The sequence below is a fragment of the Cryptomeria japonica genome, chromosome 10, assembly GCF_030272615.1.
Source record: "Cryptomeria japonica chromosome 10, Sugi_1.0, whole genome shotgun sequence".
In the NCBI taxonomy this organism is placed as follows: domain Eukaryota; kingdom Viridiplantae; phylum Streptophyta; class Pinopsida; order Cupressales; family Cupressaceae; genus Cryptomeria; species Cryptomeria japonica.
The window spans coordinates 915953360-916097538 of NC_081414.1; the positions used below are offsets into that span (position 1 = coordinate 915953360).

Consider the following 144179-nt stretch of genomic DNA (forward strand, 5'->3'; position numbering starts at 1 on the left):
AGAGCATAACTGAGAAGAGTTCTACTAAGCTCATGATGATGTCTACTCAGAAGATGATGATGGAAGGATTTGTGGACAAAGGAATTATTGATCAATAAATCCCATTTTTGCACAGACTTATCCCGGAGTACCATTTTGACAAAGGAGCAAGCCCATCTGGCAAGCTCAAAATAATTACTGAGCACATTTCTAAGGATTTTCAATCTTTACAGGAAATATCTAACCGACAAGCATTGGAGAGATTCACATAAGCTAAGAGAGCTACTTTTGATCTAATGATTGAATTAGAGAAGAAAGAAAATTCTGATAAATTGAAGTTAATTGATAATGCTTTAAGGCAATGTACTAATATATGCAAAGTATGTTGTAACATAGGTTTACTTATTGCAGATATAGATAAAGGGATTAAGGATTCTCAGGAGAAAATTGTTGGTATAGTCAATTCTTTTCATGGTTCTAATTCTTTGACTACATCTATTGATGAACAAATTTTGGTATTAGAAGCTCAAGTTTTAGCTCTTGAAAGGGAAAAAGACAAAATCATAAGGAGAGCTAAAGGGATCAGAGGATTAGTGAGTCCCTGGTTGGACTCTTTGAGTATACATAAGAAGGAATGCATCGATTTGGTTGGTAGGCCCGCACCGACAGAGCTTAAAGAAAAAGGGTCCTATGCTCACATGCTTAATGGACTTGTATCAATATATGGCACATTCAAATCTAGCTGGGATACTTATCTAGAGATTTTGGAGAAAGCCTATCCAGAAATTTTCAAGTATATTCAGCTTCGGTAAGGTATTTTGGGACACATTCTTTGTACATAATTTCATTCTTCATCCTGATTTTTGGTATTTTTTTGGTATTGATGTCAAAGGGGGAGGTATAGGTGAAAATATATTCTTGACATCAGGAGATATGGAGGTATGAAATATTGGTATAGATTATGATCACAGATGGATATTTAGCTCAGCGGGAGCAGTCTCAGGGTGAAACCAGCAAATGGAAACCATTATCAATTTTCACATGAGTGTTGCCATCAATTCCAAAGGGGGTGATTGATTTAAATTGACACTCATTTGATTGGTTTCATATGTTGTCATTGATGGCAACATGTTCTCGCTTCATTCTTTGGTTCGGTTGTTCATCGCCAGACAATTCATTGACATTGGCACTGACACCGACAGGTATCTTTATTGGTAGGAAGTATTCTACGGGTACCAGAACTAGAGGCCGACATCATTGGGAGGTCCAACAATCAGCAATTCATTTTGATATTTATGTATATATGTAATGAGCCGACATGTATAATCTTTTTGTAATTATCTATGTAAACCAACATGAGTCACAAAATATTGTAAGGGTATATAGGTTAGTTGATTAGATCATTTTTTGATATGATAGGACATGATTGTAATGATTTTAATGAGAGGAATGTTGTAATGTGAAGATTATGTAAGAGGTTATTCCGGTAAGGGTTTAGGGTTTCAGAACCAGAACAATTAGAGCTTGAACAGGAACTCAATCAGGCATAATAGATGCATTAAATGAGTTCAGTTTTATGTTTTCTTATTCAAAATGATTGTAGTTAGTGAGACTCCTTTGTGATGAGCAATGTGCTCTAGGCTATAAGTCTTCCTACAAGTGTAGGCCCCCATATTATGTAATATCTTCTCATATGGCCAATGGATTTATATTGTGGGTCACAAATCCCACCATGGTTTTTCTTCTTTGAGGTTTTCTACGTATAATTCTGTGTTATGGTATTCATTTGTGTGATTGTCTTATTGATTGTTTTACTTCTTTCAATTATATATGTACCGGTTTACCGATTAGTGAATGCATCTTATAATAAGGTTAAATTTAACATTCCAATAGAACACTGATTCACCCCCCCTCTCAATGTTCTTGGATTCCAACAAATCTTACATATTATCTTTTGTTAGGACAACCTTGGATTCATTGTATGCAAGTTGTTCCTTTTACTCTTTATAGACAAGTTAAATTCATTTACAAAAATAAGATGTATACTTTTCACATTGATACAAACTTACAAGATTGTTGCAAACTTCACCTTCCAAATCTTCTTCAAGTACTCCTACTTCTTCTTTGAGTGCTCATGATTGTTCTTCTATTCAAAACAAATCACCGTCTTCTCCTAAAGATACTTTTCACCTAAGGAAGTACTCTTAGGTGATGATTAGGGTTCCTTAGATTTTGTACCTTCTTTTATAGGGGAATTTAAACTCCCCCTAATTAAACCTAGGACTAAAAAGGAGGATGATATGATTAAATGTAAAAAGCAGTGGGAACTTTGTCTAAATAACTCAATAACAATTTTGTGGCTACTTCAAAATCCAAAACTTCTTCTACTTGAACTTATTATGGCATTCAGACATATGAGGCATTGCCTTCTCTTACAGAAATGGTTGCTTTTTATGGTCCTGGTTTTCACATCTTATCTAAGAGTGGATATAATGGAAATGGTTATGGTGCACATGAGCAAGGGATAAAGATTCCTTTCGAGAAACATGTTCGTGAAACATCTTTTGGACTTAGATGCAATCCCTTTAAGCCTACCAAAGCCTCTAAGAGACCATCCCTTAATGTTTATATCATCTTCTCTTCTAATTCACTTTTATTAATACATCCTAAATACATTAATTTTGACTCTCATCTACCTTCCTTGGATATCTTTTCTACTAATGATTCCTTGGCTGAGTTTTAAGTAGTTTATGACAACCTTCCTCATTATCACCGCAATCATGGATTCTCTTATTGTTTAAATGTTTAATCATACTTTGGGAAATATTCTAAATTAGGAGATGATAATGAAGAAATGATGCATGAATTTCCTCAATCAATGGATGTTCCCCAATAAATTAATATTCTTGTGAGTGATACTATTGATGTTTAAATAAATCCTTATAATGAAGAGAAAATCGTAAAGATTGAGAAGCATTTAAATGGTGATGAACAAAAGGAATATTCTATCCTATTACACGAATTCCCTGAAATATTTGCTTGGATTTACTCTTATATGCTTGGCATTGATCCTAAAATTTTGACTCATAAAATTGTTTTGGTTATTGATGCTAAACTTGTGAATGAGAAGATTAGGAAAGTAAATCCCAAAATAGTTTTTCTTGTTAAGGTTGGAATAAAAAAACTTCTAGAAGTTGGCTTTATTCACTATGAAAGAATGCATCAACCACCCGACCATGTGAAACCCAAAGGTCCACCACCCATGCTTAGAATAATGACAAAAGGCCCCACACACCACCATACCACTAAGGTTGACACTAACACATCCATGGAAATGCAATGAACACATGATTGCAACAAACATAAGGACTAGAAAAATACATAACACTAACTACCAAAGGCATCTACACAACACATAGGAAAATGTCCTAGGATACACTTATGTAAGAGTTTAATCACATGCAATCACCATGATTTATCTTGGCAGCCCTCTTGGCCCTAGTGATCATGTGACACCCACGCGGAACCGAATCTGCCTCTCGTGAGGACAAAGAGATAAGGTTTTGCCAACAATCCTTCCCAATATCATCCTAAGCCTATACAAGCACTCTAGGCCATGCGTTTGGGAATCATCATTATCTTTTTCATGTGAAATCTATCTTAGCCCCTAATACATTCAATTAAGCTATCACTTGTTGAAGAACCTTCCAATGAGATCTCCTAGTAGCCACCTATGGCTCCTGCACCCACTTGGAAGCCACTGCCCCCAACATTTTCCTAGACATCCCTAGCCTAAGGTTCTTAACATGAAACATAAACATACAAGATCACATGAAGCATCGTATAACTCACATCACATAAGTTCTATACCAAAATCTAAACCATAATTCACTTTCTAATCAACATATTGTTCTTTTATTTTAATGTACTCAAGGCATCATCATGAATGCATAATCAATGAACCATAATGAAAGTACAAAAAAATAAAAGGAGACAGATGAATCCATTTCAAAGCAATCATACAACCCCTATAAATTCATAATAGAAGTTATAAACCCAAGAACTATCCTCTGGAGTGACTTGGACCAACACGAGCTCCTAAAACCTTATTCGAAGGTCAAACTAGGTTTTCTGCACATTTAACCCTAAAATAGTGCTTTTGTTACATCTTTTAGTGAATTTTCAAGTTCTTTTAGTGCTTTTACACTCCATTTTAGCCCATTTACAACAGAACTGGGATAGACACCCAGGGTTAACTTTGGGCCCAAATCTTGATAACCACACAAATAACAAGGCAAAATCTAACTCAGACCTATTTGAGATGGATGATTCCCTTGTTGGCAATAGTGCAAAAAACTAAGAGGGGGGGGTGAATCAGATTGCATGAAACTTTACAAAATTCAAACTTAAATTCAGATATGATAATTAATAGTTAAAGCAAAGATTAACACCACATTAACATCACACATAACACCAAGATTTTTGATGTGGGAAACCCGGTTAAGGGAAAAAACATGGCGGGAACCTACCCACAATGAGATAATACCCTATTAGGAGTAAGTGAAATATTACAATGGGGAATACACATGCATTCAAGCTCACTGCTCAAATATAATAAGGACTACAACCCTAAGGAAGACTCACTATCTTACAAAGGTTAGGACAACAATCTAGATTACATGAACTGAGAAAATAGCATCTCCTAATGCCTGATTACAGTTCCAGTTAAGCACATATACTCAAACTCTTCTTTTACACTTCTACACCCCTCTTCGCTCTTCTCTTCTGCTAGTAAGTGATCAATACAATATTTTCACATGCATATTCCTCTCACAAATGAATATTACATGAATATATAAAAAATCTTCAACCTACATTTCAAGTTCGACTAAACCCTCAACACAAATGTAGAGTCAAAAATATCACCCTCATCACTTTTACCGGCAATTGCAACATGTGGCACCTTCCCACAATGCTTGGAGGACCTGTCCTTTTGTCCATCGAAGAAGTCCATGTCAGCTTCCCTGAAGATGTTACCAATTCTACCAACCTAACAGATTCACAGATGCATGTGTGACGCAAAGACGTTCGTGCGACGCGCTACAGTCTCGCCAACCTACCAGCCAGCAGGTGACTGTTGGGACATTACAACCCACACCAAGAATGAATCATAACACTTCCCTATGCAGCCACCAACATCCAAGCTCGTCCCTTATCCTATATCCTTGGTTTTGGGATATTTTCCAAAGGATCTTTTGGTAGATTGTAGACTTTCTCTTGGAGATTGAACCTCTTGGAGACACCACCACCATTTTTGCAGCATTGTCAAGCTACCAAGTTTACCAAGCATGCCAACATTCGCCAAGCATTAGGGTAGTAATCTAACTTTATCTCATATTTCCAATATCTTGCATACTTTCTAATTTCCAGATAGCATGGCATTGTCTTTGAAGTTACTTTTACATTCCTCTTTATCATCTTCCTTTCTCGTGCCTTTTTGGGTTGTTTATGGAGGTGGAAACACCAAAATGGTGGTCTGACAGGTAGACTCCAAAACACAACCCCCAACATTTTCTCTCTTGCATGTGTGTAGGTGTAACTTCATGAAGAGAAGATTATTTTGTGAGAAGCTTCCAGCATGGATCGGTTGTAAGATTTCTTTATTCTCTGCTACTTTCTTTATTCTATTTCATAATCTGTACTTTTCATAGTTTTCAGTATCGTTTAGCTATTTTGTAAATTCTGTTAATGCATTGAAAGCTTTCTGCTCAGACTTTACACTCTGTCCGTACAGGACAACAATGCATTGCACTGACGTCCCTACTCCATGCACTCGTCCTGTGGGCATAGGTTCTGTAGAGACGTAAAGAGACGTCTCTTGGGCATTTGATGCTCCGTGCATGAATTTGTTATCCCCTGACTCATCTTAGCACCGAATCATAGAGGTAATCAGAAAGATAATTTCTCCTTGAGGATTCATCATCCTTGAGGTGACAAATTCCCTCCATTACATTTTGGTGAGCCTGACATGAAGGGGGATTCGTGTGTGCTTGCTTTTTCTAATATAGCTTAGTTGCATTATCTCATTTCCTTTTCCAGTTTAGCATAGTTGTTTTACCTTTCATCACACTCATTTAAAAAAAAAAAAGCAAACAAATTTTTCCCCTTCCACGTTTTTATCAGAATAAAACACTCCTGCATCTTTTTTCCAAAGACTTGCATAGGTGTCCATGTTTCATGATTTGGTTGTCAATCAGCTTATGAGCTTTATGATCCAGACTGTGACAAGAGCCATAGTCAGGAGGTCATCCAGGAGGAGCTTCCCTTCTAATCATTACATTCCTCCTCTATCTGATGCCATGCAGGGTGAGCAGTCATCTAATCCCAATGAGTTCTTGACCTCTCACAATTTGAAATCTATTCTGACTGGGGGGCCTTCTCCCACTAATTCACAACCTAATTCTCCTTTGGAGTTCAACTTTGTCTTCCCCTCCTTCTATCGATCATGATTATGTTGTCTCTATCTATTTTGAGCAAATTAATTCTTTAGAGAAGAATCTGAGATATTTTGAGGGATTCCTGAACCGAGAGAATGTCCTCCCCAAGGTCAAGAATATTGTCAGCACGTTGAGAGAACTATTGATATCCGATAGGAGAGGCTTGGAAATGTTGAGAGCCCTATCCATGATTGTTAAAAACATGTGCCCCTAGCTGGGGTACCCCCTGTGGATACATAATTTGATCCATTTGGGTCCCAAGTCAGTGTTAGCATCTTGGGGTTGGGATCCCTAATGGTGGATTCCACCATCCCGAATATCAATGCCTCCTTTGTTCCTTTAGGCTACATGAGTATGGCTAGTGATGCGACTGCTATTTCTATTCCTGCCCATATCATGGTTGTCTCTGCTAGTTCCATGTCAGTTGGCATGTCATTTGGAGAGGGAGGTGGTATAGCTCTGCCACCTCCTCCGCCTATGAACCCGGTTTTTAATACTATATTATAGAACATGGGCCAACTTCAATTGCAGCTCACTTCTCTAGCTTTTGTTTTTGGCCAACCATCTGCACCTACGTACTATAGGAAGAGACCTTTAGACATCACTATCCTCAATACCATCCTTCCAATAGCCGTCGAGTCATTGAAGTTTGATAGGTTTAGTGACGATGGTGACCCAAATACTCACATCGATTCATTTATGACCATCTGTAGTGACTCACAATCTGGAATTTATTCTCCTTAAGTTGTTTTCTCATTCTCTCAAAGGGACTGTGTTGGAGTGGTACAATTCACTGCTTGACCACTCCATTTGTACCTTTGACTAGTTGATTGATCTCTTTCTTAGGAGGTTTTAGGATAACATAGGCAGCAAGGTCACTATATCTGACCTTGTTCATTGTAAGAAGAAACCAAATGAGAAGGTGATGGATTTTATTTCATGATATCAGGCAATCTTAACTAAGATCCCCTTTTCCCTACTGGAAAATGACTTGCAGCCTATGTTCATAGGCAACTAGAAAATGACTTGCATTCTATGTTCATAGGCAACTTGTAGTTGACAATAAGGGAGAAGTTGTCCTTGAATCGTTATCACAACTTTTCCAGCATGTGCTCTACCTTGACCGATTATCAACACACTGTGATGTAGTTTGGAGACTCTTCTTCGAACCCTCATGGTGGGTCCTTACCTAGCACTTCCTTAGATGGGTCTCGGAGGAATAAATCCATAGATAATGTAGCAGCTACTCCTCTGATAATGTAGCAACTACTCTTATTTGAGTATCATGCAGTGGTTGTTGCGAGACAACCTAATCACTCTACCTGAGCCTAATACTTTGTCACATAATCAACCCTACCCTCGCTGGTTCGATAGGTCAAAGCATTATCATTACCATCGAGTTCCCAGTCACAACACTAAGATATTTTATCATCTTAGACACATTGTCCATGACCACATCAACAGTGGGGCTATCAAAGTTGACACAAGGAAACATAAGTCAAACAATTTCGTGGATAAAACCAATAGTGGCTTGCAGATCTATACCAACCCATTTCCTCCACACTTGACAAATGTGATTTCTATATCTAATCTGGCCTTGGAGGGTGGTCCATATGTCAACATGGTAACTGTCACCCCTATCATCTCCCCCTTGCCCAGAAGGGGAAGGTGTTTGATGTTCTTATCTCATTCACACTGCTTGATGCCCCATATTATGGAGAGCCTGCTCCTCTCTATATCCCTACTCGATTGAACTGTCAAATTGTCATTGGTGTGATGGTTGATCCCTCCAATAGAGTCAATGTCATCAAGGAGGAGACACTCTTCATGAATGGATGGCATAGGCCAGTCTATGATGAGTGTCACACTACCTTGCAGACCCACCATGGATTCTCTATCAGCCCATTAGGCAGCATCACCCTTATAGTCATGCTAGGTCTTAAGGTGGTGTCCTCGATCTTTACTATTATCCCTGAGTCTAATACCTTCCAAGTCAGACTTGGGATCACATTGTTGATTGCCATGGAGGCGGTTCCTTCTATGGTTCACAAATGCTTAAAGTTTCCTCACGAAGTCACAATGCATGTCATCCAGGACACTGGCTATCAACTGTTGATTGCCCATGGGGAATTCTCTTTGAATCACTTCTAGCCTACCTCAATTGGGTCTATGCCTCCCCACAGAGATATTTTATATGTTGTGTATTATAAATACAAGATGAGGGAGTCAGCTTCTACATTGGTGTAGCTTGTCATACCTTTGTCACCTCATGCATCAACTTCTGCACCCGAGATCCTGGTCTTGGAACGGGTTGTGCCACATGTCCCTCCATTGAAGGGGGTTGAGGTTGAACCCGCTCTCACACTGAGACCTCCTCGTCCACCTAGGACCACGAAGACCCCAATGGTTTCCTTTGTTCCTACGACTGTACCTAGTATAGCCAATGGAAAGGCACCTTCACTGCTATAGTCCATAGCCCGCCCACCCTTTGAGCTTCCCATCATGGCTGATATCCCTAGGTCATCTTTCTATGTGAAGGGGAAGTGCTCATCTTGATTTCCTTTATCTCCAATTACATCTACATCACAGACCATGTTAGTGCCTCATGTCCCTCCACCCGTTCCTCGAGAAAAGCAAGTGTTGTTCTCAAATTTTGATTCCCCTATCCCCTCTGTAAGAAAATTTAAAGCCTCTATTGCATGTGGAGAGAACAATGAGAAAATCAAAATCTAGAATAACATATAACAAGGTTTGTACAAAATCTTCTACACTTCAAGCTTGTCCTAAGCTTAGGTGGGTATACCTCTTGTGAATACTTACACAATTTTAATATAAGATCCATAGTAAACCAGCGTTAGAAACTTGTGAACCTCATCAACTCAATAATATTGAAACTTAAAAGAAAACATGTGTTCATTTTTTAGTCTAGACCCCAAGAAAGATAGAAAGAACTCCACAAATGATATCAGTGCCTTATCCGGGCTACAGAGTCACCCAAACTAAATAAGAATTTTGAATCTGGACATTCACATGCATCCTATCACTTCTACTTCATCAACCTAATATATGTCTGACATATATATAAGTTTTTCCTTTATGCTAAAACCGTTTATCAAATTTAAGCAGAAAACTATTGATTTACTAACAAAGAGATTTCACTTAGATTTAATTTCTCTCCTGGAGAGAAAAGCCTAAAAACATGTATGCAAGATTGCCTTGCATTCCCATTTTGATCAAATATCCCTAGATTATTTAAAAGAAACTAGTAAATCAATGAATTCACACAAGAAGACAATAGGAATATGAGCTCAAAATGATCTGATTTGTATATTAATATCCATTTTCAAAAATCATACATAACTCAAGGTATTTTCTGAAAAAAAAACAAAAAAAAAACCCTATATATATATATTTTTTGATAGAGTTTCTTTACAAATTCTTCTGATGATTTTTTCAACAGTCTTGGTATCCATTTATAATTATATGGATGCAAAGAAGCTTCAAAATTTCCTAGGAATAATTTGTTACAACCATAGTTCCCTCTTGAAAGAGCTACAAATCACTTTCATCCCTAATTTCTTGAAGGTTGTTGCAAAGCTGCCACATCAATTAGTTATTCTTGAGCCTCTGCCTCTTGAATCATATATTTGTCTTTCCATTCTTGAAACTCGTCATCATTCATTTTATCACCATATTTCTCTTGGAAGCAATTCTTAAACTCCTCCCAAGAACCAATGCTATTTATGGGCAGACCCTTGTACCAATCCCTTGCATCATCCACCAAAGTCTGTACAAATAATTTCATGATGACATCTTCATCTACAATCTCATAGTCATTTACCAGGTCATCGAAAAATTTTAAGTGCTCTTTTGCACTTATAGCATTATTGCCAGCAAATTTGTGAATCCAATCCCTCAATTGAGTAGGAACATGGTTAAGGTACCCTGGGATTCCCTCAAAGAAAAGTTGTTTGTACAACTCCAAATTAATGGGTCTTCTCTGGAACTGGTTGCCAGTAGGATTAATACCCATGTTCATTCTCATATTAAGACCATAAGTTAGAGGGACTTGGTTACTTTGATTGTGTTGGCAATACTGCATTATAACAGATGATGAAAGATTGTTGGCATTTCATAAGGATATTGAGAAGGTTGTTGATGATTATGGATATAACTGATTAAAGATGTTTACTATCTTGATATTATTATTTTGTCATTGATGTCAAGAAATTGATTGTCTAGTTCAGTATGATGTTTCCATATCTTGAGAAGTATGATTTAAAAGAGTATAAAGATGTCAGTAAAAGACACAGCAAAGATTATGATGAATTAAGGTATTCAATGGGCAACTACTACTGATTCAGACAATGATGAGATCATGATGTTTAGATTGTTTTAACATCATACATATGTTATAAATTGTAAAGGTTAATACTATACTATGTTACCAAGCAAAGAAACTAGTTGGTAAACCCTAAGGTTATCGCTATCGGTTAATGAAGGTAGAATGTCTACTAAGTAAAGTTTAGTATTCACTGAGTTATAACCGAGTTGTTACCAAGTTGTATTCGAGCTATAACAGAATGCATTAAATGTTTGCATGTGTTATTTAATGAAGGAAGCTGATGAGCTGGAACTGATTAAATGATTGGTGAGCCATGGATGAATGAATCTAAGGCAATAGAAAGTCGGCATGAAGACCTACAACGCAGATTGAACCGCAATACCCTAGCACAAGTTCCAAGACTAATATGCAAGTTCCAAGGTGGGGTAAAACATTTTCAGATCAAAAGATACATTGAACCTAGACAAGATTGAAGATCTGATGGCTATGATTGATCATGGGAAATGTGATCAAGGACATTAAGCAGTTATCTAATTGTTTATAAATAGGAAATTGTTGATAAATAATGTATGTGGGCAAGTGTATGCTCAAGGATGCTACATAGTGATTACCGAGCACGGAAGCTTGAAGACTTGTTAGAATAACAGAGTATAGAAGCCCAACAGATAGACAAGATCATCTCTATGTCTAGATTGTATTGAACAAATAGGAATCTGCTTTAGCATTTTAGATGTGAAGTTGCAGATAGATTTTTATTACTGTTATCTCGTGAAAGTGATAGAAAATCTCTTAATCGAGTGGACTTAACAGTCTTATTTGTAACACCCTCTAGCAAGGTGACATTTTGATTGAGTGTTTGAAATCCTTTAACAAGGTCACTTCTAACAAGGTGAAGATCCTAACAGATCTGAGGGAAATCCCTTAACCGGGTCACAACTAGCAATGTGTTTGTAATCTTTAACAGGATTTTCTTTTAACCAAGCATACTCTAGAAGAGTATATTTCTTAGTGGGTCTGAAATCCCACAGTGGTTTTTCCCTATTTGTGTTTCCACGTTAAATCTGGTGTTATGAGGTTTATGATGTTTATATGCTTTTGAGTTTGCATGTTTGATAGTTTTGGTTATATTACTGATATATATGTTACCGAGGTTGAATCTGATGTTTTTAAGGATGATTAAGATTGTATGATTCACCCCCCCCCCCCTCTCATCTTGTTGGATATTGGATCTATACTTATATTAAGTATCAAAACTATCAATTGGTATCAGAGCTTTGGACTCCGGAAGAAAAGTTTAAAGGCACTTGAGTTAAAGATCCAAAGATGTATAAGAGGGATGCACTGAAGCTAAACAAGTCAAGTTTCTCTACATGGCTGGAAAGGATGAAGCTGCATCTATCAGGAATTGGAGAATATGTTGTATACTATCTGGAGAATGATTTTGTTACACCGAGCACCTATCCATTAACTATGGAAGAGATAAAGGAAAAGCAAGAACATATTCAAGCAATGATTGAAATAACATCTGCATTGACCGATTCAGAGTTTAATGATCTAGAAGGCTGCAATGATGCAAAGGCAATGTGGGATAATCTCATATCAGTATATGGAGGATATGAACATGTTCAAAGAGAAAAAGTAGATAGTCTAAGAGGACAACTTGAATCTATGAGGATGAATGAAGGTGAGAACATAACTCAGTGCAATACAAGACTAAAGGAGATTGTCAATCAAATCAAAGGAGCAAGTGGAACTATTGAAGAAAAGGATATAACAAGTAAGTTGTTGAGAACCCTTCTACCAGCTTATGCAATCCGAGTCTCTGCAATCAATGAATTGAGGTTTGTACCTAATATGCCAGTTTCTTTAGATGCTAGTGTTGGTAAGCTACATGCATTTGAGTTAAGTAATTTTGATAACAGTGGATCTTCGGCAAATAAAGTTGAATCTGCATTTACTTCTTTTCATCTTGATGAATCTAATGATTACAATGAAAGAAAGTATAAGTACTCTGAAGGAGATCACAGTGGAGCAAGTGAAAGATTTTTTAAGAACATGGAAGAAGTACACAAACTGTATGAGGAAATCAGAAAGCAAGAAGAGTTTGAAGCACTACTAGCCAAAAGGTTACCGAGAGGCAAAGGTAAGTATAAAGGAAAACTACCTTTGAAATGTTTCCATTGTGACAAGATAGGACATATGACTTCCAACTATCCTAACAAATATTTTACTGCAAGGAGAGATTACCAAGATGACAAACAGAAAGATAATCATTACAGAGGACACCGAGACTTTAGAAGAAGAGATAGAAATACATGTTTAATAGCTGATGAGGAATCCAATGATGATAAATCGGATGATACAGATACAGAGGAAGTAGTTTATGTGGCTATCAAAGATGGACCATATGAAGAAAGGTATGAAGAAAAAGCCCTAATATCTCACATAAACACTAATGATTCTTGGATTATAGATAGTGGATGCTCACATCATATGACAAGAGATAAACACAAGTTTGTTATATTAGAAGATTATGATGGAGGCTATGTTAGATTTGGTAATGATGCACCATGTCTGGTGAAAGGTAAAGGATCTATAACACTTCTTGATAATGCAAGATGCAATGATGTTTATTGGGTTGAAGGTTTGAAATACAATTTGTTGAGTGCAGCACAGCTAAACAACACAGGTTACCGAATAGAATTTTAGAAAGGAATTGTCAAAGTTCATGACAAGAATGGAAAGTTAGTTGCTATCGGGACACAAACAAAAGGTAACACATTTCACCTTGACTCAACTCGTAACAAGTATTTGTGTGCAAAGATAGATGATACCTAGTTATGGCATAAAATGTTTTGTCATGTAAATTTTGATAATCTAATCAAAATAAGTAAGAAGCACCGAGTAAGAGGTCTACCGAGTCTTGAAAAACCTGAGAATGCTATGTGCCGAGGATGCCAGATGGGTAAGATGACAAGATCAAGCTTTACAAGTAAGTCTTACACTTCTAAGGGAATTTTAGATCTAGTGCACACTGATCTTTGTGGTCCTATGAAAGTTCAAAGTTATTATGGTGATAAATATTTCATATTATTTGTGGATGACTATTCAAGGATGATGTCAGTAATGTTTTTAAAAGAAAAATTAGAAGCTTTTCAAATGTTTAAATGGTACAAGGCAAGAGATGAAAATGAAATAGGAAGACAACTGAAATGTCTTAGATCAGATAGAGGAGGAGAGTTCACATCTGATGAGTTCAACTTATTTTGCAATGATCATGGTATTAAAAGACAAGTCTCTGCATCGAGAACTCCATAGTAGAATGGAATAGCTGAGAGAAGAAACATATCTATTGTGGATTGTGCTAAAACATTGATGATTGAAAAGAAGGTGCCACAAACATTTTGGAGATAAGCAATAAGCATAGCAGTTTACACCTTGAACCGAGTTCAATTGAAGAAAGGTACTTTGAAGACACCATATGAAATCTGGTATGATAAGAAACCTAATGTAAGTTATTTTAAAATCTTTGGAAGTAGATGCTATGTTCACAAAGATGATAGAAATGGTAAGTTTGATCAGAAAAGTGAAGAAGGAACATTTCTAGGTTATTCTTCTAAAAGCAAAGCATTTAAATGTCTGATCAAATCATCTAACAAAATAGTAGAAAGTGCAAATGTGAAAATGTGAAAATTGATGAATTTGCAGAAAGAAATAATGAAGGAAATTCCAAGGAACCAGAAGACTATGATGAATTTGTCTATGTTCAACCGAGAAGTCTTACCGAGAAGACTGTTGAAGGAAATGAAGAGAATATCTAGTTACCGAGTGATGAAGAAGATCATTCAGAGCCTACCGAGCCTGTATTAGCCAAGTATGTCAGAAGACATCATGCACCAAGTTAGATTATAGGAGATAAGGATGATCCAGTGATGACAAGGAACAAACTGAGACAGAACACATATTTGATATCTAAATTTGAACCAAGAATAGTGAAAGAGGCATTTAACAATGAAGATTGGATAAATGCTATGACAAAGGAGATTGATCTAATCAAGAAGAATGACACATGGACACTAATCCCAAGACCAAAGGACAAAAATGTAATCGGTAAAAAGTGGATTTTCAAAAACAAGCTAAATGAAAAAGGAGAGGTTATTCGAAACAAAGCAAGACTAGTTTGCAAAGGTTATGCTCAAGAAGAAGGAATTGATTATGGTGAAATTTTTGCACCTGTTGCTAGACTTGAAGGAGTAAGAACATTGTTGGCCTATGCTGCTTTCAAAAACTTCAAGGTATATCAAATGGATGCCAAATTTGCATTTTTGAATGGAATATTAGAAGAAGAAGTTTTTATTGAACAACCTGAAGGATTTGTTGAAGACAATAATAAAGATCAGGTATGTAAATTGAACAAAGATTTATATGGTTTGAAACAAGCACCTAGAGCATGGTATGAAAGATTGCACTCTTATTTGATTAAGATTGATTTTATAAGGACAAGTGAGAGCAACAACATGTACATGAAGAATGATGAAAATGGAATACTAATCTCAGCCATATTTGTTGATGATATTATATTTTGTGGAAATGACTCTTTATGCAAGAACTTTGGAAATGAAATGAGAAAAGAATTTGAGATGTCATTAATTGGTGAGATAAAGTATTTTATAGGTTTACAGATACTGCAAATGAAAAATGAGATTTTCATTACTCAATCCAAGTACATAAAGGAAATCTTGAAGAAATTTGGAATGGAGGATTCAAAACCAGTAAGTACACCTATGTCTACCAACTGTAAATTATCAAATAATGATGAATCTGCATTTGTTGATGAGACACTTTACCGATCCATGATTGGAAAGCTACAATATGTTGTTCACAGCAGACCAGACATAGCACATGTAGTACGTATAGTTGCAAGATTCTCTGCAGATCCTAAGGAAACACACATGACAGCAATCAAAGAATTTTTATATACTTGAAAGGCACTGAGGATTATGGCTTAGTATATCAGAAAGGAAATGATTTTGATTTAAAAGTTTATACTGATATTGATTGGGTAGGCAACATTGATGACAGAAAAAGAACAAGTGGAGGAGCTTTCTTTTTAGGAGAAAGACTAGTGAGTTGGCTTAGCAAGAAACAAGGATGTGCTTCACAGTCAACAACAGAAGCTAAATACGTTGTTGCAACATTGAATTGTACCAACATTGCATGGATCAAACAACTGTTGGAAGGTATAAATGAGAAAGTTACCGAGCCAGTAACTATATTCTGTGACAATACTAGTGCCATTAATATTTCAAAAAATCCTATTATGCACTCTAAGACAAAGCACATCTCTATCAAATATCATTATCTTAGAGAAGAAGCTCAAGAGAAGAAAGTGGTGTTGGAGTTAGCACAAAGGAACAAATAGCAGATATCTTCACCAAACCACTACCAAGGGACACTTTTGAATATCTCAGAAGTAAGTTAGGGGTCCTACCCCTATCTTCTACTCACTGACCGAGTTCAGTGAAAGCATCAATCCGATGACTCTATTGAATATCTTTTTAGGAGTTGATGTTGCATTACACACTTTAGGATGTTTTCTAAAGGTGTATAGGAATTATTACAGGAAACAATATAGGGAACAGGAATTGAAGACAAAATGCTCTGACCGAGACTCAGTTGCTACACAACAGTAGGAAATCACTTCATATAGAAAGAAATTATGTTCTAGTTCTTTACTTTTGGCATTGTTGTCAAAGGGGGAGAAGACTAACATCAAGGGAGAAGACTAATATCAGAAGAGAAGACTAATATCAAGGGAGAAGACTTAGAGAAGACTACAGATTGGAAAGAAGACTAAAGAAAAGAGAAGTCTAATATATGGGGGAGAGCATTTCAGCATTTCAGAATCACAACAATTCAAATCTTTTTAAGGTCAAATCATTTGGTTTTTCCATCAATGCCAAAGGGGGAGATTGTTAGCAATATTGCATTATAACAGACGATGACAGATTGTTGGTATTTCATAAGGATATTGAGAAGTTTGTTGATGATTATGGATATAACTGATTAAAGATGTTTACTGTCTTGATATTATTATTTTGTCATTGATGTCAAGAAATTGATTTTCTAATTCAGTATGATGTTGCCATATCTTGAGAAGTATGATTTAAAAGAGTACAAAGATGTCGGTAAAAGACAGAGAAAAGATTATGATGAATTAAGGTATTCAATGGGCAACTACTACCGAGTCAGACAATGATGAGATCATGATGTTTAGATTGTTTTAACATCATACATATGTTGTAAATTGTAAAGGTTAATACTATACTATGTTACCAAGCAAAGAACCTAGTCAGTAAACCCTAAGGAACCTAGTCAATAAACCCTAAGGTTATCGCTATCGTTTAATGAAGGTGGAATGTCTACCGAGTAAAGTTTAGTATTCACCGAGTTATAACCAAGTTGTTACCGAGTTGTAACCAAGCTATAACAGAATGCATTAAATGTTTGCATGCATTATTTAATGAAGGAAGCTGATGAGCTAGAACTGATTAAATGATTGTTGAGCTGTGGATGAATGAATCTAAGGCAATAGAAAGCTGGCATGAAGATCTACAGCGTAGATTGAATCGCAATACCCTGGCACAAGTTCCAAGACTAATATGCAAGTTCCAAGGTGGGGTAAAACATTGTCAGATCCAAAGATGCATTGAACCTGGACAAGATTGAAGATTTGATGGCTATGATTGATCATGGGAAAAATGATCAAGGAGATTAAGAAGTTATCTAATTGTTTATAAATAGGAAACTATTGATAAACAATGTATGCGGGCAAGTGTATGCACAGGGATGCTACATAATGATTACCGAGCACAGAAGCTTGAAGACCTGTTAGAATAATAGAGTATAGAAGCCCAACAGATAGACAAGATTAGCTCTATGTCTAGATTGTATTGAACAAATAGGAATCTGCTTTAGCATTTTAGATGTGAAGTTGCAGATAGATTTTTATTACTGTTATCTTGTGAAAGTGATAGAAAATCTCTTAATCGAGTGGACTTAACAGTCTTATTTGTAACACCCTCTAGCAAGGTGACATTTTGATTGAGTGTTTGAAATCCTTTAACAAGGTCACTTCTAACAAGGTGAAGATCCTAACAGATCTGAGGGAAATCCCTTAACCGGGTCACATCTAGCAATGTGTTTGTAATCTTTAACAAGATTTTCTTTTAACCGAGCATACTCTAGAAGAGTATATTTCTTAGTGGGTCCGAAATCCCACAATGATTTTTCCCTATTTGGGTTTCCACGTTAAATCTGGTGTTATGAGGTTTATGATGTTTATATGCTTTTGAGTTTGCATGTTTGACAGTTTTGGTTATATTACTGATATATATGTTACCGAGGTTGAATCTGATGTTTTTAAGGATGATTAAGATTGTATGATTCACACCCCCCCCCCTCTCATCTTGTTGGATATTGGATCTATACTTATATTAAGTATCAAAATTATCAGATTAGTAATAGGGACTTGTTTAACTCAACCAATACTCACAGGTAGGGTTGACTGAATTTTGACTAAAGGGTGTGAGGCATGCTGAGGTAAAAGCTTATTTGGGTCAGTTGAAGGAAAGATTATGGGAGGAGCCTTTAGATAATTAATTTTTCTTTTAGCCTCTTGATTGGCTGCTTCTAACTCAACTCTCTCCAATTCCCTTTTTAGATCTTCCTTTTCTTTCCTCATCCTTTCTATCTCTATCTCATGTGTAGACAACCGATGACAAATTTCTTCTATAGTTTTAGATCCAAACCCAATTTCCATGCACTTTTGTTTTCCTTTATCAATATTAGTTCTAGCAGGTAGTGGATCACTAAGGACCTCCCTACTAGGTTGTACAACAAATTTGTGTGAGGGGTTGATCTTGATAGATAGATTTTCTTTGATAACTGGACCTTCCTCCTCACTCTTGGTTTTCTCTTGGGTAAACAATTCAAGATCGGCAATCTGCCTTAAAACCCTATCTCTCTCAATTAATTTAGCCTTAACTTCCTTCTCCTTATTGGTTTCTTTTTGTGTCCTTAGAGAGATCAATTGATGAACTCTTTTATTAAGAGCCTCAATTTCTTGGGATAATTCATCATTAGGGAAAATCTCTCCAGAATCTGACATATTGAATTGATCAATATCAATCAAACTAATATTCCCATCTATAGTTCTTGGTACAGAATCCATCTTAACATTAGAACTATTTCTATCCTTCCCAAACAAACTAACATGAGAAATCCTCTAATTCAAAACTTGGACATCTTCATGATTACCAAACAAACCAGAATGAAAACCCAAAATGTCTTGCTTAGATTCACGACAAGAAGAATTTGAATTTGCATATTTGGGTCTTTCAGATGACTTACCTGTATGAATTCTTTTCTTTATCCAGGTAGCATTAGATGGTTCATGTGCAACTGATCTTTTCTGGCCTTTTTGTGCCTGCTCAGACAATCCCCCTTGCAACGTCTCTTAAGGATTTCTCCTCATGTATGATCTGGTGTTTTTTCCTCTTTGCATTATACTTGTTTCCTTAAAATGAATTATGCTTATTCAAGAGCACTCGTTATTTTATGTCAGAGTCACCACCCAAAACTATGGTAAAATAAGGAATTAAGCTTGGCAAATCACTCACAGGAGACCATAGAATAAGAACAATCTTTAAAGAGAAAAATAACAAAGAACAAGAATAAAATGGCCTGCTACAAGGACCAAATACACACAAATTTGAACAAAATTTTGGGCGATATAAGCACTAATCCATAGCATAAATTCACACTATGACTCTCCCCAGTAGAGTCACCACTTTTGTTGTTCTCAAATTTTGATTCCCCTATCCCCTTTGTAAGAAAGTTTAAAGCCTTTATTGCAAGTGGAGAGAACGATGAGAAAATCAAAATCCAGAATAACATATAACAAGGTTTGTACAAAACCTTCTACACTTCAAGCTTGTCCTAATCTTAGGTGGGTATACCTCTTGTGAATACTTTCACAATTTTAATATAAGATCCACAGTAAACCAACATTAGAAACCTATGAACCTCATTAGCTCAATAATACTGAAACTTAAAAGAAAACATGTGTTCATTTTTTAGTCTTGACCCCAAGAAAGATAGAAAGAACTCCACAAATGATAGTGTGACTTCATTTTTTCAACTTCTTCAATTGTTCGAATAAATAAAGATGTTTCATCTGAATTGATGACCATTTATTAATTGTGACAATTTGTATCCTAACTCACCAATCCATACCTCTTCATTCTTTATTTGGCTAGTATTAACGAAACCTCCATGAAAGAATTCAAATTTTTGGTTAGCATATTCCTTCCTATACGGGTTTTATTTTCTCTCTAGACCAGCTCTTCCTTCTACTAACCTAGTCATACCTTTAACCAACTCACAAGTGGATTTAATAGTGGCATCAGCCTCTTCCTCTTCATGATATGAGCTCATAAGTTCCAAATCAGCTTCCCTAGCCATCCATTTATTTAGAATTGGATCCAAAACAACTTTATCCTCATTTAAAGAGGTCAACATATTCAAAATTCTCTTCATGTATATATACACAATAGGAGCCCCTAGTGTGTCAACAAACTTCAAAATTGTACCTCTAACCTTCTCTTCATATTTTCTTGCAAAGATAGCCTGAGCTTGCTTCATTTTTTCTATTTCATCTTGAAGAGTCTCAGATGATTGAAAACCAGATGTCCTGGGAGAAGGAGGAAACACAATGATTGGGACAATGGGTGGAGATGTTGCTGGAGTGGCAGCAATCATCAAAGTGGATGACTCACCTTTCTATTGCAGCCCTTCAATTTGACCTTTTAACTTTGCAATTATTTTATCCTTGTGGGCTAATTCCACCTTAGCCTCATTGTATTCTTTTAAAATCACTTCCATCTTCACAAGGATGTCAGCCTTCTCTTTTGCTTCTCTCTCAACTACTACCATATTGAACTTTGCAGACTCCAAAGTTGTATTGGCTACTTCCACTAGCCCTGTGTCCTTCACTCTTTTTACAATCATTCCCCCTAAGTAGCTAGACTCTGAGGGGCCTTTTATTTTCCTATTTTCTTCCCTTTTTAATGACCATATGACCAATGCAGCATGATCCTTGTTGAAGGTCACCCCTTCTAAGGGCTTTGTCTCCTTTCTGAAAGCATCAAGGATTAATGTGCCAGCTATATCCCACTCAGGGAGAATGCAACATGATCCTTGTTGAAGGTCACCCCTTCTAAGGGCTTTGTCTCCTTTCTGAAAGCATCAAGGATTAATGCGCCAGCTATATCCCACTCAGGGAGAATTAACACTCCAACCTTTGCTATCATTTCTCTCACCTGCTCAGGGGTAATGGCTTCAAATTTAGTCATCATTTCTTTCTTAACCTCTTCTTCAACTGTAGATGTATCCTTATCTGGATACTCCATTTTTCTCTTCTCACATCTTTTCTTGAATTTTTTCATGTTCGTTCTCCAAACAAACTGCATGAAAGATCATGTTTTGACAAAACTCTTATCGGTCAAAAAATCCTCACTGGCTTATTTGATAATAGGCTCCAGTTCTTTGCTTGTGAAATCCCTTGCAGTTAGGTCCATTTGGGCACTTGTTGGCTCCACAGGCATTCCTTCTTGTAACTTCTCATAAGTGGGGGCAATTTCCCCAAGACTTCCTAATTGCAACAGTTGATTTGCTGCTACATGTTCATCTCCCACATGAATTGGGGATTGGGATGGAGAATATAAAGCTTCACTTGTTTGTAACTCCTTTCCTACTCTTTTCCTCTTGGGTGAATCTTGGATCTCTACCACATCTATTACAGGCCTTTTTCCTTTTGATGAGGAGGGCTCATCTCTTGCCAGCATCAACACATTGTATGTTGATCTCTTGTGTATTACATACTCTCCTAGGGGCACTACCTTTGAAAATGTAGGCTTAGCTAAAATGATTTTAACCTTCTCAGGTTCATTTTTCATAATAATTTCCCTCTTTTCTTTTAAAACCTGCATTAAATCCTCAAAATGGATTATCAAAAATTTGACCTTCTCCTCAAAAGGGGTAAAACTGGCCAAAGGATCATAACTATTGTCAAACTGGTGGATGAAGTCAATGGCCTTCTTGAATGCAAACCACTTTTCTTTTCTCAATTCTCATTCATCTAAATTGAATTCATTCCTAATCAAATCTTCAGGAAAGTGGAATTGGTGAGCCCTCCCTCCACATCTAACTCTTTTTCTAAACATATCATTGAAAAACTCTTCTAGATTAGCAATTCTTACTACCTCAGTAGAGAACCTGAATGGTTGCAGGAAATTGTCAAAATGCACCCATCCTCCCTTGGTAATTACAAATTGGTGAGCTAGGGTTACAACTGGGAAAATAGATTCCCTACCTTTTTTTCTCAACTCTACTTCTTGCAAACTTCCTAATTGTCTTAACATTTCTACAATTTCAATCTTCAAGGGGACCTAGTAAGGGAGAAGATATGGAGCTCCTCTAAACCCATAAACTCTGAAAATAGTAGAAACAGGATATAAGTAAATATCACTCCAGTTATGCATAATTTTGATGTCCTCGGCAAATTATTTTGGCCTGAGGAACTTGAGAAGGGCTTTGGGAATCCTAGGTTTTTTATAACACATCAAGATCCTAACCCTAGATGCGAAAAATCTATCAAATTTCAAGTAGCTAGCATCCTCTCTGTCCCAAGATAGGATAGTGCTCCATAATTGAAATGTCATCTCTTCTCCATCCTTCTCTTTTAATAAATCCATCTCCTTGGCAAAGAAGTCTGCACCCTTGAATAAGAACATGTGCATAAGAAGGGAATACCATCCAAAAGGCCTGACTACTTTGGCATTTTTAATTCCTATCAAACCATCATGAACAACATCAGTGAGGTAAGGAGAAAAGTAAAATTTTGTGGCCAAGGATGGGTTAAGGATTTGTGCCAACATAAGCATGTAATGTGTGGGCATGGTTGTTTTTGCATCTTCTCCAAAAATTTGGCAAAGAGACCAGTACATTCCCTTAGCCTTCAAAGTGAAAAGGTTCAGGGAGAAGGGCTCCATGGTTCTTAGGCCTACCACTGTTAAACCTCCTATCTTTACAAAGAACTCCTTCAACAGACCACTTCGGAGATGATCCCTCTAAGTCTCATAAACCTTAGCCAATGTCTCAAAATTTATAGGCTCTAAATAATTGGAGACTTCACTAAGTCTGAAAATCTTTCTAAACTCATCATCATTTATTTCAATCAGAACCCCTCCATTCACATTCCTAATTACTTTGGCCACAAGGTCATAATTAACTACAATATGGGTCAAAAGGTCCACATCCATAAAAACCCTAGGCACTATCAATTTTCCTACATCTAGCTCCCACAAACTGTTGTTTGGTGTAAGAGAATGCCTTTGACCAAAAGCAACCCTGGAGAGTCCTAACCATGTCATTCCTATCTGTGCATCCCTTAAACAATTTCCTTTTTTGTACAGACCATCACTAACCCTTAGGCAGGGAGATTGGGGAACAAGTTCTTTGATCTTAGCTGCACTATTGGTCGACTGAGTCAATTTCTCCAGGAAGTCATCACAAATGGCTCTTTCCTGGTAATCGACCTTCCCTCTGAATTATGTCTTTGGAGCCATTTCAATAAATATTTATTTCTTTAATTAATCAACCCTCTAGCCCCTTTGGATACTCAAAAAACCTATCACACCAAGCAATTAACAATTTTAGAGTAGGATCTTCAAGAAACTTACCCGCGATTTGAGAAAATTTGCCTTACGCTCTGGTTCCTATTCGTGAATTTTGAATGCAAATAGGAAAAAATTGGCCTTACGAGAGTTTTATTACACTAACTAAGGATTTGACTAAGGCTAACTAAGAGGCATGCTTCAGCAATCAATTTCATAAATTTAAAATTTGGCACCAACAGATAATCAATTGCTTTTAAAAACTATGTTTCCTTTGTCGCTGGGTCGTCGACCTTAAACTTCACACAACTTCACCTTGCAACTTAGCGACCGCCGTAGATCTCTTCCAAACTTGTCTGACCTTTATCTTCCCCAGGAAACTTTACCTTAACCACTGAGCACTAACCGCCATCTACTAACTACTTTCTGGGTCAGCCGCTAGCGGTTTATCGCTAGGTCACGAGATTTAAACATTGCATAGCTTCAACTAGTGGGTCAGTGACAACCGTAGATATCTTTCAAACTTGTCTAGCCTTTAATTCCTTTTACTATCAAAGTGGGCCCTTTACCTTAGATCACTTAGCCTACAAGATCCTACCAGGTGTATCCACCTGTCATCAATTGATTTGTTCACAAGTACACCAATTTCCACCTTCTGACAGCCACGTGCATTTTGGGTAACTGGATCATTTTCCCTTTTGGCAAAACTGCTTTGTAAGCACTTCCACCTATTATGCCATGTGTTTACCACCTCATCAGTATCCACCTGCTGGACCACCACCTAGACTTTCCACATCATCATTCACTGGGTCGTGGGCTTTAAACTTTGCACAACTTCAAGCAGTGAGTCAGTGACCGCCGTAGATCTCCTCTGAACTTGTGGTCACTTTAAAACCCATAGAAACATCCTCAAAAGGTAGGTCCCATCGTTATTCATTGGGTCATGGGCTTTAAAATTCACATAACTTCAAGCAGTGGGTCAGTGACAACCGTAGATCTCTTTTGAACTTGCATGGTGATTAAGAGACCCGATAAGGAACATAAAAGACTTAGGAAAAGGCAGAAAATTAAGAAAAATCATAACCCGCCTAGGATAAAACCTAAAAAGGGCCCCTCTTCGCAAGATGGTCAAACCCTTCCACTTAAGCGGAAAAAGCAACAAGGAAATATAAGGAGAAACCTCATGACATAGAATTTTGAAAAAACAAAACCCTAAACCCTTAGACAAACAACCCCGGGAATAGAAAGAAACCATGAAAGCCAAACAATTTAAAAGGATTAGAAAAGACAAAATCTCCCAAAATTCTAAATAGTGATAACAGCGAGGACATGCACCTATTGCTATGAATGTGGTGCCCATTTAGGATGTTCCTCCTACTTCATCAGTTAGGGCTCCTTCTTTCCTTGAGCCAATCTCGGAGGCCTCTCATATTGAGCATGATGCTCTTGATTCATCTTAGCCTACGGTTGGTGGTCCCCACCTCTATTGGAACTAGCGTACACGTGAGCGTAAACACTTCTGGCGAGCCCAGGCTTGAGCGCATTACATTGCCTTACAATCCACTAGTGCATCATCTAGCACTTCTATTTTGGATCTTGTTCCTTTGGTGACCCCCGCTTCTGCATTAGTTTTTTTTTTTTCCTCTCATTGCTCAAGGGAACTTTGATGAACCTCCCCCTAAGCACATGAAGGTCTTCATCGATCCTTCCTCAGAGCCTCCACTTCTCACTTCTCTGTTGAACACTCTGCCCTTGTTTGTACCTTTGGATATGCCTCACATGCAGGTGGTCTCAAGTGCATCTTCTACTGCTACACTTGTTCTATTGCCCCTTCAACATCGCAGCTTTCCTAGGGTCCTTCAGCCTGCCATGGTCGATAGGAGGCCTAAAACTCCTATCCTATGTAAATGCAAGTTCAAGAAGGGCCCTATCCCAGAGTTTCGACATTGTCGACCAGCACAAGTTTGTCCTTCATCCCTTCCTTTGTCTTCCTTTGTTTCTGTTGGTTTGCCTATTTCTGTTTGCATGCTCGATAAATCCCTGTCTTCTCCCGATTTCATCACTGCCCCTCTTCCAAAGGCCAACAATCATGTTCTTGTTTCATCCTCTCCAAGTGACTTCCCTGCTTCCTCCCTGGAGGCCTGCATATTCGGCTCCTTGGAGGACATTTTGGCCTTGTCTATGATCTTCACATGATCGTTGACCCTCACCTCTTTTGAGCTTGCAGATGAAGACATTTCTACTACTTCGTCACTTGCCCTCACTTTTGGTAAGGCACCTGGTATGGCCCTTTCAATCGTCCCTCTTTGAGCCCAAATCCCCTCTCCCTATGACTTAGATTGGGAGGATGAGGCTCTTCATGAGGATGATGATCTCCTACAATACGATCCCCTCCTAAGGGCTAGTCATTAGAACTTTTCTTCTTCATTGCCATCAGCTTTCCTATGTGTGTGTGGTTGTGTTCCCTCATTCTTTCTTTATCTGTTCATTCTCTCTCAAAGGACCCAAGTCACTCTGTAGGTACTTGGATATGGGAGGTTATCTGTCTTAATCTGTTGTTCTCTCCTGTAGCACTCGAGTTTCTCTGTAGGTACTTGAATATAAGGGATTTTTTTTCATACACATTCCTCTATTTGTTTACCTCCTTCTATTCATCATATATTTCTTTTCGATATTTGGGGACGATGCAAAATGTTGGGGGAATTATTTGCCTTCTTCCATGTTGACCCACAATTTTATTTCTCTCTTTGTCTTCATGTGCTCTTCTTCAAATCCGAGAACCTTGGCACTATGACGATACACCCATCTCTCAGTGATCCTATATGGTTTTTTCACTCTTCTATGGGTTCTGATGCCAAACTATCGGATCCCTCTATCCTCTTGCATTCAATCTTTTGATGTTGTAGACAACTATGTGTCACTATATTTTTATGGCATTCCACGGAAACATCTCGCTATGTTGATGTGCCACAACTCTTCTTCTCCTTAGAATGGCATGCCATCCATGCATATCATTCTTAGAGGGGTACATCATATCATCATTTATGCATTTGTGCATGTATTTTTTTCTTTTTCATGCATTTTCTTTATCATGTGTGCCTAGGTAGGGGCCAAACCACTTGATCTTTTCTTACCAAGATCGCCCATGTGGGGGAAAAACCACTTGATCTTTCTTTCCAAGATCGCCTACATGTGGGCTAAACCATATTTCCAATCTACATCATCTTTCTTTCCTTGGTAGAGGCCAATCTACTTTGTTCCAATTCCAATTTCCCTATTGAATGGAAATCTAGCATGTCGCTACCCATTCCAACTAACTTATTTGCCCTATCGCATGGTGATCTAGCACCTCGCTACCCATATCAGCACATCATTCCAATTTTCCCTATCATATGGTTATACATATCAATTTTCCAATGTGCCCTATCGTATGGTCATCCATATCGGCTGATCACACCCTATCATATGGCTCGTGGCATGGCACATCATGCTAACCATATCGGTGTATCTTGCACCAATGGTGACCACCCTATCTTGTATCTTTTCATCATCGGGGACTTTCCTCCATGGTGAGGCTATTTCTTCTTGCGCTTTGTTCCAACATCTTTATCATATCTTATCATCCATTAGGATAGACTGCAACTAGTGTGTTGTCAATGTTCCAAGTATCAATTTCTATTCCAAAATTCTAGCATCATATCATTAGGGGAAACTTTGTCTTTCAACGAGCATCTACTTCCTTATCATGATAGTTTATCCTCTTCACCTTTTCTATCTTTCCTACTTTAGCTTCGCATTTCTTAATAAAGACATGCTTGCTAAAGTGAGGGCAAAAGGTAGAGTCAAAAATATCACCCTCATCACCTTTAGTGGCAATTGCACCATGTAGTGCCTCCCCCACGCTACTTGGAGGATAGGTCCACCAACTTGTCCTTTTCTCCACTAAATAAGTCCATGTCATCTTCCTTGGAGACATTACCAATTTTGCCAACTTGACAGATTTGTGGACACAGGCGCAACACAGAGGCGTTTGCGCGGTGTGCTACCATCTTGCCAACCTGCCAGCCAACAGGTGGTTGTTCGGACGTTATGACCCACACCAAGAAGGAATCATAATGCCTCCCTACATGACCATCGACATCCAGGCTCGTCCCTTAACCTATATCCTTGGTTTGGGGACATTTTCCAAAGGATCTTTTGGCAGATTGAAGACTTTCTCTTGGAGATTGAATCTCTTGGAGACACTACCACTATTGTTGTAGCATCTTCAAGCTACCAAGTTTACCAAGCATGCCAATATTTTCTAAGCACTAGGGTAGTAATCTAACTCTATCTCATATTTCTAATATCTTGCTTACTTTCCAATTACCAGATAGAATGGCATTATCTTTGTAGTTACTTTTACATTCTTCTTTATCATCTTCCTTTCTCGTGGCTTTTTGGGTTGTCCGTGGAGGTGGAAACACCAAAATAGGGGTCTGACTTAGGTAGACTCCAAAACACAATCCCCAACATTATCTCTCTTGCATGTGTGTAGGTGCAACTTCATGAAGAGAAGATTATTTTGCAGGAGTTTTCATAACATAGACCGGATTGTAAGATTTCTTTATTCTCTGCTACTTTCCTTATTATGTTTCATAATCCATACTTTTCATAGTTTTTAGTATCATTTAGTTGTTTTGTAAATTCTATCAACGCGTCTAGATCTTTCTGCTCTGACTCTCCACTATGTCTGTATAGGACGACAGCACGTCATGTTGGCATCTCTACTCTACGCGCTTGTCCTATGGGTAGAGATTCTATAGAGCCTTATAGAGATGTCTCTTGGGCATCTGATGCTCGTTGCATGAATTTGTTATCCCTTGGCTCATCTTAGTGCCAGTTCATAGAGGTAATCAGAAGGATAATTTGTCCTTGAGGATTCATCATCCTTGAGGTGACAAATTCCCTCCATTACAACAAATTACAAAATAGTAACCTCACACTCTACAACAACATATACATACCAAAACAATGTTAGCTAAGACATAGTTTGGACCCAAATGATCACTGCAATTATGAAACACCTCCAAGAATTATGCCTCGAGCATTCGCAACATGCTACAAATCCATAAATGTCACATAATCCGAAGAACACCACAAGATTAAGAAAATGATCAATAACGTGCACAATGATCAATATAGACCAACAACATAGATAGGACACAATCTAGAAACATTCATGCAATGTGAATGGCACAACAACAACTGCAACAACTCGGATTTCTAGAATCACCAAGATCTCTTTATCAGAGCTCAAGAACACCAACACAATTGACTGTCAACCTAAAAGATTCGCTTATGGAATTCCAAATCATGAACCACCAAAATTGAGGACACGCCTAAACATCCCAAATACTCTGTCAAATCCCAAACCAAGATATTGTAATTCTAGAGCAATGCAAAGCACAAACCAGAACACCGAATAACACGAACACTGAATAACAAACTTCAATACCGAACCTCATAGCTTGATCAAATCATCATGTAGACCACTGAAACTTATATTGAATCAACTAGAGATGAGCATCTCTAAACCCATTAAACCACAACAACTCAACTGCAACACACAAACCAAAACAACTCATTTAATTTGACTACAACACTGGAACACAAAAGAATATGTTGACATCAATGACAAAACACTATTCCAAAAAACATCTCAACAATATCCAACATTCCTTTCCCATAAATATTTAAAAATCAACCCCAAGATAAATTAAAAAACTCCAAGATCCAAAACTCTAAAAAACAGCCTATAAAAAAGCATTGTAGAGAACACCTACTTCAACAAACATCCAAACTAATAACCACAAATACAATATCTTTCTAGAATAGAGTCATGAAATTAGAAACATAGAGAAAATAATATTTCCAAAGACATTACTTATTTCAATACATAAAATCAAACGGACTTAAGAGTCCAACCTAGAAATAGAAGAGAATGAACAAAGAGAAAATGAAGAACAATCTCCTGCATTCACAACTCAACATAAACATAAAAGCTAGCCAATCAAGAAAGCTTTCTAGTCATGAAATCCACAACAACCAATATCCAACAAAAGCCTTTCAAATCTCTTCACAAAACTCACAAAATCCCTCTCTAAAATCCTCCAAAACCAACACAAATAGGGCTGCAAATACCTCTCACAAATTTTCCCCAAAAACCAAGAATTTTCCAGCAAATAATCAACCACAAAACCATGTCATTTCCTAGACAAATGTCATTCCCAAAAATGGGATTGGTGTTTGTATAGGAAACAACCAAATTCCCTCAGCCAATCAAAACTAGAAATTAATTCATTAATCAAAACACACATAATAATATACGTATATTATAATATCTCACTTAGATTATTGCATGCTTATAAATATTTAATTCCACCAAGAAAACATAATAATTTATCATATAATTTCCTAGACTCAAAAATAGGATAGAAAATAGGAAATACAAATATACATATTATTCAATACCACGAAACCAAGATACACACACATAAATAATACAAAGGACATTATTATTATAATGACACCGTATCATATAATTAAACATTTAATTTATATAATAAAATAAGATTAATAATAATTAACCTTATACCATAATAAATCTCAAATAAATTAAAATATAATAAAAAGGATAAAACACAACTACTCACATAACCATCCACAAGGCCACACATCCTAAACAAAGATTGGGTCAATGATAATGCAATCATGATAAAAGAACAAAAATAAACACACAAACTAGGGTCAGATGTGGTAGGGCCTTAGTGTCACGGTGCCTAGTACCTGCACTCCTGTACAACATCAACACGGAATAAAACATGTGCATATATATATATATATATATATATGATGCAATCGTAACCTAGAGGATCCTCAAAGAGAACAGTCTGGATCATGCAGCAAGAGTAACATAATGGAAGCATGAACATAAAACATAGAAAATGTAATCAGAGACATCTACATCATCATCTATTCATCAAAGAACATTTGATTGCATGCAGGCTCACATGCCTAGTTATAGACTACATTCCATAATACAATACATCTGAATCTCCAAGAGATATTCAAATTATCAATTATGAATCTATATCATCATACTACTTCCATATGTCCTAAAGGATCACATACAATAATATATATACCATATAGAACACATTTGGGTCGGCCACAAAAGATGACATTCTCCTAAACAGGAAAATGAAATGTGCAAACATAGGTTGGCCCCAAAACATGAAGATCTCCAACACCAAGAATGTAAATGGAGTGTGGACCACCAAGAAAGGTCGACCAAGGGCCCAAGAGCATTAAGAATGATGTCAAATAGATCCGCAAGCCAAGAAATCACTCTACACAAGAAGAAATCTCCAACTAACCGTTAAGCTCAAAAACTGCTCCGGGAACCAAGAACAGCCAAATAATTCACCCAAAAAGAATCCAAATGAATTGCAAATCTGGAATAGGAAATAAGAACACATCTAGAAGCCAAGATTCTAATCTACAACAGAAAATAAATACCTACCAAAGAATTTCAGAAGAAACGCAGAAACTGCAACACAAAACTGAACTGAAACAAAAAAACAAATACATTTTTTGGTTGATGCAAGATTGCTCATCGACTGGGGATGCTCTTGCATCTATATATATATTAGATCAACATAGTCAGATGAAAGAGAATTATAACATCACATCCTTCTCATGATGAGTGATGTGATATCATCCCTTACAAACTTGCAAATAGTAAAACATCATAAACATAGTTATAACATAACCAACAAACCATCATCCATATCCAATGAGATTATTAGAATTAGGGTTAGCAAAATATATAACACCATAAGTACTGTAGCATCGTAAATTGTATGGACTTGCTAGGGTGGTACAATTTCACACCTAGTTTAGCACCCGCCTTGGTGCATTTTACATTTTGCATTGCATTTCTCCTTTAGCACTTAATTAATCAAATTAATTAGGTCTAAGGTCCTATTTCATCGTCCTTCACATCATAAAGTTGGGCCCTTTCGTTAAAGTGTGCCCTTTTCATTTTATTCCTCCAATACATCATTCAATCAAAAACCCTAATTAAGTCCTATTTTGAACTTGGGGGCTTGGTTTCGGGGGTCAAAACATCTCGAAATCACCTGTAACTTCGGGATTCTCTCTAAAATCATCATATCCGACGGCCCTAAAAATTTGGTGAAAAGTTGTCGGGACCATGGCGCCCGGAGTGCACATGGTCCTGGACATTTTTCTCAAAATTTTAGGAGCGCAATCCAATCATAAAATAAAGCTTAACCCCAAGAAATTGGTGGGAGATTCAATCTCTAGGTCGGCCAAAAGACGAAATTATGACCTAGGGTTTCAGACATAAGAGCTCTCTTTCTTCATTTGAAAGGATCCGAATTTTTGTTTTCAGGAACCTCATATGCAGCGAAAGAGCAGATCTTTGAAGACTTCAACAACATTCAACATCCATCTATCAAGCATTTATCAATTTCATTCATCCATTTAGGGCTTGGAAGGCATTGAAGAGCAATAGGAAATTACCGACTGAAGATTGGCTTGTACCCCTCCCTTGGGGTTGGGTATGATTTCATGTTGTTTTCATGTCTTTGCATAAGCTTCAATATATCACTTATTCATGCTTTAGATCACTTTGCATCTTGATTTAGAGCATTTACATTATCATTTACAAGCAATTAGGGTTTACTTTCTAGGTTGCTCTAGTTTGCTTATTTGCATTTTAGGATCTTGCACACACACAAGGTCTACACACACAATACATTTTACAATACAACTTGACTATTCATGGAGGTGGAAATCACCGAAGCGGGGGTTTGACTAAGGCAAAACCCTATATAGCTGCCCACCATACCCTTTTCAGATATAAGTGCAGGTTTCAGGACTCGAACGACGTCGCAAGTTGCAGATCCGGGAGAAGCATACTGAGACCGACCTTCCCACCAAATTGCAGAGCAAAAGACCAGGACAGGGGCATGGGGCACCCTGGTCCTGCCAGGACAGTGGCGCTGGGCACCCTAGTCCCTGGGACAGAGGCGCTGGGCGCCCTGGTCCTCCTGACAGACAGCATTTCCGACAGTTTTCCAGAGTGCAAGACAGTAGTTTCAGGAGCAGTTTCCGGCACAGTATCAGGACAGTGGTGCCCACGCCCCCATCTCAAACATTTTCACTCAGATTTTGACTCCAGGTATGCATCTGCATTATTGTTTTGTCCTTGTGTTTACAGCTATTCATTATTTAATCTCAATTCTGTAATCTTGTTATTAGTTCATACTTGCATTTTGGGATTAGGACTTGAACTTGCATCATTTTATCTTTCAATTACAACAAAGGAATAGAAATCCTAATAGGTAGCCCGTGGCTCTCTCTTTCACAAAAAGAAGTAGCCAATTGTGTGATACCTCTAGGCTCTTTCGTATTCTGTAATGTGTGTGTCAAAAGGTAGGATTAGGGCATGTTAACCTAGTCTCGCTTTTTCCCCTACACAGTTTGGTGAACCCGACGTGAAATCTATCATTGCTTCCTCTTGCATTGCATTTGTTAGATCTAGATCTAGATTTAGTGTATTTTCATTTCATTTTCATTAAAAAGAAAAAAAAAAGAAAAAAAAAGAGAGTGTGTTTCTTTGCATTATGTGTTTAAATTTTATGCAACCTTTATTTCAAAATGTCAGACTTTTATTTGCAAGATGTTCATGTTTATGATGATTATTATGAGTATAGCCAAGATGAATTAGATGAAGCTTTAGATGATTTTTTGAACCCTAAAGATGCCAAACCTTCATTTTACCAAAAACTCATAAACCTTGTTACTATGCCATTTCGTTGTGATGAGAAAGATAAGTCGAATGGTTCCTCTCAAGGGTACATTCCTATCAGCTCTTCCACTGAATCTAGTAACATGGTTGTTTTCAATAATCCCCTCTATGAAGAGATATCTCCTTTTGAATCAAAAGATAAACCTTTTGATAGCTATGATCATACTTTGTTGGATGATGCTCTTGATGACTTTGTGGCTTTATCGAAATCTTTAAACAAGAACAAGACTTCTAAATTGGTTAACATGATAAACCTGAATGGGCATAATAAGCCTCTCTTTGAAGTCCAAGGTGCTTATCCTTGTCCCACCTTTCAAGTTCCTAAATCACCTCTCCTTACTGTCCAAGGAGGATATGATCATGATTCCTTTCTTCCTCCGAATAAACCAATCATCATTGTGCAAGGAAGAAAACCTATAAGTCCTTATAGTTACGCCAAGCAATTAGCTAGAGAGAGTTATCATGCGGTTGCCCATACTTATCACACCAGAAATAATAGGCAGCCTAATCCTCCTCCTGTTATTCCAGTTTCTCTTCCTAATCCTCAACCAATTCTTCTGCAAGCTCCACGTATTTCGCAAGTTATGGGTAAGGAATATGATCTCATAGAACAACTTAAAGCTACCCCTGCTAAGATATCCCTCTGGGATTTGATCCAAAATTCTTCTGCTCATCATGGAATGTTACAAGATGCCTTGAAAGATTTGAATGTTCCTCCACTGAATACATCTAGTAATATAGCATCTTTGGTTAACTCTGTGATGAATCCTAAAGCTCAAATTGTGTTTACCCAAGATGAGTTGCCTACTAGTGAAATTCAACATCAATATGATCCCTTGATGATTGTGGTTATCATGAAAGACACTGCTATAAGAAGAACACTAGTAGATAATGGCTCTGGCCTTAATGTGTGTAGCATTAATTTATTGCATAAAATTAATGTGGATACATCTCTCATTGAGCCTGACTCTCGTCCCAGTCGAGGCTTTGACAATGTGGCTAAGACTTCATTAGGTATTATCACCTTACCCCTCACAGTGGGACCTGTTACTTTGCCTACTCCTATCCATGTTATGTCAGGAAATTTAACATACAACTTGTTATTAGGGAGACCTTGGATTCACAGTATGCAAGTTGTCCCCTCTACATTGCATAGACAAGTTAAATTTATCTATAACAATAAGGCATATACCTTGATAGGTGATACTAGTTTCCAAGCTTGTTTACAAACATCTACTTCCAAAGGGGGTTCTTCTAAGTTGTCCTCGTCTAGTGATGACTCTTTACACAAGATACCTATTGATGAATCCTCGCTCTCTGATGATCAAAATTCTTTGGATGAGTCTAGAGCTCCTGAAGAAGATTCTTCTCGACTTGAATCTACACATAAGAAGGATTTTCATCCTGAGAAGGTTCTCGTAGAAGACGATTGGGGATCTCTTGATTTTAATCCCACCTTTGTAGGTGAATATAAGGTTCCTTCTAGAGAGCTTAAATTTGAAAAGAAGGAAGAAGCTAAAAGTCAGTCAATCTTACCTGAACCTATGAGCAACAATTTTGTGGCCGCTACTCAAACTTCTTCTCCTCACACCTCTAATTCTGAAGAGTTTGATTCTTTGTCTTATGAAAAACCGCCTTCTCTTTTTGAAATGGCTGATCGTTATGGTCGTGGTTTTCACATTTTTGCTAAGCATGGGTATCATGGAAATGGTTGTGGTGCTCACGAACAAGGGATAAAGGTTCCTCTAGAGAATAATCTTCACCATTATGCCTTTGGACTTGGCTATAATCCCTGCAAGCGCACTAAAGCTTCTAAGAGCCCATGTATTAGTGTTAATGCTATTTCTACATCTCTATCACTGCAACACCTCGAGTATATTGATGGGGATCCTTCATGTGACTGTGCTTTGGATATCTTTCCTACCGATGATGCTTTAGCTGAGTTTTTAGGAGCATATGATACTCTTCCTCGTTATCATCACAATAGGGGACTCCCTTATTGTTTGAACACTGAAGCCTATTTTGGAAAAGAGATTGATAATGATGAGATTGTGAAAGAATTCCCTTAGTTAAAGGATACTCCTCAACAAAGTAATCTTCTCATAAGTGACACCACTAATGTTAAGATGGATCCTTGCAATGAAGAAAAAGTTATTAAAATTGGAAAATGTTTGGATGAAGAGGAACAAAAACAATATGAAGATTTATTGCATGAATTCCCTGAGATCTTTTCTTGGACATACTCTGACATGCCTGGTATAGATCCTAATATTGTTACTCATAATATTGTCTTAGTTCCTGATGCTAAGCCCGTGAAACAAAAGATTCAAAAAATGAATCCTAAGGTGGCTCTGCTTGTTAAGGCTGAGATTGAAAAATTATTGGAGGCTGGATTTATTCGCCCTATTGATTATTCCCCGTGGATTTCAAATATTGTTGCTGTGGCTAAACCAGATAATAAAATAAGAATGTGTACCGATTTTCAGGATTTAAATAAGGCTTCTTTAAAAGATGATTTCCCTCTTCCAAACATTGACATGATAGTTGATTCTACAGCAAGACATGCCTTGTTATCCTTCATGGATGGTTTTTCAGGATACAATCAAATTTACATTAACCCTCAAGATCAATTCAAAACCGCTTTCACCACTCCTTGGGGTATGTTTTGTTGGATAATGATGCCTTTTGGACTTAAAAATGCCAGTGCAACTTATCAACGAGCGATGACCCTTATCTTTCATGATTATATGCATAAGATTTTAGAGGATTATGTTGATGATATTTTAGCCAAATCCATTCTTCGCATAGATCATATTAAAATCCTTCGTTAAATCTTTGAAAGAGTTCGTAAATATCACATGCGCTTGAATCCCCGAAAATGTGTTTTTGGTGTGGATAGTGGAAAACTATTAGGATTCATAGTTTCGCATCGTGGGATTGAGGTGGACACTAAGAAAATAGATGCTATTGTCAACATGCCACCTCCTAGAATGTGTCTCAACTTAAAAGCTTACAAGGAAAGATTCAAGCTATTTGTAGGTTTGTATCTCAACTTGCGGATCGTACCTTTCCTTTTACTCAACTTCTCAAAAAGGATATTACTTTTCAATGGAACAAAGATTGTCAACAAGCATTTGAAGATTTAAAAGTGTATTTGGCTAGTCCTCCTATTCTTCAACCTGCCGAACCTTCTAAACCCTTCCTTCTGTATACAGCTGCTTCCTCTCATGCTCTCGCAGCATTGTTGGCACAACATGATAAAGATGGTAAGGAATGTCTGGTTTATTACATAAGTCGTACCTTACTCAATTATGAGACCCGATATTCTGCGATAGAAAGACAATGCTTGGCCTTGGTGTTTGCGACTCAGAAATTGAGACATTATCTTTTAAATTCAGAAGTCCATGACATGGTAAAGTTTGATCCTTTGAAGCATCTTTTCTCTAAAACTGATTTATCAGGACGCCTAGCTAAGTGGGTATGATGTTAACTAAATTTGACCTTAAATTTGTTTCACAAAGAGCAATTAAAGGCCAAGCATTGACCAATCACTTAGTTGAGGCCCCTTCACCTTTCTCCTTCCCTAATTCTGAGTCTTTCCCTGATGACTTCATTCTTTCTATAGAGAAAGATGAAACTTGGGAGTTATACTTTGATGGTTCTAAGTGTCGTACGGGATCGGGGGCAAGTGTTGTTCTGATTTCTCCTACAAGGAAATTCATTCCCTTATCCTATCGTCTAAATTTCCTGTGTACCAATAACATTGCTGAGTATGAGGCTCTTATAGCAAGGATAAAAGCAGCCTTATCTCTGAATATAAAGCACATACATATTTATGGAGATTCACAATTGATTATAAGACAAGTAACAGGACTGTATCAAGCAAAACAAGACAAATTATCACAATATAAAGACCTTGCTATCTCTTTATTACAAAAATTTGATTCTTATACCATGGAACCTGTTCCTCGAAAAGATAATCGACATGTGGATGCAATGGCATGTGTGACTTCTCTTGTATATTTAGAGGACCCTGTGGTTGATCTTAAATTTGTTATTCACAACCTTATTTCTCCAGCTATTGTAGACGATTCTAGCTTGGTAACATGTTGTGACTTTATAGACTCAGATGAATGGTACTCGCATATCGTAAGATATCTGACCGATGGTACCTTTCCTGATTCCGCCAATAGGAACACTAGGGCTAGAATCCGCAAGCTATCTGCTAGATATATTATTCTTTCTAATGTTCTTTACCGAAGGGGTTATAACAGTCTTCTCCTGCGCTGTCTTAACAAATCAGAAATCCCCGTTGCTCTTGAAGAGGCACATTCAGGTGCCTATGGGGGGCATTTTGGAGGCAAATCCTTGGTTCAAGGATTGCTTCGTATGGGATACTATTGGCAAACTATGCAGAAGGATTCTTTTTCATTTGTTAAGAAATGTCATCAATGTCAACACCACAATAATCTGATTCATGCCCCTGCCCAAGAACTTCATTCTCAAGTAGCTTCTTGGCCCTTCTCCGCATGGGATTTGGATCTCATTGGTAAAATCTCTCCTCCTTCATCTCAAGGACACACCTTCATTATAACTACAATAGATTACTTTACGAAGTGGGTAGAAGCTATTCCCCTTCGCTCTACTACTGCTGAGGTGATTTGTCAATTTCTTCTAGAAAACATTATTTCTCGATTCGGGATACCTTCCACTATAATCTCAGATAATGGGACATCATTTAAGAACAAGGATGTGAAGAAATTCCTTGAGAAGTATCATATCAAACATCAATTTTCTACACCATACTATCCTCAATCAAATGGTCAAGCCAAATCATCCAATAAGATAATTGAACAAATTCTTTGCAAAACCGTGAATAAGCATGGTAAGGATTGGAGTAATCAGCTAATCTATGCTCTTTGGGCCTACCGAACGAGTGTACAAATTGCTACAGGAACTACCCCTTATAATCTTGTTTATGGAGTTGACACTATTATGCCTTTAGAGTTAGAGATTCCATCACTTAGGGTTTCTCTCAAAGGTATAGTAGATGATGACTCTTATAGAGAACAACGACTTCAATAGCTTGAGATGCTTGATGAACAGTGTATAAACGCTCTTGAGCATATTCAAGTGTATCACAAAACTCTACAACGAAGCTATAATGATAAGGTTATTCAACGTTCCTTCTCAGTAGGTGACTTAGTCCTCTATGAGAATCAACACAATGTAAATGCCTTACCTGCAGAAAAGGGAAAATTTAGTCCTAATTGGCTTGGACCATATATTGTTATTGAAGATTATGGATCAGGTGCTTACAAAATAGCGGATGTAGATGGTACACCTCTTAAAGAACCTATAAATGCTATGCACTTGCATAGATATTATGCTTAATTCTTCATTCATTATCTTTCATTTCATCTATCTTCTTTTCAATTCTTCAACATTGGGTAATATGTTAGTGTATCCTAATTAGAGCAAAATAGAGTTAAATGATATGGTGTTTAATCTATATTGCTTCATTCTTGACAAGTGTATTTCTTTACTTTATAGTTTGTCTTGAATTCATTTATGTAAATTGTAAAAGATTTACATTTCCATTATGCTAGCATATTGCACAATGTCTTTATGTGTTAAGTGGAATCGTATCATGTTGTGTTTAAGTTCAAAATTAAATCACATTAGTTATATGATTCTTAGACTTAAGGCATATTTCTTCCCTATCATCAATGTAGTACTTGATTAAATATTTTAATTAAGTCACACATGTATCAATTTAATCATGGAGCATTGAGAAATCAATCACATGGAAATTAAATCCTGAACATACATGTACATCTACCAAATGTATTAGATTTAATCAAAGCAAAATATACATTGTTTTAAGCATTAAAGATAACACATTTGAGACAAAGAGAAGCATGTATATATATATATATATGTATGTGTGTGTGTGTGTGTGTGTGTGTGTGGATCGTATACAAATATAGGTCACTATACATCCAAAATGTGACCTATCCTACATCATAAGATCATCTCCTACCCCTAGGGCTGGTGGCTGGAGAGTGATGACTAGATGCTCCCTCCTGATCCGGCCATGCAGGTGGACCCATAGGTGTGTAGCGCGATATAGACCGTGAGTGACTCCGAGAGGAACTCCTACAATCCCTATCCATAAGGATCGCGTGATAGGAGGTAGCCTCGGCCTAAGCTGCTGCTAGATCTCGCTGTGCTCGCTGAAGGTTCTCTAATAGAACTCTCTCTCTCTCCCTCCATATGTCCACCTGTACTCGGAATGGGGAAAAAGAGTCCTCATGCCGACCCGCGTTCCCCTGAGGCCTATAAGCAATCTGTGAGGAACTAGGGATCTGTGCCATCATGGAAATGTCTGTCACTGCTTGCTGAATCAAGGAACACCACTCCTACACATTAGCTGTAGTAGTAGAATAGATTTTTGTATTAGTACCATTCTTTATCATCAAAACATTAATCAATCAATATAAACCTACTATACCTGGATCTCCCTCACGCCAGTAGGGATCATGATATGGTAGCACCTGTGACTGGGAACTACTAGGCTCCCCATGCTCAAATAATCTATGCACAATGGGTGTAGGCTGGCCCGTACTAGAAACAGGTCTCCGTATCACCTCATGTTCCCCCTTTTGGGGAATAAGAGGAGGATCCAAGGCTATGGTATCATCTCTTGAATGGTGGGGAGTTGCATCTGACTCCTCCTCATCATCTCTATCCTCCTCCTCCTCCTCCTCATCCTCATCCTTGTCCGCATCCTCACCTACATCCTCGTTCTCCTCATCTCTATCTGTGTCATCCTCCTCCTCCTCCTCAGCACTAGGCTGATCCCCTGTGGGTGGATCAGGATCTCCTGCTTCCTCATGACCCTCTCCCTCCTCTGGCTCCTCCAACCTAGATCCCTAATCCTCATCTCGGTCTCCATGTCTCCATGGGCCTGGATGGCCTCTCGGGTGATCTGGTGGAAAGATAGGCCCTGGGTATGATCTCATAAACCATGAGAGATACCTGTGCTGTGCTCCAGGCTCTGTAGAGTTATCAGTGACCACATCCTGATCGGATCCCTCTATATCTATAGTCTCGATGTCATCTATCATCGGTCTCGTTACTGCTCTAGGTCTGGGAAGGACTCGTGAGTGTCGAGTATAGATGGGTACATCGGCTGGAACACACTGCTCTAGCCCAAACTGCCTCTATACTCGGTCGAAGTAGAATGGGACTATGATATGTGAATATCATCCCTGCAATAGGTGGTTCCTCTGTAAGCATGCTAACTATCTCTCCATCCCATCCCACTTGTGCATCCGCAGATATAGTCTCCATACGGTCACCTCGGCTATCAATCTATCAAATATCACTCTCCAATATAGAAAATCCCCAAATCTCCACTCGCTGGTAAGTGGATAGGCAAACACCCTAGGTCGCTCGCTAGCCATGCTCATCGGAAAGCCGACAGGCCTGGTGCATGTGAAGTGCTCAAATATCCACACCTGCAGAAGTGTGCATGTCATCAAGCTGCAACCCTGTCCAAACACATACTCCTCAAGGTCATGATAGAGATGTGCAAGCATACTCTGACCCCAAGCATATACTCTCCTGTGTCTCTCCATAGCTCTGATGCACCATGTGAGACCCCCATGCATGTGCGTACCTCACCCATTAGGGCAAACGGCTAGTGCAATGATGGCAATCATAAGACGTCTCACAAGGGGCACCTCTCCTGTAGGATGTAAGAGCCAGCTGACCATGATGCGACCTCTCATCTTGCTCAGCATGACTCTCCCTATGCAGTATACCTGCTCCCTCTGATGGTCCTCCGCTGACCGATCGGTCGCGTATGTCACAGTAGCTCCTCTGATAGGAAGATGAAGTATGCGGTACACATCCTCAAGTGTAACCGTCATCTCTCCTACTGGAAGATGGAATGTGCATGTGTCAGGATCCCATAGCTCCATCAATGCCATCAGCATCGCAGGATGAAATCGAAAGGCTGGCATGAGGATCACATACCATAAACCCATGATTGACAATGTATCCCTCTCTGCCTGAGTCAGCCAGGGAATCTGATCTCGCAAACTGCGAAGAATCTGCCCCACCGTATGCTCTCTCATGTATGGGAGACCCTGCAATACAAAAACATAAGTATAATCAGTACTCAATCATCAAAATCATTCACGCAAATTGTCGAACATCGTATGCTAACCCTGACATCCCTCGCCAAGTCCTGATTAGGACCATGGCGCCCTGTCAAGGACCATGGCGCCCTGAAGGGACCATGGCACCCTGAAGGGACCATGGCACCCTGAGGGGACCATGGTGCCCCACAGGGACCATGGCACCCTGGGTGGGACCCAGGGTCAGATTCCAGGGCCCGCAAACGATCACAGAAAGTCAAATGCGGAAAATCAAAAGTCAACGATCAGTCAACTCACCTCATCCAGTGGCTCGTCATTGATCACGACCTGTTGCAGGATCTCAATCCTCGTGGGATGCTCCGATCATCGTGAAGGCATGATGATGGCTATGTGGGCTCCGCTACAATGAACAATACTCAGAAATCAACAAAGTGACAAATGCAAATGTCACTTTCAAGGTATATACTTTCATTCCTTTACCTTTACTTTCAAAACCCTAATTTTCCTCTATCACTCATTTCATCATAACTTGAGTTTGGGAGATGCGATTTTTGAACCGTTTGTTGCATAGGAATCATATTTTCATTCCCCTACTCTCGGGATGTTCCAAAAAGTGCTCTGATGAAGCCTTTTCAGTGAACATCCCTCATCAATAATCTCTTACACAATTTGTCGTAAGTAAACATGCTACCCTGTTTCACCTCCCTAATAAACAAGTCGAAATAGGGGGGGCATATAGCTACTCACAAATTTCATCACTTTCCTTAGAAAGTATTAGGTGATTTTGTGATCTAACGTGTGTTTTGTAGGGTGCGGTTCCTAACTATGTACTGTAGATACCGCTGGAGGCTTCGTCTGACAACTTATGGATATATCCTTTTTCAAATAATGTTTACTTTTCTATACTTTAGCTTGCATATGCACGTAGTACTCATATGACCACTAAAGTGGGGGCTAAATGTAGGGTCATAAATTGTATGCACTTGCTAGGGTGGTACAATTTCACACCTAGTTTAGCACCCGCCTTGGTGCATTTTACATTTTGCATTGCATTTCTCCTTTAGCACTTAATTAATCAAATTAATTAGGTCTAAGGTCCTATTTCATCGTCCTTCACATCATAAAGCTAGGACTTTTCATTAAAGTGTGCCCTTTTCATTTTATTCCTCCAATACATCATTCAATCAAAAACCCTAATTAAGTCCTATTTTGAACTTGGGGGCTTGGTTTCAGGGGTCAAAACATCTCGAAATCACCTGTAACTTCGAGATTCTCTCTAAAATCATCATATCCGACGGCCCTGACAATTTGGTGAAAAGTTGTCGGGACCATGGCGCCCGGAGTGCACATGGTCTCGGACATTTTTCCTAAAATTTTAGGAGCGCAATCCAATCATAAAATAAAGCTTAACCCCAAGAAATTGGTGGGAGATTCAATCTCTAGGTCGGCCAAAAGATGAAATTACGACCTAGGGTTTCATACATAAGAGCTCTCTTTCTTCATTTGAAAGGATCCGAATTTTTGTTTTCAGGAACCTCATATGCAGCGAAAGAGAAGATCTTTGAAGACTTCAACAACATTCAACATCCATCTATCAAGCATTTATCAATTTCATTCATCCATTTAAGGCTTGGAAGGCATTGAAGAGCAATAGGAAATTACCGACTGAAGATTGGCTTGTACCCCTCCCTTGGGGTTGGGTATGATTTCATGTTGTTTTCATGTCTTTGCATAAGCTTCAATATATCACTTATTCATGCTTTAGATCACTTTGCATCTTGATTTAGAGCATTTACATTATCATTTACAAGCAATTAGGGTTTACTTTCTAGGTTGCTCTAGTTTGCTTATTTGCATTTTAGGATCTTGCACACACACAAGGTCTGCACACACAATACATTTTACAATACAACTTGGCTATTCGTGGAGGTGGAAATCATCGAAGCGGGGGTTTAAGTAAGGCAAAACCCTATATAGCCGCCCACCATACCCTTTTCAGATATAAGTGCAGGTTTCAGGACTCGGACGACGCCGCAGGTTGCAGATCCGGGAGAAGCAGACTGAGACCGACCTTCCCACCAAATTGCAGAGCAAAAGACCAGGATAGGGGCATGGGGCACCCTGGTCCTGCTAGGATAGGGGTGCTGGGCACCCTAGTCCCTGGGACAGAGGCGCTGGGTGCCCTGGTCCTCCTGACAGACAGCATTTTCGACAGTTTTCCAGAGTGCAAGACAGCAGTTTCAGAAGTAGTTTCCGGCACAGTATCAGGACAGCGGCGCCCATGCCCCCGTCCCAAACATTTTCACTTATATTTTGACTCCGGGTATGCATCTGCATTCTTGTTTTGTCCTTTTGTTTACAGCTATTCATTATTTAATCTCAATTCTGTAATCTTGTTATTAGTTCATACTTGCATTTTGGGATTAGGACTTGAACTTGCATCATTTTATCTTTCAATTACAACAAAGGAATAGAAATCCTAATAGGTAGCCCGTGGCTCTCTCTTTCACAAAAAGAAGTAGCCAATTGTGTGATACCTCTAGGCTCTTTCATATTCCGTAATGTGTGTGTCAAAAGGTAGGATTAGGGCATGTTAACCTAGTCTCGCTTTTTCCCCTACACAGTTTGGTGAACCCGACGTGAAATCTATCATTGCTTCCTCTTGCATTGCATTTGTTAGATCTAGATCTAGATTTAGTGTATTTTCATTTCATTTTATTTTCTCACTACCACTTCTTTTTGTGTTTTAATTGATAATGATTTTCTACCTCTTCTGTTAGGTGTCTTCTTAGTTGCAGATTCCACTCTAGGTGTTTGAGAAATAGGTAATGTTTGGGAGAAATCAAAATAAAAATCCTCTTTTGACATGTTTTTAGGGTATTCATTTTCCTTATCCAATTCATTCTCCTCTTTTATAATGTCATGTGTAGGTTCCTTTTCTTATATAGATCACTATCCTCTTCTACAATCTCATCTGCAATTTCTTTTAACTTAGTTGTAGTTGTGTTCATTGTTATGTGTGCAGCTAGATCCTCTAGTCTTCCTTCTTCGAAGAATTTATTAAAATCATCTTTTTCAATATAAAATTCTTGTATTGCTTCCACCTATCCTTTGTGTTGTAAGTTGATTATATTTTCAATTTGGCACTCTAAGATCTCGTTGAGTGGAGATTTTGATGGTTTTCCCAAGAATACTTTAGAGTCTTCAATGACCAATGAAGGATCAACAAGTTTGTCTATAATAACTAAGGAATTCTCAACTATCTACAAGTCTCTAGGAGAGCTGCAATAGTCTTTTTTGGGGTTCATATGAATTGCCCAAGTATTTTGTTCATCATAATGGGAGTACTTTCCCCCATTAATTGTTTTCCTAGAATCATATTAGAAGTCCCCCATTGTTGGATTGCAATTGTATGGAGGTACCCTATTTTTTGTTTTGGATCCATTAAAGGTATGAGTTTGGTTTTTGGCTCCAGGGTTTTATTGCAAATGATATTAAGGAGTGAAATTTAGAATCCATATCCGAGATATTTGACCTACTTTCCTTTTTTCATTACTTATAGATAATTTCAGCTCATTATTATTTATTAAACTATCCGTATGTGTTGAACTTGTCTAGAATATAAAGGTCAAGATCTAAGGGAAGAGCAAGAGATGTAGTGAAAAATTATTCTCTAGTAGTTCATTAGGCATATCCTTTTCTATGAGTTGGATAAAAAATATGAAGTCATTCTTCTAAATCTCCTATTTATTTGGACACTCATCTCTTTTATGGGCCTTAATGTGGTTGTTTGCACATACAGATTCGGAGTTTTCCAGAAATATCTCTTGTTTCCAAACACCCATCTTAGAATGGATCATTATTTCATATGAAAAATATTTTCTTGTATATAAAAGCACACAAAAGTGGATTAGGGCTTTTGGATTATCAAATATTGAATAATTGATTCTCAAAAAGATGTCAATTTTTTTCCCTAGGGTTTCAATTATATCCTCTTATATATACTCAAGTCATAGGGAATGAAGATCAATCCAATAAGGAATAAATTTTGTGTAAGAAGAAAATGGAATGCTTAAACTATTGTAAAACTAACAAAGATCCAACCACATAAAACCCTAGTTCTACAATAAAAGATCTGCCATACACCAATGGAGAACCTAAAACATGCAAAACATGAAAACATAGAAATATTATACCATTCACATGATTAGTAAGGTTTGATCTCGATTGTTTCATATTTCCATTGACCTTGTTTGATATGATTGATCTCAAATTTTATATTATGCACAAGAGCTCAACAAAGAACACATTGTGGTCGTGTAGATGCTTGATTACTTGATAGCTTGATTGCATGAAGATTGCTAGATATGTTAGGATCATGAAAGGATGAAGGAATCCCCTTATATAGAGAAAACCTTATAAAATGGAGGGATAAGATTGAGAGGTGAAAGGATAATTGGTCGGCTAGTATTAAAGGGTAGATGGAGAAAATAATAAAATAATAGGAGGGTAGTGAGGATAATGAAAAAATAAATGACAAGTACCATGGAGGGAAAAAGCTAATGAATTAATTAAATAAATGAAGATCTATTCAATTAATAGAGGAAGTGGGATCTGATGAGAGCTATTTGTGTCTCATTTTATGTCATTTTCACCATATCCATTTCTATATTCCATTCCATTTTAATATCATTCTACCATTTACGTTGCGTATGATTAAATATTAATAAGTGATATTTAATTTAGTTTTTAGATTAAATTATGGAAATTAATTATTGATTGTCTTTATTAATGAGCATTGTTATTATACGCCTTGGAAAATATATCTTGCAGCATGCTTCTTGTCATCTTCTATGTAGGAACCTTCTTGACACTCATTATTGCCACATGCACTCTTGTCACATCGATTCAGAGCATTGTTTATTCCAATGATATTGACCAATGCATATTCAAGAGGCATCAAATATGCTTACATGGTTGTACACATCAACATTTGGTTGATATTTTAAATGTTGATTCTCACCTCAATATTCACTATTGAAAGAAGATGTCTCCCACTCCCAACTATTTATCGTACTTTAGCATATGATATACCTACCAATAACTACTACCACAACAATAATATTGATATGATTAAGTAGAACCCATGGTCTATTTTCTAGTTGTTTAGTGGAAATAGAAATCTACCCATTTCCTATTTTCCTCTATTATTACAACAAAACTATTTTAACTCATGGCTGATAGAAAAGGTGTTATGTGAATCATTCTATTATCTGGTTCGTTGGTTGTAAATATTCTATTTCTATGCACATTTGTTATATGACTACACATATATAAGCAACATGGTATAAGCAACTGGGAGATAGAATTTCTAGCGGGAGCAGATTTCTCTATAGACTTTTGTATCGATAGTATTATTTTTTAATAAATAAAATATATGTTCCATGATCATTCTCCTATAAAGTGGCACCCCTTTGTAGAAGCACAATCAGGATGTCCAAGGTCACTATCTAATTATATCTGGGTCATTTATGACTTGTAAATAATATATGTATGTATTTGAGTTCATTTTTATCCAATGGAGTCATAATGTAAGTCTACTTGAGCCATTTGTGTAAAAGTTGCATAGTTGTCCATTTAGGACCTAGTGGGGTCAAAGAGTCCAAATGATGTAAACATTCCATGAAAGGGCATAAATTCTTGTAAAAGGTCATTTAAGGGTTATTTGATATGTTTATAATGTTTTTGTCAAGTTTTGGGGTCATTATTGCATTACATTGTAGAAGCACAATCAGGATGTCCAAGGTCACTATCTGATTATATTTGGGTCATTTATGACTTGTAAAGAATATATTTATGTATTTGAGTTCATTTTTATTCAATGGAGTGATAATGTAAGGCTACTTGAGCCATTTGTGTAAAAGTTGCATAGTTGTCCATTTAGGACCTAGTGGGGTCAAAGAGTCCAAATGATGTAAACATGCCATGAAAGGGCATAAATGCTTGTAAAAGGTCATTTAAGGGTTATTTGATATTTTTATAAGGTTTTTGTCAAGTTTGGGGTCATTATGTGAAAATGTCACAAAAAGTTGTCAAAAAGATGAAAAGTGGCAAAAATGCAATAATGTAAAATTGCATTAAAAGTTGAAAATGGGAAGTTGAAAGGTCTTGGAGGTATTTATAAGGTCCAAACTGACCAAGAGGCTATAAAATGTTGTATTTGGTAAAACCAAACAAAAATGAGAAGGAGGATAACAATTTTGAACAATTTGTCTATTCATAAGCTTGCCATTTTGATAGTTTCCATTGTTACTTGTTTGTTTCTAGGCCTTGTGCGGACCTGTACAGCCTGGAAACCATTTATAATTATCATTATTAGATATTATCTTGAATTATTTTCCTTCTTGTTTTGGTTTGGAGTGATTTCATTGAGAAACGAAGAAGTTATGGATATTTTATGGATTGCAACGTCTAGATTTCCTGAAAATAGTCATGTTGCAGTGTATGGTATGGACGCATATTAAATATTTATGAAATATAAATTCATTAATTGCAAATATTTTTGATTAACCTTTATTTCTCCTTTGTTTTGGATCGATTTCATTTAGTTTTGAGAAAGTTATAAAGGTTTTGGTGAAAACCGGTTTTAAGATCTCTTAAATGGAGTTGCTGGAAGGGTTTGTAATTATCTTGTGATTTCCCAATTGAAAAAATTAATGTCTTGCATATTCTGAAATTAGACTCAAAGGGATTTCATTTTATTATGGTATTTTTTTATTTGGTTAAGTATTTGTTGTGAAATATGATGCCCTAGGCAACAAGCATACATTTTCCAGATTTATGACACTCAAAATTGGTCTCTGTGCAGAGATGATAACTTTTTATTTCACTCTTAGATCTTTATTAATTTTGGATATGTTATTTTTAATATGGTTTTATAAAACTTCACCAAAGCGATTGTCCTAATAATTTCAGGTTTGGAATTTATTAATGAGTGAGTGCAGGTATAGAAAATTGTCATGTGAATGACAATCACCTTGATCATAGTGAATTGGGTTCTTTCAATGAACAATGATGTTTAATTGTTTGCAAAGGTATACATGATTGGATATGTTTGAGATGGCATTAATGAACCCCTGTAGCATGCATGTTAAGTATGACTATTGAGATGAAATATATTACCTTGAAATCAATATGGTATATGAGCTTGATGTTTTAGTACCTTGATAAAGAGTGTTGGATGAACTTGAAATGGATTTGGATGAAAGTAATATGACAATATGAGAAATTTTAATATGTTTATGCCTCTGATATTGAAGATTGAACTCCATGTTTTATTTGGGGTTTTTGGTTTCTTTTTCATGATGCTCTGCATCATAAAGCTTCTTGTATTCCATCATCCAACGGACTAAAGAGGCAGGGCCCACTTCTTGGCACGTTGGTGATTTCTATAGCTCAGGCATTTGTTTATTTCTGTGTATTTTTGTTCTTGATTGAATGGTGTTTTTGTGTTAATTGTAAGTATGGTTTATTATTTATTTTAATTATGTACTCATTAAAATTTATTGATGTTTCTATTGCCAGGAAGTGACAATTCCTATCACTAGAGATGTTTTGATTTGTTGTAGGTTTCTTTTCATAGCTACATTCATCCCCACTCATCTCACAGCTTTCACCCATTGGTGCAGTCACAGTTAGGAGGGACTTCAATGAAATCTATCAGGACCGTGTAGCAAGAGTAAAACACAACAAAAGCATGACATGTGGCCTACAAGATTCGGTTCACTGGCCTGATACAAACATGCTCAATGACAATCTCGGTCTATGTTGGACCTCTTTACCTCAAGATAGATCTTTTCCCTTCTTAAGACTTACTTCTACAAGATAAATTGCATTGATTTATATGGTCTAGAGGGATCCGATCGGCCCAAGAAGAATCAAAAAATAATGAACATGAAATGTGTAAAACCACCAAGTTGACCTCCACTAATGAAAATCCTCCAAAAAAATCCAAAGAAAGAAGTGTGGATCGACAGGAAGGTCGGCCACACACCAAGGAATGTTGGAAAAAATAAACTGGGGCTCCACAAGCCAAGGAAAGGATCCATAAGGTTCGCCAACAACAAGTAGGTCCAAGCAGTTCCAGTGTTTTATGCCAGAAAACTATCTCAAAATCTAGAAGAGATAACTTACTAGAAAATGATCCAAACATCCCCCAGTTTAGGAATAATGAAGATAATCATGATTACAAGCAAAATCCAGCTCCACAAGATCTAGTGAGAAAATGTAAAAAAATGCAGAAAGAAATGCTAAAACAAAAAACTAAAAACAAACTAAAAAGAAGTTTTTTTTTTTGTTGATGCAAGTTTGCTAAGAACCGGGGAAGCTTCTGCATCAGACATCTGGGGTTGTTGAAAAAGTGAGTCCCTCACTTTGTCGAGGTTAGAGGGAAACCAAGGCAATCCACCTCTGCTTGAGAAATCCAAGATGAATCTTCAACTGGTCTGTCCTTCCATTTCACAAGATAATCTTTGTACTGATTGCTCCAAGTACTACACCTAATCAAATTGTCCAAAATGTCTTCAATTTGATCTAGTTCCTTCCAGTGTAACTACTTCTGCAAGTCTGTAATATTGTCTTCACTAAATTTTGATTAATGATATTGATGTAGATCTGTAATGTTGAATATAGGTAAGATCCCCAAACTATCTGGTAGCTCTACTTCATATGCATTTCTAGAACTGAAATTCCTCAAGATCTTACAAGGTCCAAACTTCTTCATCTGCAACTTGTTATAGGTCCCAATTGGAAATCTTTCTTTTCTTAGGTACACCATTACTTCATCGTTGACTTCAAATTCCTTATGTCTCCTCTTCTCATATGCTTTGTCCCTATATTTGATGTTCATATCCTTCAAATTATGCTTAACTTGAGCATGTAAAGCCTTCATATGATTTGTAAATTCTTCTGCCTCTGCACTCCACTTGTCTTCATTATTGATATCCCTCAATTCTGATATACCTCTAGGGTATGCTCCAGTAACAATATCAAAAGGTTTTTTTCCGGTACTCATGTTCACTGAATTATTGTAGGCAAACTTGGCTTGTACAAGAATCAAATCCCAACTTCGGGTCATCTCTCCAACTAAGCATATCAACAAATTTCCCAGACTCCTATTTACTACCTCTATTTGTCTATCAGTCTATGGGTGAAAATTAGAATTGAACTTCAAATATGTCTTCATCTTCTTCCAAAGTGTTCTCCAAAATAACAAACAAACTTAGTATCTTTGTCTGAAACTATGCTCTTAGGTAATCCATGCAATGTCACTACCTCCTTGAAAAATAAGTCAATTATATGCACTGTATCAAACGTCTTCTTACAAGGTATGAAATGAACCATCTTTGAGAATCTATCCACCACCATAAATATAGATTCATTCCCTCTCCGTGTCTTAGGTAATCCAAGGATGAAATCTATGCTTATGTCCTCCCAAGGTCTCTCTAGTATTGTCAAAGGCTTATACAATCCCACATTCTAACTACTACCTTTTGTAACCTGAAAAACTCTATAGCTCTACAAAAAATTCTTGACATCCTTATGAATCTAAGGCCAAAAGTAATGTTCACTCACCAAGGCTACTATTTTATCAATACCAAAGTGTCCAGCTAATCCTCCACTATGCTTCTCCTTTATTAAATTCTCACTCATAGAACTCTAAAGTTTGCACAACTAAACTCTTATGAATAACATCACATCCTAAATGAAATAATCCAACCACTTCTGTTTGTTATAACTAGTGCTCTACATGCTTTCCAAGGGTCTGTAAAATCTGGGTCATCATCATACATGGATTCAACTCTTCATATCCTAATAATGTCACTCTCATTTCTGATAGCAAATTCCTCCTTCTACTCAATGCATCAACAACTTTGTTTGACTTTCCACTTCTATGCTTCAACATAAAGGTGTAACTTTGCAAGAACTCTACCCATCTCATATGTCTCTGATTCAACTTACTCTAACTATTCAAATACTACAAAGCTTGATGATCGGTATACAACACAAACTCTTTAGGCAACAAATAATGTATCCACTTCTTCAAGGCTAGAACTATGGCACAAAATTCTTGATCATACACTAAATATCTCCTTCTTGCATCATTCAACTTTTTGCTTAAATAAGCTACTACTCTCCCTTCCTGACTCAACACGACTCCAATTGCATTCCCACTTGCATCACAGTTTACTTGAAATAGTTTGTTGAAATATGGTAAAGATAACATAGGTTGCTCAGTCACCTTCTTCTTCAAAATTTCAAAACTTTTATTTGCTCTAGTTGTCCATTTGAATTCTTTCCTATCGCCTCTCATTGTCTTAGTCATAGGGCTACAAACTAAACTAAAATTCCTGATAAACTTCTAGTAGAAACTAGCAAATCTATGAAATGATCTTACCTCTCCAATGCTTTCCGGTGTAGGCCATTCAACAATTGCTTTTACCTTATTAGGGTCCATCATCAATCCATCCTCAGATATCACAAATCCTAAATAGACTAACTCTTCTTTCATGAAATTGCACTTCTTAAGGTTTTTCAGCAAATTTTCTTCTCTCAATCTTTGCAAAACTTGTCTTAAATGCAACAAATGCTCCTCTTTCATCTTACTGAAAAATCAGAATGTCATCCAAATATACAATGACAAACTTACCCAAGAATTTATTCAATACCTCATTCATCAAACTCATGAAAGTACTTGGTGTATTAGTCAACCAAAAAATGCATCACCAACCATTCATATAACCTTTCATTTGTCTTGAATGTTGTCTTCCACTCATCTCCTTCTCTGAATCAGATATGATGGTATCCACTCTTCAAGTCTATCTTTGTGTAGTATATGGCTTCACTCAAGCAATCCATTATGTCATCCATCCTAAGAAAAGGAAATTGGTACTTCACTTTGATCTTGTTTATCTCTCTGGAATCAATACACATCCTCCATTCTCCATTCTTCTTAGGTGCTAACATGGTTGGTACTGCACAAGGACTCAAACTTTCTCTGATCAAAACTTTCTGTAACAATTCTTGCACTTGTCTATTCAACTCCTCATTCTTTGTTAGTGTCATCCAGTATGTTGTTTTGTTAGGAAAACTAGCTCTAGGAATCAGGGCCATGCAATGACTGATACTTCTCACAAGTGGTAATCCTGTAGGAACATTCTCTAAAATGATGTTTGCATACTCTGTCATCATCTCCTTTATTTCCTCTAGTTGAACATCTTCATACTTTGGGTTCTCAGTCTTCTTACGAACTAAAGCAAAACACACATTCTCATGTCTCATTCCATCCAATAATTTCCTTCCATCAACCAAATAGATTCTAGCATTCATACAGACTTCACTCTTTAGGTGCTCCTCCAAGGGTAACAAGGTTTGTTTCATCCCATTTTCTACAATAGTGTATATGTTCTTTTTCCCATCATGTATTGCCTGTCTATCATACTGCCAAGTTCTACCCAACAAAATCTTACAAATATCCATAGGCATAATATCACATTAAACTTCATCATAATAATTTTCAATTTTTAATTTCACCAAGCATTGCTCACTGACTAGCATCTTATAATCATCCTAAATCCATGATATCTGATAAGGCTTAGGGTGCCTCAATATTTCCAACTTCAATTTATTCACCATCTCTTTTGAACAAGATTATCTGAACTACCACTATCAATAATGACTTTACAACACTTACTGGATACCTTACATTTGGTTTTGAGTAAATTTCTCCTCATAAGGGCTCTTCATCCTCTCTAGTATGACACAAGGCTCTCCTAATCATCAACAGTTCTCCATCTCTTGGTTTGTTAGATGATCTGATGGGTCTTTCTTCTACCAATGTTGTTCTCCCAGTGTTCTTTGCCTTCTTACATTCTCCTCCACACTTAAAGAAAGTTCCTTTAAATACTCTCTTTTCCTATCTTTTGTCATCTTTTCCAAAACCTTCATTCTAGGAACAATTAGGTTCTCTTCTCTAGTATAAATTTCTATCATCCTTCTGGTAATGAACTACCATATTTACTTACTTCCTTGTCTTTGTTCTGATCTGGATAGGTTCCTCTTCATCAGGAATATCCTCTTCCTCATTGAAATCTTCCTCTGAAAAACCTTCCACCTCTACCTCTCTGTCTCTGCTCATGTCTTTTGTTCAACTTCTCTTTCAATTTCAAGGCATATTGGTAAGCTTCCACAACACTCTACAACTTGATAAAACTAAGTTCAACTTGTATAGACATCCAAAATCCATTCAAATATATTGCAACATGTTTAACCTCATCATCGACATGTCCAAATCCGATATTCAACTTGTAAAATTCTTCTATATACTCCTTCACACTTGATTCTTTCTGCTTCAAGTTTTGTAACTTCCGAAATAGGTTCACTTGATAATCAACAGGCATAAACTTCAATTTCTACTTGGAAACCATCCTCTCCCACAATTTGATCTTCTCCTTTCCTCTTCTTTGTCTATCAACCTACAAATGTTCCCACCAAAGAGATGCATGACCTTTCAACCAACTACAAGCATATTTTACCTTCCTTTCTTCTGTGGTGTTCTCAAAATCAAAATACTTCTCCATCTCTAAGATCCAATCCATTAATTCATCCAAATCTAACTTACCATCATACTCTGGTGGGGTAAAATATGGTTTGGTGTTTTCCCTACTCAAAACCCTCAAGAACCTTTCCTCATCTAGATCGATCATCGTTGGATTTTCTACTGGTTTTGTTGGTGCTTCTTCTTCATCTTGGCTCGCATCTTCAATATGTCGACCTCTTCTTTGGGCTATTTCAACATCTTCCAACTAGGTTGCAATTCCTCTCAACATTTCCATCACAACAGGGTCTACATTCCCACATGCTCCACCATTCATGTTTCCTCTTCATGCCATCTTCACACCAATCCTCTACAGCTGTAGCTCGGATCCACAATCTACCACCCCACAACAAAATCTTCAGGACGACACAATCTCTGGAACAAAATCTCTCTCTAATACCACTTGGTACAGTCAAGGTTAGGAGGGACCTTAATGAGATCTATTCGGATCATGCAACAAGAGTAAAACACAACAAAAGCAAGACAAGATGATGGAGGCAATGCAAAACTAATTGTTTATATCATGAAAAATTGTTTACAGTCTATTAGCAACATGCGGGCTACAAGATTTAGCTCACTAGCCTGATACAAACATGCTCAATGACAGTCTCGGTCTATATCGGACCTCTTAACCTCAAGATAGATCTTTTCTCTTCTTAAGACTTATTTCTACAAGCTAAATTACATTGATTTATATGGCCTAGAGGGATCCGGTCGGCCCAAGAAGAATCAAACAATGATGAACATGATGAAATGTGTAAAACCACTAGCTCAACCTCTACCAATGAAAATCCTTCAAAAAATCCAAAGGAAGAAGTGTGGATCAGCGGGAAGGTCGGCCACATGCCAAGGAATACTGGAAACAATGAACTAGGGCTCCACAAGCCAAGGAAAGGATCTGCAAGGTTCGCCAACAGTAAATAGGTCCTGTATATGCTTAAAATCATCATTGCTAAACTAGGAAATAAGGAAAATCATGAATTCCTTAACTATTCAAGCAATCCCAAACATAAATCAATGAAATAGATGCATAATTGAATCAATTTAAACAATATAAAACTCCCAATTCTGCATCATAGCTTCTATTGTTCTTCTCTTCTTCGTGGTATGATGGCTCTCAGATATTGCACTAGTAACCTATAATTGACACAAAGATTTAAAGTTTGTGATTGTTCGTGATTCCAAAAATGGAGATTGAATGTTGAATTTATAGATTTTTGGGTGAGATTGATTGAGAGGTGGAACTGAATAGATTGAGAGGTAGAACTCAGGTGAGCTCACATGTTGATTGATAGTTGAACTGTTGATTTAGGGTGGAACTAAATAGATTATTTGAGTTAACTAATTGAGAAAAAAATTGATTGAAAGATGAAAAAGAATGATTGGAGGAGAATTAAAGAATAGTGCAATTAATCAATTAATTGAATTCATCAATTAAAATAGATGGAATAGTTAACTGATTGAAATCTTTTTGGAAAGAAAGCAAAGTGGAAGATAGAAATAGAGATTGGAACGATAATGATTTAATTAATTAATTAATTTAGCATGTGCTTGCACTCTGACTTTGATTTTGAATTTAACCTTTTCATGAGATTTAATTCAAATATTGAATTTATTTTAATTCAATTTGTTATTTGAATATATTTAGAACTTGACTTTGATTTTTGAAATCATGCACATGTATTTGAAATTAGAAGAAATTAGAAGAACATGAATTTGAATTTGAATTAGAAGAATTAATGAAATTAAATGAAAGTAGATGAAATTAGAATTTGAGAATTTAAAATTAAATGAAATTAGACGAATAAATTAGTTAATTAAATAATTTAAAGAAACTATTTAATTATTTAGAAATTTAATTTAATTAAATAATAAATACTATTTAAATTAAAGGATTACAATCATAATTAAATAATAAATTTATTTTATTAATATTTTAGAAAAGGGTCAATGATTAAATAATTAGAAATAGAAATAGAATAATTAGTAAGATGATGAAGAAATATGAATTTAGAAGAATAAGATTAATTAACTTAATAATTAAAGAATTATTTAATCAATTAGAGGAATAATTAGTACATGATCAATGAGACATTTTTAGGTGTCTACATTTTCCCCTCTTTGAGACAATGTTGGAATGACATTGTTTCAAAGAAAACAAAAAAAAATTGCCTCGGTATGCCTTGGTGATACTTAGGGTGCAATGCTGATGCAGCCATAACTAGTAAAACCCTTAAAGAGAATCAACCAGCTTATGCAACAAGAGTAACACATCTAAAGTAGTAAGAAAACATAACAAGATTGCATAAACAGATCATATCAATGTCTTATAACTTTCGGCAACCATCTAGTTATCATCATATAATCATCATAGAACATCTAGTAGTTGACCGGTTACATGCAGGCTATCAGCCAGATACAACCCAACTGGGACTCTAAGAATCAACTGGATCACAAAATGTGAATCTCAATCCCTATTCTCAATTCTACTTCCTCTGCCCCTACAAATGATTACATAAAATCATATTTATACCCACCAAAACATATCTGGGTTGGCCTCATAAGATTACATTTACCAATGCAGGAAAATGAAATGTGTAATTAGGTCGGCCCTAAGAATTAAAGAAATATTTTTGAAAAATAACAACCATGAAGTGTGGTTCCGCAAAAAGGTTGGCCATATGCCAAAGAACATTGTACAAGACCCGAAATAGATCCACACGCCAAGAATTATGCTGGTAATCAAGGAAAAGCAACCGGTAAGCACAAGAACTATGCTGGAACCTATAAACAATCAACTAGAAGTAATAAATGACCGGAAAAGAACCCAAATGAACTGAAAATATGGAATTAAGCACATGAACCAGCCTAGAAACCGAAAATAAGATCTACAACAAAAAGAAAGCAACTATTGGTACCAATTGGTAAGAACACAAAAAACTACATAAAGAACTAGACAAGAACTAAATTGAAAGGAAATATTTTGGTTGATGCAAGATTTCTCATTGACCGGGGATGCTCCTACATCAAACAACCTAGGTAGAAAAATGATGTTCCATGAGAGGCAACTCATGAACATCTCAAGGGATTCGAAATAAAGACCCCATTGCTCATTTATGATCCAAACATCTTCCTTATCTGCCAATCTCTGCTTTAGCTCCTCTAGTGCCTCAACCAGCTTCTCTAACATCAGACCCTCTTTGTTTCTCTTCCTTTGCTTTAGATTTGCATATTGTCTTTGTTTACTTCTCTCTTTCTTTTGTAACTCTGATTTATTTCTACCACAAGACTTCATCCAATTTGTCACCATAAGCTCTTTGTCATCCAGTTCCACCTATCCATTAGGCTCATCTATTATATCCTTCTGCAAACTCATGTCACCCTTCGATATAACCTCTGCAATTGGTTCCATCAGATCTTTCTCCAAACCTTCTAGTATAACCTCTACCATCGGTTTCTCAGTACTGCAACTTTTCTCAGGACTTAGATTCTTCACCTCCTTCTCTTTCTCCTTCAAATAAATCAAAGTGAACTTTTGTTCATCCTTCTCAATAGTGACTAAGTTTCTTCTACAGTCATAAATAGCTCCCCTATCAAACTGTCAAGGTTTTCCCAACAAGACATGACAAGCACTAATAGATACAATATCACACAAAACCTCATCTCTAAAAAGGCCCAATATTAAAATTCACCAACCACTGCTCCTTTATCTCTATCTTTTGATCATCTTGTAGCCAACTTACCTCATAAGGAAAAGGATTCTCAATCCTCTTCAATCCAAGCTTCACAACCATCTCTTCAGATACCAAATTGTCAATACTTCCACTATCTAAAATAACCTTGCAACACTTACCACCTGATTTACACATAGTCCAGAAAAGACTCTTCCTCTGAGTAGATCCAATATCCTTTCTTCTAAACATGAGAGATTCCCCTTGCTCTGGTGCAAAGTCAGATCTCGTACCTTCATTTTCCAGTTCCTCATTTGCCACACAACTTCTTGTCATTCTCTGCTTACATTCATAGAATCTATGTTTGGTTTCTCCACACTTGAAATATTTTCCAAGAAATTCTCTACCAGTACTACTACTGCCTTTCCTTTGTATCTTTTTTTCTAGTTCTTTACTCCACTTAGGTTTTGATTCATCTTCCTCAACCGGTTTCATAATACTATCACTCATCTATCCCTTGAATTTCCCCTTCCCTCTATTTGGTTGCTTCTTCTCATCTTCTCCGTGACCTTCAAAGCATATTGGTAAGCTTCTTCAACTGTGGAAACCCTCAGCATACTCATCTCTTCTTGAATGTTAAAAGAAAATCCATTTATGTACCTCGCCACCTTTTCTCTGTCCATCTCTCTATGTCCAAATCTAATCACCACCTTGTAGAATTCCTTAGTTTATTCCTTCACAATCATGTTTGCCTATTTCAGGTTATGCAACTTCTTGAACAACTCCAATTCATAGTCTCTTGGTATGAACTTGGCCTTCAATCTTGCAACCATCTGTCTCCATCGGGTGATCTTCAATTCACCATTCTCTACTCTCTCTTTTTGCAATTATTTCCACCATAAGGAAGCATGCCCTTTCAACTTAGTCTGTGCCAACCAAACTCTCTGCGGGTCCTTGACATCCTCAAACTCAAAATAGTCCTCCAACTCTTTGATCAAATTGATCAGATCCTTTAGGTTTAGTGTTCCGAAAAAGTTGGAAACTTCAACTTTGTGAACTTTACTTGCTTGCACTACTACTCTTAGGAATCTTTCCTCTCTTTCATCTTCCAGCCCTTTAGCTTCTTCAAGCTCTTCTCTAGCTTCTTCATATTCATCCTTAGATTCAAGTTTTCTCTACAAACAAGCCAAAACATTTTGGATTTCATTCCTCACTTCATTCTTGAAGTCTTCCATCATCTTCTCTACCCTCTGGGGGTTTGTCCTTCTAGGTGGCATATCCTCTTCCACCTTGGTGAACTGCCTTAAGTCAATGATCTGACTACCAGTTTCAATTTCCTCCCCTCGGTGATCTATTGAACACATGTGCACCTGCCTCCAATCGATGATCTATCCACCCAAAGGAATGTCTCACTATTTGCAAACAACTCTTCCACCAACCAGTCCATAACCAAGTCTGATACCACTTGATGCAGCCATAATCAATAAAAGCCTTAGAGAGAATCAACCAGCTTATGTAGCAAGAGTAATACAACAAAAGAAACAAGAAAACATAACAAGATTGCATAAATAAATCATATTATTTCCTTAGAACTTCTGGAAACCATCCAATTATCATCATATAATCATCATAGAACATATGGTAGTTAACCGATTACATGAAGGCTATTAGCTAGATACAATCCAACCAGGACTTTAAGAATCAACCAGATCACAAAATGTGAATCTCAATCCCTATTCTCAATTCTACTTTCTCTGCCCCTACAACTGATTACATAACATCATATTGATACCCACCAAAACATATCTGGGTTGACCTCATAAGATAACCTTTACCAATGCAGGAAAATGAAGCATGTAATTAGGTCAGCCCTAAGAATTAAAGAAATCTTTCTGAAAAATAACAACCATGAAGTGCAGTTCAGCAAGAAGGTCAGCCACACACCAAAGAAAGTTGGAAAAGACCCAAAATATATCCACATGCCAAGAATCACACCAGTAATGAAGGAAAATCAACCGGTAAGCACAAGAACTATCCTAAAACCTAGAAACAGTCAACCAGAAGTGATAACTAATCAAAAAAGAACCCAAAAGAATTGAAAAATCTGGAATTAAGCACATGAAGCAACTTGGAAACTGAAAATAAGATCTACCATGAAAAGAAAGAAACTAATGGTACCAACCAGTAAGAACACAAAAAATTGCATAAAGAACTAGACAAGAACAAATCTGAAAGGAAATATTTCTGGTTGGTGCAAGATTGCTCATTGATTGGGGATGCTCCTGCATCAAATTCCCCCTCGAGAGATTATTTATGCATTAAAGGTATGAATGATCTCTCGAAAGAATAAGAATGTGAGATAGAAGAATAGTTAGTTGATTAGAGATAGAGATAGGTGATGTGAAGATGATATTGAGATAGAATATGAGAGAATAAACCTTAGAATGAAATGGAATGAAAGATGAGAATTAGAAGCAATTGAGGATGATTGATATGAGATGATAGATTGATAATGATAGACTAAAAATGAAGATGATGGTTTTCACAAACTTTTGTGCCTTTATTCATAGCGCAATATATATTCATTACTGAGTCTTGTTATGTAACAATGGAGCTTTGTACATCAAGGTATAAGGAGCAAAGATGTAAAGATATCTCATTGAAGAAACAAACACGTAGAAGACAAGGAGTGAACCCTCCATTCTAGGAATAATGCTAGGGTTCGAGGTATGTGGGGTAGTCATAAGCATAGTTATCCTTCATGGGATACTTGCCGAATGAACGTACCAATCACAAACACCCACTAGAAATAATGCCCCAAAACTTCATTGGTTCACACCACAAAAAACAAACAAAGAAAAATATAATACCCATCATGGCTCCTCTAGTCACTTGTGGACATCCTTCAGTAGCATAGGAACCTAATCTATCACCAAATGATAAAAGATAGAGACTGGCCCGAACAAAATTCAGTAGCTATACTAATTTGTGCCTTTGTTCTTGGTTGCTTGATGTGATGGTTGATAATGTCTGATCTTAGAAAGTGTGGACCCCATTTAAGACTGACCTATCTAATTTTGAGTGTATCCATCTTTGTTTAAGACAAGATAATGATCACTTGATATGGATATGATACGATTGATAAGATAGTTTGATTAGTTGATTGTAGATGTTTGACTAGATAGTTGTATTCTTTTTTAACTTTGTGTGAAATTTTTATTGGATATCTACTAGGTTGTTTGATTCTTGTGAGACATTTTATTGCAAGTTTTTTAATTGATTTTTTTAATTTTTTATTGTTTTTTAATTTTGCAGATTGATATTTTAATGTTTTTTTTAATTAATTTTTTCAAGACTTTATCTGAATGTTTTTGGTTGATTTTTTTTAGGATCACATATGGATGTTTTTGGTATTTTGTGTTTCGATGTTTTTGGATTTTTTCAAGACTTTATCTGATTTTTTATGATTTTTTCAGCTATGCCCCCAGTATGCAGACCTGTTACGATATGATGATCTAGGTGATGCATATGGAGACAATAAATTTTTGACATGATCTATGTTAATGCAACATGCATGATGAAGATGCATTTCCTATTTCGACAAGGATGACTATGTTTTTGTAGCATTTTGTAATACACCAATTGAATTAGAGGTACAAAACATTTCATAGATAAGTGGTCAATCAATCCTTGAGGTCTTTTGGAACATCCAAATTAACACACTTAGTGACTAGGATTTAGAAATGGAGACATGGAAAAATTCCCCATTTATTCTTGAAACTTTGATCTTCTTTTGCCCATGTGTGTGCAAATGAGTTAATTCCTGCTGTTGTGTTCACTAAAGATCCTTAGCATCCTATATGACTATCTATGTGGATTATTCTAACTTCAAAAGCATCCTGGATAAAGAATTGCTTCTAGCAAGACTTTAGAGCTCCGACAAGGTTATACATTGTAATCTCTCAAATATTGCTCCATTTCCAGTAGGCATTCATAGCCTTGATGGATTTATTTGCATGTTCCCATAATTGAGCTTTTTTTTGCACTTGTATGCATGATATTTTAGTTATATATCATTGCTCATTTGCCTTGAAATGGATATTTGGAATATTACTTTTTCTTTTTATTTTCTTTCCTTGACTTGTAAGCAATGAAACCTACTTGGGTGTGACAATTACAGCAGCACTGAAGAAGAACATTGGATTTTTCACTAGTCATATGATCAACTAGGTGTCTATAATGAATTAGGGATTTTATTAATGTGTTTGAGATATAGAAATTGATATATTTTGGGTTAACAAGTCTCAAATAGTGAAATCTCAACCCAATCATAAGTAAATCATCATCACAAGGTAATGTTGAAAATGAATGACCTTAGGATCTCAAAGACTTCATGTTCGAATATTAAAGAAAGGAGACTACCCTTATTTCTCTTGAATGCAAATGGATGATAAACTTGGACAGTTGCCTTGTTTTATTGATGTTGTTATATGCTAATGCAGGAATTTTGTGAATGTGATGCATTTGAAAAGAAACTATATGCAATGCAGTGCTTTTAAGAAAATGATATGCAATGCGAAAAGTAAAACCTAAACTAACCCATCCCTTATATGTAGTATCGTTTAAGGTGCATGTTGTTCATAGGTTTAGGAAGTGGATCTCCCTCCATAGTAGCCAAGTTATATGATTTGTTTCCTATGACCCTTGTTATGATAAAAGGACCTCGCCAGTTAGGTTCAAACTTTCCTGGATTTTCACGCTCTGCTAGGTTCCTTTGGTTCTCCTTGAGAAACAGATATCCTACTTTAAAATTCCTTGGTCTTACTTGTTTATTGTAACTCCTTCTCATTTTGTTTTGGTAGCCTTGCAAGTGATTTAAAGCAGTTTGTCACTTTTCATCAAGCATTTCAAGCTCTTTCAATCTTGCAACTCAATAGTCTTCCTCTGATATGATGCATTTTAGTGAGACTCTTAAAGATGGTAGTTCTATTTCAATAGGTAATATTTCTTATGTACCATAGACCAATGAATAAGGGGTTGGTCTCGTAGGTGTGCGTACCCCTATTATGTAAGACCAAAGAGCAAGATTTAAGGGGAGATGTCAATCTCGTCCTGCGTTAGTGATAACTTTCTTCAAGATCTTTGGTATTGTTTTGTTTTTTGTCTCTTCTTGTCCATTACTTTCTAGATAATAGGGTGTTGCAAATCTTTGTTGTATCTGGAATTTTTCACATAGTTCTCTCATTTCTTGATTCTTAAACGAACGTCCATTGTCAGTCACTATACACATTGGAATCTCGTATCGGCAGATGATATAGTTAAGCATGATTTTTTCTATCTACTTAACAATGGTATATGTTAAAGGGATTGCCCCGAACCATTTGGTAAAATACTCAGTAACCATTAACATGAATTTGTGCCCATTGGATGAAGTAGGATTAACCTTACCAACAAGATCTAAGCCCCGCTGTGAAAATGACCATGGTGATGTGATAGGTTGGAGATCCTATGCTTGTGCATGAATGGTGTCCCCATGCACTTGACATTGTCTACATTTCTATAAATATTTATAGGAATCCTTTTCCATAGTAGGCCAATAGTATCTAATTCTTAGTAACTTCTTTGATAGTGCAAGGCCACTTGGATGTGCACCACAAATTCCATCAAGTACCTCTTTTAAGGCAAGTTGCACTTCAAAATTAAGACATCGAAGAAGTGTTCCATATAAGCTCTTCCTATACAATGTGTCACCAATAATGGCATGCTTGGATGCTTGAGGAATAAGAGTATTCTTTTGATTCCTTGACAAATCAAGAGACATATACTGATTATGTATGTGTATATCTCGTTATACCATGGGGATTCATGACCCACAATGACACATACATATTCTAATGAGGGAATCTCATATGATGGTACCATCAACTATTCTACAATGAAATCAAACTGAGTTTCATTATTAGGTATATCTAGGAGAGACCCTATTGTAGCCATGGCATATGCTACCTTGTTCTGCATTCTTGGAATTTGCTCAAAAGTGATGTTACTAGAATGTTCTTTTGCAATCTTCTACCATTTGTTTATAAGGCATCATTTTATCATATTTTGTGTTATAGTCATCATTGAATTGATTGAAAATCAGTTGTGAGTCACCATACACTTGTAGTTCTTTTATCCTCCATTGTATAGCGGTATGAAGTCCTATGATGAAAGCTTGATATTCAACTATAATGTTTGTATAGGTAAGATTGATTATGGATGACTTCGGTATAGAATCGCCTTGAGGGGTGATGAAAAGAATCTTGGCTCCTACTCCATCATTTGTGTAAGAATCATCAAAGTACAATTTCCAAGTGGTGGATGTTGTCAATGTAAACATAGACTCATCAGGAAAATCCACTAGTAGCAGGTGACTATCTTGAAAGGGAGCTTCTGCTAATTGATCTGCTATAATCTACCTTTTAATTTCCATTATGTCTGTGTATTCTATATCAAACTCACTTCGAATTATGACCCACTTGGCCAGTCTTCCAGTTAATGTTGCTCTTCTCAATAGATACTTGAGAGGATCAAATTGTGCTATGAGTTGAACTTTGTGACTCAGCATATAGTGTCTAAGCTTTTGAGATGATAAGATCGCTGCTAGAAATGCTCATTCTATAGAAGTGTAATTAAACTCATATCAAATTAGGGTTATACTTATATAGTATATTTCCCTTTCATTTCCTTGATCATCATGATTTGCCAAAAGGGCTCCTAAAGATGAGTTTGTTGCTAATATATATAGAAATAAATTATTGCCTAGAGTAGGTGGAACTAATACTGGAGTATTTAGAAGATAATCTTTTAAATCTTGAAAAGATTCTTGGCATTGTTATGTCCAGTTTAAGGTGACTCCTTTTCTGAGTAAATGTTGAAATGGGTGACATTTATCTACTAGTTGTGTTGTAAACCTTCTTATAGATTGTAATATTCCTTGTAATCCCCTTAACTGCTTGATTGTTGATAGTGGTTACATATCAAGGATTTCTTTGACCTTTGCTAGATCTACCTCAATTCCTCTAATAGAAACAATAAAGCCTAGAATTTTTTCATCTATGACACCAAACACACACTTTGGATTTAATCTAACATTGTATTGTTCTAATCAATCAAATATCTTAGCAAGGACTTCTAGGTGACCTTCTCTTGTTTGTGATTTAGCCAATAGATCATCAACATATTCTTCCATGATATTGTGGATCATATCATGGAATAATGTTGTCATATCCCATTGATATGTTGCTCTAGCATTCTTAAGACCAAACGACATGACATTCCAGTAGTGTGTTTCCCGCGGACATATAAATGCAATCTTGTGTTGATCTTCTGGTGCAATCCTGATCTAGTTGTATCCTGAGAAACCATCCATTAGTGAAAGCATTTCATTTCCATTAGTTAGATCAACTATCATGTCTATGTTAGGTAATGGGAAATCATCCTTAGGACATGTCTTGTTTAGATCTCATAAATTTGTGCACATTCTTATGCCTTCAGTGGGTTTAGTCACAAGTACTAGACTGGATATCCACTCTGCATAGTCATTAGGTCTAATGAAACCCACATCTAGAAGTTTCTATAATTATACTTTTACTAGTAATGTAATCTGTGGATGCATCTTTCTAATTTTTTATTTGTATGGTTTGATTCCTGGTAACAATGACAAGTGATGCAATACCAATTTTGGATCTAGACCTGGCATATATGCATATCACCAAGCAAAATTTATCAAGCGTTGTTTGAAGAACTATATGAACTTGTCCTATTCTTCCCGATTTAATGAATCTGCTAAGTGGATATTGTGTATAACCTCTCCTTATGCTATATTGATTTCTTCATTCTTTTCCATGAGTAATGCCAAATTTTATTTTTTAATAGGGAGAGTTTCTAACTTTCTTTTACCATTATTATCACTATCACTTGCATCTTCTGACATAGAAGAACTTGCCTCTCCAAATTATGTTGTTCTATCCAAGCCTATAGCAAACCCTGCCTTATGATCACCATGGGGAAACCCTTCTCTGACACCAAGCAATTCTGCGATAGCTTCATCATTCTCAAACCAATCCAGACTTGGTGACTATTCTTGCCCCTAGTCAATTAAATGTGAATATACAAGGGGTAAATTATTTCTTTCCTCTACTAAAGAAGCCTCTGACATCATGCACACTTGGTTATCCTAAACATGTTTTACTAATCTTGGATGAACTGGTATATCCTCATAGGCAATGTCATCATTAATGATTGGTTGGTTGTCATATGTCATATCTATTTCTTGTGGGCTACTATTGTGGATAGATAGAAATTCATAGTCATGAGAATTTGTCACACTTTATAAATATGTTACAGTGTCTGATGTTGTGTCACTTATCTAATCTTGTTCTTTTTGTTCCTGACTTGTGGATCTCCTTTGTGTGGTGTGGACTCACCTCAATCCTAGTATAAGGCATTCCATCCTTTCTTCATCTGACTCATTTGGTAGAGCTAGGTCTATTTCCCTTGGTAAGAGCATTAGCAGAATCCAAGTATTAAACTCATTTTCAGGTGGAATCTAGTTTGTGTTGCCATATTTGCTTGTGAAGATCTTTCAAGTACCACATTGTTGGATGATGCCACATTAGTTTCTTGTAAAACACTCCTGAGATCTTCATCATTTGATTCCATACTAGGGTATGTTGTTCATTTTTCACTTCTATGACATGGAGGAAATACCTGTGTTGATAATTGATTTTGAGGTATATACTCTAATGATAGTCTAGGTTTATTCAATATGTTAAGTGTTCATTGTCTTACTTATGTTATCCTTGTGGCATGTTTATATCATAACCCTTGACTCTTTGGGTTATCTTGAGGTAAAAAAAGTTCTATTCTTCCTTGTTTCTGTAGTCCCAAGTATGTCATACCATCATACCCATGTTTGTAGCATTTCCATTGCCATACTGATCTAAAGGTAACTTGGGTATTGTCATGTCATCTTCTTCCTTATATAACCATTGACTAACATCTTCATCTAGGTATTCTTCATGTAAGTCTCCTCATCTAATGAATGATCATGAATCTGAGTATTTGGGTTTCTCCTTTCCTTTATCTTGTTTTATCAAAGTAGTCTAAGGTTTCCCAAAAGATCTAGGAGAAAGTGATAATTTCCTGACATTTGATGTACTTGAAATAGAATATTCCCCACAACCGACATCTTTAATTTGTAAAGAGTGTTTCGTAGGTGTTTCTTTCTATGTTTCTATGATTTTGAACGAGTCCATTTGTGTGATGAGTGAGGCTGCTTGATTGATAGGTACTCGGTTATCCACACTTGCCTTTAAGTGATTACAATGTTGAAATCGGTTTGGATCACCGTGGATGGTGATTTCAATGCCATTGTATGGAAACTTAACACATTGGTGGAATATTGAAGGTATGGCCTACATGGCATGAATCCATGGGCGACCTTATAGCATGGTATATCACAATTCTCTATCCAAGACTTGAAAGGTAACCTCCATTGTGGTAGGTCCTACTTGTACTAGTAGTGTAACCACACCTTTTGAAGGGTGTTCTTTATCATCGCATGCCTTGATTTTTATTCTCTTTGTAGGATTAATGTGAAGTTCAGAATAGCCCAAGGCCTTGACTAACTTTAGTGTAAAAATGTTAAGACTAGTCCCTCCATATATGAGTACTCTTCTAAGTTTCTTCTTATGTATATAAGCCTCTAGATGTAATGGATCATTGTGAAATGGTCTATCATTAGGAACAACCCATTCTGTGAAAGCAATATGGGTAGAAGCGGCTAGATTTCCTACCATGGATTGGAAAGTATTTTCATCTATATCCCTGGAAACCACTTAGTCCTTAAGTTCTTTATCTAGGATAGCCATGTGATTTGGTGATATGTGCAACAACTCAAAAAGGTATATCTGTGCTAGGATTTTCTTCAGTTGCTCAACAACATTATGGCTACCTACTGTTGGTGACTGATTTAATGGCACTCCTTGTAAGGTCAATTTTGATCTACGCATGATGATGGCACAATTTATGTCTTGGATTTACTGTGATAGTAGCCACTATATTATCTCTTGTGAGGGATCTTCCTTCTTCATAATATGTTGTGCTATCAAGGTTTATTTCATATCCAATCTTATAACAATCGTGTGGAATTTTGATGTTCATGAATTGTGTTATAACCTCATTTTCTTCAAACCATCCTGAATATGGTGGTTCTTCCTTCCCCCAATCCATAAGACAAAGGTTCCCATATTTATCATACCTTAGTGCTTCTGACATCATGCAAACCTGGTTATCACAATTTTTCTCATCATCATCAACATTTATTGTATCTCTTGAGCTAATAGTATGAATGGTATAGTCATATGACACCTTTGTATAGTTAGCATTGTTGTCTTCTAACCCTAATGTTGATGCCTTACCTTCGTCATGTTTGACAAAAGGGTCTTTAAATATGGTGTGATTTGTGTTTGACGAAGCTTTTTTGGTGTCCATTGTGATATCACCTTGATCTATCAGATCCTGAATTAGGTTCTTCAACTTATAGCAACTTGCAATCTTGTGACCTTTTGTACGATGATAGTCACAGAAATCATTATCATTCCACCAACTTGGTTTGAACGGACTCAGTTCATACACTCTAATCTTTGGAAAAGTGATCACATTGGTTTGTATCAATTTCTTTATCACTGATTCAATGGGCTCCATCAATGGTGTGTGGTTATTTCTTGGAGCATTCATTCTTGGGAATCTTGTGTTTGTAGCTTGTGCAGTGTTTGCATTTGTTGACAGTATGTTTTTTTTTGTATGCAGAATTTTACTCTGACTGGATGATTGAACTAGTCCTTGTAAAGATATAATTGGTTGAGTCATATTCTTTGTATGGACATCTACAACACTGTCATTGGTTACATTCCTTTTTCTTCACCAGAACTTGGATTTATCATTGTTTGCGTTGTTTGTAGAAGCTACATATTTTATGATACCTTGTTCTACAAGTCCTTTCTTGCATTTTAAAGCCTTTTCAGTGATATGGAGGATATGCAGGAGATCATGGTGCTGGAGATGATGATGGAGGAGATGATGATGAGGGGATGAGGGAGATGATGATGGGAGAGATGGTCAATTAGTGGTCATGGCAGTGGCAGGCACACCGGGAGCTAACAGTTCTAGATCTGCCAAAGATGTATATACAAATTGGATGGCTCGGGTGGTCAGATGCAGGAGATCAGGTCCAGGGGATCACGGGCATCAGGTCCCAGAGCAAGAGGTTCCCCAAGTTGAGTAGGTACCTATGATAGTATCACAGGCTGAGCAGCCACAGGCAAAGGCACCTCAGTGGATCCTCATAAGGATATCATCTCTTCAGTAGCAGGCTCAAATTATGAACTTACAGGCTCAGGTTTAGCAGCTAGAGAGTTGACTAGCAGAGAGGGACTCTTAGATGGCCTAGCTAGAGACTCAAATGGCTTCTCTCATAGTTGAGAGAGACGCAGCTAGGGATAGGTGTCGGCAGGCCAAGGCACAGTTATAGTTGTCAGGAGAGTCTATTTCAAGGAAGACTGCCCTGAAGATGATGCGCCAAGGGATCCAAGAGGCTAAGTATTACAAGACCTGATACTTTACTATTGTTCCTACTGATCAGAGGGCTCTAGGATTTTCATAGCTAAGCAAGAGATTGGGAAAGAGCCAGACTAAGAGTCAAGGAGTGACAGGGCCACTTCAGAGAGCTCCCCTAGGTGGGGACTCAGGTATAGGGGTAGCAGTTGGTGCTCCTATACCTACCACATCAGGACAAAGTTCCATCTTGCATCCTAGTGGTCACACTGATATAGGACATTGATCCATTCATGTACACACCTTTTTGTGATGAGATATTGATGATTCTCATGATGTATATTTGTTATGTATCTCATATATTTTGTGACATCATTGTACCTTGGACATTGATCTTGTGTTGATGATATAATATGCAGTCAATCCTATTCACTCTACATGACCTATGAGATGATGGATGCATTTTGTGCAGCAATTTTCATGATGTATGCTTGATGTATGCTTTAATTTCTATATGCTTATGAATTCTAGATGATGGATACATGATGATGCAGTATCTACATGATGTATGCAAATGCAAATATGTATGGTGATTCTTATAAGCGCTATGTGATGTATGTGCAATGTAATGTTATCTATGTTTATAATTACTTTTATGATTTTCTCATGCATGTTAATATGAGATGGATGCAATGCAATGCAATGGTTCTACTTTATATGATTTGAGATTAGATCAATGCCATGCAATGATCTAACTAAATGAATAAATGATTTGATGCTTTATATGAATGATGCCTTAGTATGCAATGGTTACATGAGATGAACTAACTTATCATGCAGGATGAATGAATTGATTACTTTTTCTATTGTCCAATGTACTCAATCATGTAATAAGAGAGATAACACCATGTTAGTCTTTGGCCTTGGAAAACATGAGCATTGTGATCCCATGCAAAATGAAATGCAAATCTACTTTAAAATGCAAATGCAAAAATGAAATGAAATGTAGTGATCGGACCAATCATGGAGTCATTGCTTTGTTTCATCATTGAGCCTTTAAAATGTGAGAAGTAAGTGCAAACATCAATGGTATAATTGAACCATGATAACCTGAGCGCTACTTTCTTGGGTTTTGATATTGCAAGTTAGCACAAACATCGAGGTATAATTGAACCAAGATGACCTGAGTGTTGCTTGCATAAAATAGGTAGTATTAACCATTTCTATATGCAAGTTCGAAATGTCTTCCATGATACTCCGATGATCATGTCCTGAGACAAATTTGCACATATTAATGATTATTTTACAAATAGTAGACAAGAAAAATATCATGTTCCTTCCCCGTTCCTCTAGTCAAAGACATCCTGGAGTTACTCAGAAATCATGATAGTGAAAATCAAAATAGAATAGTTGAACCATTATTGCCAAAGTGTTAAAATTATGAGTCAAGATATATCATCCATTGATATGTGTTTTGTCATGTTTAGATTGATATGTGATAGTTAATGGTTGACAATGTGATCTTATGTTCAACATTGGATATGTCTCAATTTTTCGCTTGACAAGCATTGTCTAATTGTTGTTCTACCTGTTTGATTAAGCTCAAAATGATCAAAAAATTTTGCCCCCAGACTAGAAAAACAAACCTTTATTATAATATATACAATGATCCAAACCATGACGAGAAATCACCTAGGATGCCTATGTATGTACAAAGGCTTTATGATGGATATGAACAATGCTTGAAGGAAAAGAATGCAAGCGAAAGAATGCATGAACCAATAGATGACCGAGCTAGCTGACAGATAGCACCTATTTGCTAGGTTTTCACCATCTGTTTTTATTGCACTTTTTCTCATATTTGATTTTTATTTTTATTTTTTCATTGTTTTTCACTGTTTTTGTATTTTCTGCTTTTTCACTGTTTTTGGATTTTCTGCTTTTTCACTATTTTTGGATTTTCCTACTTTTTCAAACATAAAAATTCTTTAGATGCATGCTATTGATGGGTTCCTTGAGTTGATCCCCATCTTGTGTTGATAGTTGATATGCTCCTGACCCAAATACTATTGTGACCACAAACGGACCTAACTAGTTTGCTTCAAATTTTCCTTTCTTTTCTCGATCTAACTGGTTTTGTGGATTTTCCTTTAGTACTAGTTCCCCAACTTGAAAGACTCATGCTTTGACCCTATGATTATAACTCTGACACATTCTTTGTTGATATACCTTTAAATAATCAAAGGCATTTTGTCTTCGTTCATGGATCAATTCTAACACTTGCAGCCTAGATACTCATTGTTCTTCATCTGGGATAAGACCTTTTAATGATACTCATAGAGAAGGTATCTCTACTTCTATTGGTAGTATTGCTTCTAATACATAAACAAGAGAGAAAGGTGTGGCACCTATTGGCGTGTGAATAATGGTATAGAATGCCCATAGAGTAGGGTTTAATTAAATATGCCAATCTCTTCCAGCATCATTCACTGTCTTTTTGAGGAATTTCAAAATAGTTTTGTTGGATGCTTCTTCTTGCCCATTCCCTTGTGGATAGTAGGGTGTGGAAAATATGTGTTGGATCTTGAATTTCTCACATAGCTCTTATACATCTTGATTCTTGAACGGTCGCCCTTTATCGGTGATAATGGTCATGGGTATTCCATAGCGACATATGATGTAGTTCAAGATAAATGCAACAATTTTTTTTCCTGTTATATTTGTGAGAGGTACTGCCTCAATCCATTTTGTGAAATATTTTGTAGCTACAAGGATGAATTTGTGACCATTGGACCAAGAAGGATTTATCTTTCCTACTAGATCAAGACCCCATTGGCAGAAAGGCCAAGATGTTGCCAAAGCATGAAGTTCTTGTGCTAGTGCATGAATCAAATTCCCATGGATCTGACATTGTTTGCATGTTCTAGCTATCTCAAAAGAATCTCGTTCCATAGTTGGCCAATAATAGCCCAAGCGTATGAGTTTTTTCAAAATAGTAAGACCCCCTGAATGAGTGCCAAAAATGTCATTATGGACTTCATTTAAGGCCTTCTCAGATTCTTCTTGTTCGAGACATCTTAAAAGAGTACCATCCAGACCTCATTTAAATAGGGTTTTTGTGACAAGAGTAAAATGGGAGGATTGGTGAATAAAGTTCCTCTTTTGGTTCTTTGATAAATTGGGAGGTAGGGTGTTGTCTTTTAGGTTGTGTAAGGTTGGCCATAGCGGGAGAAATTATGCCCAACAAGGTGACAGATAGTTTGGGAATCAAGACAATTATGAGCAATGTAAAACAACTCTTCCACCAGGAATTCATAATGCTCTTGATTTTCTTGTGTCTGAAGTAGAGAAGCAAGTATTGCCATGGCATCTGCTGCTTTGTTGTCATTCCTTGGAATTTGCTCAAAAGTTATTTCTACAAAATACTTCTTGAAATCATCTACCATTTTTTTTTAAGGCTTTAATTTGTCATCCTTTGTTTGGTAATTCTCATTAATTTGATTGATGATGAGCTGAGAGTCCCCAAAGACTTGAATTTGTGTAATGTTCCATTCTACAGCCATTTTGATACCTGTAACCAAAGCTTCATATTCTACTGTGTTGTTGGTGCACGGGAAGCTTAATTTTTATGCTTTCGGAATTGTATGACCTTGTGGTGTGATGAATATAATACCTACTCCTAATCCATGTTGTGTATATGAACCATCAAAATATAATTGCCATGTTTTTGTGGTGACTGTTAGGATATTAGCATCGGGAAATTCAATTTGCAAAGGATGATCATCTTGAAGCGGTGCCTCAGCTAGTTGGTCTATAATGACTTGTCCTTTGATAGCTTTTCTATCTACATGCTCAACATCAAACTCACCTAGAATTATGATCCATTTTGCTAGTCGTCCTGTCAATTTTGCCTTGCTGAGCAAATACTTCAATGGATTGATTTTAGTTATCAACTTGATGGAGTGAGATAGTAGATAGTGTCTTAATTTTTGAGAAGCAAAAACTACCACCAAGCATGCTTTTTCTATTGGGGAATAGTTGAGCTCGTATCCCACTAGTGTTCTGCTGATGTAGTATATGGCCCGCTCTTTTGCTTCATTATCATGTTGTGTGAGCAGAACTCCTAATGATACTTCAGTGGTTGATACATAGAGTAATAACAGCTTTCCTAGAATTGGTGACATTACAATGGGTGGTTGCATGAGATATGCCTTGATCTTGTTGAATGCATCCTCACATTGATGGTCCCACTTGAAATGAACATTTTATGCAATAGATGAGTAAATGGTTGACATTTATTTGCTAATTGAGCAACAACTCTTTTGATTGACTAGAGTCTTCCTTGGAGTGATTTGAGTTGACTTATATTCTTGGGAGATGCCATTTCCATGATTGCTTTGACCTTAGCTGGATCTACTTCGATACCTCTAGCTGAAACAATGTATCCCAATAGCTTTCCTGAAGTGACACCAAAGGCACATTTCTTAGGATTTAGCCGTAGCTTGCACTATTCTAACCAGTCAAAGATCTTTACCAGTATCTCTATATGTTCTTCTCTATTGTATGATTTGGCCAAGATGTCATCCACATAGTCTTCCATGAATGTATGCATCATGTCATGGAATATCGTTGTCATAGCTCTCTGATATGTGGCACATGCGTTCTTTAGTCCAAAAGGCATGACATTCCAGTAGAAAGTACCCCACGGACATGTGAAAGTTGTCTTTTCTTGATCTTTAGGTGCTATTTTAATCTGATTGTATCTGGAGAAACCATCCATTAGAGAAAACATGGAGTGTCTAGCTGTTAAATCTACAATGATGTCAATGTTAGGCAAAGGAAAGTCATCCTTTGGACATGCATTATTAAGATCTCTGAAGTCTGTGCATACTCTGATACTTTTGTCTGGTTTTGAAATAGGAATGATGTTTGATACCCATTGAGGATATGCTATAGGTCTGATGAATCCTACATCTAGTAATTTCTTTAGTTTTGCTTTGACCAAGAGAGAGATATGTGGATGCATCTTTCTTAATTTATGTTTGACTGGTTTGGCTCCTAGACTGACATTTAAGTGATGCATAATAAGCTCTAGATCCAATCTTGGCATGTCTGCATATGACCAAGAAAAATTGATTTGTCATCGTTTGAAGAATTCCATATATTGTTTCCTTTCTTCTTCTGATAGAGAAGTTGTTGGATGTAGGATCTTTGGTTGCTCTGTTGTCCCAATGTTAACTACCTCTGTTGGTTCGATCAAAATTGATGACCTTTCTTGATAGTACTAAGGTAAAGTGTCAAATCTCCCATCTTCCGGTGCCTCGAGGAGGTTTTCACCACTAGATGTGTCCTTTCTTTTTACTTTTTCCTGATCTAATGTTGCCAAGAAATGGTTTTCAACATTGGACTTGATATTTTTTTCTTTATTTTCCTTTTTGTGACTAGGAGATTTGGCACCCACTTGACTGGAAGATGCGTTGCTGAAATTCCTAGTGGAAGTTGTTGTGGGTTTGATTGCATTAAGATATACGGATATGGAATGGTCATTCGGAAAGGTATCAATGGCAGTATGTCCTTCATTTTCCCAATCAATAAGTTTGGGGTGGATTAGAGGTAGGGGGTCATCAGATTAAGATGTTTTGAGAGTATTTAGGGTCATGATTGAGCCATCACAGTTTTTGATATGTATGTCAATGTCTAGAATGGTACCCTCATCAGAATGACATTGCACAACAAGTTCTTGATCGTCCTCAATTAAGTTCAAGTCAACTGAATGTGATTCTAATTCAAGTGAACTAGTTCCTAACGTTTGCCCTGCATACGTGTGAACTACATCAACTCCTACATCTTCTTCAAAGCAATTTTCTTTAGCTAATTCTTCAAAATGATAGGAATCCCATTCCGTCAGAATTTGTCTCACTTGTAGCTTGCAATCTACAAATTTGTTCTTATAGCTTTTAATGTGTTTCTTTTGTTTGTCTTTCTATATCTTTTCTTCTTTCATATTCAACTTCTTCTGGGCTGAGATTGAGTTATGTCAACTTTGCTATCAGCTCTCCTTGACTTGTATTAGCTTCTTTCTTGTTTTGATTGAGAGTTAATGCTTCTTGGAAGGTATCGTTGGTTTGTTTCTCTTGTTGATTATGAGATATCTTCTTTTGCCATTTCATGTTTGTTTGTGCTTGTTACTTGGCAGATGCTTCTTCCCTTTCAATTGCAAGTTGTTCTTGTCTATTTTCATATTATTCTTGTTGTTGGTTAGAAAATGTATCTTCTAGTAGAGTAACTTGTCCATACCCTAAGCCTGCTTTATCTGTGGCCTACTGGGTATGAGGTTGGATAGTTTTTTCTTTTTCCTATAGGACCTATTCCAGTCTATCCCATTTTTTGCAGAATGTTAAATCCTTTTCCATGCTTTTCAGTGGGTATTCTGACATTGTTGATCTTTGTTTGGACTTCTTCATCTTTGTATAGCCACTGTAGCACATCTTTGTCTTTTATTTCCTCCAATAAGGTTCCAACACTAACAAATGCTCTATCAAATATTGGAAGATGTTTCACAATTGGTTGTTGTTTAGAGTTTGATGGTTTTCCATAGGATTTAGGAGAAAGTGGTATTTGGGATATTGAATATTCTCCATTCCCTCGATCTCTTAGCTACATTTTTTCCATACTTGACAAAGTTGAGGCAAATGATTTTTCTTTGATTTGTGTATTTGAAGATGATGCCTCCCTGTTATGAGGAACAATGACTTCTTGAGCTAGTTTGAGATTAGTACAATGCTGAAATGGATTTGAATCTACCGAGATCAAGATTTCCTGCCCATTGTAGGGAAACTTTAGGCATTATTGATATGTGGATGGAATAGCTTGTATGTCATGTATCTAGGGTCTTCCCAGGAGTATGTTATATGATAAGTCCAAGTCTAGAACTTGGCATGTTGTATCTTTCTACAAAGGTCCCACTCTGATGGGTAATATCACAATTACTTTAGAGGAACATTCCTCTTCATCATATGCTTTGATGGTGATCTTTTTCTAGGGATCAACTGCATCTTATGAATAACTTAGAGAATGGACAAGACTCAATGAGAAAATATTTAAGCCAACTCCACCATCTATTAGGACACGTTTAATGTGCGTCTTGTGAATGAGGACTTCAATATGAAAGGGAGTGTTATGGGGATGTTGCAAGGACATGTCATCTTCTTCGGTAAATGATAAGCGGTGAGGGGTTGTGAGATGTCCCACCATGGTTTGGAATTGATATATATCAAAATCTTTAGATACTATTGTATCAATTAATGCTCTTTCTATAATTTATTTGTGTGCAGGTGAAATCTTTAAAAGTTCCAAGATGGATATTTGTGTGGGTGTTTTGTATAATTGATCCACTAGATTGTATTGTTTGGTAGTGGATGGTGTTGGCATTATGTGAACTGGTATGAGGACATGATGACATTGTATGTTGTCATTGATGTCAATATGATGAAGAGGAGAGAACAAGTATATGTGAGAACTGGTATAACACTGTGAACTGACATTTATGCCAAAGTGAAGCAGTGTGTTTGTTCAAGGTGAACCGGCATGTGGTTATGGGAACCGGTACATAGAAGCTTTGTATGAATATCGGTTGGTAGTCTCAACATCAGGGTTTCTAGTTGAAGTGCTTCAAGCCTGTATGACTCAACTGGTGACTTTGTGTGATGAGTTAGCATTGTAATGAAGAACAAATCATGTTACCACATCAGCCTTATGCACGTGAAGGATCTTGCATGAAGGAGATTGTTCCTATCTACCTCGGGAATGTGAGAAGTTTGTAAATAGTGATAACGTGTGATGGGTTATCAACTGCCATGAAATCGGTGGAAATCGAATGATGAAGAATGTCTTGAGATTGGATCAAGACTGTTGCATTTAATGCAGTGTGCTCAACGGTCAGGATTGAACCATTTGAATTACTTAACCTAACAGGTTTAGGGTTTAGGGTTTATGCTACTGACCTATATATTTCCTATAAGGTCGATGTTGTGTTTCATTCTAAAGTTGTTGGAAAAAGTTGTGTGTGTATATCCAAGTGAAGTGATACGTGATTCTTTCCATACCGGATGAGATAAGAGGATTGATTCCTGCATTGTGTGTGTGCAGAAGAAAGGAACTTAAGCGGATCTGCATTGGCATTGAGTGCTATTACCAGATCATTGTAATACCTGTTGATCTCTAACCACTTCAACAGTTTGGAAATCCCCTAACAGGGTAGCTTTAACCAGCTTACTGTAAATCCTTTAACAGGGTGACTCAAAACCATTGAGTTCTTGAAATCCTCTAACAAGGTAACCTTTGACATGGTTTAACCCTTAACCAAGTGATCCCTAATAGGATCGGTTCCTAACAGAACCTATTGTATTAGTCTTTAACCGAACAAGGCTCCTAATAGAGCGAACTTCTAAAGAGTTCAAAAACAGCTTGTGGGTATTCATCCCCATCGTGGTTTTTCCCAGTTGGGTTTCCACATGAAAAAATCTGTGTGTCATGTGTGGTGATATTCTTGTGATGGTTTGAGTGATTTGTGTCTAAAGGTAAATCATGTCGATCTAGCTATTTATATATTTTTTTATGATAGATTACCTGTTCATGCACTAGGGTGAAATGGAAATGAAGTATTAGAATGTATTAAAAGATAAGTGTCAACCGGTTTATGCTTGTCTCAGTTATTCTAGGTTTTGTCGGTTGTACTTTGTTTAAGACCGGTGTTACTATTTGTTTGTCAATGCACAGTGTCTGCTGACAAACTGGTTTAGGATTGTGTTTTTGTCTGTACTGATTCACCCCCCCCCCCCTCTCAGTATTGATTTGGTACTATCCATTTATCATTGAGTTATCAATTGGTATCAGAGCCTCCTCTAGGTCCTCTGTGTTATAAGCTTAACTGCTTGAGGTAAAGATCCTAGTCTAATGATGAAGAGAGAAGGTCCAAAGTTCAACAGAGAAAATTTCAGTATATGGAAAGATAGAATGAAGATATACATCAGAAGCATGGGTGCTCAACACTGGAGCTATGTTGAGAATGCCTATGTTTCCCCTACCGGTACTCTCATTGATGACCAAAAGAGAGAGATGCAGGAGAATGGGAAAGTCATGGAAGCCCTAATTAGTGGTTTATCTAACATTGAGTTTATTAATGTCCAAGATAAGGTAAATCCCAAAGAGGTATGGGATACTATTGAAAATATCTATGGCGGTGATGAGCATGTAAAACAAGCTAAGGAAGAAAGCCTTAGAGGGAAGTTTGAAGACATGCGGATGGTTGAAGGTGAGACCATTCAACAGTATGGAATAAGAATCAAAACTATTGTCAGAGATATCAAGAGTGCAGGTGGTAAAATGGAAGATTCCACTGTGGTAAGAAAAGTCTTGAGATCCTTATTACCATTCTATGCAATAAGGGTTACTGCTATTCAGGAGTTGAGATCAATAGACAAGACTAAGGTATCCCTAGACTCCATTGCAAAGTTGACAGCCTATGAGCTAAATAGTTTTGATGGCAGTGTTCAAAAGACTAAATCGGCTTTTAAAGCTTCTGTTGTACCATCCAAAAAAGGAAAAGAAGCTAGCACTACTAGTGAACCAAGACAGAGCAGAGAAATGGATGATGAGGAGATTCTAATGGGATTTGAAGCTCTTCTTGCCAAAAAACTTCCTAAAGGAACCAGCAAATATAGAGGTAAGCTCCCTTTGAAATGATTTTCTTGTAACTGGATAGGAAATATTGCTATAAACTGTCCTAATGGTGACAACAAGGACAAACCGGAAAGGTTCAAAAAATTCAAAGGAGGAAACCAGAGAAACTGTTTTATGGCAGTTGATGAAGGTGTCACCGATGAGGAATCAGAAGATGAAGAGAATGAAGGCATTGTGTTTGTTGCAGTAAAGGAAGATGTGTCAGACAAGAAGGCTCTTGTCTCCCACTTTGATAATTCCAATGAGTGGATTATTGATAGTGGTTGTTCTCACTATATGACTGGTGATCGGAGCAAGTTTCTATCCTTGGAAGAGTATGATGGTGGTGTGGTTTGCTTTGGTAATGATGCACCATGTATGGTCAAAGGTAGAGGGTCCATCTCTCTGAATGGAAAAAGCAGTGCTAACAATGTGTATTGGGTGGAAGGTCTCAGACATAATCTATTGAGTGTTGCCCAGCTGAATGATAGTGGACTCACTCTGAAATTCAAGAATGGAGTTTGCAAAATCAAAGGAAAGAGTGGTGAATTGGTGGCCACTGGTATGCAGACCAAAGGTAACCTATTTCAGCTGAATGCAAATATAAGTACATGTCTTATGGCTAAATTTGATAATAGCTGGATATGGCGTAGGAGACTTTGCTATGTAAACTTTGATAACATTGTGGAGGCCAGTAAGATCAAGGCAGTTAGAAGGTTGTCGGTGCTAAGAAAACTGGAAAATACCTTGTGTAGAGAGTGTCAAATGGGGAAAATGTCTTCCTCAACCTTTAAAGGTAAACCTTTCACTGCTGACAATTTGCTTGATCTTGTGCATATTGATTTGTGTGGTCCTATGAAAACTAGGAGTGTGTAGGGTGATAGGTATTTTATGATTCTCACTAATGACTGCTCAAGAATGATGTGGGTCACATTCTTGAAAGATAAGTCTGAAGCTTTTGTAAAGTTCAAAGCTTTCAAAGCATTAGTGGAGAAGGAAAGCGGCAAAAGGATCAAGTGCTTGAGAACTGATCAAGGAGGGGAATTCACTTCCGGTGAATTCAACAAGTACTATGAAGAACATGGCATCAAGAGGCAACTGTCTGTCCCCCGAACTCCATAGCAGAATGGCCTAGCAGAGAGGAATAACTGAACTATGGTTGAAGTAGCTAGAACTATGTTGATTCAAGGAGAAGTTGCTCACACCTTTTGGAGAGAAGCGGTGAGCACTGCAGTCTACACAATGAACTGGGTACTCATCAAGAAAGGTAAGGATAAAACTCCTTATGAGTATTGGACCGGTAAGACACATGTGGTTAGCTATTTTAGAGTGTTTGGTAGCAAATGTTACATCAAGAGGAGCAAACACCAAAGAAAATTTGATGCGAAATGTGATGAGGGAATATTCCTAGGGTATTCACCAAGAGAAAAGCTCTCAAGTGTTTCAATAATAGAACTCAAAGAATTATGGAAAGCATCAATGTAAGAGTTGATGAAACCTCTGAGAAAACTGAGGAAACCGACAATGACCAAGGGGTAAATGAATCAGTTGTAACCTTCTGGGAACCAGTTACCAGTCAACCAAGTACCAGTAACACTATTCCTACACCGGTAGATGTAGATGTTGATACTGATGGAGATGAGGATGAAGAATAAAAGCAAGAGGAATCTATTAAGACCATTCCTCAGTATGTCAAGCTGAATCATGATCCTAAGCAGATCATAGGAGATAAGGATGCAAGAATCCTTACAAGAAGAAAGGTCAGAGAAAACTCATGTATGATCTCTGAATTTGAGCCTAAATCATTCAAAGAGGCACATAAAGATGAAGACTGGTTCAAGGCAATGGAAGAGGAACTTGACCAGATAGAGAGAAATAGTACATGGTCTTTGGTACCCAGACCGGAGCATAAAAATGTCATTGGTACCAAATGGGTTTTCAGAAATAAGCTGAATGAGGATGGCACAGTGATTAGAAACAAAGCCAGACTGGTGTGTAAAGGATATGCCCAAGAAAAAGGAGAAGACTATGGAGAAACCTTTGCTCCTATAGCCAGATTGGAAGGAGTTCGTATGCTTCTTGCATATGTAGCTTTTAAAGGATTCAAAGTATATTAAATGGATGTAAAATTTGCATTCCTAAATGGTGTACTTGGAGAGGAAGTGTATATAGAGAAACCAGATGGGTTTGCCCTATCTAAAGACAGTGACATGGTGTGTAGGCTACATAAAGTCGTATATTGTCTAAAGCAGGCACCTAGAGCATGGTATGAATGCCTACATTCCCATCTTGTGAAGATTGGATTTGAGAGAACAAGCGAAGATAGCAATATCTACTTGAAGTCTGAAGGAGATCATATCCTGATCTCTGAGGTATTTGTTGATGATATTATCTTTGGTGGAGATGATAAGATGAGTCATGAGTTTGCAAATGAGATGAAGAAAGAGTATGAGATGTCACTCATAGGGGAGATTAAGTTCTTCATTGGACTACAGATCTAGCAGATGAAAGATGAAATCTTTATCACTCAGTCCAAGTATGTCAAAGAGGTGTTGAAGACCTTTGGCATGGAAGATAGCAAACCGGTTGATACATTGATGGTGACCGGTTGTAAACTATCCAAAGAGGATGACTCAGCATTGGTTGATGAGAAGGAATACTGATCAATGATTGGTAAGTTGCATTATGTAGTGCATAGCAGACCAGATGTTTCCCATGCAGTTGGCATTACTACAAGGTTCCAAAAAAGTCCAAGAGAATCCCACTTGGTTGCAGTCAAGCAAATTCCCAAGTATCTGAAGGGAACTATTGACTATAGGTTATGGTATCCATACAATAATGATTTTAACCTAAAAGTGTTCATAGATGCTGATTGGGCTGGTAATGTAGATGACCGGAAGAGCACAACCGGTGGTTCATTCTTTCTCGGTGGTAGACGGGTCTCATGGATGAGTAAGAAGCAGATTTGTATCTCTCAGTCTACAATGGAAACAGAGTATGTTGCAGCTTTCATGAACTGCACTCAAACAATTTGGATGAAGCATGTATTAAATGGCTTCAAAGTTCCTGTATCTGAACTGGTAAGCATATTTTGTGATAACACAAGTGCTATCAATATTTCAAAGAATCTAGTTTTACATTCTAGAACCAAGTACTTTGAGCTTAAGTATCATTTCTTGAGGGAAAAGGTTCAAAACAAAGAGATTGCACTGGAACATGTTTCCAGTAAGAAGCAGTTAGCAGACATATTCACAAAGCCTCTCCCAAAGGCTACATTTATGTACTTAAGAGGTGAATTAGGGGTGGTGCCCCTTCAAGAGGTAAACTAAAAGTATATGATCCACATCAGTCAAGTATTGCATAGTCAAATTTTTCTTCAGGATTGATGTGTTGAAGGATGCTACTCCTCAGGGGGAGCAACATAATGGAATAGGGAAGCTTATGACCCCACTTTGGCATTGTTGTCAAAGGGGGAGAAGAAGAGAAGGGAAGAAGATATCTGCAAAAATTGGGGGAGAAGATGTGAAGCGGAGAGATATCTTTGTATATTGTCATCAATGCCAAAGGGGGAGATTGTTGGCATTATGTGAACCGGTATGAGGACATGATGACATTGTATGTTGTCATTGATGTTAATATGATGAGGAGAGAACAGGTATATTTAAGAACCGGTATAACACTGTAAACTGGCATTTGTGCCAAAGTGAAGCGGTGTGTTTGTTCAAGGTGAACTGGCATGTGGTTATGGGAACTAGTACATAGAAGCTTTGTATGACTACCGGTTGGTAGTCTCAACTTCAGGGTTTTCGGTTGAAGTGCTTCAACTTATATGACTCAACTGGTGACTTTATGTGATGAGTTACCATTGTAACAAAGAACAAATCTTGTTGCCACGTCAGCCTTGTGCGCATGAAGGATCTTGCATGAAGGAGATTGTTCCTATCTATCTCAGGAATGTGTGAAGTCTGTAAACGGTGATAACACGTGATGGGTTATTAGCCACCATGAAATCGGTGGAAATCAAACGATAAAGAACGTATTGAGATTGGATCAAGACAATTGTATTTAATGCAGTGTGCTCAATGGTCAGGATTGAACTGTTTGAATTGCTTAACCTAACAAGTTTAGGGTTTATGCTACTGACCTATTTGTTTCCTATAAGGTCGATGTTGTGTTTCATTCTAAAGTTGTTGGCAAAAGTTGTGTTTGTGTATCCAAGTGAAGTGATACATGATTCTTTCCAGACCATATGAGATAAGAGGATTGATTCCTGCATTGTGTGTGTGCAGAAGAAAGGGACTTAAGCAGATCTGCATTGGCATTGAGTGTTGTTACCAGATCATTGTAACACTTGTTGATCTCTAACCACTTCAACAGTTTGGAAATCCCCTAACAGGGTAGCTTTAACAGGCTTACTGTAAATCCTTTAACAGGGTGACTCAAAACCATTGAGTTCTTGAAATCCTCTAACAAAGTAACCTTTGATAGGGTTTAGCCCTTAACCGAGTATTCTAGCCATCCCTTAACTGAGTGATCCCTAACAGGATTGGTTCCTAACAGAACCTATTGTATTAATCTTTAACCAGATAAGGCTCCTAACAGAGAAAACTTCTAAAGAGTTCAAAAATAGCTTGTGGGTATTCATCCCCACCATGGTTTTTCCCAGTTGGGTTTCCATGTGAAAAAATTTGTGTCATGTGTGGTGATATTCTTATGATGGTTTGAGTGACTTGTGTCTTAAGGTAAATAATGTCGATCTAGTTGTTTATATATCTTTTGATGATAGATTACCTGTTCGTGCACTAGGGTGAAATGGAAATGAAGTATTAGAATGTATGAAAAGTTAAGTGTCAATCAGTTTATGCTTGTCTCAGTTATTCTGGGTTTTGTCGGTTGTACTCTGTTTAAGATCAGTGTTACTGTTTGTCTATCAATGCACAATGTCTGCTAACAAACTGGTTTAGGATTGTGTTTTTGTCTGTACTGATTTACCCCCCCTCTCAGTACCGGTTTGGTACTATCCATTCATCATTGAGTTATCAGATGGCATGTTAGTTGTAGGACCTGACAAGACCACTTTAGCTTTTCTTCGTGTGATAACATGAGCGGGTTCTTGATGTTGTTGCTCTTTAACCACGATCACATTTACCACATTGTCATATGTGTGAGAATAGTTTACCTTTGCTTTACCTTTACCATTCTACCCTGTTGATGATTCACCCTTCTCATAGTTAGGAAGCGAAGTTTTGAAAGTTGTGTGAGATTCATTTGTTGTATGTCCATCCACAATTATTACTCCATTATCAATTAAATCTTAGATGACATGTTTTAATCGTTGACAAGCATTTGTTTGGTGTCCTTTGTTTGGATAGAAATCACAACAATGGTTGTCATTCCACCAAGCAGGTTTCACCTTGGGTTCAATTTTTTTTTCTTCTGGTAAAGTAATCAAATTGTTTGCAATAAGAATTTTTAATGTGGATCCAAGGGGTTCACCAATATTTGTAAATTGTCTTCGAAAGAAATTTTTGATAGCTTCTTTTTGGTAATTGTTGTTTTACTGAGTTGTTGTTGAGTGATTGGATAAATTAAAAACCGATTTCTTTGGTTTCACATTGTTGTTATCCACTATCCCATCATTGACAAAATTATGATTTCTATTCCAAAACTTTGGCTTATCATTGTGATTGTTGTTGTTAGTGTTGTTAGGAGGGTGAACTCCTTCTTTTAATATTTTCAACTCACCTTTCTTTATCATGGCTTCCTCCATTCTGATTCCATTATCAATCATTTTTCCAAAACTTTGATTTCCTTGCATTTTTAAGTAATAACTCATTTGATCATTTAAGTTATTGATGAATATGTCCATTTTTTCATACTTTGGCACTATACAAAGATATCGTGAAGCTAACCATCTCCATCGTTGTAAAAATGTCATGAAAGGTTCTCCACTCTTTTGTTTGGTGTTACATAGGTCTAGCATTGTTACTTCATGTTGTATGTTGTAAGAGTATTGTGAAACAAACATATCCACCAATTCTAAGAATGATTTGATTCCAGGTGTAAGTTTGGAGAACCATTCCATAGCTAGTCCAATTAAGCTTTTTGGAAATAATCTCATCAAGTAGGTATCCTCATGTGCAAACTCCATACTCATTGTGCAAAAATCTCGTATATGATCTTGGGGGTCAGTGCTTCCATCATATTTTTTGTATCTAGGAGTTTCAACACCTATAGGAAACGGTCTCATGTTTATATTCCCATCGAATGGATAAGGACAGATTTCTTGAAGTGAGTATCTTCTAACATTTGCTCTCTACATATCTTGAATTTGTGTTTGTAGTGTTTATATTTGTTGTGTGAGAGTAGTAATAGGATTATCAACATGGATTGTTCTTACATAACCATGATTTTGCATTCTAGGAGGATCTTGATCTCTTCCGGTATCATCTCTACCCCTTCTTGTATCCTCATTGGATTGAGCATTATTGAGAATTTCTACTTCATCCCTTGTGGGAATGTAAGTTTCCTCATTGGTTCTAGTGTTACTAGGAAATGATGTGTCATTGAGTTTGAGACCAAAAATATCCTCATATTGTTCGTTATTAAGGGGGGGTCACTTCTCATTTGTGTCAATTTGTTCACATCAAAATCTTGGGGAAGTTTAGCACCAAATTTTGCTAACATTAGGAAATATTTCTCTTTTTCTTCCTCCAATATTTTCTACATAAATTTATCGAATTGAGGATCTTTTTTGATGTCTCTGACATGTTGTTCTGTTATTTCCTCTTCAACTTGTATTTCATCTCTGTGTTCCATGTTTCTATAGTCTTCAGTTATTTCAAACGTTTATGTTTCTATTTCTGCAATCTTTTGTCTTATTGCCTTGGTTAGAACGGGCATACACGTGTTTTGAATGTTTTTGCAAGATTTAAATCTTGCATAATGTGTCGCAATAAGTGATCAATTGTTGGGGAAATGATCTTTTCAAGTATTTGTTTGTTTGCAAGTTTTTCGATCTTAGTTTTAGAGTGTAGATTTTGTGATTTTTGATATGACCAAGTTCAATAAGAATGATATATCCTATGATAAAGAATGAGGTTATTCTGATCAAGCGTTGTAGTTTCATGATTAAAGGATGATAGATCCTAATGAGAAACTATGTTTGAGCGATCAGTTTATCAAAGAAAATGTGATGTTGCACTTTAAGGTGTTAGATCTTTAAACTTGTTTGAGGTGAATACTTGAGACATTTGTGTGTCTTTCTCTTGAATCTATTTTGATAGAAGATAACCTAATTGAATGACCCAAGAAGATGACCTAGTCTCTATGTTTGATTGTTTGAGAAATGAGTTGTTTTTGTTTTCTGATTTTGATGTAGTTTACCAGAAACACTGACAAAATGACCAAGAACTCTGCTATAGTGACCAGAAACACTGACAAACTTACCAAAAACATTGCTATACTGACCAGAAATGCTGACAGGTAGACCAGAAATGCTGAGAAACAAACCAAAAATGCTGACAAATAGACCAGAAATGTCGAGAAACAGACCAAAAACGTTGACAGACAACCCAGAAACTCTGATAGAATAACCAGGAACTCTATTATGCAATACAATGACTCTAAAGTTCAAGTAATGATGTGTAGACTTAGAAAATTAAGTGTTTGAACTTAGGAGATTACAATTTTGACCCAACTTTGTGATTTTCAAACTCAAAGCACAGATATTTAGACCTAACAAGTACAAACTAGGAGATCTAATGTTGCAACGTGAGCAATTTGACATGCAACTCACAAGAGTTGTTGATTAGACCAAGGGAGCTAACCTTTAGACTAAGAGCGCTACTGTTTAGACTAAGAACTCTACTATTTAGACTAGAAACTTTGTTGTTTAGACCAGAAACTCTCATGTGCTCAACCTTGGAGAGTTAATGTTGGAATATGAGAAAGTTAACATTCACACCAAGAGAGTTGACGTTTGGACTGAAAATGCGACTGTTGGACCGTAGGTGTGACTATTTGGACTAATAGAGATAATGTTTGGACCAAAAGAGCTAATTTTTGGATTGTGAATGCCACTGTTTGGATCGTAAGTGAGACTGTTTCGATTGAAAGAGCTAATCCGTTGTGAAACTTGTGCATTTGACAATTTGAAGTTTGAGTTTTCAATGTTTGTTGTTGTAGACACCTAAAATTGTCTAGTCTAATTAAATAAATATCTTTATTTATTTAATTATTTTAGCCTAATTCTTCTATTAATTAAATAAATCTTTATTTATTTAATTAATTCATTTATCCTCTTCTAGCCTTATTTCTCATTTAAATAAATACCTTTATTTATTTAAATTATACTTTTCCTAAATTAAATAAATATCTTATTTATTTAATTGATCCCACTTCTTCTATTAATTAAATAAATCTTTATTTATTTAATTAATTCATTAACCTTTTCTACCCATGACACATGTCATTCATCTCTTAATTCATACACTACCCATCCTCATTATTTTATTATTTCTTTTACCTACCCTCTAATCATAGCCAACCATTTATCTTTTACACCTCTCAATCTTATCCCTCCATTTCTTATTGTGTATTCTATATAAGGAGATGCTTTCTTCATTATCAAACCCCCAACTATGCACGCTGACTACTGGATCAATTGACTACACTACGCTTTGCACTCCCATATGCGATCCTACTTGCAACCACATTTCCGTTCTTTATTGAGATCTTGTGCATATAAAATCTGAGAGCAAATATATCAAGCAAGATCAATGGAGATAGGAAGAATGGAGATCCAAAGCCTATTGGACATGTGATGGTATAATCTTTGTGATTTCATTTGATTTGCATTGTCTTAGGTAATCTTCATATGTTATGGTGGATCTTTGTTGTTGTTAGGCTAGGGTTTTTGTGGTTGAATTCATTTAGTCTTTCAACATTGTTGTTATCCACTTTCACCATATACATTTTGGCATGCCCGGTGAGACTCTTGTCCCTTTTGCATTTAACATCTTTTGTTGCAGATTTTGTTTTGAGGTTGCAGATCTGACATTTCTGACAACATTTTGATATTTCACATGTGCGCACTTTCGGATCGTGTTTTTGATTTTCTGTCGCGTCTGTGACATTTGGAACCGCGTCTGTGTATTTGACAATATTTTTATTTTTTGCAGATTTTGAGAAACGTGTTTGTATTCCATAGTCACATCTGTGAGGTCTTTAGGCATGTCTGTGTTAGGGAAACACATCTACATTTGGGAGTTGCATCTATGTTAGATCTAGGCACGTCTGTGTGTTCTGGCAACGTCTGTGTCTGTGGCAACTGCATTTGTGTTCGGTTGTTGTGTTTTTTTGTTTTTTTTGTTTCATTGATTCAGTTTTTCATCATTCAGATTTCATATCTGGTTTATTTTGAGCTAACATTTTCAAATCTAGCTAACAAAACTGGTACAACTTGTCTTGGAAGCAAAATCGCTTTGTTGAAGACCCTATTTCACAATGTCCTTTGGATCTAAAATTTACCTAACTTGTGTGCTTGTAGGAAGGGGTGATTATTTCAAACAATCCAAACTATTAATAGATCTTTGTTGCAAGATCTTGGCAAAGGTTTTTTTTTTATCTTTTATTGTGTGTCTTGTTTTCATAGACTAGCAAACACTTCAATTGGTGCACTAAAATTGAACCATTGTCTTTTGTGTCTTGAGAAATAGGCTCTTTTTGTTTAATCTTTAGAGGGCCTGTCTCCCCATGTGGTCATTAGGACTACCAGTGAAAAGAGAACGACCCAAGTAGTAGCAAAAGAAAAGCCATCTTCTTCCAAACCACTATAAATAACTCTATTCATAGTGAAAGCTATGGATAATGTGTGCTGATTAGTTCATATCGACATTATGTCTCCCCATAAACCCGTTTGATCAAATTTATTTGATCATTTGTGGGGCATGACCCCTACCGACTAGGAGCCTTTTTTATTTACAGAACTGAAAGTGTGGCATGTATGGCCACACAAGCAGATGCCCTTACTAGCACCTTTTTGTTTTAGAAGCCAAAATCCTTCTAGTTGTTGGGGCAGGGGGTCGGACCTCTGGTCGCGGCCCACACACATATAGTTCTTAGTAGAGATACAAAGTTCACCACGGGGAGTTTTTGTGGGGACTGATGCTTGGCTTCCCCAAGAAGTGAGTACCGAGGGTGGAGCCAGTGGGGTCAAGCATCTAATTATCTGCTCTGAATAGTGTAGCCTCCAGGGAAACCCCATGTGGGATCAACAACTATTGTCTTGGCCAACCATAAGAATTGTGCTTGACTTATTTTGAACATTCAAACATTCAAGACCAAACATTAAAACATTGTGTCTTTTGTGTCTTCAAGTGTATGCAAAACAATTTCACATCAAACAACACACTTGTCTTTGAGTCATTTTGGGAAGTCTAAACACTTGCAAACATTTTGAGTCCTCATCAACGTTGTGTCCTCTTGCCACGAAAAATAGTCAAACATTCAGATTTGGTCACAATAAGCAACTTCATAGATTGGAAAAATTGCACAAATTTTGTAGAAACACATATTTGTCTGACAGAACCACGTCTGTTGCATCTAAACGTGCCTATCAAGGGCAGAAATGCGTCTGTGTCTTTTGAGCAACATTGCATTTGCAACATCTCAGAAACACATCTGTGTCTGACAGAACCACGTATGTGTCATTTAAGAGCATCTGTGTCTAACAGAATAGCGTTTGTGTCCTTTAAGCACATCTGTGAAGTATACATGCACGTCTGTATTCAGGATTGAAAACTTTCATAATTCAACAAACAAGAATAGTCAGTTTTAGACTTATTGAGCTTCCTAGGTCATCTCTCTGGGGTTTTCATCTAGCATTCAACCTATCTTTGGGTCTCACAAAGTCCATCATTGCTTTACACCTTACATTACATTCACATTTGTCTAAACTTGAGTCAAAAGGTTGCTTGTACTCATCATACTTTGTCAACACACTACATACAACAACATTTTTCTAAGCGGTCCCTCATCAAGGTCTATCACCTTTGGGTCTCATTTGGTCTTACTTAGAGTCAAGGTCAACTTACCTCATCAAGAGAAACTATCATCTCTTTGGAAGTCACACCTACTCTACTACATACATACTTGGTCTTACACTTTGGACATTGCAAGTATACTTCAGATTCATTTACATTCCATCCAACTCTTGGTCTTCCATACTCTTTCCATTTTCATCTAGTCTCACACATCTTGGTCAATACCTAGTTCATGGTTGAAACCCATTTACAAAAATATAGGAGAGAAGCTAAAGAGGCTCAAGAATCCACAAACATGAGTTCTTATGAGTATGACAATGATATCTTTTGTAATTCTGATCATACTACATTACCTGACATGGATGCCTATAGAAACATTCCAATTGTTGAGAACATGGACACTACAAACAACAATGATACACACAATGACAATATGGACAACTTCTCCATACATTCAGCAGAAGTGGAAGACACCATTATGAATCCTCATTTCAATCGATTGGTTGAGGAAATAATGAGGAGAGATAGACAGTATTTTCTACAAGTGATGGCACAAAGTGGAACCAAGATCCCTCATGATTTTAACATGTCTCAAATAATGAAAAATCGACCTTTGCAACAACCTCACTCCAACATGGATCAAAGGAGGCCTAATAGTGGAGGCAATAGAGGACCGCATATGGTACCTGAATCACCATCATCTTTGTTTCAAAAACTAGAGGTCCTTTACACACATGGTCAAGCATATGATACTCACCTTCGCAGACCATTATGGAGGTCTTATGCAGAAAAATATGCTCAATCACATACCAATGCTAAGGATCAACCACCAAAGCAATTGGATATTCAAAGGCATGCTCAAAATTTGGACACAAGGAAACCCCGCGTCAAATTTGGGGGCAACACACTAGAACAAACTCACGACATGCCTATAGAGTATGGTATACATGGACAAAGCAGACATTACATTCCTTATCATGACTCTATACCAAGTGGTCCTTATATGCAGCATCATTATAGACCTCCTCCATATGAACATGTGTATGATCAATATCATCCATATATGCAACATGCTTCTCCTCCACTCGGTGGTTCAGGCATGGGGTATGGTCCAAGAAGTCGGTCTCCACCGAAGAACAATTTGGAGCAATAAATCAGGGACTTACAAAAGAAAATGGAGGACATAAATTCACTGAAGCCAGCTTACACAATGAGAGACATATGTCCTTATCCATTTGACAAGAGCATTCCAATGCCTCTGTTTCCTACACACTTTGTGACGCCTAAGTTTGATAAGTATAGAGGAAAAGGGGATCCTAAGGCATACATAAGACAATTTTTCACAGCTTGCGTTGAGGTAGCAGCAAAAGAGACATATTTGATGAGATTATTCCCACAAAGCTTAGGTGATCAAGATATGGAATGGTCCTCTCAGCTCCCACTTGGAATTAAGTCATGGGGTGATCTAGCAGAGGCATTTATCCAACATTTCTCATACAACATAGAGAAAGACATATCAGTCACTACTTTGTGCAACACCAAACAAAAGGATGGAGAATCTTTTTCATCATTTTTACAAAGATGGAGAAATCTAGCTAGCAGATGCTCTTGTGAAATTCCACAAAAACAAATGGTAGAGATGTTCACCCAGAATGTTAACAAAGACATTGGTTATGACCTAACAAAATCTTGTTTGTCCACTTTCAAGGATGTCATTAAAAAAGGATTAGCGATAGAAAAGGTCCTAATTGAACAAGGAGTCATTAAGATATTCAAGGAAAACAAAGATGACTTTAAAGCAAAAGATAAGCCAAGATTTTGGAACAAAAACAAGAACGCAATCAATGATGGTGTTGTTGATGCCAATACAGTGCGACCCAAAATCATTTTTTTAGGATCAAGCTCTACAAACAATCAAGTGAATACTCAAACAACTTCCAGATCATGAAGGAAGTACACCCCATCAGGAGAACCACTTGAGTCAATTTTCAAGAAGCTAGTGGCAAACAAAGTAATCACAATTCCAGATTTTCCTCCATATGAGCCAAAGGTCAAACCAAATTGGTGGAATGATGATGAGTATTGCGAATTCCATAAGAGCAAGGGTCATAAGATAGGAAATTGTCATCGACTGAAGAACATCATACAAGATCTCATTGATAGAGGTGACATTGAGATCGAGGGACACTCATCCAATCAAGAACATGAGATGTTTAAGGAACCATTCCCAAAGCATGACAAGGGAAAAGTTGCAGCCACAGATGACCAAACCAACTATACCAGAGCATCCTATAACTATGATTCAACTGTCAATCACATTTTAATGGACAATTATGTCTCTACCATTATCATCAAGGACAAAACACCTAAAAATTCTACCCAAAGACCCAAGATTGTCCTAAAAGGCATTGGATCTTCTTTTGAACCTACCTTTGAATGTAATGTCACAATTTATCGAGGTAAATTCACTTTGCAAGGTGCCCTAGCTAAAAACACCACTTCCTCATCAACCAAGCCTGAGTATGACCTTGTAGAATAGTTAGGGAAGACACCTGCACTTATTTCAATCCTTGAGCTCTTACGCATATCCCCCGCACATAAAGCCATTCTTGACAAAATCTTGAGAGACACTGTCATTCCTACTGATCTGAACGTGGACCAATTTCAAGCCATGGTGGGATACCTTTCCATTCCACATTCCCTTACATTCACAGAAGTTGATGACGCCTCCATAAGTCAACCACATAATGCACCACTACACATTGAAGCCTTCATACACAAACATCAAATAAAACGAGTCCTGATAGATGGAGGAGCAGGTCTAAACATTTGTACATTGAGCACTATTAAACAATTGGGATATTCTGATAAAGTTGTGAATTCTACAAACAAAATTACCATCAAGGCATATGATGATGAAGAGCATTCATCCAAGGGCACAGTCACCTTACCTCTCAGAGTTGGGCCAGTTACAAAGGATGTGGTTTGTCAAGTCCTAGACCTAGATCTCACATACAATATATTACTAGGACGTCCTTGGATTCATGAAATGAGGGCAGTCTCATCTACATATCACCAATGCATCAATTTTCCTCACAATGGAGTTGAAATAACAGTTAATGGAGATCCTAATCCATTCATATACTGCAATAACTTGAGACCAAAAACTGAAACAATCATCCCAAGTAATAGGGAAGTTGTTCCTTCTTCTACATACATTGATCCTGAGTCATTAAAACCTTCAACATCAAAACAAGGTGAGCTTAAAGGGAAATTCTAGGACAAGGGTATGGATGAATACACCTTGAATCAAACCATGTACTTACAACAAGTCATGAGTTCACCAAAAGAATATGGAAGACCACATCCTAATAAGAAGGTATCTATCATTATACTCAAATGGGACCCTACTATCTTTCAAAGATGGGGTGAATTGGAAGAGGAAGACTTATACAAAATGCTTTACAAAGACCTTGAAAATGATACACAAGATCACATCAGCATACCATGTGAGAAGTATGGCAAAGGGTTCAAGATCCTACAAAAAATTGGGTATGATGGCAAAAGCCCTCTTGGCTTAAGAAAGGAAGGCATCATTGAACCTTTACAACCTAAATTGACATTCAAAAAGGAACGCTCGAAGGGACTTGGTTTCATGACTTCCAAGGTCCACACTCAAAGGAAAAAAGAAGTATTACAAATCAAAGCTACCAAAATTCAACAAGAAAATCACTATTCCACAGACTCCAATGAATGGGAATGGGGTTCAGACAAATCCTCCAGTGACTACGAACTCACCGAGATGTTCAGAGAGCCAGATGAACCCACAGAAGAAGAGGAATTTTATGAAAATTTCAAAGTTGGTCAAGAAACAACCTTGAAGGATCCCATACAGTCCTTGCCTCTAGGTCCTAGGTTGAAATCACATAGAATGAGAACACATGTCCCAGAATGTGCTACTAATGATGATAATTTGGATTCGTTCACGATCGAGACTGATGAGGAGAGTGCCAACGATGACCTTGATAACTACCTTGACATACCTGAATATAACCACATCTTCACTCTTAGTCCCACTAACTTCGAATACATCAAAGGCCTTCCACTTGTTCACCACCAGCTCATTGACTAGGATCATGAAGGACTTGCACAGTTTGACACATTCCAAAATGATGAAGCTTTTATTGACTATCTTGGCATACAAGATGATCTTCCCCTTGGGGACCATAAAGTGGGATACACTATAGAACTCAATAGCGCGACATATTTCGGTGAGGGTGTCGGGCCTTCTAGTCGCAAAAATATAAAAATAAAAACAAACTAAGGGTCTTATGGCGAAAACCACACTATGGTGCTGTCTGACCCCAAAAAAGTAAAAAGAAAGGACGTATCTGAGGGCGAAAACCTCTCTGAGGCACCCGAAGATGGAAGGCTCGACATTCTCCCAGCATCATATGAGGAAAAGTCGTCCATGTTGGTAGAGGAGACTATAAAAACAAACATTGGTATAGAAGAGGTTCCACACAACATATTGCTGGCTCAATCTTTGACAGAGTCAGAAAGGTCAAAATTCATAAGTTTCTTCACAGAATGACAAATCAACTTTGCATGGTCATACGCTAATATGCCTAGATTGGATCCGGATTTGATAATGCACCATTTGACAGTTAAACCAGGGGCAAAACCAATGAAACAGAAATTAAGAAAGATGCATCCACAAGTCGCATTATTAGTCAAAGCAGAGCTTGAGAAATTATTGGATGTCGGATTCATATGTCCAATTGATTATCCTGAATGGATCTCCAACTTAGTGCCTATCAGTAAACCAAATTGTAGTATCAGAATATGTACAAATTTCAGAGACATCAACAAAGCTTGTCCTAAGGATGACTTTCCATTACCAAATATTGACTTGATTGTTGATCTCACAGCAGGTCATGCGATGTTATCTTTGATGGATGGATTCTCTGGTTACAATCAAATAAAAATTGCATCTGAGGATCAGCACAAAACTGCATTCACTTGTCCTTGGGGAACTTTCTGCTGGAATGTTATGCTCTTTGGGCTAAAAACTGCAGGCGCTGCATATCAAAGAGCCATGACTACTATCTTTCATGATCTCATGCACGTAACTGTGGAAGATTATGTTGATGACCTCTTGGGTAAATCAATAGATAGAGATACACATTTGGACATACTTTTAGTCATCTTTGATCGGTTGGAAAAGTATAAAGTAAGATTAAACCCCAAGAAATGTGTCTTTGGAGTAACCTTCGGGAAGCTCCTAGGATTCATTGTATCAAAAAGAGGAATCGAAGTCGATCCAGCAAAAGTCAAGGCCATCCTAGAGATGCAACCACCATGAAATATTGGTCAACTTTGATCTTTGCAAGGGAGACTCTAGTCCATACGAAGGTTCATAGCACAACTTGCAGATAAGTGTAATCCCTTTCAGCACTTGCTACATAAAAACATCAAATTCAAATGGGATGATAACTATCAATAGGCTTTCCAGATACTCAAAGATTATCTTCTAAATCTGCCAGTTTTGATGCCACCAGTTCTAGATCAACCTCTATTACTATACATATCAGCTACTTCAATAGCACTGGGGGCACTGGTGTTGTTGAGGGCAAAGAAAAGGTAGTATACTATATCAGTCACACGTTGGTGGGATATGAGATAAACTACACACCAATTGAACATGCATGTCTCGCTATGGTCTTTTCTTTGCAGAAATTATGACATTACATGCTAACTCATAAGACTAAGTTGGTTGCAAGGATTGATCCATTGAAATACCTTCTCAATAAAGCAACACTTACTGGGCGACTAGCCAAATGGGTGATGATCCTGAGTGAATTTGACATCGAGTATGTGGACAGAAAAGCAATAAAAGGACAAGCTATCACAGATCAGTTAGCAGATGCTCCCATGATAGATGATGTTCCTCTAGTTTCAGAATTTCCAAATGAATCCATTTTAACAGTGTCGCATGCAAAGCCTTGGCAACTATACTTTGACGGCTCATACACATAGCATGAGGTAGGAGCTGGTATCCTCTTCATAACTCCTCAAGGGGATTCTATACCAAAATCATATCGATTATCATTTCCTTGCACTAATAACATAGCGGAATATGAGGCATTAACAACTGGATTACGGATTGCAGTTCAGTGGAAGATCCAGGAACTTCATGTTTTTGGGGACTCTCAACTTGTAATTCATTAGGCAACTAATGACTACCAAACAAAGGATGAGAAATTAATGCCCTATAAAAGAATGGTGGATGACTTGAAACAACAGTTCACGAAGATAGACTTTGAGTAGATGCCCAAAGAGTAGAATAGAGTCGCGGATGCCATGGCTACAATTACTTCACTAATTGATCTACCTCCGAATGAGACCCACTATGAGTTCTTGGTGGATAACCTTTTGGTTCCCTCATATGAAATAACTCCTACTGAGATGATATGTGTTGTTGGTCCTGAGTCCTAGTTATACGGTTCCATTTTCGCATACCTTCGTGACAATACCCTACCTCTTGATCTATCCAATAACCAATGTCGCACTTTCATTTGTCAATCTTCTCGATACGTCATTTTAGCTGATATCTTGTATTTTCAAGGTCTAGATGGCACTCTTCTTAGATGTTGAGAAAGCGACAAAGCTCAGATTACGTTACGTGAAGTACATGAAGGGATATGTGGTCCACATTCTAGTGGTCCTACCTTAGCTAAGAAACTCATCAAGACTGGATATTACTGGCCCAATATGGAAAAAGATTCATATCAGTTTGTCAAGAAATGTAAGCAGTGTCAACATTATGGAGACCTCATCCATGTGCGAGCACAAGAACTTCAACCAATTGCGACTCCTTGGCCCTTTTGTCAGTGGGGACTCGATCTCATAGGCAAGATTCACCCTCCATCTTCCAACAGTCATAAATTCATCATCACTACCATAGAGTATTTCACAAAATGGATCGACATCGTGCCTCTCACACAAGTCACTAGAAAAAAAATTGCTACATTCATTCTCAACTATATCATTTGTCGATACAATATTCCTATTTCCATCATCACTGATAACGGGCATCCATTCAAAAATCAGGATGTTCGTGAACTCTATGACCGCTTCCATATTACCCATCATTTTTCCACTCCTTATTATCCCCAAGGTAACGGTCAAGCTGAGGCGTCTAATAAAATAATCCTTAAAATTCTAAAAAAGACAGTCGACGACGCTGGCCATAATTGGCATATCCAACTTAATCTCACACTTTGGGCTTACCACACAAGCGTCTGCACACCTACAGGAGCTACACCCTATTCACTTGTCTAGGGAACTGAAGCTATCTTTCCTATTGAGGTCGAGTTACCCTCTTTACGCATCTCTTTGCAAAACATTATCAGTGATGAAGACTACAGGGTCTCTCGCTTACAAGAACTTGAACTATTAGATGAACGAAGACAAACTGCTTTTAATCATCTCAAGGCTTATCAACAATGAATGAGTTGTAGCTACAATCATAAAGTCAAGCCTTGCACATTTGAGGTAGGTGACTTGGTTCTCAAAGAAAATCCTAAAAATCAGCAAGACAAAGAGAAGAAAGGCAAGTTTGAACCAAACTGGCTTGGTCCTTACATCATCATAGCAGCATATGGATCTGGAGCATATCAACTCTCAACCAAAGAGGGTGAACCTTTGGAGGATCCTATCAACAGCATGCACCTTCGTATGTTTTACACATAGCTCTTCAGAGTATCCCAAATTCAAAAATACAAAAAAAATACAAAAAAATCAAAAATACAAAAAAATCATTACTTGGTGAAAACCTAGCAAACAAGCGCCTTGTGACACAAAAAAATTGAAAAACAGAAAAAACATTCCATCCAACGATGAAAACCACTTTGGTGGTGCCCTGGGCAAGTACCATGGTGAAAACTGGGTCACCAGCGCCATATGTAGAGACATTGCTCCTCCCTCCTTCAGGATTCCATTTCATCCTTCACTTTGCACACACTCACAGCCTATTCATCCACAATAAACTTACCCATTCCCATCATGGCTTGTTATTGATCTACCTAAGATTGGTTAGCCATTCATAATAAACCTCCCTTTTCAACCTTTCCATTCATAATAAATCAGCTCCTATCTGTGGCTAAGGCAAATCCTACGTCTAGTGATGGGTGTGGAAGTAAGAGAATCGCACATTTTGAGGAGTACACTTTATTCCAGTTTTCTTCAGTCTATATGTGCACAATCCACAATAAAGCAACATCTGCATCGCCAATCCACAATAAAGTTTCCTCTTCTCCACAATACGGTATCAGTTGCATGGATTCAGTCAGTTTCAGATGAGACACAACAGCAACAATGAGCTTCAACAAATCAAATCTTTCAACAGACTCAAACAACATATGGCTCAGTGCTATCTATCCTTTTGTGAAAGTAAGCATTGTGACCACAACCAAATAAGACTTATACAAGTGACAAGAGACACTAAAAATTTAGGACTACAGGGGATGTTGGTGTCAAGTCTTGGTTTTCTTTTTTGAATTTATCTTTTGGTGACATGTCTTTTAGCTTTTCCAAGATGTCTTTGACTAGAGATTCTATCTCCAGGATGTCTTTGACTAGAAAAGCGAGGATGGGGTATCGTCACCTATTTTTCTTTTGTTTTCTGTGGATTGTCTCTTAGTAATGTTATGACTTGTCCAAGGATATGAGGACACTGTGAGTCTATTATGAACTAGGGCATTCCTTGTTTGCAACTATCTTATCTCCATGCAAATAGGTACAATGACTTTCTGGGTCGAACATATGCCTCGATTGTCATAACCTACTAGCCATAATAAAGCTCAATGATGATAACACACAAGAAGCTCTTTCACTTTCATATCTTCTATCTTTCATCCCCATTTCTTGATTGACCTCCATCGTCCTTCTTGAGTCTATGTAGCCTGCTATCACATGACTGGGTATAATGACACACCAAAAATATTTGCATCTCATGTAGTTGCACCTGCATTATCACATATAAGCATTTCATACATACATATAGAAATCACAATTGCATCACATCCTACACACAACACATACAATCACATTTTACATTTGCATTATCATATCTATTTGCATTTCATACATTCATATTTGCATTGGCATAACATTTAAAAACATAAAAGAACAAAAATATTGCATTTCATCATATACATATTTGCATCCATATCATAACCATCACATAGAAACATACATCACATAGGTACACATACATATAGCTGCCACAAAGATGAATCATCTCATATATATAAATCATAAGTGTCATGATACAATGATGTCAAAATACATATGGCTACAAAATCACCCGAAGGTGTCTACATCATAATACAAAAATGGTACAGAACTGATACATAGGGAGCCCTCTATGGCTATGATGAACTCCCTCCCTCAAAGCCGCCTAGCCTCGACGGAGTCTGAGCCCTAGAAGGACCCACCCCAAGATCATCTTTCCTACCCCCTCTATCTAGTGGTGGTGGAGGACCCATAACCCCACCGCTAGATGCCTATCTCCTCTGGCTCCCTCTCGTAGCCATCGCTATCTGTGATGGTCTGTGGAAGCTCCTTGCCCACTGCTCTGGTGGCACTACCCCATAGTATAGGTCTCGCCAGTAACCTATCTCCTCCCCTGCCCATAGAACATAGGCATATCTAGCCCCTGTGTCCTCTCCTACCTCCCAGCCCTCAATGTTGTCTCAGCCTCAGTATAGCGCTGGATAGCCTAATCCCGCTCATGCTATGTATCCCTCAGTCACCTCCTGAGCCTAGCTGTCTCCCTCTCTGGGTCCTGGATCTCATCTGCCTATCCCTGACAGATCTCCCTCAGCTCAAGTAGCTCATCCTCCTCCTCCTCGGCCCCCTGTGCCTCTTCCTGTGGCTCTACCTATGGCTCCCCTTGTACCTGTGCCTCTGCCTATACCTACCTCTACCCCTGCCCCTGCACCTGTCTAGGACCCTGTGCTACTAGCACCTCTAGTGGCAATCCACCGCGACCTCTCACCACCCAAGCCTGTCTCTCCTCCCCACCCTCTCTCTGTGGAGCCACCCTCCTCTCTCCAATTGCACCTTGCCTCCTCCATTGGCCTCTCCCCCCACCATCTCCATCATCATCCCCATCCCCACCACCATCTCCATCTAGAGGCTCCCCTGGGTCTATTAGTCATGGAAAGGGATGCTCAACCCAATACGTCGTATACTCTGCATCCATCCCTGCATCCTCAATCTTCGGCCACATATCCCATGACATGGGCACCATCTCTACCAGCTGCATCACAGTCTGATCATATGACAATAGTGGCCCAAAGTGTGCCTGGTCTCGCACTATCCGCGCATACATACCGAAACCCCGTGGCATCCACTGGATCCTGCCAAACTGCCTGCATACCCTGTCCACTAATTGCCTCTCTAGTACATAGGGAATCCAACCAATCAGATATCTGCTCCTAAAATTATAGGGTAGCTCCACTGCATCATCCTCCCACTTCTCACACTCTTGATATGGCCTCCATATCACAGTGTCGATCTCATCTAGGACTCTATGCCAATGCTCCAACCTGCCAATCCATGGTTGTGATATAATCATATCGTACAAGTGAACAAAGTTGTGTCCATGACCCCTGCCCCTGAAATGTATCAGTTGGGTAACTGGCAGATGCTCATATGCCCACACCTGTAGCAATGTAACTCTGTAGCCCAATCCTATGGATCCATGATACACAAACTGATGCAGCACATAGTATAAGTGTGCCAGCACGCATGGTCCCTAGGCATATCTAGTGTACTGTGTAACCAGTGTCTCCAAGGTGCTCCCCCAGCCCACAGCCAACCCCCATGTCGCCCTGTCTAGACATAGGAACCCACTGATCACTCCTCCTAACACTGTCGGTAGTGCTAGTCTTGTCGCTGTCATGGTATCCCATGCCCCATGTCCAGCTCTCATCTCTAGTCTGGGATCCTGGAACACTCATCTCAGGGCCTCCCTATCTCCATCTCAATCGTAGGGTATTAGCTCCCCATCGATTGGTATCCACAGTATCCTGTAAACATCCTCCAAGGTGACTGTCATCTCACCCATCTGCAAATGAAATGTACAAGTCTCAGAGTGCCATCTCTCAGCCAGCGCAGTCAGCAACCCCATGTTCACCCAAAACTCAGGCACATATAGAATGTACCATAGACCCATACCCTCAATAGCAGCTTGATCCTTGAATGTGTTACCTTGTCATTTGTCCCTCATAACAAAAGTGAGTCACCTTGCAAAAATTTTAGTTGAGTCTTTGTCTTATCAAAAATTTGTTGGTTCAATCCCTAATCCTCCTGTAAATCATTTCTAAGTCCTTAGCATTACATTTCAATGGTCTGTTGAACCTCTTGAACCCCTTGAACCATCTTGAACAAAGTTCGTAGTGTTCATTTAGGTACTGCAGGTTCTAAGTTGTGTCTAAGACATTTTCGGGCTAACGTTCACTTAAGTGTTGTGCAAGTGATATGTCATATACTGTTCAAACAGTTCATTCAGTTCGAGCGGGTTCATACAGTTCAAATAGTTCATTCAGTTCGAGTAGGTTCATACAGTTCAAACAGTTCAGGGAGGTTCAAACAGTTCATTCAGTTCGAGCAGGTTCATACAGTTCAAACAGTTCAGGGATGTTCAAACAGTTCAGGGATGTTCAACATGTTCAATGAAGTTCAAAGGTTCAATGCACAACCAAAATGGAGAGACAAAGAAATCAGTGGACAAATTTGGTCAACCAACAAAAGTTTGGAAGAGGAATTTGATTCACCATTTACTTAGGCAGAAATTGATTATTTTTCCTAGAGGATTGTGAAAGAATTAGCACGAAGAATGTTTATAAATTTCAATGTAGCCTGTAAATACAAATTTTCTGAGATAGCAAAATCAGTCTCTGTGCAGGGGGTATATCTCTCACTTCAATTATTGGATCAAGCTGGATTTTGGATATGTTTTATGAAACCTATTTTTATAAATTCTCACCAAAGGAATTGTGGAAATTCAATTTGGTTTGCAAGATACACTTGACAGAATACAAGTGTAGAACAAAGAACATGTTCTGATTTTTGTGATAGAAAAACCGTCATGTTGTGGGGGGCATATCTTTTGATTCCACCGTTGGAGTTTTCTCATTTTTTGATATGTTGTGCACAGACAAGTTGCACACGTTTCCACTAGATTGATTAACCGAATTATTTTTATTTCAAAAGTTATGGTGGACTGAGCGCGGGTCTATCCAAATTAACCAACAACAACCAAGTTTACTGTTTTCAAATATTAACTAGGCACGACTTATATTTGTAACGGTGGAGCCCATAGTTAATTCCTAAATATTATGTATTTTGAGTTATAATGTTTTCATATTAAAACATTATGATTAAATATTTAAATTGAAGCCAACAAAGTGTTGAAGGAATGAAGACAGTTATTTATATCCAGCTGTCAGCATATGATATGCCAGGATTCAGTTTTTGGAACTGAAAGTGTCTCACTGAGAGGAAAAGAAGGATAAATATGCAAAAGAAAGGGGAAAAGGGAGTTCTTTTCTGGCGGTCTAGGTGCTACAGGAAAGGGCAATAATTTCTGAGTGTTTTTTTTTAATTGTAGCAGGAAGCATGTTTTTTTTTCCTACAATTGTAATGTACAGAGCCTGAGTCTTTGAACTCATTTTGATATTGAAGGAATGAAGAAGGCATTCAGGAATCTTTGAACTCTTTACTGTTCTCTTCAAATTTTATTGAGCTTTGTCTCGTTAATATTATTATTCAGTACCATTCTTGTCATGACAAGCTATAGATGTGATTAATTCTGGAATTTTGTTTTCAGATTAAGTTACCTCTTGGGAAGGATATGTGCTCCTACCTCTTTAGTTATTTTCTATGAGTGTTGGGACTATGAACTGTGTTTTCTTTTTCCTGCATTCACTTTATTTAGTATTCAGTCATCTTCACATTTACTTCACGGTTATGAGTAGGTGTTGGTGCCTTTAGTTGCTTTCCGGTTAAAAGAAAATGTGTGGTTTAAAACCAATTAATTTATTGAATATCTGACCAGGGAGCTGTACCCTGTAAAATTCAGAGGAAGATTATCAATCTCATGATAATCGATCCAACTGTTAGTGCTTTTTGTTTTTCATTCTGGGCATTGGAAGTTAATTTGCATATTCATTTTTGAAGGACAAATCTGTTCACTAACAGAATGTCAGCTTTGGTCATAATCTCTACATCGATGGGAATCTCTCTCGGGACTCTAGCATAGGCAAATACTCCTACAGTCAAGCAAAACAATCATGTCAATCCAAGTGACACTCACTGTTCATCACAAAGTGTTGCTATTTTTTCCCAGCAACACTCACTGTTCATCACAAAGTGTTGCTATCTATCCTAGTGACACTCACTGTTCATCACAAAGTGTTGCTTTTGCTCCTAGTGGTACTCCCTATTCATCACAAAGTACTACGTGTCTTGCACTCCCTGTTCATCACAAAGTGCTGCTCATATTTGCACTCCTTGTTCATCACAAAGTGTTGCTCCTATTGGTACTCCCTACTCATCACAAAGTGCCTTGACCTATCCTATCCTAGGGTCTCTGCTTGAGTGTATCCTCTTGAGTAGTTTCCTAATTGGTAACGTATGTTCTATCACAGAATTGTCAAACCTAGCCCTATCTGCTATTCTAGTCTTCCCTAGAGGACCTGCTTGAGTGTATCCTCTTAGCGGCTTATCCAATCGACAACGTATGTTCATCACAGAACTGCCGATTTGACCTTGAAGACATAAACACACCTTCATGACATAAACGCGCTTATAGACTGCACAGATGCACCTACTCTACATAGACGTGCCTGAAATACACAAACGTGCCTATGCTCTGCACAGACGCGCCTGTCCTACACAAATGTGCCCACATTGCACAAACATGTCTGCACAACATAGACGCATTCGCATATGACATAGACGTTGCTGAATTCATAGACGCGCCTGGCACAAACGTAGACGCGCCTGGCACCAATGCAAACGCGCCTACACGTCTTTGACATTTTTTGACATTATCCTAAAGTGAATTTATTGCACTACCTAAGATGAATTAATGACAAAATTTATTGCGACAAAGTACAAGGAGGTTTTGTGGTACTCACCGGCTCTCCTGCATCTACTGGCCTCTGAAATCGACAAACGCGATCGAATCTGTGAACCAATGCCATCGCTACTGACTGCTACTACCCTATTCTCTCTCTGCACTCTGATCTCTTGGATGTGTGGATGACAATGAGGATGTTTTCCCCTTGTGGTCTATCTTATAGACTTCCCTAGCCCTAGCCCTCGTTTCCCGAGTCAGTCTTCTTTATCCCATGACTCTGTCACTTTATCCGGTCAGTCCATTCTAGCCTTTCTTTCTTATCGAGAGATTGTCTGTGATCTTTTCAGACATTTTCATCCAATCTCTCGAGGGGGCATATCATTCCCATCTTGGGGAAACTTTGTATCAGTTCATCTTATCTTCTTTGAAACAACGCGACAAGCTGCATTGTCTCAAAGAGAGGCAAAATGTAGACACCTAAAATTGTCCAGTCTAATTAAATAAATATCTTTATTTATTTAATTATTTTAGCCTAATTCTTCTATTAATTAAATAAATCTTTATTTATTTAATTAATTCACTTATCCTCTTCTAGCCTTATTTCTCATTTAAATAAATACCTTTATTTATTTAAATTATCCTTTTCCTAAATTAAATAAATATCTTATTTATTTAATTGATCCCACTTCTTCTATTAATTAAATAAATCTTTATTTATTTAATTAATTCATTAACCTTTTCTACCCATGACACATGTCATTCATCTCTTAATTCATACACTACCCACCCTCTCATTATTTTATTATTTCTTTTACCTACCCTCTAATCATAGCCGACCATTTATCTTTTACACCTCTAAATCTTATCCCTCCATTTCTTATTGTGTCTTCTATATAAGGAGATGCTTTCTTCATTATCAAACCCCCACCTATGCACCCTGACTACTGGATCAATTGACTACACTACGCTTTGCACTCTCATATGTGATCCTACTTGCAACCACATTTCCGTTCTTTGTTGAGCTCTTGTGCATATAAAATTTGAGAGCAAATATATCAAGCAAGATCAATGGAGATAGGAAGAATGGAGATCCAAACCCTATTGGACATGTGATGGTATAATCTTTGTGATTTCATTTGATTTGCATTGTCTTAGGTAATCTTCATATGTTATGGTGGATCTTTGTTGTTGTTAGGCTAGGGTTTTTGTGGTTGAATTCATTTAGTCTTTCAACATTGTTGTTATCCATTTTCACCATATACAGTTGTATTTCAATGGATGAGATCTTGGCTTGACTTACAAAAATAGAAATCAGATTGTATTTTTGTCCCAAATGACACATAAAGTGTATGTTCAAGAAGCTTTAAAGAAAGCCTAAGTTTTCACTAGTTTTGAACAATTGAAAACACATCAATCAGTCTATTCTAAGGAGATTGGCTTCATTATTAGTTCTTAGCCCACAACTTGGTACCCTATCAGCTCACATAGCCTTGTCACCCCCTAAAGGGTGCCCATGTTTTTTCCTTTGCGAGAGCTAGTGGAGTCCCATTATGAGCCTAGCAATAAGGTCTCAAAAGGGGAGTTCACACATACGCTCAAGAGGGACATATGGTGAGTATCTTAAGGAGAGATTCTTCCCCCTCCATGCACTAAGAATTTAATAATGTTCAGAGGTAAACGGGGTAGCTTCTAATTTAATTGGAACTAGTAAGGGATCCATTCACCACATTGGGGTATAAAATCAATGAAGAGATCTCCCATCCTTGCAAACCAAGGTTTGATATACCCAAAGGTATGGAGGAGAGATATTCCCGAGCACTGTCATTGACTTAATTTTCATCAAATCACATTTATTTTATAGTGGGTTGGAGTACTTGGTGTTAGTCGTTCCCACTTGGGTCGTTCCCCTCTCACCGGCCTTAATGGCTTAGAGTTATTAGCTCCTCGAGAGGGCAGGCCCGCTAAAGATATGCACTATTGAAAGCAAAGGATGAGTCTAACTTTTTGATCATCTAAGAAAGGTGAGAGCATACTCGTCTATCATCAAAACATATAAGACATATTTGTTCATTTCCATTGTAATTAGTCTATGTGCCTAATTTATCAAAAATAAGTGCAAAATCTTGCAGCTACAAACAAAGTTAGTAGTTTATATTGCATTCTTTGATGGCAAAATAGTTTATGACTCTAGTCTTTCACAGCAAAATAAGCACCTACAAAACCAACAATCTGCAAATTAGGTTCGGGAAAGTGATAGTCTAGAAGCAGAAATGAGGAATGCAACATACAATATTTGCAAAATCAATAAAAAATTAAAAACGCCATCAAATTGACCAAGAACGCCATCATATGTGCCAAGAACGCTGCCAAATGGACCCAAAATGATACTCTGCACACCAGGAATGCTGCTCTCAACACTAGAAACATTGTTCTGCACACCAGAAACACTGTCAAACAGACTGAAAATGCTAACAAATGTGTCAAAAATGCCACAATACATACCAAAAATGCTAAAGTACAAACTGAAAGTGCTAAAGCATAGAAAAACATAAAAACAGAGTTGAGGAATCTCCCATAAATGCCATTTGAGGTGCCAGAATGCCACAATAGAGGCCAAGAACTCGATTCGGGAGCCCAAGAGAGCTAATCAACCTATCAATGAAATTTCCTACAAGCAAACTTGTTAAAGATCAAAGGGAGCAGGTCCCACGGTGGGCGCCAATTAATGTGATGCTAAAAATGTGGTAAATAGAAGGCATATGCATATAATGAGATAATAAAATATAATTGAAAAGCTTAATTAAAAACTATATTAGAAATGCAAACCATAAACCTTCCTTGAAATGTCCCATTTTCCTCTATTCTTGAGGACCTTGAAGGTGTTGGATTGATGGGCTCTCAGCGGAGCAATGACCTCCAAAGTGGTAACTCAAGAGTTGAGTAGCTATTTGATCATGATTGACTATGGAGATGATATGAAATGCATGATTTAAGAAACTAGATTAACATGCTATGATTAATCCAAAATGCTAATTACTAGATGATTGAAATAAAAATTTCCTATAGTAATTATGCTAAAGCAATGAATGCAAGGGATCCTTATTGCTCCAAAATGGGGGATATTTATAGGAATTCCAAGGCCAAAGCTGAGGTGGCACGAATCGACGGTCCAGATCTGATCTGAAGATATCAAGGGCCAAGACTGAGGAAGTTAAAGAAGAGGTTGGAGGAAGGTACACTTGTCATCTCTGTGGTGACAAGTGTCAAGGAGCCTTTCTCATGAGAGGGCAAGTGTCCATGGGAGGAGACATGTGGCAAAAGTGCCATGTGTCTCAAGGAGGGAATATCCACACCATGGGAGGTTAGGATAAGGAGGTTAGAATGTCCAAGATAGGATAGGGTGAGTTAGACCTAGGATTAGGTGAAATGGGTTAGGTTAGGGGATGGTTTGGTTAGGTGGTAAAAGTTAGGAGCCATGTGCTCATTTGAATTTAGAAATTCAAATAATTGGAAAATGATAATTAATCTCAACAAACTTGAGTTTGTTAATCTTAATTGGGGATTAGAAGAATTGATTTATATGGGGGGACATTAATTAATTTAGAATTAATTAATCAAAGGGGGATATGAAATGAACTATATAAATAAATCATGTAGATTTTTTTACTAGTAGATGAATAGAGAAATTAATTAAATTGCTTGTGAATTCAATTAATTGGGAAGGGGAATTAGTCAAATAACTACGTATTTAATTAACTATCTTCAGACCATTTTTAGGTGTATACAAGGTCAAACAATGCATTTGTATTGGGTACTTAATATTTGGAATTAAGTTCTCTGAAAACATGTCAACTTGCTCATTTTTGGGAATATTACTCTTGCTTCATCGATGGAGAGATCTTTATCTTTGTAAGAAGGATGTGAATGTTTCATTGTCATTTTGTTTTGTAGCACATAGATCCATCAATGTAATTGGGGTATCAATGTTACGTGAGAAATTTGCAACGAATTGTTCAGCTAGTTCACCCCATCATGTGATCATTGGTGGGAGGTGTGAAAACCACTCCAAAGCGGGACCTCCGAGACTTTTTGGAAACAATCTCACTAGATAGGTGTCCTCAAGTGCAACCTCTATACATGTAATGAAAAATTCTCTAATGTGATCTCTAGGATCACCTTTCCCTCGGTATTTGTCGAATTTTGGTGTTTCAAAATGTGGAGTGAAAGCAGGCATGTATATTGTATGATCAAAGGGATAAGGACATAAGTCCTGTATTGCATAATGTTTTTTGTCATTACCAGTTTGCATAGTTGTCACATGTTGTTGGAGATTCTGACCATGTTGCATTAAAATTTATGTTTGAGTCAATGATACATTTTGCGCATGTATGTTTCCTACAAAAGGATTTGTGGTAGTGTAAATAGGAGCTTGTTGAAAAGTACCATTACAATAATTATGTGTGTTGTGGCTTCCGTTAAGTATTGTGAAATAAGAAAATTGTGATCCCATGTTTGGTTGGGTTGTACTCATTGTATTAGCGGAACCTGGATTTATGTTCTGATGACTTTATGTGGAACCTATTGAGTGAGACACTAGAGGTTGTGTTGCACTTGTCATATGGGAAACATGTGAGGCTTGTGTTTGAATTGGTGCTGAAACACTTGACATTGCTAGTGTAGTTTAAGAGGCTATAATAGCTTGCGTTTGTGTGCTAACATTCATTGTTGAGGATGATGCACTTGCTTGAGAACTTGTGCTTGACACCAAAGTTGCTTGAGTTGACGATGTTGATGCATTTTGGGAGAAACTTGAATTCATAGCTTGTGTTTGTGTTGCATTAGGTACTTGACTACTATTTTGACCTAAGGTAATTCCTGGTGGTAAGATCATTGTGACATCAAAACCTTGAGACAATTTGGTACCATTTTATAATAACAAAGAAAGATATCTATCTTTGTCATTTATTATAAGGGAATTTAGAATCATAAGAACATGTGGGTCCCGTTGAGATGACTCAATTTCTACACGTGTTAAGTTTTGTTTTATTTTTTGTATTGTTGGCATTCCATAGGGATTTGATTGTTGATAGTTTTGGTTGTTTGATATACCCATGTTCCAAGTAGGGTTAATCGATGGGTCATTGTTTGGATCCATTTTACTCTTTGCCTTTTGTGACCTTGTGACAGACATTTAAGACTTCTATATGAGGACACTTATGGCCTAATGAAAGATGATGATAGACCTTGGGTATGAATTCAAGACTCTAGATCAAAAAGTAATGTATGCAAAACTAGACCTAACTCTCTATTGGGGATTAGGATGTGGAACCTGTTGAGTGCTTTGTTGAGATTTTTGTAATGCAAGTTTTTCAAGTTCTGGTCTAAGGAGTTCTGCTACAATTTCTCTATCAATTATGTGGGCAATCTTATACTCTCTATCTAGTTCAATCCTGCCTCCTATATACTGAGGTGAAGTTGTCTTTAATTTCCAAGTCAATTTATCTAAGTCGTCAATGATTTCTCATTTATCATCATTCGGCACTAGATTAGGTTGCTTGAAGGGGAGAAAACCATCACCTGGTAGACCCATTAAGACACATGCTATGATTTTCTAGGATAATTATGCAAATGATGACAAACTATGACAGACGTATATGGAGTCTAAACAAGGACTAAAATGAAGATTACGATGACACTAGAATGGACTAGGATGCTAATGGGACACAAATAATGACTTTCTAAGAACTATGTAAAACTTATGCAAGGACTTATGCAAAGATTACGATGACGTATATGGGAACTTTATGAGGATAATAATGAGGATGATGCAAGGACTTATGCAAAGTAAGGACGTAAATCAGGACTATGATAGTAAGGATGATGTAAGGACTTATACAAAGTAAGGACATAAATGAGGACTATAATGAGGATGATGCAAGGACTTAAGCAAAGTAAGGATGTAAATGAGGACTATAATGAGGATGATGTAGGGACTTATGCAAAGTAAGGATGTAAATAAGGACTATAATGAGGACAATAAAGAGGACGATGCAAGGACTTATGCAAAGTAAGGATGTAAATGAGGACTATAATGAGGATGATAATGAGGACTATAATGAGAACAATAATGAGGATGATAATAAGGACTATAATGAGGATGAGGTAAGGACTTATGAAAGGTAAGGACGTAAATGAGTACCATAATAAGGACGATAATGAGGACGATGCAAGGACTTATGCAAAGTAAGGATGTAAATGAGGACTATAATGAGGACAATAATGAGGAGTATGCAAACCCTAAGGACTCTAAGGACCTAAGGTCACAAGTATGTAAAATTTTGGACTTTGTTGGAATGTCTGATGTTTCAAGATAGACTTTGTTTCAAGTAACTCTATTTGTAGGACAAGTCTTTTTTCAATTCTAAGAGCACTATTTGAAGATAAGTATAGCTAGATGAACTGTGTTTTGACAAACTTTGAGAATTCAAAGCTACATAAGGTAAGGCCTAAAATAGCCCAAATACTAACTCAATACTGGTTCAACACATCGATACATACAAAAACATAGAAAACAATCGTAGGCTAGATAGTGGAAACCGTTCAATGGGGCCCCCACAACAAAACACCGAAACAAGATGAACAGATAAAGAGTTTGGTAGCACCAGCTCCACTCCACGACACACACTTCTCGGGCATGCCATTCTCTCTTACCCTGAAGATCCAAAGATCTTATCACCAAGGATTTTCTATCTCATCATGCAAGGTACATGGAGGGTATCTATGGGGTACAATCCGCACACCCGGAACCAATAGTAGGATTTGGGCTGCTAAGTTGGTTCTTATTGTAAGTTTTGAGGTATCCTGATCCAATGACGGATTCTCAAAGCAAGCCACTTAAGGCTTTAGTTAAGCTTATCAATGCAGGGAAGGCCCCCACATATGTCAAATTCACTCAACACTCTAGCCTCCTAATCAGTATATTTATATAGAGGCTCAAAAAACCCGCTCGAGAGTATGCTAGGAGAGATGATATCCCCAATGCATCCCAATTTGAAGTACCTTTGTGGGGTGATGAAATCCCCAGTCAAAGATACCCCTTACTACTAAAAAGAAAAGTGGGTGTTGTTATCACCTTTCCCTCTCTCCCAAGACCCTAAAGGTGGTTGGAAAGATACTTAATGCAACAAAAGGTCCACCCAAGACACAAACAAGTTCTTTTTCCCTTATATATTGCAATGTGTGATTTATTATATTCATAAGGAAGATTCATGTCAAATTTAAAGCCCAAACTGAGGTGTGAGATATGCATGTGCATGTCTATTTTAAACACAAAAGTGAAGTGTGAGATCATGCATGTCAATTTTAATCCCAAGATTTATTTTAAGCACCATGATGAAGTGTGAGATCATGCATGTGAATTTTAATCCCAAGATTTATTTTAAGCACCAAGATGAAGTGTGAGATCATGCATGTCAAGTTTAAACCCAAAATCCAAAAGTGAGTTAACCCTAAAGGATCCTGCAATCAAATTGTTAGTGGTTTCCAAAATAATCTAGGATGATCAAGCCTTCTCTATAATTTCACCACACGTTGCAAATAGGGAATCAATAACTAGAAAAACACATAGAAAACCAAAAAATAGAAAGTCAAACTATCTATTAAATGAATACGTGATAATATTTGAACGAATGCATAATAATAACTGCATGAATGTGTAATGATGACTAGATGAATGAGTGAATCTGATAGGGCAAATGTGTGAAACTGATAGGATGAATGCATGACAGATAAACAGAAAATTAAAAAACCCTACCAAAAGTATAAACTTCACTAGAAACCTACAAAACAAAATGTCAGACCCTAGTCATATCTCTCATCAACCATTCTATATTAACCAAGTCATATTTCACTGTGTATGATAGAACAAGGCTGTTGTATCTATCAATAGCTTCTTGGTCCTCTAGGTCTTGTATTCTCTCTTCTACCTTTAGGATTTGCTAGTAATTTTCGGCTTGCCTCCTTTGTTCAATTGTTCTTTGAGTACTTGAAATCTTAAACTTTACCTTATGTGCTATGAGATATTATATAAAAAGAATCATATAAGAAAAAAAATGTTTGAATTTGTAGAATTTAATGCATAATTTAGAAAAGACAGAGAATTAAAAATTAAAAAACAAAAAAAATAGAATGCTTAAATATGAATAACGAATGCGTAATGATGTCAAGACGAATGCGTGATAGGATCTACATGAATGTGTAACCCTGACTGCATGAATGTGTGAGGTTGTCTATGCAATTAAGTGATCCTATCTGAATGAATGCGTGAGGTGGAACTGAATAGATTGAATAGATAATTGAGCTAACTGATTGAGAAAAAAGTTGATTGAAAGATGAAAAAGAATGATTGGAGGAGAATTAAAGAATGATACAATTAATCAATTAATTGAATTGATCAATTAAAATAGATGGAATAGTTAACTGATTGAAATTTTTTTGGAAAAAAGCAAAGTGGAAGATACAAATAGAGATTGGAAAGATAATGATTTAATTAATTAATTAATTAATTTAACATGTGCTTGCACTTTGACTTTGATTTTCAATTTAACCTTTGCATGAGATTTAATTCAAATATTGAATTTATTTTAATTCAATTTGTTACTTGAATATATTTAGAACTTGACTTTGATTTTTGATTTGATTTTTGAAATTGTGCACATGTATTTGAAATTACAAGAAATTACAAGAACATGAATTTGAATTTGAATTAGAAGAATTAATGAAATTAAATGAAATTAGAATTTGGGAATTAAATGAAATTAGAATTTGGGAATTAAATGAAATTAGAAGAATAAATTAGTTAATTAAATAATTTAAAGAAATTATTTAATTATTTAGAAATTTAATTTAATTAAATAATAAATATTATTTAAATTAAAGGATTAAAATCACAATTAATTAAATAGTAAATATTAATTAATATTTTAGAAAAGGGTTAATCATTAAATGATTAGAAATAGAAATAGAATAATTAGTAAGATGATGAAGAAATGTGAATTTAGAAGAATAAGATTAATTAACTTAATAATTAAAGAATTATTTAATCAATTATAGGAATAATTAGTACATGATAAATGAGACATTTTTAGGCGTCTACAGGTCCAAGCAGTTCTGGTCTTCTAAGCCAGAAAACTGTCTCAAAATCTAGAAGCAATAACTTATCGGAAAATGATCTAAACATGTCACGGTTCAGGAATAAGGAAGATAATCATGATTACAAGAAAAATCCAGCTCCACAAGATCGGATGAGCAAATGCAAGAAAATGCAGAAAGAAATGCTAAAACTGCAAAACATAAAACAAACTAAAAAGAAATGTTTTTTTTTTGTTGATGCAAGATTGCCAAGAACCGAGGACGCTCCTGCATCACCCCTTTGTGTCATACAACTCTGACACCTTTCGCAAGCTTACGATCCCTAAATTGACACTTAGACCAAGTTGAAATCTTTCTTATTCTTTATCCCATTTTTAGCCTATCATTTTGGCATCGTTGTCGGGGAAAGGTGTCAAAGGCTTGTTAGCATGATGAGTTGAGTTAGGACCAATGCATTAGGAAGAAATCTCGTGCAATAGTCCTAGTTTGTGTTGTTTATATCATATAGATGCATTGCTTTACTTTGTAGGTAGATCTTAGAAGACAACTCACCATTTATATATATCATCACTAGTTGTTGTGAGTCATTGGTAAGAAAGAAGTAATTTTGAGGAAACAATACAAAAATGTTGCATTCTCAAGGGAGTTCAAACATGTTAATTTTGGGAGGAAAATGCTTTAGAAATTAAGAATCCAAAGGACACGCAAGAGGGAAAATGTGCTTGGCAACGAGGGTGATTCCCCTCGACCCCACCCTATATTGCGACAGGGAGCATGCCCTAGGAACTACCCCAAGATGCCACAAGGGGCATTACCCCTTGACCCCACTGGGGGCTATCACCCCCAAACCCCCACTTTTAAATTTAAAAACCAAAAAGGAAATTGGTGGGGAACTTGCATCAAACCAAGGTGATGATTTTCTACCCCCTTTATCTAATGAATGCAACATAAATTATCCAGATCTTCCATTACCATTGTCTCATACATCTACAAATTTTATTTCTATAGATGAAGAAGAACATATAATTAATAAATTTTTAGGAAAATGGAATTTTGAAAATGAATATTTAACCATGTGTTGATCTAATTGTTGCAAGGAGGAAGCTAAGAGCACATGCCAAGTTGGTCAAGAGAACGTGCTAAAGGACATACATGCTAAACGTGAGCCTCATCAAAATAAAGGTGAATGTGAGCCAGTATCATTTATGATTCATGGAAAACTTCATGCATCAAATTGGCAAGATCAAGGTATGCTTGATGATGTTAACATCTCTTATCATTTTATTGGATTATACATGCAATGTGTTTCTTCAATAAATGCTTCTTCACCTACTAAGTGTAGTGAATGGAAAAATGCATGCTCACAACAACTGCAATATCCATCACTACCATCTCCATCATATCCATATCATCTATTACCACCCATTCTATCTCCACAATAATTATTACCATTTTCATTATCCCATTCATATCATATGCTATCCACTTCACCATATCCATGAATGGAACCTACAATTCCTAATAAACAATTACATAATAAGGTGGTTGAAACTGCATATAATAATGACATTTCAATGGTTCCTTCATATTCTACTAATGTGATTGAAATTGGTGAATTACAATTGAAATTCATCTCTATAAGTAAACGATGTGATATTGGTTTAATTGAGTTAGAAGAGGAACATGATCTATTGAAGGGTGCTCCATTTATCTCTTCTTTTTTACTTGGCTAGTAAAGGATATTCACACATATAAAGAAGCATTTCAATTTTAATATATTTCGATCATTGAACTAATAAGTGTGTGTTCTATTTTGGTCATTGAACTAATAAGTGTGTGTGCTGAAATTTATCATACACTAAAAAGAGTTATAGTGGATATATTAATCATTCAAGAAATGTTTGATCAAACCTTCCAAGATCTATCTTTTAATATTTTTATACTCAAATATCTGGATTTTCGAGGCCTATGGCCAAAATGTGTATTCCTCACACACTTATTGATTTAGGCCCACCAATAATTGATTTTATGATTATCCATAATTAGATGGGCTTGAATGCATTAATAACCATACTAAAATACATGCTTTTGAGGATGACCATTTATCACACAAGGATCAAGGTATTAATATATATCCTTGTCAGTATTTATTGTTTATCATATGATGACTACTCATTGAGCAAGCTCAAGGTATTATTTATATTTCTTGATTCCTTTGATTTTCCTAATGCCCTCGTGTTCTTGTAGTATGAAATTAAGTTGGGGGGCGAAGGGGGGAGGAAATCCCTTGAATTTTGGAAATCATTGATAGCTTCTTGATAATTCTTCATTAATTGGTGCCTCTGATGAAATCTCATGTGTGAACTTTGGACTAAATCAAGGTATGCATTCTTGTGTTAGTAAACATTGAATTTATATTATGTTTACAAAATAATTAATGGAAATTCATCCATTTTATTATTATCAAGTATTTATCCATATTAATCACTCTACCCTTCATTTCAACAAATGAATAAACTACTTATTAATGGTAGAGTTATTAAATGGATAAATATTGGACATTACTATACTTGATATGCTTGGTCATGAGAATATGGTTACAGGTTTCTTATGGTGGTTACTTGACACTTTTTCACTAATTGATGATGCTTCTCTTCATGAGCTCTTGGATAATTTTGTTAGCCTTGCTAACTAAATGATGAAGTTTCTTTTGTGCTTCACTTTTGGAGAATTTTTGTGCCAAATGTTCAACACTTATATGGGCATAAATTCTATTTTTCACCACCCTCGATGCTTCAACATGTGTAGGATAAAATGCAAATTGATGAATCTTGCATCACCATTTTCTTGGCTAATTCTTCACAAGCCACACATCCAGAGACGACTTGAAGATATATGGAGGCCTTACAAGGAGCTTGCATAGATCTGTACACTTCATATGAATTGCTTCATCTACCTATCTAAAGCTATATGGATCAATTGAGAGACTACCATTGGTCTCTCACTACATTGCCTTCTCTTTGGAAAATTGCTTCTCTTGTGAGTAATTCTTTCTACCAAGCAATTGGGCATGTATTCCAAATTCTATAGTCAGCTTTCAGATATAGTGGCATGCACTTAATGGGATCATATTATGCAATCCTGTTATACACATATACATGGTCACTCTTCATGAGGTATATTTATTGTGGCCATTGGTCATCCTTTCAAGTTCTACATGCAAACAGTTTTAGCAGTGACATTCATTGAAGGGATTCTGACGAAACTTTATGCTTTGGATGGTATCATTTTCATCATCCATATAAGAGTTTAATATTCTATGGTCATTATATGCATTTTTTCAAAAGAACAAAAAACAATGAAAAAAATTTTTAAAAATTAAAAATGATGAAAAAATGCAATGCTTTCTAATAGTGAAAACCTTCTGGCGTTGTTGGACAACTACAATTTCAAAACCAGTTTCTAGCAGGTTGTGGTTGAAATAAATTCTTAGTGGTGAAAACTATTGTTACAACACCACTAAGCGGTGAGTGACTAAAAACTGGTTTACCAGCGGTCACTTCTCGTTATCAAAAATGAAAAAGATGAAAAAAAGTTATAAAAAATGCAATAATTGGTGTTCTTCCCCTAGATTCATAATTTTGTTGGTACACTCAGATGCTTCTATGTATTTTCACTCTTTGGGTGTTTCTAGCATCTCGTGTTGCTCACTTGTGCAGCTATGCTCCAATTTGTTGTGGTCACCAAGACTTTGATCACCTATGGCAAGTTCTACACATTCAGTTGAGGTGTTATAGAAAGTGGATTCAACTCCCATTGGTTTGATCTATAAAGCTTCAATCAGATGGAGATCCTTCATGAATTTGCAGTCTCAGTCGTAATTTTTGGTTCCTTCCTTGCTTGAGATTCACAATTGTTGCATTCTTTTGGCTACCAAACCTTGGCATGAATGGACATGCAAGTTGGTAAAATAGTCAATTTTATTTTTCATTGTTTTAACTCTTAACTTTATTAATATTTCTTATTATATTGACCATATATGCAACATCCATGCCTATCCTCTCCTTGTTTCCCGAGGATGGTCAACCCTTTAAGTTGGGGGGAGGTATACCATCCTTATCACCTATCTTTTCACCCATCATTTCACTTTATCCTTAATCATCCCTTCATACTTCACCATGCATGATCATTTCATATTACTTATCATTTTGTCCTTCATATTCCTTATTATTTCATCCTTCATGTTTCCTATCATTTCACCCATTTCACATAGCTAGAAGTGGAGATAATTTTCCATGATACCTCCTATATACAACATTTAAAACAATTGATGTTGTGCAAAAAACAAAATAAAAAAAATATTGAAAAGTAAAAAAATAAAGACAAATTGAAAATAAAAGAGAAAAAATGGAGGAAAAAAAATGAAACATGAAGCTTGTTATAAAGAGATGGTGAAAACTAATTGAAAAGAGGAGAAATTGAAACATGAAAATAAAATAAAAATTAAAAAATGGATCTTAACTGATTGAAAGTAAATCAACAAGGCTTTCTATGAAGAGGAATTGATTAAAAAAAATGTGATGGGGTATAATAGTCAAGGGTGAAGGAGAAGGCCAAAGCTATCAATCCAAAATGCCACAAGTTCAAATCAAAGACCTCTTGATCATAATGATTGCATGGGGACATGCAATATGCTAAGTAGGGGGGAATGATGAGAGCTATCTTTGTCTCATTTTATGCTACATTTTATGCCATTTTTACCAATCCATTTCTATATTCCATTCCATTTTCATATCATTCTAGCATTTATGTTGCATATGATTAAATATAAATATGTGATATTTAATTTAGTTTTGAGATTAAATTATGGAAATTAATTATTGATTGTCTTTATTAATGAGCTTTGTTATTTTATGCCTTCGAAAGTATATCTTACAGCATGCTTTTGTCATATTTTGTGTAGGAACCTTCTTGTCACTCATTATTGCCACATGGACTCTTGTCACATCAATTTGGAGCATTATTTATTCCAATGATATTGACCAATGCATATTCAAGAGGCACCAAATATGCTTACATGGCTATACACGTCAACATTTGGTTGATATTTTAAATGTCGATTCTCACCTCAATATTCGCCATTGAAAGAAGACACCTCCTACTCCCAACTGTTTATCCCACTAAAATATGATATGTCTACCAATAACTACTACCACGTCAACAATATTGATATGATTAAGGAGAACCCGTGGTTTATTTTCTAGTTGTTTAGTGGAAACAAAAATCTACCCGTTTCCTATTTTCCTCTGTTGTTATAACAAAATTGTTTTAACTTGTAGCTGATAGAAAAAGTGTTATGTGAATTATTCTATTATCTGGTTGGTTGTAAACATTCTATTTATGTGCACATTTGTTATATGACTGCACATATATAAGAAGCATAGTAAAAGCTACAAGGAGATAGAATTTCTAGTAGGAGAAGATTACTATATAGACATTTGTATCAACAATATTATTTTCTGATAAATAAAATATTTGTTGCATGATCACTCTTATGTAATGCTTCTTGTATTCCATCATCCAGTTGACTAAGGAGGCAGAGCCCAATTCTTAGGACATTGGTGATTTTTGTCTAGCTTAGGCATTTGTTTATTTTTGTTTATTTATGTTCCTAATTGAATGTTGTTTTTGTGTTAATTGTAAGCATGGTTCATGGTTTATTTGAATTCTATACTCATTATAATTTCTTCATGTTTTTATTACCAAGAAGTGACAGTCCCTGTCACCAGAGTTGTTTTGATTTGTTGTGGGTTTTTTTTCATAGTTGCATTCATCCCCACTCATCTCACAGCTTTCACCCCTTTGTGGCATACAACTTTGACACCTTTTGCAAGCTTACGTTCCTCGGATTGACACTTAGACCAAGCTGAAATCTTTCTTATTCTTTATCCCAGTTCTGGCTTATCAGGATCAATTAAATAAATTAAATATTTATTTAATTTAGGGAAAGGATAATATAATAAATAAAAATATTTATTTAAATAGGGAAGGACTAGAAGACGATAAATGAATTAATTAAATAAATAAAAATTTATTTAATTAATAAAAGGCTTAGGATAAAATAATTAAATAAATAAATGACAGGACAATTTTAGGTGTCACATTTTGCCCCACTTTGAGACAATGCAACTTGTCGCATTGTTTCAAAGAAGATAAGATTAATTAATACAAAGTTACCCTAGGATGGGAGTGTTATGCCCCCTCGACAAATTGGATGAATTTTTTTGAAAAAGTACATACAATATCTCAATAAGAAAGAACGGCTAGAAGGGACAAGGATAAAAGGTAAAACTGTGTATATGCAGTGATGTCATGCATAGGCCTTGCCTTAGAGCGTTTGTGTCTAAGTAGGGTAAAATCAACAGATATGTGATAGCGTATGTTGTCAATTGGATAAACTGTCGAGATGATAAACTCAGATAGGTGCCCCAACTAGGATAGGATAAAATTGCTAAGAAGGTCTAGGATAAGCCATCGAATTGATAAAATCTAGTGAGTGCTCTAGCAAAATAGGATAAAGATTAAGTGCAATGTGATAAGAATATTCACTGATATGATGAGTGTCAAGTGATAGACATAAACACTATTATGATAGAGACTAATGAGTAGCACCACATGATAAACATAAGCACCACTAGGCTAGGGTAGGATAAGTAGCACTATGTAATAGACATGAGTACTATTAGGACTAATGCGATTGATTTGGTATGATTGCATGAGTATCTAGCTCCATTGGAGTCATGGGAGAGATTCCCTATGATGCAGCGGTTACAGTCACAACTTATAAATGATGACCAAGCAACAATAGAGGATAGGCGAAGGGCTTCTAGCGATGGAGTGATGGGGCCACCGCCACCAGCAGGATTAGCAAGAGGGGGTTGACGAGATGATCCAAGGGTTGGGCCTTTAGAAGCTCAGATTTATTCGAGGCCTACCGACTTTGAGGGAGGGAGTTCATCATAGCTCTCTCTAGTCCATTTTGTATCAGTTTTGTATGATGATGTAGACACCTTCGGGTGATTTTGGAGTCATATGATTTTTAACACATTATTATTTTTGAAATATATATGAGAGATGACTTATTTTGGCGGTGACTATGTACATGCAATCATATGTAATGCATTTACTATGATGATGTTATATTTATGATGTGATGATTCTTATGAGATGTTGTATGATGCATGTGAGATGTGATGCAATATGTACGAGATGCATTTTTTTATGTTTATGTTATGCATGATGATGATGTAATGCAAATGATCTATGCTTATATATGATGTACTAATAAATGGTGTGTGTAGGATGTGATGTCATTATTGATATGTATGATGCTTAGTAACATGTGATGATGTAGATGAACACTACATGAGATGCAGATATTTTTGGCGTGTCATTATACTCAATCATGTGATTCAGGACTTCATGAGCATGGGAAAGATAATGGAGGACAAACGAGAAAGGGGGATGGAAGGTAGAAGATATGGAGGTGAAATGAGCTTCTTGTGTGTTATCATCATTGAGCTTTATTGTGGAAAATAGGTTATGACCATCCAAATAAGGTTCGGCCTAGATAATCATTGTACCCTTTGCATGGAGACCAGATAGTCACAAACAAGGAATTTCCCAGTTCACAGTAGACTCACAATGTCCTCATATCCTTGGATGAGACATAGTATTACTAAAAGACAATCCACAAATAGCAAATAGGTGAACATACCCCATACTTGCCTTTCTAGTCAAAGACATCCTGGAGATTAAATCCCTAGTCAGAGACATCCCAAAAAGGCTAAAAGAGATATCACAACAAAAGATAAAATTAAAAGAAAATCAAAGACTTGACACCAACATACAATGAAATCCTCAATTTATAAGTGTATCTTACCACACGTTAACATATTTGATTTGGTCACAATGTTGTCATCTTGATGAAGGACAGATAATGCTGAAAAATCTTTATTGTAGTCAAAGTCTACCGAAAGATTAATTTGGTGAAGGCTCGCTGCTACTTATGTCTCATCTGAAACTAACATTATCCCATGAAATTGATACTTTCTTGCATAGAAGAGTGAAAAATTTATTGTAGATTGGCGATGCAAGTGATCTTTTATTGCAGATTGTGCGTGAAAAGATGGAAGTAATAAAAAGGCGTTGCTCCTCATAACATGCAATGCCAAGGTTCCATTTCCATCACTAGGTTTGGGATCTACCCCCAGTTATAGATAGGACCTGATTTATTATGGGTGAAAGGAAGAGGATGGAAAGGAGGTGTATAATGGAGGACAAACCAATCTTAGGCAGATCAATAACAAACCATGATGGGAATGGTCAAGTTTATTATGGAATAATAGGTTGTGAGTGTGTGCAAAGTGAAAGGGTGAAACTAAATCCTAAAAGAGGGAAGAGAAAAAGTCTCTACACATGGTGTTGGTAACCCAGTTTTCACCACGACACTTGCCTAAGGCGCCGCCGAAGTGGTTTTTACCATTGGACGAAGTTATTTCTCTTTACTTTTTAAAAAAAATTCAACATTTTTGTGTCACAAGGCAAGTATTTGCCATGTTTTCACCAAAGTGACGATTTTTTATTTTGTTTGTATTTTTGATATTTTTATTTTATTTTTATTTTTATATTTTTTTAATTTCTTTGTATTTTTTATTAGGATACTTTGAAAAGCTATGTGTAAAACCTGCAAAGGTGCAAGTTGTTGATAGGGTCATCCAATGGTTCTCCTTGTAGTGTTGATAACTAATATGCACTTGATCCATATATTGTTGTGATGACATAAGGCCCAAGCCAATTTGGTTCAAACTTGCCCCTTTTCTCTTTGTCCTACTGATTTTCAGGGTTTTCTCTTAGTACCAAGTCACCCACCTCAAATATGCAAGGTTTTACCTTGTGATTGTAGATGCGACTTATATGTTGTTGACATGCTTTGAGATGATTGAATGTAGTTTGTCGATGCTCATCTAATAATTCTAAGTCTTGCAAGTAGGAAACAATGTTCTGGAACTTACATATCATTGCTCGATCTTTGAAATCTTTAATTTGTGAGATGAGGGTATCATGGCCAAAAGCAATTTGGAGCCCAGATTCTGCTTCGGCTTTGCCCATATTTTTTGCTTGTGTAGCTTTGTTTTTCGGTGGAGAGCCTTTAGGTACCTATATTTGTTTATTTCATTTTGTGATCCGATTCTTTGTAGATCTAGGAGCATTCTTCCTCTCAAATCCAAATGCTTTATTCTTCCTTTCTAGTGCATTTGGCTTGTTTCCCTATAGGAAAATAGCATCATGATTTACTATTCCCATGATACACTTTTGGATTGAAGGGAGGCCCATGCCTATTTTGTTATCAATGAGGAAAGAAAATAGGACCTTTATTTTATGAGAAAACCCTGTTATCATTAGAGTACTTATCACGGATATGGATCTGGATTTCATCATGAGAAGAATATTCTTTAGGCCAAATGATTTGGAGTGCCAATGTTTTTTAGGGATCAGTGGGTTGAAAGGTGAACTCCTAGGGTAAGGGCATAAAATTGAAATGGAGTTAGGAAAATATGTGGGGCATCTTCATGTAGGGCCAACTACTTGGTCATGACTTTGGTGACGCCAGTTCTGAGTCAACCCAAAATATTATGCAGGATGCTGCCAAACTTTGCCTCTCATTTCGAGAAGAAAGTAAACAATCTACAAATCGAGGATTTGAAAATCACCCGTTGCTATTCTCCCGCTCGCTCTACATCTCCCCTCCAAGTCCCTATTCAATTTGGTATTATTAAGAGATTTTCATATTTAAATATTATTGATCAATTAACATTATTAGATTTTCATAACCTATTAAAATTATTTATTTTAAAAAATAAATTAGAACAACTTTGACATTAAATTTTGTATACAATTTTTTTCTAAAACTTAAATGTTTTTTATAATTGATCACGTTACCAATAACAACTTTCTTTGTTATTAAAATTTTTCGAATATTTTATTAATTTTAATTTTTAAGGATCTGAAAGTAAAGATTAAAAGAATATTTATTCAAGTTGGTATCAATAATAGACCTCCAAAATTTGGTATAATTGATGAAGTTACTGATACCAAACATATATTTATTCAAGGTCTAATGTCCCATCGATTTCAGAGATAATAACTTTCTCGTGTATAAAAAACGATGCAAGACATCCATTCAAGAAGTTAATATTAGAACCCATAAGTTAACCCATACCTAACTTAAATTCAGAAATGCACTGTCGTTACCATCTCAGTCACATTTCAGGGGAATAAAAAATTCCTTTCACTATCCTCCCTCCATAAGGGCTTTGGTGGTCCTGCTCCGAAGGCATGTCCAGCTCCACAGCAATCTATTCAGCCCATGGAAAGTGCCAATAGGAAGACAACACACAATGGTAAGTACTTGGAGAAAGTGGGTTTCCTCCAAAAATGTACTCTCACCAGCTGGATAAGTTTTTTTTATTCAATTTCCCTGAGAATTGCTGCACATAAATTTATGGGCCTGTCAAATATCATCTTTAGCGTGATAGAGTTGCCATTCACATCTGGTGGGGATTGTAAAGGCATTTGCAGAAAATAAATTAATTTTCATTACTAAATCTTGAACAAGTGGCAACCCCATAGTTTCCCAATAGATGCATTGGGCTCAGTAGAATGTCATGCTTAGATTTTTTAATCTATTTCTAAAAAGTTTTTACAACTCTCATAAAATATAAAATATGGGTCAATGAATTTGACTTGAAAACTACACAGTTGAATTCTGATAGCAATATCATAATTCGTTTCATTCCAACCAAAAGACTAATGATAATTTTGTGTTCCTGTCAATTATAATAATTAAATCTCTGAGGTGGCATTGTACTCACTTTTGCATTCTCTTCATTCATATCAAAATCAATCAGCCCTTATGTAGTTTACCTGATTCAACTGCTTCGAAAGACATCCACTTTTTTTAAATACAGAGCAATCAACTGGAATTCCTGCACCGACGTGCCGTCTGGCCTAACTCATTACCATGATGATCATCAACACATATTGTCATGATTGTTTTCTGAAAACAAAATCACCTCTGCACTCTTTATTTTTCTATTATCTTAAATTCTTGACAAACCACTAAATCACTTGCTTCCACGTAAGTTGTCCATACATTAAGGACCACTTCATCCAATATCTTTACTTCTTATATTAGGTCAGAATAGTATATACTCATGTGAAGGGGATAATGGGAGTCTTAGAGTGGGTGGCAAGGTATTTTTAAAGTACTCATTAATTAGAGCAAAGTTATTCAGTCATCCTTTTATGTTCCATCTACAACTGTCCCAATTTGTGTTTGAATGGCATTATTTCTGTTTTCTGAAAAAAGTTGAGCCCTTTGAATTTTGGTCAGCGATGGAATTGACTTTAGTTGTGTCTTATCTTCTGAGTAATTATACAAGTCCTGTTGATTTCAGTCGTTTCTTATCTTCTATGTAATTCTACATTCAAGTAGAGCCTACCTAATAAGTGTATTCCTCTGAGAACAGTAGGAAGTTAGGAACAATGCAAGAAATGAAATATGATGCCAAGACACCTGGAGGCTTAAACCCATATTCATTATTTTTTCATTTCTGCTTATTATACTTTCTCTCAAGTTTGGGCAATCCGACAGGACAGATCCAATCTACTATGATGGTTTCATTGTATCATGATCATGTTTTCTTTTAGAATGCCTTTTTGACAAAGCTGCATAGGCATAGACGGCAACACTAAGGGTTTGGATTCTAGGGTTTTGTATTTGTCTAAGTAACCCCAACTTACCGCTAGCCAAAAGCCCTTTGTGGTAGCATGTTCATTTCTTTTAGAATGCCTTTTTTCAAAGCTACATACGCAAAGACGGCAACACTAAGAGTTTGGATCTTAGGGTTTTGTACTTCTAAGCAAACCCAACTTACAGCTAGCCAAAAGCCCTTTGGATAATGGTAACATGTTCATTTCTTTTAGAATGCCTTTTTGACAAAGCTTCATAGGCAAAGAGGGCAAAGCGAAGGGTTTTTGACCCTAGGGTTTTGTACTTGTAAGCAACCCCAACTTACAGCTAGCCAAAAGCCCTATGGATAATGGTAACATGTTCATTTCTTTTGGATTGCCTTTTTGACAAAGCTGCATAGGCAAAGATGGCAACGCTAAGGGTTTGGATCCTAGGGTTTTGTACTTGTAAGCAACCCCAACTTACTGGTAGTCAAAAGCCCTTTGGATAATGGTAACATGTTCATTTCTTTTAGAATGCCTTTTTGACAAAGCTGGCAAAGACGGCAACACTAAGGGTTTGGATCCTAGGGTTTTGTACTTGTAAGCAACCCAAACTTACTGCTAGCCAAAAGTCCTTTCGATAATGATAACATGTTCGTGTCTTTTAGAGTGCCTGTCTGAGAAAGCTGCATAGGCAAAGATGGCAATGCTAAGAGTTTGGATCGTAGGGTTTTGTAACTATAAGCAACAACTTACCGCTAGATCATAGGGTTTTGTAACTATAAGCAACAACTTACAGCTAGCCAAAAGCCCTTTGGATAATGGTAACATGTTCATCTAATCGAGTGGGTATTTGATCCTAGGGTTTTGCGCTTGTAAGCAAACCCAACTTTCCGCTTGCCAAAGCCCTTTGGAAAATGGTAACATGTTCATCTAATCAAGTTGGCTGTCTATCGTCTATCTCATAAAAATCATGCTTAAACATTATAAGATAGCTCTCCCAACGGAGACTCTGTAACAGAGAAATTGTAGGTACTGAAAATATTTGCAGAGCTTTGAGTTTGAGCAACCCTTGGAGAGCAACACTTTACTGTGTTCTGATCCTGTAGTTAAGATGTATACATATTTATTGCAAAATTCTGTTCAACTGTAATCTGTTTTTTCTCATCAATAAGGAGCATCCCTGACGCATTAACGCATAGTTTCTTATTTTTCTTCAAACAGATGAATAAAACTTCACTACTAGTAAGCTACATGCAGGCTTAAAGAGTCATTTACTTGTTAGGGGATTAACTCTGAAATGACTCATCACTACAGATTCAATATTAAAGAAGCTCAAAGGAACTGTGGGAAAAATTAACATGGTCAAAATATGTAATTGCTGTGCTTAAAATGATAGCTTTCATGCTATTCTTGAAGTTTAATTTAGATATTAATGAGCCTTTAATTTAGATCTTAATGAGCTAGTGGTATTGCCTTCTCAATCTTTTCAGTTCTTGCCCAGGTTTGTTTTAACTTTTACCCCAGAGCTATTGGCAAGAAGAAAGTCATCACCCCAAAAAGGGAATATAAAGAACAACTCATTGATATAATATGAAGTATTTACAAGGCTGTTGAATAATCCATTCAAGATAAAAGCTTCAATTCAATATGTTATACCGGGTATATCTCCAAATTGACACATCACTGCATATTCATAATCAAGAATCAAATAAAAGCCCGAGTCTTATATCTTGTAGCTGTTGTGCTTAAAGTCATGGTTGTTATGTTAATAATTTCGAAAGATCAATTGACATTCCCACTTTTAATATCTGCTTTCATTTACATTCTTGATCAAGATTGTGTGTTCCACAGAGCCATTGACACTGAGGAAGAGTTATTATCTCAAAGAGGGAACTTGAAGAATGGAAAGCACTCATTTATTGGACCAATAATTTAGAATTGGTTTGCTCATGTGAACAATACTTGGTAACTTCATTTATGAAGGAACTTGAGTTATAATCATGAGAAAACAACCATGAATAGCCTTGCTTGTTGGACTTACATCAATAATTCCTAAATCTTAAATCATCTATGGAGGAAAGAAATGTACATTTGCAGAGATCAGTCTTGTTTCAAAATAAGCGCAAGTACAGTTGCCTTCCTTTACTGTAGACACTGTCCAAACCTGGTATACAGAAATATCTTCAACTAAGCTATTCTCTAGTCATACATACTAATATGCAGGGGAAACTGGATGAATGCCTATTGCAATATGTCTTTTGGTAGCATTTCTTGGCAATTCCGCCTACATAAGTCCAGAACAAAAGAAAATTTCTAGCTCCTCCTTATAAAAAGAGCTACATTTGAGATACCAGAGAAGCGTCAGTAGTGTCTGCCCAATAGATTGACAAACAATCAGAAAATTGGTCTCAAAAGACTTATTCTGAGTAGAGTTGGTCTGCAACTGGCACTGAGTGTCTTACATCGTGATAATTTTCTTATAAAGACAATTTCACCTGACAAATAATAAAAACTACGAAGAATGAAAGTTCATCTTTCCTTGCATGCATGGAACTATTATTTCCATGAAGAGACTGAAACAATAGAAGTATCTTGCCAAGCAAGAGTTAAAGTAAACCCATCTTGATGGAGCTTGAATGAATCATTTGAATACAAACCCAACAAGAGATTAGCTTGACATTGGCTGTAATGGCTGAGGGGAGAATCCTTAAAGCCTGAATGACGAAGAAACTTTCGCCAACTATCAATGCAGGCACATCTAAACGAATTTTCCTTATCATCCACAAGAACACTAGAGATATTGGGTGCAATGTAAACTCTTTCTATCAGAAGTCTTTCAGCATTATTTCTTTCCACGGAGGCTTCAATGGAGTGAAACACAGCCGTAAGGAAACTAAGACACTGCAGGAACCGGGCCACAGGTGAGGGCATGTTTTGATTGCTTTCAATTTCCATTACGGTAAGGATTACAGGGTTTACCCTTCTCAACAACGCCAAGAGCCTATGGATTTTACCTGTTCTGCAGAGCATTCTGTTGAGAACTACAGAGCAATTTACAGCTACAGTCTCATTAGCTTCTATATTGAAGGCAGATTCATCCAGTTCTTCCATGTCTGCAATCAGTGGTCGAAAGACGAATTCGATTCCTACTGATTGAGCGAACTCGAGCAGACGCCTCCCTGTCTGGTTCAATCTCCGCTCGTCATTTCCTATAGCTGTAATCTTGAGCAACGTCGGGAGGCCTCCAGGCCTGAGGGACAGGGATTGCATGAAGCTGGGCCACTGTAAGCCCTGTCTGATCTCTAGATCAATGATATGAACTTGTGAGGCACCCTCGACAGCTTCAAGTATTGCCTGGTTGCTAGTGAAGTGGAGAAATTTGTGATATGGAAGAAGCTGGTAAAAGGCTTGGTAAGCTAAATCATACTCCAGGCAAGGTTTCTCATTAGTTTTCTCCTCGGTTCTTCCTTGTTTGAAGCTGTGCTTCTTCAGAGCCTCGCTCGCATAGAAGGATAACCTTTGTAGGGGATCTCCAAATGGAGAAGAGAACTCTTGGAGCTTGGCAAGAAGAGAGTGCAGGATATCATGGTGTCCTTCTGTGCAGGCCTGTGCACATTTGATAAGGATTTGTACAGGATCCTCTTGGGCTACTGGGGGCTCTGGCAGACCTAAAGTGGGCTGAAACTCAGATGGGCATTCTCTAAACTTGCTGCTAATTTGGTCCAAAGGCGAATGCAAGCTAACAGAACTGCTGGATCCGACAACATCTGAATGGTCAGAAGGGCTGTAGCTAGCTTGAGCAGTGACTAAAACGGAGATATCATCCACACCAGCTTCGAAAAAAGGAGGGATTGGCACCTCATCAAAGGCCTCGCTTGGGACAATCCCTTCTACTGCATCAAATCCCTGATACAAACCATCAGGAACGCATGTTTCTTCTGTGACAGTGGACATAGATGCGAAACCATCACTATATGAACACCCCATGCTCTTGTTTTCGAAGCAGTATAGCTCACTAGCCCTTAAAATTGCAGGGCCGATAGGTTGCTGCTTGGGGTAAAAATTTCCAGAGTCCCAAACTGCTGTGTATTGGCTTCTAGGTAATGTTGTAAAGAGATCGATTTTCTCAGGTACAAGGTGGGAAGAGCTATCCAAGCCAACAAAAATACTGGGTTCCCATAAAGGCAGCCGTTGCTGCTGCTGCTGCTGCTGATGGGCTCGCACATCCAGAGCTGAATTGTGCAGAAGCCAATCAGAGCCAGGACAAGAAGAAGGACGAACATTGTATGACATTGTTAAATTGTACTAAAAAGTTTGTCTCCTGCCAATACTCTTTTGTGTTAGAGAGGATTGATAATGAATCATAAGTTTGACACATGCGCCTATGCCTTTCTTGTTGCAGTAACTCCAGCCTATATAAAGGCCTAAGACATATAGATATGAATGGCAGATGATTGATGGAGGTGATGTGAGGAACGCAGTAGTACTTCAATTATCAACCTGCCTTGGCCTGGGCCTTGTGTTGTATTGCTTTCATTTACCTTACAAGACAAGGGAGCATGCCCTCCCTTACCATCTTAAAACACTCTTCCTCTCTCTGTCAGACAATACAGCTGTGTGTCATCCAATTACATACGTATAACTAAATGTACTTGTACCTTCCCCAAGCAATCCGGTTTCCTTAGTCCCCTCTCATCTCCTACACCAGGGGGGCACTCTGACATTGAGCTTCCTACTAAAATTTTGTGCCTGCAAGATTGTTATCATTACCTACCACATACAGTAGACTTGTCAATTATTTTTACCTATGTCATGAACTGTATTTGATAACTACAATACAGATATGCCCAAATTGTCAAACTCATATTTAATTCACTGTACAACCTAGTTTACTTATTGTCAACATCACACCAAAATCATAAAACTAGGCTATGTTTTAATAATGACACAGATAGTGTTGTTCATCTATATATCTTTTATTTTTAGGTTTTCTTCCCTTTATGATGTAATGAATCAAATAATTGCTCTCTTACTACTAGAAGAAAATTATATAAAAGTACAAAGGTTAGAGAGGTCCCTCCAAGAAAATGACTTCCACTTGGTAATGATGTAGGTCTTCCCATACTTGGCAGATTCTCAAATTTCAAATCAAACCTGTTTTTCATAAACAGTTGAAAAATACCACCAAGAACGCACCTATCGTAGAGTTTCAAAGGCACTAGTAAGAACTCTGTATATTGACCAAATTAAGACTATATCAATGTTAAAGGAATTTATAAAACCATGGGAGAGCTCTCGAGAAAAAAAATTATTAGTTTTTTCAGCTACCTAGTTCCTTCAACTAATGTTTAAGTTGTTAGTTTGAACTGTAGGAGAATGGAAGTGCAGGAGAATGGCTCTTAAAAGTATTATTATTATTGGAAGTATATATGAAAAGTGTTCTATAAGCTATCTTTTTTTTAAACTATTAAGATGTGGTTTTGTGTCTTTCAAAATTTGATAGTATTAAGTTTTTACTTTAATTTGTCAATTTGTCAAGAGAATCCCTTTTAAAAGTTTAAACCTCTCTATTTGAGCTACTATCAATGAGTCGGATGCAATACAAAATTAAAAGACTCAAATAACAAAGCACACTTATGATAGAGCAATAATGGAGGCTAGGAACAAACAATGCAAAGCAATAACAAAACACATGCATCGAACCTCCATTATGATCATGGATGTTCTCTAAATGTGGTAGTATGTGGATGCTCTTAGTTAGTAGTTGTTTATTTTGACAATATAAGGTTAGCATGTAGATGAGTTGATGAAATGAGGGTGGCAAACCACTCTTAAATAGATTGTTCTAATGGAAAATAGAGGGCTAGGATGAAAGGATATAACCAATAGTCTTGATTTAGTTGCATGGATGGGATTCACAACCTTTCGATGGTGTCAAAAGAAGGAGCAAGGCCCTTGATCATTGGAGGAGATTTGGTCAACTTATGAGATGGAATAAGGTGAGAGTAAGTGTAAGCGGATTAGATGATGAGATGGGGAGCTAAGCATACTCATATGTGTGAAAAGCATGCTTACACATATGAAGAGCATGGTCACACATGAGAATTAGAGTGGAGATGAGTCAAGATTAAGATATGAGATGGAGGGATAAGGTTTCTCTAAGTTAGCATGCTCACACATATTTGAGCAAGGAGTGGTATAGGGAACACATGTGAGAAGGTGAATGGTTACTACTTTGATTCATGGCTTAGCATTCAAGGATTGAGATCAAAATGACAATGTTATTTGTCCACTATTGTTGATGTTGAATAAATATTAGAAGAAATACTAAGAGATGGTTAATTAGCCCAATAAATTAATCAAGCATGATATTAATTAATTGATTAGTTGGCAAAATTGGGAGCTAAGATTAATTGATCAAACTAATTTAACTAATTGACCTTAGTGGAACAAAGGGGATTAATTGATGAATAATTGTGGGGATAAATAATTAAGTAATTGGCTTATTTAATTCATTTATGATAAAGTAGAATGAAAAATTAAGAAGTGAATCTGGGATTTCTATTGAAAGTAGTTTTGGGAATAGGCTTTAACAAATCTTGGGCCTGTGGACTCAATTTGATGGCATCTAAAATTGCACTAATATATTTTTTCTTAATAGGTTTGTAAGAATAAGCTATGCTAAATCATTCTCAAACATGGCCCTTGTTATGTGAGTAGTTAATTACTATTTTCATAACCTAGATCAATGATTATGTCATCCCCAAGGGGAAGGCTCTAGTATGATTTGGATTCCTTGGTCTACCATGGCTTTTTTTATTGCATCATTGCCTCTTTAGGCCACATTGCTTGTGTTGAGTATGAGAAGTTCTATTTAGAACATCCCCAAAAACGTGTTTGTGCCAATATAGATATATCTGAAGGCCTAGAAGAATCAGTTGAAATTCAAATTCACCAAATATGTCATAGTCAAGGAGTCATATATCTCAACCTTCATAACACTTGTGTACATATACTATTTTTTCAATAACTTTATTTTTATGGACGAGAAGGCAATTCCCAATGTTTCCTGTGATCAAAGAGTGTAGATGCATCCCCCCTTCCCCATGTGTCTATTAGGTTCAAAATTTTCTAAGGTCCCAAAAATTTTCTATTTCTACAAATTATCAAAGCATAAGACTTTCCCTTCTTGACATCCTCTCCTTCAACCCCCACTCATTTTCTTACCTTATTAGAGACTTTGAATCCCTCATATTGATATGCCTCATGTCTAAACCCTAATCCCCAATGATTAGTAAGAATTAAGTGGTATTTTTTACTTCTAAATTTTAAGGTTTTACCTTTTTACATTGTTCATCCATACACACCCTTACATTATTACAATTTTTGACTTAGTGGCACACTAGAGAGTATTCTCCCACCCAAGAACATGGGTCAAATCTCAAGGGCACAAACTAACACACATTATCAAGTGAAGCACATGAATGATGTTATTCAATCAAACCAATTCAAGTAGGAGGAAAAGGGGAGTCATTTGTTGGAATACCATAATAAGTTAGCTACTCCTTTGACACCATTAATGTAGTGGCTGTATCCATGGCTACCCATGATTTCTGAACAAATTTGAGAAAACCTTTTGTAAACCTCTCTCGTTACTTCAAATTTTGAAGGATATAACAAGGAGGGATGCATTTAGATTAAAAACCATTGCCTATTCTCTCAAAATTGAAACCCTAGCCACCATCATTTTAAGAACCAATGTTTAGATAGTTAGATATGAGAATGAACACCCTTATATTCACAAGAAGCTAGAGGATGAAAATGCTTTTGATTTCACAAGGTAGAGGATAAAACCTCTTTGCTTGATTACACATTTTTACCATAGGTTGTAATTAAGCTCCCATGGTCATGTGGACTATAACTTTATTAACTTTGTATGGTATGTTGTTGCTAAAGGATTGAGAATGAAGGTATATGTTGTGCACTTTCTATTATTTTTGCTTCTTACAATGGTATTAGGCATGTTATTTATGTGGAACTTATCATAGAGATTTATAATGTATTCTTGACCTGTTTGATTTAGGGTTTGTGGACTCTATTTCTAGTCAAGATTGATATTGTAGCAATGGTTTGTAATAGGTTTAGGATTTATTTGATATAGGTTTTTAAGCACTATATTTATAGGCTATGGTTACTATGATATGTGTTTGTTGGGTACTCAAAATTAATCTAATAAAAGATCATGTAGCTCACTTTAACGGTTTAGCATTATTCTTTTTAACACATTATTGTTGAAGCTGAAATGATCATTCCCACTTATACTCTTGGTTTCATCAAAATTCTTCAAATCTAGATTATTTGAGATCATTATCAAGTTTATATTTCCTAATCTCATCAACAATGCCATACAGTTGAGCAAGTTTATCCCAAGTATCCTTAGCTATTTTATGCTTATTAATATGAAATATACAATCAACAAATAGATATTTTCATAGAGTTACAAGATCCATAGTACTTTTAATTAGATAATGCATTTTCAAATTAGGATTTTTTGGTTCTAGTATAGATGCATCAATGTATTGAATCAATCATTTTTTCTATTAGTTTGATCCATGCATTTATTTTCCATGTTGCATAGTTATGTGGAGTTAAAAGAGGGAACTTAAGATGACTAATGGCTTAAATTTGAAAAGCACAAGTATAACAAACCAACTCATATATCTAGAAATTACCTCATATATCTAGAAATAACCACTATTTTTGTGTTTATAACTTTATTACCTTGTCAATTTTTAATAGTCTCAACTGAAAGCTCGGGATTTTGCAATAGCCAATCCAAGCTCTTATATCCTCTAGGCTTCACTTGAATTTATAAAATAAATCACACCTCCAACATGTAACATGTTGGCCATACAAACCAATTAAGGACAAGAATAAAAAAAAATGCTTTAACTAGAGACTTTGATTCTATAAGACCAAAATATTGACCAAGTGTTTTTCTTTTAGTCTAAAAAGATCTTATACCATTCCTCGGATTTCGGGCAACTAGCCAAGTACAAGACCACCAAGGATTTAAAAGAGCAATAAAGGACCTTGTACCCTTCCTTGGGTTCCAAGCATCTTGCTAGGTACAAGTCCAATCCTCCTTGAGTAATCTTCTAAGCATCAGAAAACTACCATATTTCATCTTAACTTTATATTATATATTTTTATTCCCATCCCTCCACTCAAATAAATTATCTTGACTTATTTATCTTTGTTAACACATCACTTCCCTAAACCCCATCCCCAATTGCCTATATACTAGGGACAACTTCGTCCCTAGACTACCTACATACATCGTTTCAACACAAGATCAATGCATAATATATATATATATATATGCAGGCTTGTTTTTTAACTAGGATTTATGTAAACCATATAGTGGGTACACAACCCTTTCTAGGGTCATTGTCCCAAACAATTTATTTTTAGTTGCTACCCACGATGGGAAGCTATAAAGCAAAATGGTCCATGGTGATCCTCTACTTGTTTACCTATTTCTATCTAATTCCTAATTCCTATAATCACATCACCCTTGACCCATGTATTAGAAAATATTTCATACAAATAAATAAATTCAAACAATTATACATATCCAAGAATCATATTGGAATTTTCTATGGTTTCACTAGCATATGTCCATTCATTAAGAATTATCTTTTTAGATTATCAATCCAAGGGGAATTTCCCACACTTTGGATTTTAAATCCACAATGTCTCTTACTACTCCCTGATGATTTATAGCAATGATGTCATAAACACCATTATTGCAACCTTATTAGGCAATAGATGCAGTAGCTCAATCACGATGACATTACTTGTAAGTGTGAGCTAAAGGCATCGTTTATACCGAATGTTGCTAAGTTTTCTAAGTTTCTCCTCTCGAATTACATTTGCTAGCCAACATAGAAGAGAATGCAACTAAAATAATATGTAAAATATATAGTTCATTGAAAAGGAAAAATAATTATGAGATTTGAAATAAAAATGATGACATCAATTATTTCAATATCATTGCACATTCTCAAATAAAAGGAAACACTTTAATCAATTTTTCTTTCATTAACAAATGACAAATGCTATAAAGAAATGAATTCATTATTGGTTGAATTCCATGTCATGAAAGGAAAACAAGTAAAATGGCATTCGAACTATAAGGATAATGACTAATACTAAATTATTACCCAAAGTAATTTACTTCTTTTCATAAATACTACTAAAATAAATTTAACTAAAAGATAGATCAAATATTAAGATATCCTTCTTTGAAAAAACAAAGATAGTTATTCTAAAATAAAATTTACATAAAAGCATAACCTACTTTTAAGATGATCAAAATTTAAGGCTTTCAAGAAAAAAAAAAAAAAATCTATCTAAATTGTTTTCCAAAATAACTGCTAATTAATGTTAAAGAAATATATATTAGCGCTCAAAGAGACTATTAATATTTGAAAAATATTAATTATTTAACTACTTTTAAAATAAATTAAACTAAAACTATTAATTAATTTTGCTAAGACTAAAGTAAAAGTACTATTTAATTTGAATAAATACGAACTATTTTCTTTTAATAAATTATATATTATCATGTCAAATTACCTAATTTTCTAAAAACATATATAAAGAAAAAAAATTAAAAAATTAATAATGATTTAATTAATTAAGAAAGGAAATAATTACTATAAAAAAATTTAAAGCAAAATATTTGAAAGCTTACCTAATGACTTATTAATAATTTAAATAGCTTAAAAAATTACTTGGTTTATTCTAAATTTTAAAATTAATTAAAAAATTTGTTTCAAAGGAAAAGCTTTATTACTTTATTTACATATTTTATATTTTTTTCTTTAATTTACCAAAAATTATTTCTACTCTTTCTAAAACTCTCTTGTAATTATTAAATAGAATAGTTTGAAAACGTAACAATATTCTCAATTTTGCATAAATGTTTTTTGAGACAATTTACATGTAGCATACTTATATTTTAAAAAATCTAAGCATGCCAAGAGATATCAAATTTGAAAATAATTAATATTCATAAATAATAGTAGAGAGATGATTGAAATGAGATTGGCATGAAATGGTTCAATAAATTCTTTAGACTACTTGAAACAAAATTCAAAATATAAATATTTAACTTTTGATTCATGATGATATAATTATAAATTAATATTAGATTTAATATATATGATATTTATATTCTCTAAAAAGAATGTTGTAAAGTTAATCTTCTTGAAACTTTAAACTGATCGCATCTCTAATTTTAATTCTAACCATAACATTAATCCTTATCTAATATTAAATCTAACCTCAATTGAATCTAGACACTAGCTCCCTATTTAAACTCTATGGTAACATTGATCCTAATGCTAATTAGTCCCTACCTATAATCATATCTTCAATTCTAATTCTAAACCTACATTAACCCTAATCTAACATTAAATCTAACCCTAATTGATCCTTAATGCTAAGCATGTTTAAACCCTAATCTAATGTTAACCCTAACCATAATTAATCTCTAACCTTAACCCTAATCAAACCCTAACCATAATTTAACACTAACTCAAATATTTTTCTTATAACAATAGTTTTAACCTAACCCTAACTCGCATTGAACCCTAATATAACATAAACCCTAACATTAACTCCTATTGAACCCTAATATATATTAACCCTAACCCTAACCCTAACCTTACTAATCTAATTATATTAACCCTAATAATATCCAAACCATAATTAAACCCCAACCTTATTTTAACTCTAACTTGATGCCACCAACTTAGCTTGACACCTACCTATGTTAATAAGCAAAGGCATACATTTTAACAAGAAATATTAAAACGTTCTTTGAGTAATTCCGAGACCATCATTTCGAGCTTCACTATAATTTAGAGTTATTGAAGATGTCTTGTAACATGATTATGAATCAAAGAGTGTTTATGAAAGATATTCTTACCTCACACTCTACTTTGAAGAATGGTCTAAACCGCCTATGACTAGAAAAGGAGCTTATAACCATGAAAGAGAAGTTGAATACAATGGAACAATATAAAATTGAAGAATGAGTTTCTCCATAAAGGCAAGATTTTACAGAAGTTGCAACTATTCAAGCAACTAACCTTCAAGAAATAAAACATATTTATCTTTGTCTATTATATAACAATAATTTGGATAATTTTAGTAACCAAAACACTTCTAAAATAAGGGAATATTAAATTAATTGTATAAAATCAAGACCATGTAACTATAAATTTATATGAATATAGATAAAAGTACCAATAGAGGTATAATATACTATAAAGCATGACCAGGATGCAACTTATATAACAAAATATAAAGAGTGTGCATATGCAAATACATTATCACATAAATATTCATAGCATAATGTTTTTGTTAAAACATAAAATATTTAGGTACAAGGTATATTAGTTGTTTAGAGTCTACCTATAAGATGTAAGTGATTTCTCTAGTAATAAGTTTATTCTTTATTTCATCTCTCAACTAAAGGCAAGATAGTATAAAGGCCCAAACATATTTTCAGCCATGTCCAAGCCATATAAGGGTCTTGTTTCTTGATACAATTAATATTATATGTTCACAAATATAAGTCTAATTTATTTTATAAAATAGTTAGGCTCATACAAATTTTCATTATTTATTTAATATTCTAACATTAATCTAAACTTAAATGAAGTGCACTACCTTGTGATTCTAAGATAAGTAATTTTCATGTGGAAAAAGGCAATATAGTAGGGTGATTGTTTTGACATCTTTTTATGTTGCTATTTGTAATGTCACCAAAATCTAATGGTGGGTGAAAAATGTTGGAATGAGAGATCAAGAGGAAAACTACCCTTTCCCTCCAAGGAGAGATGAGAGTTTCACTATGGATTTCCCTTCAAACACTTTTCACGCATTACATTGGAAGAGGGGGGAAAAAATACATTAGATTTAACCTCCAAAGAAGAAGATAGAATTCTAAATGAAATGAGAATGATAAGCCAATCCCCTCTTCTACTCGGAATGGAAAGGAATTGATTGAATTATGTACAAAGACTAAGTGCAAAAGTGACAAAGAACTGATTATGATTTGAGATTGAAGTGTGGGATGAAGCTGTGCACCTAGATCTGGCAGTAATATGTCGAGATGGAGCCATCCTACGAATTTGAGGAAAAGTTTCCTGGACCATGGTGAGAATGTACATGGTCCTCCGAAAAAATCTGCGAAATGAAAAGGGTTTTTCCACCTCTACAAATTAAGTCCAAATTCGAAAGTACAACTGTGCACCTACAACCTACACATAGAAAAGAGAGGAAAATGGGTTGGGATTGGGGGTTTGCCTTTGGATCAAACCCCAGTTTTGGAATTAACCAAGTAATGAAAGAAAGTACTTGCAAGTAAATGTAAATGAAAGGCGGAAATGTAAATCATCTCAAGTGAGGTTGTGATAGAAATGTTGATAGAAATGTTTGTATGAAGTTGAATGTTGGAATGAATCTCCTCTTCAATGGTTGAATCCTTGACTTGAATGCAACACCTAGCCTTGAAGGGAGACTTGAGAATGCTCAATGCTGGAAAAGAATGCTTGAATTCTCTTGAATGCTTGCATGCACAATCTCATGTATATTTCTTATCACTTCACCAACTTATGCAAATGAGAGGGCAAATGCAACTTGTATACTTGTCAATTAGTGTTAATGAAACTAATTTTCGTCACAGGCCGACATCGAGGAAGTTTTCCCGCTCACTACACAACCTTCTATGCAAACTTAGGAAAGGTCCTACCCCAAAATAGGGCAGGGACAAGGGTACCCACGCACCTTTCTTACCCTTTTCTCTAGGGAAGAGTGCAGACAAGGTGGTGCGGAGGGCAAGGGAGAAGCAGTTTTCAGGGGTTCAGGAGTCTCCCGTCTCTGATCAGGCTAGGGGATTCGACTTCACATGCATGAGGACCCTAATGCAATCAAAAATTGCTAGGGCCGTAATTTTATGACACTACATTTGGCCCCCACTTTAGCAAGAGTATGAGTGTACGCCAATACCATCGGTAAAGTACAAGGAAACAAGATTGAAAGACTTTTACCATGTCAAGGAGGCAAGATGTGTCAAGCGCCCAATGGAATTAGGATCTTACAACTTCGATCGACAAAGTAAAAGGGAAGATCGAGAAGGGGAGAACCATGACTGCAAGTAGAAAATTTCCCCTCACTATGAGTCATGAAACCAAGGATACCAAAGATTACAAAGCAAAACAAAGTTTACTAAGTAATTCTTAAGTATCAAGAACGAGAATATGAGCGGAGTGTATGCCCCCATGTTAAAGCAATCGTGCATGTCTTATCAGGAGCAATTGCTTTAAGGTAGGATACACCCAAGAGAGAAGAGAGGGAGCACATTATCGCAAGGATTTAGCCCCTGATAGAGGAATAAACCCAAAGATAATGAACAAAAAACATGAGGTAGTTTCGCTTTCCTTAGGGTTAGTATGTTGTATGATAACTCATGTATATCATATATGTATTTGCATATAATAATCGCCATCCCCCAAAGAAAGGAAACTTCCTTGGAAGAAAGGGAAGAGAGGATGTATTTTGAGTTAGCATGAAAGAGACCAAGAAAAGATCTCAATGCTTTGTATCATCCCCAAGTAAATATTTAAGGGATAATAGAAGAACAGGGATACACATAGAAGAATAGTCACAAAAGAGAAAGAAAGGAGAGAAAATATATGGTGCCAATGTTGCTAATCTAGCAGGACATCCGCCTCTCGATCTTGCTGATCACTATTTTGGGAAGGCGAGCAACATGCCAAAGGAGCGACATCGAGCACAACAGATGGAGCTATCACAAGATCTAAACAAGGACTATGCTCATGTTGTAAGTCACTTTGTTCGATTCTAGGAGCTAGGATCAGGGTTTGTGAAAATTCAATTAATAAATGCATGTCCACATCAACGTATTCATACTCACTATCAGAAGCATTAGGAGTTGTATTGCCATCATGAATTACATTTTCACCCATTTCTTCATCAAAGTTTAGAGAAAGAGGAGCAAGAACACGAATAGGAGTAAAGACATCATATGTTTTGTGCAACTTATGATTTGGAGATGTAGGTTGAACATCTTGGTTAGGAGAAAAGGGAATCATGTCAACTGTTGGAGGAGGAACACTTGAAAAAGTAGGAATGTTTTTCTCCTTGATAGTTTAAGGTTTAGGTTGAGGTCTTTTAGGTTGAATAAGAGGAGAAGCAAGCCTCTTTTCTCAATAAGAGAAAGGAGGTGGAATTGCGCCATACAAAGGAGCAATATTAGGTGTAGGAAGGAGACCAGGTCCATCATGAGGAGGAGGTACAGGTCTAACCTTAGGAAGAATATTGTTGTCCTTCTTAGGAGAAGGTATAGTCACATCCATAGGAATAGGTTGATGATCTTCCTTAGGAGGGAGATTAGTTCTATCCGTGAGGGGAAGAACTGTATCTTCAAGTATGATAGGAATGTCATCTAGGTTGACTTAAGGATAAGATCATATCTTTCTTCCATTTTTGATAAAATTGAAAAAGAGCATCACTCCTTGATGGAAGAGATTGAAATCTTTTAGGCCAAAAGTAGGAACACTAGGGCGTCTTTCAGATGGACAAAATAAGCTATGGTTCATGGTTATGAATTCTCCATTGTGAGAAAATTTCATACACTTGTGGATTGGAGAAGCAATAGCCTTCATGGAAGATAGCCAAGGATAGCCCAACTTCACATGGAATTGCTTGGAAGAGGGTATGATAACAAAGTCAACATCCATGAATTTAGTATGAACTTCAACAAGAAGGGTAATAAAGCCAATGGTAGGACAAGAGAAGCCATCAAATAACTTCACAACCACATTAGAAGCATCATATATTGGTTTATGCAACTGTAAAGTGAAAAGATACTCCTCAATGATGACATTAACCATGCAAGAGGGATCAATAAGGGCACAATGGAAAGGTATATCCTTAACCTTCACAGCTATGTATAAAGGGCCATCGGGTGCTCTATTGGTCTCACTATGGTCAAATGTAATACAAGGATCCTTAGGCATATCTTTTTTTTCTACCATATTTACCAAGTTCGGATCCATAGAGGTGAATTCCTCCAGAAAGAAAGAAGTAGGAACAATCTCAATAACGTTAGAGGTATGAGAAGGAAAGGGATCAATGAAAATATTAAGATTTTGATTAGGAGGAGCTATTGATTTATTCCCTTTATCATTCACACCTATCATAGATATATAATTATTATCAATCAAATCTTGAATCTTATTTTTCAATGCAAAACATTTCTTAGTATCATGACTAGGATTACGATGAAATTGACAAAATGAATTGTTATCAAAATAAGGGGATTCAAGTGGTGCAGGGGCACTCAACATTTTTTGTTGAGTTTGTTTCCAGGATGTTAAAATCATTTTTTTAGTTTTGTAATAAGGCCAAGAGGCCATTGAGTGTGTGCTTAAATGATTGTAAGGGCTCTAAGAGTCTTTGTTTGGCTAATGTTGGCATGTGAGCTCTTAAGGGTGCCAGGTAGAGCACTTAATAGGATAAGTATTTTTGGGGTTAATGTAGGTTGTTTGATGTTTTTTTGAAGTTTTTAAGGTCATATGAGTCATTTTAAAGTTACCAAGTTTGGGTTTGAGCAAAGTTTCTCACCTATGCAACAAAGTGCAAAAGTTGCAAAAGTTGCTCATAGCAACTTTGGAACATTTTCATACAATAATGGCTACTTGGTTGACACATTCGGTTATGAGTGTATGTAACAAATTCAAGGCTAGTATAAGGCTCAGAAAGACCAATGACAATCAGTTGTTGAAGACCCAAATGCAAATAAACAAGTTTTGGTTTCCCATTTGGTGTGTTCTTTTGAGTTTTTGTTTTTCTTTGCAAGTTTGTATGACCTGTATGGATTGACACGTCCAAGATAGGGTCATAGATTGTTAGAATGGTCTATTACCTTCATTTTTTTTTGATTTGGAGTCTTGAAGTGTTGTAGTTTGTGAATAAACTTCATTTTGTTGCAGGTGGGTCCAAGAGCCCTAAAAACTAGGGTTTTGAGAGAAAAATGGCTCCAACCTAACGTTCCACGGTGGATAACCACTCTAAAAATTTGTAGAATGTTAGGTTGCAATGTATTTTATGTTTTTTTTTGGTTTTGAGATAGGGGAAGCAATGCAAATAAACAAGTTTTATTTTCCCATTTGGTGTGTTCTTCCGAGTTTTTGTTGTTCTTTGCAAGTTTGTACGACCTGTACGGGTTGACACGTCCAAGAAAGGGTCATGGATTGTTATACTAGTGTCTTACCTTCATTTTTTTTTTAATTCTTGAAGTGTTGTATTTTATGAATAAACTTCATTTTGTTGCAGGCAGGTCCAAGATCCCTAAAAACTAGGGTTTTGAGAGAAAAATGACTCCAACCTAACGTTCCACGGTGGATACCCACTATGAAAATTTGTAGAATGTTAGGTTGCAATGTATTTTATGTTTTCCTTTTTTTTTGAGATAGGGGAAGCCAAATCAAATATTTGCCACCCTACCCTAAGCTTGGCACGTTGAGTTGGCAAGCACTAGGAATCATGGATAACAGGCCCTAATTGGGTGAATCTGGTGGGTGGAGGTGAAGTATGATTGGATTGGAATACCATGTAGAGGTAAAAACATTCAATCAACATCAGTTCACAAAGGCAATCAGATCAGTGAAGGAGTTTTGACCAATCCCTACTTTCTAGGCCTAGGAAGGGGCAATTAGGCCTAATTAGACCAGTAAGGGTTAGATATGTTATTGACAAAACCCACCTCTAGTTTTGAAATATTGTATGTAAACCCAAAAAGGGTGTCTGGAATGTAAAATATTTCATAGGGTTGTTAAGAACTTTTAACCGGTAAATGCAGAATACTCTACTGACAGGGCTACTAGAATTAGGTCTCCTATTAGGCCTAAAAGTGCATTTTGTTTGGAAAACACCAAAATGGTAAAGGTCAAAGCTCTTGAGGAAGGTTTAGGGTTGGGAAACCTTTCAAAATAATCCATCCTTGTGTGTGTAGTGTTGGGAATGAAGATTCTGTGGTAGAGGGTTTGAACTCTTCGGTTGACTGTGAAAGGGAGTGGGAAAACTAGGTCTCCAAAGAAAGAAAATGGAACTCACAAAACAATAAGTGCTTATCCTAGCCTAAGGACCTTGGGAAGGTCAGAGAGGGTAATTCTACTAGACCCTTGGAGGGTGTGAGGTGTAGAATTATTGGATGGTTCTTGTGTAGCTTGGAGGAGATACCTAGACAAGGTAGCACAAATAGGTGAGAATCAATCCACTCTACATCAACAAGCTTAGACAGATCAACTTGTTTTATAGGAGGAAGTTTGATAACATTTATTTGCAACTACTGAGACATAATGCTATGTAAAGATTCATTCAAAGGAGTAAATTGTCTTTCTCTGTTGAAAATTTTAGAAATAGAAGGCACACCTGTTGTAGCATTCACATTGTTGTTGTTGATTGTGTCATTGAAATTGATGAAGCTTTTTGTTGGTTTGAACTTCTCAAATGGTTTTTGAAAACTCTCCCCCTTATCACTCGGAGCCATAGGCGTGGATTGCTCCATTTGACTCACAACCAATTGATAATTATGGAGTGTTGGATACAACTATGGAAAGGAATTAAACTTAGACAAAAGAAGCTTTTCCCTAATATCTTTTTGCAAATTAGAAATAA

At 36.6% G+C, this 144179-nt stretch overlaps 1 protein-coding gene across 1 annotated transcript; it reads right to left on the reverse strand.

Annotated features, from left to right (window-relative positions):
* Positions 1 to 127955: 127955 nt before the first annotated feature.
* LOC131036190 (GRAS family protein RAM1) lies at positions 127956 to 129692 on the reverse strand. The gene has a single exon (XM_057968020.2). The coding sequence runs from the start codon at positions 129690 to 129692 to the stop codon at positions 127956 to 127958; it is 1737 nt and encodes a 578-aa protein (XP_057824003.2).
* Positions 129693 to 144179: the final 14487 nt, after the last annotated feature.

Excerpts from the sequence above, each read along its gene's own strand:
- LOC131036190 (XM_057968020.2), bottom strand. The coding sequence starts at position 129,692 with ATGTCATACAATGTTCGTCCTTCTTCTTGTCCTGGCTCTGATTGGCTT.